General features: G+C 38.7%; 5 protein-coding genes, 1 long non-coding RNA gene and 1 pseudogene across 7 annotated transcripts in view; 5 read left to right on the plus strand and 2 right to left on the minus strand.

The window, feature by feature from the left end:
• LOC135719235 (tripartite motif-containing protein 16-like) overlaps positions 1-2,213 on the plus strand; it is a 23,205-nt gene extending 20,992 nt beyond the window's left edge. The window contains exon 6 of the mRNA XM_065241860.2: positions 1-2,213. This exon is cut by the window's left edge and continues 1,307 nt beyond it. The gene's annotated coding sequence lies outside the window, so the exon portion shown is untranslated.
• A 22,959-nt stretch (positions 2,214-25,172) lies between these two features.
• Positions 25,173-30,541, plus strand: LOC135719262 (E3 ubiquitin/ISG15 ligase TRIM25-like; annotated as a pseudogene).
• Positions 30,542-36,638: 6,097 nt separating this feature from the next.
• Positions 36,639-46,573, plus strand: LOC135719248 (E3 ubiquitin-protein ligase TRIM65-like). Its single transcript, XM_073811748.1, has 6 exons — positions 36,639-37,085; positions 37,553-37,648; positions 38,532-38,765; positions 39,959-40,079; positions 41,612-41,671; positions 41,813-46,573. The coding sequence occupies exons 1-6, from the start codon at positions 36,708-36,710 to the stop codon at positions 42,349-42,351; spliced, it is 1,428 nt and encodes a 475-aa protein (XP_073667849.1). The 5' UTR covers positions 36,639-36,707; the 3' UTR covers positions 42,352-46,573.
• Positions 46,574-51,262: 4,689 nt separating this feature from the next.
• LOC135719234 (E3 ubiquitin/ISG15 ligase TRIM25-like) lies at positions 51,263-69,004 on the plus strand. 2 transcript variants are annotated; one of them, XM_065241858.2, is made up of 6 exons: positions 51,265-51,924; positions 53,133-53,228; positions 53,352-53,585; positions 64,817-64,973; positions 66,097-66,156; positions 66,246-69,004. In XM_065241858.2, the coding sequence occupies exons 1-6, from the start codon at positions 51,343-51,345 to the stop codon at positions 66,782-66,784; spliced, it is 1,668 nt and encodes a 555-aa protein (XP_065097930.1). In that variant the 5' UTR covers positions 51,265-51,342; the 3' UTR covers positions 66,785-69,004. The 2 variants fall into 2 exon arrangements, with proteins under 2 accessions (XP_065097931.1, XP_065097930.1); XM_065241859.2 differs by lacking the exon at positions 53,133-53,228 and having other exon boundaries at positions 51,263-51,924.
• A 2,877-nt stretch (positions 69,005-71,881) lies between these two features.
• On the minus strand, positions 71,882-85,083 carry vtg3 (vitellogenin 3, phosvitinless). The gene is made up of 28 exons (XM_065241891.2): positions 84,963-85,083; positions 84,684-84,704; positions 84,330-84,481; positions 83,953-84,204; positions 83,697-83,858; positions 83,461-83,609; positions 83,230-83,380; positions 82,960-83,117; positions 82,717-82,882; positions 82,511-82,636; positions 82,165-82,383; positions 81,774-81,991; positions 81,597-81,694; positions 81,387-81,511; positions 79,747-79,848; positions 79,537-79,656; positions 79,245-79,434; positions 79,045-79,132; positions 76,366-76,551; positions 76,144-76,282; positions 75,907-76,066; positions 75,716-75,822; positions 75,540-75,608; positions 73,725-73,934; positions 73,221-73,366; positions 72,987-73,125; positions 72,798-72,891; positions 71,882-72,580 (listed from the first exon to the last, which is right to left on the minus strand). The coding sequence occupies exons 1-27, from the start codon at positions 85,033-85,035 to the stop codon at positions 72,811-72,813; spliced, it is 3,807 nt and encodes a 1,268-aa protein (XP_065097963.1). The 5' UTR covers positions 85,036-85,083; the 3' UTR covers positions 71,882-72,580; positions 72,798-72,810.
• Positions 85,084-86,128: 1,045 nt separating this feature from the next.
• Positions 86,129-105,393, minus strand: adgrl4 (adhesion G protein-coupled receptor L4). The gene is made up of 16 exons (XM_065241892.1): positions 105,296-105,393; positions 104,860-105,006; positions 103,643-103,795; positions 102,279-102,425; positions 101,866-101,936; positions 99,107-99,274; positions 98,629-98,812; positions 94,362-94,478; positions 94,060-94,259; positions 93,792-93,968; positions 88,699-88,902; positions 88,382-88,602; positions 88,228-88,294; positions 88,056-88,147; positions 87,814-87,982; positions 86,129-87,724 (listed from the first exon to the last, which is right to left on the minus strand). Exons 1-16 carry the CDS (start codon positions 105,339-105,341, stop codon positions 87,662-87,664), a joined length of 2,226 nt encoding a protein of 741 aa, XP_065097964.1. The 5' UTR covers positions 105,342-105,393; the 3' UTR covers positions 86,129-87,661.
• An 18,398-nt stretch (positions 105,394-123,791) lies between these two features.
• LOC135719462 (uncharacterized) lies at positions 123,792-125,493 on the plus strand. The gene is made up of 3 exons (XR_010521106.2): positions 123,792-124,207; positions 124,535-124,637; positions 125,112-125,493. It is a non-coding gene; the product is annotated as an uncharacterized lncRNA (long non-coding RNA).
• The last annotated feature ends 18,686 nt before the right edge of the window (positions 125,494-144,179 follow it).

Genomic DNA, 144,179 nt, shown 5'->3' on the forward strand with positions numbered 1-144,179 from the left:
CTGCCATTTCATCTGTCACCCCTTTCCTCTCGACGTCGGGCCGCTAAAGGTTATTTTGGTATCCCAACATTGGAGTGCCCAGTGGCGATGCAACTGTGTCCCGCCAGTGCCGCTGCCTCCTAAAGGGACCGGACGTTTCTTACCTCGTGGGTAACAGAGACTAAAACCTCCACCCCCTCCCTCTATTCCTCCTTGGAACCTGTCCATGGTGCTGAAAGTCCTTCAGGACATTCCCTTCGAGCCTCTGCACTCCATGAGTACTTAGTTTCTCACAATGAAAACTTTAACGCTCATTGCATTGGCCTCCGTTAAGAGGATAGGGGACCACTATACATATTTGGTTGAAGATTTGTGCCTTCAGTTCGGACTGGCCAATTCCAGCGTAATACTGAGACCCCGGAATGCTACGTGCCCAAGGTTCCCACCACTCCTTTTACCTTTTAGAGATCAGGTGGTGAGCATGCAAGCGCTGCCCCCAGAGGAGGCAGACCCAGCCATGGCTTTGTTATGTCCTGTATGCACACTGGAGTTTTACATTTGCAGAACGCAAAGCTTTAGGACCTCAGATCAGATCACCAAGCGAGTTTGCTTTCCAGTTTGATAGTTCACTATCGTGGGTTAAATAACGGTAAAAAGGCCTTCTGCAGTAAGTCCAGGTTACACCTCTTATCATTTTAGAGACAAAAGGTTTACGCAGGCACTAGGGCTGTGCATCGATGAATCTCGTTCCCCATTAAAATACCTGTTTGAAATCGATTCTGAATCGCAAGGCTCCGATTTTGTGTTTCATGCACAGCTTGTGCATGTACTACGACTCTGATCAGTAGGAAGTCCTTATCAATCTATAATCTCTTTGAGTTTGAGTCATTTATAACGTGCATTTAAAAAAGCAACACTCTATAAACAAAATCATTCAAAATATTCTTTATTATCATGAAAATACCTGAAACAATCTCAAGAACAGCTATATAAATATGCCTCTAAATATTTCCTGGAATAGCGTTTGTAATGATACTTCTTCTGTGGCACAAATGCCGTTTCTGCACAAGAGCGCCCTCTGACTTTTGGATGTGGCGGCATTTCACCGTAATTCATTCAAATTCATTCATTGAAAAAACATGCATTTGCACGATTAATTGTCACAGCCCTAGCAGGCACTGGTAGGGGCATCTTAAGTGGCGCTTTGGTAGGGATTCCCAATTCGTTGGTCATAACGTGACGACTTAGTGACCGACTCAAAGGGAGCATCTCCGTTACATATGTAACTATTGTTCACTGAAGAAAGGGAAAGGAGATGTTATGTCGCCACAGTTTGTTGTAGCATTGCTAATGTCCACCGGGTGCTAGATGCTCTGCTTTCTCAGCGTAAATAGCTGATTTGGTATTGCACCTGATGTTTGTTAAATACTCGTGTGGCGGGGCCTGCAGATGCAAATACCTGCATGCCAAATTTATTGATGTTTTAATAGCTTTTTGAAGTAAACTGGTCCCCGCAAAGTGGTTCCCAATTCGTAGGTCACAATGTGACGTCGCTGTTCCCTTCCTTTAGGGAATAAGGGTTACATATGTAACCGAGACGTTCAGGGGCCCGTTCTTGTATGTGCCTTACTACATCCGAGATCAAATGAGACATCTAAGATGTTCAGATCTCGCTAATTCGGATCTTGCTTATTCTGATCTTTTAACACTCCTGCTGTTGATGATTAATATGGCAGGATTGAATTATCTGAGATCACTGCGCGTTTGTGCAATGCATAAAAAGGCAATACATGTCGATAGTAGAAACAATGATCAGCAACACTGTGATTGACCGGTTGTTACAATGGCCAAGAACACACCCCTTTTTTTTACCCCTTGCAGTGTGTGAACTATTGAATGAAGGTTATTGTGAACTTTTTATGAAGCTTAATTTGTAAACCTAGCTAAAGCTATTTTTCTGATTCACTGTTTTCTACATAAAAACACCCTATATAATGTAAATCTCGATATCTTGAATTTTTATGTCAAAGATTAAAATCAATGATTGTAATCAAAATTTGATGCTCCTAAAGTACTTTATGTCTCTTTTAAAAACAGTTGGTGGTCCTGCATCTTCATGTCATGTGATGTCTCTAAACTGATTGATTGTACAGATAATCTCTGGAGGCTGTTGCTCTCTTTTAAACCCACAGCCAATGCAACACATTAATTGCTAATAAATTCACTTGAATCTCTTCTTTTGTTTGTAGTTTATTATAAAGTGGGGTTTTCCTTTTTTTGTGAAGTTGTGGATAATACACCAATACTTTCAGCAGTTCCCAAGAATGTGGTAAATTAAATGAAGTATGATGTGCAGTAAGTGAATTTGGTAACACTTTATTTTACGACCCGCAAAGTACCGGGTAATTAAACCGAATTTACAGCATACCTATTTGTAACAACAGGGTAACTCTACAGTACGTACTTGTAGGTATACGGGAACAATATGTTAAGTTAGGGGTAATAAGGGTTTAAGAATAAGAAGAATTATAAATAATTTATACTCTAAGTATTTTATAACTACAGGGTACCTATTGTAATATTACGTGGTATGTATGTGTCACCAGGTGACTATGGTAGGGCGGGAACCAAAAGTGGCAGAGAAGAGTTCCGCTTGGACATGGTTTCCGCCCGGACCCGATTTTTAATCATTTGTACTTCCTGATCTCCCTAGCAACACAATCGGGGTTTTATTGGAAACAGGTGCGCAGGATTAAGGGAGCTATCCATGATTGGAAGAGGACACGAGGACGGGCCAAATAAATAGGGCTGTAGCAACGCACAGAGGGAGTTCATTTTCGGGCACGAGCTGCTTTACTGCCTAGGGCAGATCTGAATACACGCTCCGTCCTTGGAGGAGCCGGAGGGCGCCGTTGATCCACGGAGGCGCTTATAGCGCATGGAAGGGTGCGGCAGCCAAGCAAGGCGAAGAGGACGGAGCGGTGAAAATTAAAGGAGCACTGCACCGGAGGTGCTTGTTGATGTACTTTGTACACGCTGCGTTTGCTGCTGTGTGAGCTGCCGTATGGATCTACGCCGAACCCTTGGGGAGAAAAAGAGGCAAACGGTGACTAGGTGAAGAGGTTTGGACACGGATGTATTTGTAATGCGATGATTCAGAAACTAATGAGTGCAGTGGAACCCTAGAGTTTGAGTACAAACAACGAGTGAGTAACCGCTGGTGTATGTGTATGCTGCATTGACCTAAGGCTGCCATTGTGTATTCTGAGTGTGTTAAAGGTACTGGGCCCCACTGTGAAGGAAAGCGTGGGTGAGCCACGTCACAACCGGAAGTACAACCAGGTTGTGAGATTTGACAACGAGTGAGTAACCGCTGGTGCATATGTTATGTTGCATTGATCTAAGGTTGTCATTGTGCATTCTGAGTGTGTTAAAGGTACCTGGCCCCACTGTGAAGGAAAGTGTGGGAGAGCCGGGAGACAATCGGAAGTGCGAACAGGAAGACGACGTAGGAGCTGTTGCTGTAGGTTACCTGGCCCTGCGGATATAAGAAGTGTGGGTGAGCCAAACGGGTAGCAAATAACACACAGGGGTTGTACTGATTTCTTTCATTGTATTACCATACTGTTTCTCCTGCGGTGGGAGCGAAGCTCAACGGGCCTCACTGACCGGTCGAGGCTAGGTGGCCCAGCCTAGAAATTCACGTGAGTGTGCCGAGTGCTGTGGGGTGAGTGAACTTATCTTTTGGTGTTTACACAAAGCTTGCTGTGTGTGCGCAGTGTCTGTAGTGACAGGAACCGCCCCCGCCTCGGACGGCTCGTGAGGAAGGAACAACCGTGTGAAGAGGAGCCTAGGTCTATCGGCCCCCCTGTGTGTTGGTATTGACCATTCTATTTTTGGAGCAGACAGTGGTAAAGCCCAGCGCCCCGTGCAAGTGAGTAGCAAATTTAGTGTATCGTACGGAGTTCAGGTCACGGCATCCTCTTTGGGATTTATTCCCCAGGAACCTTTTGGTGTGTGCGGAACCTCATCGAGAGTTCGCCCCAATTCGTGGCCCCAAGCGTTCAAGCAAGGAGGGAGAGCCAGGGAAGCGTTCGGCTCCGCCACATTTGACCTATTAGTCCCCACGACACCCCGAAGGCATAAGCAGACGGGTGGAGGTATACGGTACATGAACACTACCGCCAGGGCCTGCTGTCTGCAGTATACGAGACGTTCGTACCTTTTGAGTAACCTATTTGTGTGATGTGTTAACCTACCTGTACTTACAGCAACGCCCCAGCTGGAAACCGAACAGCGAAGGAAGAGAAAAAAACACTTACCTTTGTCCTAGTGCACCGCCTCGAGCGAACGGGATAGTCCAGCCCCGTGAGTAACTTACCTGTGTGATACATCAGTTCTGTCTGTGCTTAAAGCAACGCCCCAGCTGGAAACCGAACAGCGAAGAAAGAGAGAAACACTTACCTTTGTCCTAGTGCACCGCCTCGAGCGAACGGGATAGTCCAGCCCCGTGAGTAACTTGCCTGTGTGATGAAATAATTCTATTGGTGCTTAAAGCCACGTTCTGTAGAGGAAAAGGACGGAGCAGAAAGAGAGGAATACTTACCTTCGTCCTAGTGTACCGCCCCGAGGGGAACGAGACGGCCGAGCCCCGTGAGTAACGTGTCTGTGTGACGTGTCTAACCGTCTGTGTTTATAGCAACACCTGGGGGAAGAAACGACCTGTGGAGAAAGAGTGGAATACTTACCTTTGCCCTCGTACACCGTCCCGAGGAGAGCGAGGGGCCCCAACGGAAGAACCTAAGGGCGTAGGAGAGACGGGTGAAAAAGCCGGCAAGTGAAGTCCCGTGCGAAATACTTAGTTCACTTACAGTGTTTTACTTGTTTGCCTCCAGGAGGAAGCGGAGGGCGCCACGGATAGTAGGACCAAGCCAGGAAGGAGCCTCTGTCCCCATCTCCTGGTCCAACCTGCCCCTGGAGACAAGAAGATAGTCATTAGTTTTAATTGCCCTTTTCCCTTTCCCTTTTCTCTTTTTAACTATTTAAATAAAGTGATACTTTTAACCGTAGTATACTCGTCTGTCTGGTCATTGGAGTGGTCTTGGGTACCTCCTCGAGGTGGAAGTTAGAGAGGGGCGTGGCCTTTTAGTTACCTTTGGGTCCGCCCCCGGCCGTGACATATGACTTAGTCAAGTCTATGGGGAAATTATGTTTTATTTCTTTATTTTATTGTGAATTTTTCATATTGACTACTGAATGTTGATATAGTCGATGTCTACGAGCCACATCGGCAAATAAATATAACAGCACATCACTTTTATTTTAGTAGCCTATATTACTTGCTTTTAATAACAAAAGTCCAGCTGATTTAATGTGGTTATCTTTTTTTAAGGTAAGTACAATAAAAATAGCAACTTATTCCCTATTTACCAGGAAACTCCTACATTTGCGGACATATTTGAAGTGGTGCTTTGCAATTTATTTACTTTTATTTCAAATGACACAATAATGACCACAAAGCATCACGCTATTTGTTTATTTTTAATAGGTGTTATCATTGGTAGACTAAAACTTTGCAACATGTGTAAACACAAGTATTTTAGACAAATATAATTTATGCAATGGCAAACCAGAATGAAACAACAGCAGATATCAGCTCCCGCTAAAGAAAAAGACGACTACCAGTGTTGCCAAGTCCGCTTATTATAAGCGACTTTGGGCTTGCTTTTCTGTAAAGTCACTTACAAATATTGGTAGTCGCGGGTCGCGTTATTTTGGGCTTGTTTCTAAAGTGTACTTGCTTATTTGGGCTTGATCCCAGCTCCATAATAAGTTGTCAATCAGATATTTTCTATATGTTATTTAAACGTAGGAGTTTGTCTAGCCTGTTCTCTCCGTCTCTCCCCTTTCCCCATACACACAGGAGACAGCAGTTTTTTACCACCCACACCTGTTTCTAATTGGCTCTGACCCAGATGGCAACGAGTACTAGCCAATCAGAGGCAGAGCAGGGCAAACGTAGTCAGTGAGTGATGTAAACTTTAAATTAATGCGCGCGAGTTGCGACTGGTGTTGACTGACTGGACTGTAGGAGAGTTTTTTGGAGGAACAAATGCCTGGGACAAAGTGGGAAAAGACTGTGAGAAAGAGAAAGGAGTAAAAGAATGGATTCAACCTGTCGTGTGGGAAGACTCAAAGCACTGTGCAGAGTATCAGTTAAGTGTGAAATACGTGCACACCATGCGGACCTCGTACAACATGATAGCACATAGAAACATAAAAAATGCAGCCCCGTTCTCCTCAATGGTCTCGTACACACTGCAAACTTTCGGGAATGACAACCGCATGTAAATGTTCGTTTCATGTCTGTACGGAACAAGACTCACTCCAGAAAATGTGATGATTGACACAAAAATAACTCTCGCGTGCTTATCACTCACAGCTTTGACCAAAATAATCTAACAGCATTGTGTTTTTTGAGGGTTACGGGGGGGGGGGGGGTCTGTAGAAAAGTCGCTTGTTTTGGGCTTGTTTTCACAGGACTGGTTGCTTATTTGTCTCGCGAGATCTGGCAACACTGACGACTACATGCTGCGCAGGTGTAGAGCGCGCGGCCGTCTGCAGGAGGTTTGCTGGAACGCGATCCTGAGGTGAAATTTCTTTAAGAGGTTTTAAAAACTTTCTACCCTGTGGATTACGGCTGCGAGTGATGTGAGCAGGATCCGCATGCTGGATAAGGTGACTTGTTTTGTTAATACATGACTCACGCATTTCAAACAATGTTTTTCAAGACAGTTTAACAGTAGCAGCTAGCTAGCGCATAAATTAGCCTAAAGTTTATAACTGGCTCAGAAAACTCAGTTTTTTGTCAAGTCACAGTGAAGAAACATTTACTGAAGGCTTTCATTTATATTTTTTATATGTAATGCAGAACAGCATTTGTGAGACGACATCAACTCATCATCCGAGTGGACAAGAACACCAACAGAGGAAGCCAAGCCGCAAAAACAACGAATAATTGTCATGACTTTTTATTTGAAATAAAAGTTATGTGATAATAAACATTAAGTGTTGGCTTAATTATAGTGTTTTAAAGATGTTTTGAAATAAGTTGTTTTAAAATAAAAATAACAATATTCTGTATGTTTATGGTATTTACCCTATAACATTTATAACAAGAGGTGAACAAAGCACCACTTTAGTTTACAGCCCGCAAATATGAGAGTTACCTGGTAAATACACAGAACAAGTGGGGAATAAGCCCCACTTTAATTTACAGCCCGCAAAGGTAAGAGTTACCTGGTAACTCCTGTATACATATACAGATTAAAGAGGTACAAGTTGCTATTATTTTTATTGTGTGTTATATTTTATTTGCCGACGTGGCTTGTAGACATCAACTGTATATACAATACACTTCATCAGGTAAGTAGCATATATGAAAAAAAACATATTACACATAGACCATATTACCCATAGACGTAAGTCATACATACCACGTAATATTACAATAGGTACCCTGTAGTTATGAAATACTTTGAGTATAATTTCCCATATATTCTTACCCCCTTATTACCCCAAACTTAAAATATTGTTCCCTTATACCAACAAGTACGTACTGTAGAGGTACTCTGTTGTTACAAATAGGTACGCTGTAAATTCGGTTTAATTACGCGGTACTTTGCGGGTCGTAAAATAAAGTGTTACCAAGAAATTCTCTCAGATGACAGTCCTTTAGAGAAACTACCTCTGCAAGTGCCTAAATAAGTTTACTTAATTGCATTATTCTCATATAACTGATTTCTGACTGCAACAATATTAGCAGTAGTCCACATTAACTGAAAGTCCTGCATCTGCTGAGTCTGCACAGAAAATTGTAGTAAAGAAGATAAAATATGTGAAAATATGTGCAAAAAAACTTATTTGGTTATTGGCATTTTTTTGTCACAGGAAAGGGACAGGGTAACATCTTTGTACAGTTTAAAGATAGAATAGATACAAATTACTAAGCAAACCTTTCATGCATGACATTGCACTTGAAAATTAAACCATGATGAGAGATGAGATGATTTAAAGGAAACATATTTCACAGAGTAATATTTTTTTTCTTGTATATCACATCTAGTAATGCTGGTTAAAGATGATTGCTTAAAATAAACCATACATCAAAACACCTGCTCCACAAAAACAAGTTGCACAAGTACAGGAACATATTTTTGTGCATTGTGCATCTTACGCAAATTGCGCTTTGTTGTGGAATTTTTACCTTGTTGAAAACATGAATAATTATAGTCAGAACCCAATACAGTTTGAAATGATTTTAATATCTTGCAAGAGGCACTTCCGTCTGCCCAATTCAGACTGTGCAGAGAAAAGGCAAACTTCAACTCTGCATCACACTTTTATACTTAGCTGCTAGACATTATCATATCCTGTTGATTCACAGTCTGTACACTCTGTACCTAAGATTAAGTCTAACCAGTAACCATATCACTATGTCACGTAGCTAACTAAACTTCAAGGTGATGACAGAATTTTTTTTTAGCTTAGTTAACTTATGCACCTTATACCATAAAACTCTTAATAAACAGCAATAAATGCTCAAATCATAAAACAGTAGAAATAAGTAAAGTTAAAATAGGTAAAGAAAAAAATTTTCATGACAGCTTGTATAATGGACAATATATGACTGCGTCAGACTTTTTGTATTACCTCTGCTTAAAAAGATGCGATCTAATCTTGTTTACATGAAATAGGCCTGCTCCCAAGCAGGTTTAAATGGATAGTTCGGCCAATAATGATATTTAACCCATGATTTACACACACCCAAGTTGTCCTAGATGCATATGTGCATCACTTTTCAGACAAACACATTTTCAGTTATTTTAGAAAATGTCTAAGATCTTTCAGTTAATCAAATGTAAAGTTACAAGGTCCACTCAAAAAATGTGCATCCACACTTCACAGATGAAATCCAAATGGCTCAATGATGATAAACAAAGTCATTCTGAGGGTAATCCGCACGGTTAAGTTGTAGAAATATTCATATTTAAAACTTTATAAAAGAAAATAACTAGCTTCCAGTAGCGCCACCATCAAGAAATACCTGCAGCTTCTCAACAAACATATGGGTTGACAAATGTAGTCCACACATGATGTGATCTATAACAATGCAAAAAATTAACAACATGACAGTAAGACACATTAAAGCATTCTTGTATATGATGCATCGCATTGCAAATGCTCTTTTAAACCGATGCATCGCATGGTTACCTCTTAATGCCGATGCACCAAGCGATGCACCTACCACATGATGTACTCACCCTCCAGCATTCTGAGATACATATGTCCATCATCTTCACTGTGAAAAGTGAAACATTTATTTAACTTCAAACTTACACCTAAAGTAAAACTACTGTAAAGTGAAATTTTAAGTTTAAAAATATTTTTTTTGTATGTGTTACCAATTGAAGTCATTTTTAAGTTGATCCAACGTTTCACTTTTTACAATGTTTCAGACGAGCACATTGGAGTCATTTTAGGAAATGTTCTTGCTTTTCCAAGCTTTATAATGGTAGAAAACAAGGATCAGGGAACAACTTCTCACTTTAAATCTCAAAAATGTGCATTCATCCTCTACAGAATAGCTCAGTGGTAGAGCATTGCGTTTGCAGCGCAAAAAGTTATGGGTTTGAACACAAATACTGATAAAAAATGTATAGCTTGTAATGCACTGTAAGTTGCTTTGGATAAGAGTGTCTGCCAAATGCATATATATAAATTTACAAAGGAATCTACACGGCTCCAAGGGGTTAATAAAGGTCTTTTGTGGGTAATCCATGTGATTGTGTTAGAAAAATATCCAGATTTCAAATTTTAGGTCCGACGTATGAAACGACGTATGGAAAAATTCTACATGTTTGTTGTTATTTTCCTGAACTGGCGCATGCCTGTAACGTAAACGCGTATGCTACGAGAGCCACCTTGAGCAGACTTTTGCGTTTTTACCCTTTAGGCGGGAATGCGAGAGTAGATCGTTTTTAAGATTTCCACTCTGGAGGGTGGTTTCACTTTTTTGCGTTTTTAGTCTCAAAAACAACGTCACAGTGTAAACGAAAGGCACATCCGATAAAATATTTGTACGTTTTCACACTCAAGTGTTCTCGTGTAAACAGGCCCTTAAAGAAAGAGTGATGTCTCCTTTTAAAGTAGACTTTGAGCTTTGTAATACTAACAGCAACATTACACCCTAACTAAAGTTGTATGTTTCCTGCAGGCAACACAATAACAAACTTCTACAAGAAAATCAACAGAAAGAACCAGATCTTTTATTCAGAAACAGTAAATGGTGCAGTTATGAAAAATTGTGAAATGGTGAAATAGTACAAAAGTGCAATGTTAATCCTAGTTATTAAAAGACTTAGGGCTCTATCTTGCACCCAGCGCAATTGACTTTGTCCGTGACGCATGTATCATTCGTATTTTGCCCCGGCGCACAGCGGGGTTTTTCCCTCCACAGATGCACGTCAGCAAACTAGGGAATGAACTTGCGCTCCCTGGGCGGTTCAGCGCAAAAAGGAGGCGTGTTGCGGCGCAAACCATCTCTTATGCTATTTTGCAGTTTCAAAAAACAATTGCGCTACTAACCAAAAAAAAACTAGTCTAAAGTCAGTGGCGCGTTGCGCGTGGTTCAATATGCTATTTTAAGGGCGCATGCTTGACCATAATGTATAGCGTGCACAACGCGCATTGCTTATCTAATCTACACAGATGCAACAGTTATTTTTGCAAATCATAAATTGTTACAATAAAAAATATTAATACATGAGATAAGGGAAATCATTAAATCATAAATTGTTACAATAAAAAAGATTAATACATGAGATAAGGGAAATCATTAAATCATAAATTGTTACAATAAAAAAGATTAATACATGAGATAGGGGAAATCATTGTGGTGTTCACGAAGATGTGGAGAAAATAGGCATAAATGTAGCTTACTAATTATTCAGGCTAATTATAGTAATGACGGATCAGACCTGTTTGCCCAGAAGTGACAAGACATATGTGTATATAAGGACATCTGACAAATTGGTTTGTCCGTCAAGAACCAGGAAAAAAATCGGAAGACTGCGAAATCACCTTTACCATATGTAAGTACATTAAAAACCTTAGTATTTAACTTACCAGTTGAGTTTGCTCATATTTTTTTATTTTGCACAGTAAGATGGAGTATGTCTTGGGACAGAGAATTAGACGCCGGAGGGAGAGGGTATACCGGCCAAGACTTACATATCTCTCCCTCAGTGAGGAGGAATGCTTATGCAAGCTACGCCTGACCCGCCAGGCTGTGACAGACATCTGTCATCTCCTGGCAGATGAGCTGGGGACTGATGCACCCTTTCCATATGCCTTGCCCGTTGCAGTAAAGATTACAGCAGCATTACATTTCTATGCGTCTGGGTCGTTCCAACACCCCCTTAGCTCCATTGGAGGCATTTCACAATCTGCCATAAGTTCGGCCATACATGCAGTTACCTCAGGTCTAGTCCGACATGCTGGGGAATACATCAAATTCCCCGTCACACCTGACAGCCAGGAAAGAGCAAAGCAGTCATTTTGTGCGAAGTATGGGTTCCCTGGTGTCCTTGGTTGTATAGACTGCACCCATGTGCAGCTACGTGCCCCATCAGAAAACGCACTTGTATACATCAACCGCAAGGGAACCTATTCAATCAACGTACAAGTGATTTGCGATGCTTATAGTAAAATCACCCATGTCTTTGCAAATTATCCTGGCTCGAGCCACGACTCATTCATACTGGCCAACTCTTCCATTCCTGCCATCTTCGAGGGGAATCCCCCGTTGGATGGTTGGCTGTTAGGGGACAATGGGTATCCGTTAAAGACATGGCTGATGACACCATTTTTGATGCCAGCAACAATGCGTGAAATGCAGTTTAATCGAAAACACACACAAACACGCTCTGTAATTGAACGAACGTTCGGCATACTGAAAATGCGCTTTAGGTGTTTGGATAGATCAGGAGGCACTTTACAGTACAGTCCTCAAAAAGTCGCAGCAATCATTGTGGCGTGTTGTGTTTTACATAACATTTCCATAAATCAAGGTTGTGTTGGTGACATAGATGAGGAAATATTAGAGGACTTAAGGAGATGTGATGGTGAACTGCATGTGCCGATGCCACTTAACCCAAATGCCCCAGCAGCAGCACGGGAGAGGAGAGCTTATTTGGCAGAAGAGCTGCGGCATCGTTTATAGTGAGGTATGCAAAGTTATCTCAGTCTAATGTTATACTAAATTGCAAAAATATAACCATACTCGGGTGGTGATTCAAAGAGAACGAGTCCAAAACATTCAAAAGTATTTATTTGTAACATTGATTTACATTTAGTCAAAAAGAAAACTCAATAGCAAACAGTAATTAATAAAAGGAAAATGAGGTTAAAAATATTTAAACAGAAAAACTGTCATTCTTTTTCCCTCCTCTAGTTTTGCGACGCGTGCCTCGGCGGGATTGGACACCTGAGGGTCCGGGAATGGCATTGCGCGGTGTGCGTCTGGTGTAACGGGTGGACGGAGATCAGGGCCGGAGTGGGGCCACTTTTCAGCCCGGGAGTTTCAGGCCCAAGACCGGCACACTTTTTCCATAGTGTTATTCCAAATTAGCACTTTTTTTAAATTGGATAAATAAAGCAACAGTTCAGCTCTTACTATAGTTTTTATTAATATCATGGTTCAACAAATAAGGTAAAAGTTAAATAATATTTCACTTAAGATAAGAAGTTAACAAAAATATTCCTCTACACTCTAAAAAAGGCTGGGTTACTTTTGACCCATAATGGGTAAATATTGGACAGAACACATACTGGGTTAAAAATAACCCAATGTTGGGTTGTTGTTATGCAACCATGGATTATAATAACCCAACAGTTGGGTTAAAACAACCCAGCACTGGGTCAATTTTAACCCAGCAGCGTGTTCTGTCTAATATATAAAATATATAAATAACCCAGAGTGTATTCCATAGGGAAAGGTTGATAAATTATTAGCATTGCTAATGCTATGGGGCCGATGATTAATGCAAATAGAAATTTTAAAGTCCTTATTAAAAAAGAAAACAATTTGATAAAAATATTGAATACAATATTGGGTAAATGGCATAACAAGTGATTTATAAGCTTTTTTAGGCTGGTCATTTTTTACTGGGAAAACAAAAGGTGTTATAGGGTTGTGAACACAACCTGAGGGTTAAATAACTTTAATTCATGTTGTTTACTCATGGCCTCCTCATTTTCAGCGGGGGACTGCTCAGAAGCTGCTTGCATAATATTTTTAAAGTCTATGAATCGCCATGTATACACAAAAGGGTAATATTTTAACAAAAAATTTTTTTGGCTTGTAAATAGTTTGACAACGGTATTAGCCAAATAAGTACGTTGCTAATGCTAATCATTACTAGGCTTATTTCTCTTTAAGTTACCTGTTGTCACTTTTGTTTGTCCTCTTGAAAATAAATCTGTAAGTTTGGCACATTTGGCAGCATCCTCCTCCAATGGATTTTTTCTTCAACCTGTGTTTTACGCCCTCCTCCTCTCAGACGCGTATTGTTATGGTAGGGCCGGCCCAGCCTACCGGAGAAAAGTTTTCTTGGACGTGCCATGGACCGAACCAACTCTATGGGAGGGGAGGGGAAAACTCCCTCACATGGTACAACCCATGCAGAGGCTGCGCGCTGCAGTGTCAATGCGAAACGTGTGAAGTGTCATTTAAGAGAAGATAGACTCACTAACGTGACAAATGTAAAAAAAAAAAAAAAAAAACTCTCGACCGGCCCAAAAGTGAAGCGGCCCACCGGGAATTCTCCTGGTTCTCCCGATTACCCACCCCGGGCCTGACGGAGATGGAGTGAGGGAAGGAGGAATAGGCACAACAGGAGGAGACACAACAGGTGGTGGTGGTGCGCTTGAAGGGGCACGCTCCATGGCTGCAGCAATCCTCTCCAGGCTAGAGGAGATGCGTCCGAGAGGCCGCAGCAACATCGCCACCCGGTCAAGACGGGCATTCACACTTCGCCGCATCCCGGACAGCTCCCGCTCCAGCATTTCAAATCCGGTTTGCTGGAGCTGCAGGAATGGGTGGTCTTCTGGTCTAGCGATGCTGCCACGGCGTGGTCTTGATTGATGCGCTGTTCCCTCCTCAGATGGCCCGTGCGCACGGCCCGGGTCTTCCTGCGAAGCTATTACATTATTTTTATTTATTGTGTGGCTGCATTAAAAAAAATATTATGCATATAACTATTAAAATATTTTCATAAATTTGTTGTGTGGCTGTATTACATTTATTTCATGTAAATAATGATAAATAAAATGTTTTCATAAGAAACCTTAATGTATGTGAACTTGAATTGTAAGTGTACCTTGGGGTTGGAGTGCTTGCGTTTCTTGGGTGCCGATTTCAAAGCCCCCAAACCCTTCAACGCTTTCAGCGGTGAGAGTGGACGCAGCGATGTCCTCTGCTGGCGTCAGGTCCTGTGTAGAGGCAGATCCACCACCCGTTACACGGTGTGCCCGATTTATGCTGGCAAGCTTGGACTTCCCCCGTCTCCTAATATCATTGTAACGCTTGCGGCACTGGTGCATCGTCCTGGGGATGCCAGCTGACGAAACAATTGTGGCTATTTCCTCCCACGCCTGTTTAACCGACGCTGATTTGGGCGGGTTTCTCCCATCCCCATACAAAATAATTTCTCTTTCTTTGACTGCCCTTACAAGAACGTCGGTCTCCTCGGCTGTGAACCGCTCCTGGCGTGCGCCTGGTAAATCCGCCATAATAATAGCAACCCGCCATGGAACTTGCGCCCTTGCTTTTAAAGGGAATGTTGCATGACGTTCTGATTGGTTTATTTGACGCTACGCCCAAACCACACCTATGAATAATGAACCTAATTCAGACCAACCCCTTATTGATTTGCGCCCGGCGCAAGAGTTATTTCTCACGCCGGGAAAATAGCAACAGCGCCCAAGATCCGCCCACAAACTCACTTGGACGTTGCGCTTCGCACTTGCGTTTCAGATCGTTAAAATAGGGCCCTTAAACATTCAAATCTGAATGCTGCACAATATTCACATGGTGATAACAGAAAAGCCACTTCCCTTCTCACACACTGCTTATGTCACCCCCAAGGGCTGGCTATGTTTGACTAGAAGCCACGCCCCTTCTCAACTCCCACCTCGAGGAGGTCCCCAAAGCCAACCCAATGACCAGACAAACACGGGAACAGGTAAGTAAAATTTAAAATTTAAAACAAGCTTTATTTGATTTAAATATTTAAAAGAACTGGGAAATGGGGAAGGGGAAATTAAAACTAATGGGCTTCTTCTCCTCCCTCCAGGGAGACTGCAACCACGGGCAGACAGGGCAAGGGCAACAGGGATGCAGCCCACTGTAAGCCGGGGGAAAGGGGAAACGTCAGGCTCCGGCCTGGACCCTGCTAACCGTGGCGCCCTCCTTCTTCCTTCCTGGAGGCAGAACAAATTCGGGGTGACTGGCAAGGAGATTTTCCGCTGTCTGCGTACCTTTCCTCTGTTCGGCAGGGGGTCCTCGCCCGCGTGCCTTCACGTTCCCCGTCGTCCGTTCGCCCTCGTTCTCCTTGTTTCCCACAGGCAGTCACTGCGACACAAAGACACTGTTACTTGGACTTGGACTTCGAGTATTTCTCACCGGCTCTGCTGTTTACAGCTCTCTGGGTAGGTATCACGTTACCCAGTCTGTTCTCCGATTATTCACTCTCGTTCTCCTTTCTCTCCACAGGTGGCCACTAGGACACAAAGACACTGTTACTTGGACTTCGAGTATTTCTCACCGGCTCTGCTGTTTACAGCTCTCTGGATAGGTATCACGTTCACAGTCTGTTCTTCAATTATTCACTCTCGTTCTCCTTTCTCTCCACAGGTGGCCACTAGGACACAAAGACACTGTTACTTGGACTTCGAGTATTTCTCACCGGCTCTGCTGTTTACAGCTCTCTGGGTAGGTATCACGTTCACAGCCTGTTCTTCAATTATTCACTCTCATTCTCCTTTCTCTCCACAGGTGGCCACTAGGACACAAAGACACTGTTACTTGGACTTCGAGTATTTCTCACCGGCTCTGCTGTTTACAGCTCTCTGGGTAGGTATCACGTTCACAGTCTGTTCTTCAATTATTCACTCTCGTTCTCCTTTCTCTCCACAGGTGGCCACTAGGACACAAAGACACTGTTACTTGGACTTCGAGTATTTCTCACCGGCTCTGCTGTTTACAGCTCTCTGGGTAGGTATCACGTTCACAGTCTGTTCTTTGATTATTCACTCTCGTTCTCCTTTCTCTCCACAGGTGGCCACTAGGACACAAAGACACTGTTACTTGGACTTCGAGTATTTCTCACCGGCTCTGCTGTTTACAGCTCTCTGGGTAGGTATCACGTTCACAGTCTGTTCTTCAATTATTCACTCTCGTTCTCCTTTCTCTCCACAGGTGGCCACTAGGACACAAAGACACTGTTACTTGGACTTCGAGTATTTCTCACCGGCTCTGCTGTTTACAGCTCTCTGGGTAGGTATGGTTTCCTCCGTAGGTCAGCAGAGGGGCGAAGGTCACACACCACCTCACCGGGTCGAGCGCTGCCCTATCTCCACTGCCCGTAGGGCGATCGAATCCTGGACAGGGGCGCCCCTTTGTAGAGACCGCGGGGGCGGCGGACCCTTTCGCCTCTGACTCTGCGACAAAGACAGACACAGGTAAGTTTGCACCACGAATATTTCCAATATTGTACTCACAGTCACTGACAGCTCTTGATCTGCGTCCCTTCGCACTCCGAAACAGCACACTGCGTATGGTAGCAGTAATTTCTGAGGTCGTTAGCCTCTCCGTCCTCTGCCCAGTAGAAGAAATGGATGATGCGGGGCTTCGTCTGACAAGACACACAGCAACCCACAGCAAATACACAGCACCACTCCAACGTGAAAAGCTTATTAATTGCAAAGTCTCACTCACCACACTATAAGTGCAACACAACAAGGGAAACGCCCGGTGTCCTCCACTGCACTTGGGCTGAGATAAGGGCGATGGAAAACGACCAGAATAGAGTCTCGTTGCTGTGGCTGCTTGGATTTACGCTTCTAACGGCTCGCCCACCACGCTATTGTAGGGGTAGGGCCGCCCTCCTTCTCCTGGAGGTTTCCAACGGTTACACAGGTTAATTTCTGCAAGTTACTCCACACCAAAAAGGTATACTCACAGCGGATAGCCTTTGTTTACGTTGTACAACAAGGTCAATTTTCTTCCTGCTTTACTCCTTCAAAAGTGCTGGTTAGACCAAAGTTCCTTTTTACCCATAGGATTTTCCGTTTACTCTAGCAGGTCCACCGTAAACTACAACGAGAGAGGGAGAGAGAGAGAGAAATACAGACAGCCACCACGTCTAACAATGAGCACAGCTCCGTTCCTCAGCACACACTACGACCCTTAACTGTGATTTAACTGTGCTTTTTATACTCCTCCATGTACTCCAGTTGTCCAATTGCCAGGCGATCTCTTTAACTATGCACAGCTGTGCTCAATCGGCTGATTACAGCCTTCGCGAAGCTGCCGGATGTCCGGTGTTTCTGTTCTCTGGTCTGGACGGAAACATCCGGGCGGAACCAAACTTCCTCAACTTTTGGTTCCGCCCTGAAAGATCGTCACCTTGTGACATCCTCCCCCGCCAATGCATTCTAGTCCCTGGAATGCCTTCGAGTCGTCCACTCACCGTAACGGGAAGGGGGTCGGCCTCGATTCTCCCGTTGGGAGCGCCTCACAGGGGAGTCAGGTTCAGCGGGCTCGGGCACAACCTCAGGTTGTCTCTGGGCGGCCGGGGGTTCGGCTGGCTCTGGCACTGGCTCTGGTTGTCTCTGGGCGGCCGGGGGTTCGACTGGCTCAGGTGCTAGCTCTGGCTCTCCTGGGGCAGCCGGGGGTGGTGCCACCACGGGTAGGCCTGGTACCACAGCCCATCCTTCCATCCAGGGAGCCGCCGGTGCCGGTTCCGTAACTACCTCTTTCGCGGCCTCGGGATAATTTGGGCAAGGGCGAATCATGTTTCGGTGTACCACACGTTCAGGGTCGGCCTTCCCTTCCGGCCGGATGGTATACACCGGCTGTCCCGGTCTCTGTTGCCTGCAGACTACGTACGGGGTGGTCTCCCAACGGTCACTCAACTTTCCTTTGCCTTGCCGCCGATTGTCTCGTACCAAGACTCTCTCTCCTGGTAACAAGGGGGCGTCCCGGGCCGTCCGGTCGTACAACCGCTTGTTCTTTTCCCCTGTGACCCGTATCTTCTGGGATACCTGTTCGTAGGCAAAGTGCAGCCGTTGGTGGTGGCGCCCCACCCACTCCGTCACGCTCCCTTCCTCCTGACCAGCGGCCACTCCCAAGACCAGGTCCGTGGGCATCCGCACATGTCTGCCGAACATCAGATAAGTGGGGGCATACCCCGTCGTACTATGGACGCTGTTATTATAGGCTTGTAAAAGGTTCGGTAGAGCACTCGCCCAATCGCTCTGCTTCCGTTGATCCAGGGTCCCTAGGAGCCCCAACAGGGTCTGATTAAACCTCTCACAGCAGCCGTTTCCTTGAGGGTGATAAGACGTCGTATGGGTCTTAGTGCACCCATACAGCTGGCATAATTCTCGGATCACCTTCGATTCGAAATTGGCCCCTTGATCTGAGTGCAAGAACTCTGGACATCCGAACGTTTGGAAGACGTGCCGCCATAGAACCGTTGCGGTGGTGTTTGCCGTCTGATCAAGGGTGGGAACTGCCCATGCGTATTTTGTAAACAGGTCGGTGATTACTAAGATGTTCGGATAGCGGTCCTGTGGCCGGCCCAGTGTCAGGAAATCCATCGCCATGATGTGGAGGGGGGCTTTGGCATGGATGGGCACCATCGGCGCTCGAGCCTCTCGTCGAGATTTGAACAACATACACCTGGGGCAAGCTTGGACCAAGCTGCGTACTGATGCTTCCAGCCCCGGCCAGTAGAAAAACCTGCGCAGCAGAGATACTGTTCGTTCTTGTCCCTGGTGCCCCAGCTGATCATGGTAGGCGGACACCAAGGCTGCTGCTTGATCGGCGGGCACCACGATCTGGCGCACCTCCTCGCCCAGCTTCGGGTCACTAACCTTTCGGCAAAGCACCCCTTCTTGTAGTTCCAGCTTGTCCCACTGTCCCAGCAGTCTTTTTCCCGTCTCTGTCTGGGTCAGTCTCTCAGACGACGTTGGCCGTCGGCCCTGCTCCACCCACGTCTTCACCCGACACACATCCTGATCCTGGGCCTGCCTCGCTTTCCACCGACAGGGGTCCCAGCCCCAGTTCCCCGGTACCGCCTCCTGCTGGCCTCCTGGCGCCTCCACGGCCCCTATCAGATAGCCTTCCCTCTGGCTTTCTTCTTCCTGGCCCCCCCGGCACCCGGGGTTGTCCACCTCTGGTAGTCGGGACAAGACATCCGCGTTCGTGTGCTCTCGCCCAGGCCGATACTGCAGTTGATAATCAAAATTTGCAAGTTGTGCCACCCAGCGCTGCTCCACAGCTCCCAACTTCGCTGTCTGTAAATGCACCAAAGGATTATTGTCCGTAATCACCGTTACCTTAGCGCCCCAGAGGTGGTCCTTAAACTTCTCGCTCAGGGCCCACTTCAGGGCCAGCAGTTCCAGTTTGAATGAGCTGTAGTTTGCATCGTTCCTCTCAGCTGGGTGGAGGCTTCGGCTTGCGTAGGCAATCACTCGTTCCGTTCCCGCTTGTCGTTGGGCCAAGACTGCTCCCAACCCCAGGTTGCTAGCGTCTGTATACAAGATAAATGGTTGAGTAAAGTCTGCATAGGCCAAGATAGGAGCCTGTAACAGTTCCTGCTTCAATCTCTGAAAGGCCACCTCACAGGACTCATCCCAGTCAATAGGGGGTGACCCCCGTCCCCGGTTCCGCCCTGTACCGACCAGCAGCTGGTTAAGCGGCTTAGCGATCTTTGAAAAATCTTTTATAAACCATCTGTAGTATCCCACAAACCCTAGAAATGATCGTACTTGCCTCACAGTCTTGGGTGCACTCCAATCTCTTACCGCAGAGACTTTCCCAGGGTCTACGGCCACCCCAGCAGCGCTGACCACGTGACCCAGGAACTGGACTTCTCGCCTCAACAGATGGCATTTATCGGGTTGCAATTTCAGCCCATACTTCTCCATCGCCTGGAAAACCTCTTCGAGGTGTCGGAGGTGGGAATCGAAATCTGGGGAGTACACAATTACATCATCTAAATATACCAAGACTGACTCCATTAACTGACCTCCAAGACAGCGCTGCATCAGGCGTTGGAACGTGGCTGGGGCGTTACAGAGCCCGAAGGGCATCCGTTCCAACTCGAATAATCCAAACGGGGTCGTGAAGGCGGTCTTCTCCCTATCGGCCTCGGCCACCGGCACCTGCCAATACCCACTGGCCAGATCCAAAGTGGAGTACCACGCAGACCGCGTGAGACCGGCAAGGGAGTCTTCGATCCGTGGTAGGGGAAAAGCGTCTTTTTTGGTCACCAGGTTGAGCTTACGATAGTCCACACAAAACCTCCAAGCTCCCGACTTTTTCTGTACAAGCACGATAGGGGCTGCCCATGGGCTACTGCTTTCCCGGACGATGCCCCGCCCCAGCATGCCCTGCAATAGTGAGCGTACCTCTGTATACAAGGTGGGTGGGATCGGCCGGTACCTCTCCCTACTTGGTCCTGCATCTCCAGTCGGAATATGATGTTCCACCACCTTACTGCATCCGTAATCCTCCTCGTGTCTTGCAAACACATGTTGCCATTTCTTAAGGAGGGCTTGGAGTTTTTGTGTCTGCGCCTGTTCCAACTTTTCCCCTTGCAGGGACTCACCTGCCAGGTGCCTCGGCACGTCCCTCTCCCCGTTGTTCGAAGGGGCTTCCATTTGTGTCAGGGCCACCTCGATGACGGTGGGGCACACCTGACGGAAACTAACATCTCTCTCTTCCCTAACCTGATGGGGTGCGACCCCCGTTAGTCGGGCCAGCCGCTGGTGTCGGTGTAAGTGTACTGGATATGGGTGGTCATTTCGAACCTTTACAGGGACCCTCCCCCGGTGGACCGCCGCTAGGCCTCGTGCTACTTCCACTTGGGGGGAATCGGCGTGGGGTTCAACCAATACCCATTCTTCGGGGCCAACTCCTCGGGGGGCCACTCTCACCCACACCATGGCCTCACTCCTAGGGGGGATAGATAAAGCAAAGCGACACATCACTCTTCCTACCTCTTCCCGGCCTCTGCGGACCTGGGTCATCTGGACCCGACGACAGTCGGCGACTACTCGCTCCCATAGGGGCCTCTCGACAGGGGAGATCCTAGGGCCAGGCTTAGCCCGAAATAACTCCTCCCAACACTCGGAGAGAACGTTCATACCTAATAGGGCTCGATGGACACCCAAACACCTGTCTTCCACGATGATCACCCCTTTTTGGGGGACTAACACCCCGTGAACTTCTAAGTCCGTCAGCCGGTAGCCAATGTAAGGGATCTCTAGGCCGTTGGCGCCCCGCAACGTCAGCCAGGGGGCCTCTCCTCCTTGTACTCTCTGCTTCCCGAATACTTCCTGCGAGAGACTTTCTGCAAACAATGTCACTTGAGAGCCCGTATCCACCAGGCACTGTACTGTCTTGCCACATACCTTTACCTCCGCCATTGGGCTATGCCCCACCATCTGGTCTCTAGAATTGTCACTTCTTCCCGGGTCTTCTCGAGGGGTCCCGGCCACACGACCCACTGTGGCCGGTCGTCCTAAAAACCCCCTTCCGATGCCCTGCGAGGCCCACACTGTCGGCTATAATGCCCTGGTTCTCCACAACGATTGCAGATTGGCCGCCCCTGGTCATCCCATTCGAAGCGGGGCCGGTTAAAACGGTTCGGGCGTCCCGGTGGCTCTCGGCCCCTCTCAGAGTAGACTCGCTCTCGGGGTGCCGGCCTCGGTTCCTCTCGCGCCCTACCTTGGCGAAGTTCTCCCAGGAGGGTTTTAGATAGTTCCGACATCTGCTCTCGGACGTCTTTCAACAACTCTACTTTCAGGGCTTGCTTCCAATCGGTGTGTTCAGGCGGTGCTGCTGTATTTCCACTTACGACTGCGCATACGGGGGTTTCACTTACTTCGACCTCGTCACCCTCCAGGGCCAGCGCCTCCTTCTTTAGGTCTTCAAAAGTAAGCCCAGGGTCCCTCCGAAACTGGACCCTCAGACTTTGCCTCACAGGGCCCTCTTTCATCCCCAAGAGGAACTGGTCGCGTAACAAGGCCTCTCCGTCTCCTAGCCCATGGTCTCGTCGGACCTGCAGGCGAGTGAACTGCTCCCGCAGCCGGAGGGCAAAAGCTCTAATGGGTTGTCGGGGGCCTTGCTTACAATTAAAAAATTGTGAACGGAGGACAGCTACGGGGGTATGGTCACCATATTGCTCGGTAAGGAACTGGAACACAGTCTGGGCGGTGGCTCTGATTGCTTCGGGGGCGGCTTGTACCTCTCGCCGTGCTTCTCCCTCTAGGGAGTTCAACACAAACTGGAGCCGCTGGGCGGCGCTAAGGCCCTGTAAGTAGGCCAAGTATTCCAACTGGGCCTTCCATTCAGCCAGTCGTACCTCCGACTCTGCTCCTCCATATTTCTGGATCCATGGGCTTCCCATGATGATGGACGTGGCACGGGGTGGGGCTGCAGGCCCCGCGTTGTCAGTCATTGGGTGACCTTGGTTACTCAACTCGAGGTGGGGCCCTGCCGACTACGCCAAAATCTGTCACCCCCAAGGGCTGGCTATGTTTGACTAGAAGCCACGCCCCTTCTCAACTCCCACCTCGAGGAGGTCCCCAAAGCCAACCCAATGACCAGACAAACACGGGAACAGGTAAGTAAAATTTAAAATTTAAAACAAGCTTTATTTGATTTAAATATTTAAAAGAACTGGGAAATGGGGAAGGGGAAATTAAAACTAATGGGCTTCTTCTCCTCCCTCCAGGGAGACTGCAACCACGGGCAGACAGGGCAAGGGCAACAGGGATGCAGCCCACTGTAAGCCGGGGGAAAGGGGAAACGTCAGGCTCCGGCCTGGACCCTGCTAACCGTGGCGCCCTCCTTCTTCCTTCCTGGAGGCAGAACAAATTCGGGGTGACTGGTAAGGAGATTTTCCGCTGTCTGCGTACCTTTCCTCTGTTCGGCAGGGGGTCCTCGCCCCGCGTGCCTTCACGTTCCCCGTCGTCCGTTCGCCCTCGTTCTCCTTGTTTCCCACAGGCAGTCACTGCGACACAAAGACACTGTTACTTGGACTTCGAGTATTTCTCACCGGCTCTGCTGTTTACAGCTCTCTGGGTAGGTATCACGTTACCCAGTCTGTTCTCTGATTATTCACTCTCGTTCTCCTTTCTCTCCACAGGTGGCCACTAGGACACAAAAACACTGTTACTTGGACTTCGAGTATTTCTCACCGGCTCTGCTGTTTACAGCTCTCTGGGTAGGTATCACGTTCACAGTCTGTTCTTCAATTATTCACTCTCGTTCTCCTTTCTCTCCACAGGTGGCCACTAGGACACAAAGACACTGTTACTTGGACTTCGAGTATTTCTCACCGGCTCTGCTGTTTACAGCTCTCTGGGTAGGTATCACGTTCACAGTCTGTTCTTCGATTATTCACTCTCGTTCTCCTTTCTCTCCACAGGTGGCCACTAGGACACAAAGACACTGTTACTTGGACTTCGAGTATTTCTCACCGGCTCTGCTGTTTACAGCTCTCTGGGTAGGTATCACGTTCACAGTCTGTTCTTCAATTATTCACTCTCGTTCTCCTTTCTCTCCACAGGTGGCCACTAGGACACAAAGACACTGTTACTTGGACTTCGAGTATTTCTCACCGGCTCTGCTGTTTACAGCTCTCTGGGTAGGTATGGTTTCCTCCGTAGGTCAGCAGAGGGGCGAAGGTCACACACCACCTCACCGGGTCGAGCGCTGCCCTATCTCCACTGCCCGTAGGGCGATCGAATCCTGGACAGGGGCGCCCCTTTGTAGAGACCGCGGGGGCGGCGGACCCTTTCGCCTCTGACTCTGCGACAAAGACAGACACAGGTAAGTTTGCACCACGAATATTTCCAATATTGTACTCACAGTCACTGACAGCTCTTGATCTGCGTCCCTTCGCACTCCGAAACAGCACACTGCGTATGGTAGCAGTAATTTCTGAGGTCGTTAGCCTCTCCGTCCTCTGCCCAGTAGAAGAAATGGATGAAATGGTCTGACAAGACACACAGCAACCCACAGCAAATACACAGCACCACTCCAACGTGAAAAGCTTATTAATTGCAAAGTCTCACTCACCACACTATAAGTGCAACACAACAAGGGAAACGCCCGGTGTCCTCCACTGCACTTGGGCTGAGATAAGGGCGATGGAAATACGACCAGAATAGAGTCTCGTTGCTGTGGCTGCTTGGATTTACGCTTCTAACGGCTCGCCCACCACGCTATTGTAGGGGTAGGGCCGCCCTCCTTCTCCTGGAGGTTTCCAACGGTTACACAGGTTAATTTCTGCAAGTTACTCCACACCAAAAAGGTATACTCACAGCGGATAGCCTTTGTTTACGTTGTACAACAAGGTCAATTTTCTTCCTGCTTTACTCCTTCAAAAGTGCTGGTTAGACCAAAGTTCCTTTTTACCCATAGGATTTTCCGTTTACTCTAGCAGGTCCACTGTAAACTACAACGAGAGAGGGAGAGAGAGAGAGAAATACAGACAGCCACCACGTCTAACAATGAGCACAGCTCCGTTCCTCAGCACACACTACGACCCTTAACTGTGATTTAACTGTGCTTTTTATACTCCTCCATGTACTCCAGTTGTCCAATTGCCAGGCGATCTCTTTAACTATGCACAGCTGTGCTCAATCGGCTGATTACAGCCTTCGCGAAGCTGCCGGAGGTCCGGTGTTTCTGTTCTCTGGTCTGGACGGAAACATCCGGGCGGAACCAAACTTCCTCAACTTTTGGTTCCGCCCTGAAAGATCGTCACCTTGTGACACTTAGACACGGAAGTCAGAGAAAACGAAACTTGAGTTGTGTCTGAGCGGTTGAACTTCCCTCACTGTTCGTCTCCACGTGCAGTAAAATGGCAGAAGCCAGTATTTCAGTGGCTCAGGATCAATTCATCTGTCCAGTGTGTCTGGATCTACTGAAGGATCCAGTGACCATTCCCTGTGGACACAGTTACTGTATGAGCTGTATTACAAACTACTGGAATCAGAAGGATCAGAAGAGAGATTACAGCTGTCCTCAATGCAGACAGACCTTCAAACCAAGACCGGCTCTGAATAAAAACACCATACTGGCTGAAATGGTGGAGAAACTGAAGAAGACCAAAGTACATGCTGATGTTTCTGCTCAGTGTTCTGCTGGAGATGTGCCGTGTGACGTCTGTACTGAAATCAAACACAAAGCTGTCAAGTCCTGTCTGATGTGTCTGAACTCTTACTGTGTCAACATCACCTCCAACAACATGAGACTTTCTTCAAAGGAAAGAGACACAACTTGATAGAGGCAACTGGACGACTTCAGGAGGTCATCTGCCCTCAACATGAGAAACTACTGGAGATTTATTGTCGTACTGATCAGCGTTGTGTGTGTTATCTGTGTATGATGGATAAACACAAAAATCATGACACTGTATCAGCTGCAGCAGAAAGAACTGAGAAACAGGTAAGAACTCACAACATAGACTTTCTGTATTACAGTTTTTACCAATTGCTTACACACGTTTTCAAAACTAAGTCTCCTTTTTTCAAAACTCTACACACAATTCTCAAAACTGCACACACACAATGCAAAGTACCTCACATCTCCTTCAAAATGCAACACTGCATTCAAAATGCCACAAACACAAGTCAGAATCAAGCATTATTTGCATCAAATAGCAAACACTTCTTATAATAACACATTTTTGGATAATACCATGTAAACACTGCTGTTCTAAATCTAAAGCTCTTTGGTCTTTCATAGGCTTATATCTTTCAATACAATGTTCTGTGAAAGTAATCTGCTGAGAGGAGTAACAAGTACACCGGAAACGCCAATGCAATGTAGAAACAGAAAATATTTATTAGGCCAAACATCACTGTTGTATACATTAGCATACAACAAAACTATAAACATGTAAATCAAAAGTATATTCTTTACAGTAGAATACAGTAAATTGTGTGTGGTGTCCCGGTCCAGTAATTGGCAGGGGGGTGGGGTGCAGATTGCCAAAACAGGTAATCTGACCTTTGACCTATTTATAGGCCTATCTATACTACTGTAAAGTAAAGCAGTGATTGGTTAGTGATCTGTTAAGCAATTTGTGTTTGCTCATGTGAGGAGTGTGTCTGTGTGACCTGGTGAATAAGTGGCATTTTGATTGGTTGTGTTTGGAAAAGGAAAGCAAGTCACTTCCTCATAGATCTTTGTGTTTTAGGTAGAGAATTGTGTGTAGTGTTTTGAAAAAAGTGTTTTATGCAATTGAAAACGTCAAAGGCTGAGAAATAGCTTATGGTTTTGAAGATTTGGCATGTAGTTTTGCACTTTGAGTGAGAGCTTTCAAAAATCATGTGACATGAAAAGATTTTGTGTGTAAGCAATCGTAAAAAACTGTAATGAAAAACTGTTAATGTCAAATAATAAACATTCATGATCCTCTTATACTTTAAGGACTCATAATTCATAACAATAGGGTACACTGTAAAATATTTTGTAATATAAACCTTGAATTAAAAATGTATCTTAATGATATAGATTGTTCCTTCTTTTATTTTTACACAAGAGGGTTTTAGGTGATACAAAGAGAAAATACCATCAGAGAATGAAACAGATCGAAAAGGAGCTTAAGGATCTGAGAGATGTTATTGAGTCTAATAAGGTGAGTTTTCATGAGAAGTTTGAGTGCTGAAGAAGTTTCAGTCTGACTGAAGCTCACTAGTGTGATGTAAGATCTGATTGTAATGTGTGTGTGTGTGTGTGTTTGTGATAACAGCGCTCTGCACAGACAGCAGTGAAGGACAGTAAGAGGATCTTTACTCAACTGATCTGCTCCATTGAGAGAAGACGCTCTGAGGTGATACAGCTGATCAGAGATCAGGAAAAGACTGCAGTGAGTCGAGCTGAAGAACGACTGGAGCGACTGATGCGGGAGATTGATGATCTGAGGAGGAGAGACGCTGAGCTGGAGAAACTTTCACACACAGATGATCACATCCTTTTTCTACAGGTAACACAACCACTTATAAACAACACAGTGATTTAAGTTACACCTTGATATTAGAGAAGAAGAGTCATTTCCCAATAATTTCCTTTCACTTTAACTGAATCTTTATAGTTTGAGACATTACAAAGTGATTTAAAAATGATAAGCACAACTACTGTTAAAATTCAGTATCAGGTCACCTGTTTGTTTACTTAATTGTGAACTTAATTCAAGTATAGAAAACTTTATTAACTTTATTGAAAACTAAATTACAGTTTTTCTTGGTTGCCTAAACACATTTCTTGAAACTATGCCTCATATTCTCAAAACAGTAAACACAATTGCATAACATCTCACCCAATACTCCAAAAATTATATTTTCAGGTCAAAATGAAGCTCTACACTCAAAACTATTCACTCTTACTGAAAAACCAAACTTTTCCCTCAGACATCACACAGAAGCTTTCAAAAACACACACACTAAAACATAGTATTACACAATGGTGCTATAAATTCAAAACAATCCAAAACTGGTAAGTTGCTTGTGGTTCTCCCGCTCAAAAACCTTTTCACATGACCAAAAAAAGACACAATCAATGTAAGCATTAGCACATTTTTATTCATTAATGTCTTTTTCCTCCTCTCCCTCCTCCTCCTCATCTTCCTCTCCCTCCTTCTCTTCCTCCTCCTTTACCTCAACCTATTCCTTCATTTCTCTGTGGATCCATTGTTTCAAAGCTCAGTGAACTGTTTCGAGCCCTTTTATCTATCTATTGAAGGATCTGATTGATGTGTGTTCATTTTTGACTCTTAGTGTTTCCACCTTGGTAATTGTTTGCTAACTGAGCTTAAGCTGGGCTGACTTTAGTGAACAGAAATGCTAGTGCTTTCCATATGACCACATGGTATAAGCACTGAGAAATGTAGGGATTTGTGTGTACAGTTTTGAAGTAACGGTTCACCAAATCTGACTCATGTGTTAAAGCAGAGGAGTAGTGTTTATAGTTCAGCAAAATGATTGTGCTTTTTGAAAAATGGCGTTATGGTTTTGACATTTTAGTTCAAAAACCTGGTTATAGTGTTTTAGCAATCGCGAAAAACTGAAATCTTGATCTGTATAACAATAATCAAATAATGTTTCATTGAGCCAACTTAAAGGTATAGCGGAAGATTTTCCCGAATTATTTAAAAGAACCGCCCCTCGATATTTTAAAAAAAATGCTCCCGAGAGGGAACGCCTGTTAAACGCGTGCACGAGACAGAGAGAGCGTGCAGGAGCTCAGTTCTTCTCTTCGCTCTGTTTACAAGTTTCTGTCGGCATGTTTACCGTGTCTGTGCTGTTCGTGACTTGTGCCAGGGCTAGCATCGCAAATCATAGCTTACATCAACTTTTACCAGCAGTGATTTTAAATGGATTTCTCATAGTATGACAAAATGTACCTTTCCAGTAGAAACTTCGCGTGGGAAGCCCAACCTGTCCTTTTAGCTCACGCCAGCGTGTGAAATAGTCTCCCATAAACATCTGGTCTTGTTTCTTTATTTATAGTCCTTTCTCTTCTTGTCATACAATTCGTAGACACTTTTTCTCTTGCGCCCCTCAGACATTTTGAAAAATCACAGTGAGAACGCGACCTTCAATGAATGGTTGAAACCGTAGCACAACACACATACACGTGAAAGTGCGCATGTGCAGAAAGCGAACGTAGAGGCGAGCACGTGCGACGGTTATACGTCAACATATAATCTGAATGATTGACATCTAGGATGACCAATAACAGTGGTGATCCACCCGGAAAATGAAAATCTTCCGCTATACCTTTAATAAATGCGTCATAAAAAGCCTTGTAATGGTAACCCCTAAAAATAATAAATATATAACACAAACTTATCTAAATCTCCAACATAAATGAACGATAAACACAATAAAAAATCTTTTCTCATTGTTTCTGTAGAGTTTTCAGTCTCTGTCTGTCTCTCTTAAATGTAAAGATGAACCCAACATCACTTTTACTTCTCAACTCTCTTTTGATGATGTGAGAAAATCTGTATCTATACTGAAAGAAAAACTTCAGGATTTCTACAAAGAGATTGACAAGATATCTTATAAAGGTAAGAAAATTCTTGTTATATAAAAAAGAATCTCAAAACATATGGTGGATATATGTACTGTATACCTACTTTTAAAATTACAATTGCAGCCATTATTTCTTTTTATGTCTTTAGTTACACCCAACAATGAACCTAAAACCAGACAGGAGTTTCTACAATGTAAGACATCACACGCACACACGCACGCACCCCCCCACACAAACACATTCTGGTTTCCATGTTTTGTGGGGACATTCCATAGACATAATGCCTTTTATACCATACAGTATATTCTATTCCCCTTACCTACCCCATTCCCTAACCCCAACCATCACAGAAACCCTTTTCTTGCTTCACATTTTCAAGAAACATCATCTTGTTCGATTGATAAGCTTGTTTCCTCAACATCCAAAATGTCACAAAAACACTGGTATTCATATATTTGTGTGGACAATTGGTCCCCACAACGTGATAATTACTAGGTACACACACACATAAGGACACACACACAGAAACAGAGAGCTTTATTTACAGTAAATCTATTTGTTTTTATCTCCATCAGATTTTTGTCAGCTGACTCTGGATACAAACACAATGAATAAAAACCTCCATCTGTCTGAGAAAAACAGAAGAGTTTCATGGACTGATAGAGTCCAGCGGTATCCTGATCATCCAGACAGATTTGATCATGTGTGTCAGGTGTTGTGTAGAGAGAGTTTGTGTGAACGCTGTTACTGGGAGATTGAGTTCAGTGCTGATGTGTTTTCTGCTGTGGGTATATCAGTGTCATATAAGAGCATCAGTAGGAAGGGTCGGGGTGGTGAATGTGAGTTTATATATAATGATCAGTGCTGGAGTTTGTACTGCTGTTCATCCAGGTGTTCATTCTATCACAACAACAAACGCACAGATCTTCCTGTGAAGTTGAGTTCCTGTATAATAGGAGTGTATGTGGATTACAGTGCAGGATCTCTGTCCTTCTACAGAGTCTCAGACACAATGAAGCTCATACACAGAGTCCAGACCACATTCACTCAACCTCTCTGTCCTGGGTTTCTGTTTATGGAGGATCAACAGTGAAACTCTGTGATGTTAAAAGATAGTTTATATCTGAATGTGAATATGACTGCTTTTTGTTGTTTTGTTGTCATATGTAGGACAGTTTTGAAAGATATAAAGTTTTATGTGGATGCTAAATAAACAATCAGGTTAATGTGCTTGTGTGAATCATGGACATTTCATTTTTAATAAGAAATGCTGGTGTGCTATAGCCTAGAAATCTAGACGCACCCTAGCGGCCGCAAAATATATTTGCTGCCAGGGTTTAGTCTAGGCACTCACAATACACTTAACCGGTCTAAAAACCAAAATTTGGTCAGGCCAATCACACCGTGTGTAGCGTCTGTGGGGCGGGCTTAACATGATGACGACAGAGCTGCAACGGTTCCTACTTGAAAACAGAGAATGGCTGCTGCTCCTGGCGAACAGCTATCTTTTGAAGCGGCTTTGGCCGCGACTCTGGAGGACTTAGACTTATGTTTTTCTTTGAGAGAAGAGCAAATAAACCCTACTGAAGTCCTTTTAAAGCAAGAAAGATGTGTTTGGAGTTTTGCCGACTGGTTACGGTAACTACGTCACCTTCTTCGTTGCTCTGATCCGTCATAGCGCTATCCTATTGCGTGCAGAGGCATTTTGAGGGACAACCTTATATCCCGCCCCTTGCATTGAGCCGTTTGTGTGAAGAGTTGCCAGACCTTACATCTTGATGTAGGTCTGGCTAACCAGGCTAGGTGTGCTAGTGGATGTCTACAACAATTCCTGTTGTGCACCTATTTGGCTCCCCCTACTGGCTTAACTTGCAATCTCATTACTGATTGGTTGACTTTGCTGCCTCTCAAAAAAATGTAGCCAATTATTTTAAAGTGAGGGGCAGTGAGATGCCTGTGATGTCATAAGCAACAGTTTTTCAGATTGGGCCGTTTTCTGGCTGACATTTCTAAAAGAGGAATTTCTATGAGACTGAGATGTTTAGCATGTCTAGCACTTTTGTATGTTTGTGAATGCAGGTAGACTATCATTATTCAACAAAGACAAGGTAAAAATGGTTTTTCATTCTCTGTCCCCTTTAAGGTGAAATGATTAAGATGATGTTTACTTAACATTGTATTTTGATTATGAATGACATTAAAATACTGATATTTAAAACAGCAAACACCCCGCTAATACCCATTTTAACATATAATTTGTGAGCACAACTGTAAAATGAGACCATGTATTTCTCATTAGGTTGTATTTTATATGATCATGTAAAGAAGTTACGTCCTATACTATAGTAAAAGTGATGTGTTTGCACTGTCTCATGATCATCATTCATCAGAAAAATTGTTAAGGATTGCTTCATTGTCATTTTTACATATTGATGGTGTATCATACAAAACAATGTATTCTGTTTAGTTATTAAAATACCCGACATGACTAGAAGAACACAGCTACACCTAATCCCAACTGAGTTTATTGTCTTCTTGTTTAATCAGTCAAAACATTTCTACAGTGGCCTAGTGGTTCATGTAGGTTGTCTACAAACCGGAAGGTTGGTGGTTCAATCCCCGGCTCCACCGGACTGAGTGTCGAGGTGTCCTTGAACAAGACACCTAACCCCAGCTGCTCCCGACGAGCTAGCTGGCGCCTTGCATGGCTGACACCGCCGTCGGTGTATGAATGTGGGAGTGAATGGGTGAATGTGAGGCTAATTGTAAAGCGCTTTGGATGGCCATAGGTCTGTTAAAAGCGCTATATATAAATGCAGTCCATTTACCAGAGGCGATTCTAGGGTTAGAGCTTTAGGGGTGCTGAGCTCCGCTGCCACCACCCACTCTTTTTTCCTACAGAAACCAATGATATGTTTATTGTAAAATAACTATCATTTTAACATTGGTTCAACTAACTCCAAAATCCAGATTTTTTTGGAGACCTTTCAGGCATGAAAACGGATCAGGGGTGAAAAAGATGAGAAGAAAATTACCCCTCTAGGGTCCGGGAGCATGCTCCCCCATAGAACTTTTTTTTTAAATAACATATTTTAAAGCATCAATCTGATGAGTTTTGAGATGCATTTTTTTGCCAGCCTTTTTATTTCTAATTAGTGGCGAGCTAGCACTTTTTTGCCATTAATGCCATATTAAAGTATCAGGACAAAAGGTGGGCTACAGCAGCAGTGTGGGTATGGTTTTATGTGGATATACAGTGTGTCATTTTAAGCCTTTGTCAAAATGACAAATCTCCTAATTTATAACTTTTATGCCTACAACATATGGTAGGTTTATTAATAGTTTGTTCATTTGCAGCTTTTCTTTTAACAGTCCTTTAATTGAACCATTACCTTTACTATATGTCTAAAACAAAACACTTGTGACTCCTGCACTAAGGGTTAAAAACGTTATCCCCTTCATATTAATCTACATGTGACAAACTAAAAAATATTTATTGTCTAGTTTGATAGTCAGACAGTTAGTGATTTGACACATAACTTACCGGTACTGGTGGTATTGTGATATGTAGTTTGTTTTCACTCTGTTCCAAACGCCATGTTTTCATGACGACTGACCAGAAAAGACGCACGTGACGTCATGTTTATATGACTCCCGATTGTTAAAATAAGTCTCAAATTAACGATAAATCATACAATAAACTTTAACAACGGAGACACACGTATGCAACTACTCACTGAGACGCACAAAGCTGCATGCGTCTTGCGGAAGAACATTGTAACCGGCATTACTTCTCTCCGTTTAAGTCTATGGACGAGTCACCCAGGTACTGTACTACTCCGCAGCGCGCGGGTACCCGCCGGACTAAAATAATCCGAAAATAAACACTTATTATACATGTACCATGGTCAGGGGCGGAGTGGGACCCAAAAATCTACCGGGAAATTTCATAGACCACCAGCCCGCTGTGGTCAAAAAAAAAGAAAATGGTTCGCTGTAAATAAGCAAATGCTGAAATCTAAAATTACAATAAAATGACTGCAAAACAACATGAAAAACCGAGTGTAATAATTATTATTTAAAAGATCTTAAAGTCAACAGTTCCCTAGTTTTAGGTAAGCTAAAGCTTACTTTGGTTGCAAAGCAGTTGCTTATAAAATTATTAAGCCTGTTTGGAGAGAGATGTTTTACGTGACAAAATGTCAGTCATCGTGTGATAACGAAAATATAACGAGGCTTAAACTAACTTACATGTTCTGAGCAGGTGTTGTCAGTGAACAGGCTGTAAACTGTTGTCTAAGTTACAGACACTCGTGAAAAACTGATGCTGATTATCTGGGAAACATTCTCTAACAGCAGTCAAGTTGTCATTGTTTGTGTCAAAGTTGTGCATTTGTTGTAACATTAAAACAGGAGATCAGACTTACTCTGTGCTGCTCAAAGTGATGCTCGGAGCTCCATTCCTCTGTGGGTGTGCGAGGCTATGCTTTTTTATTGATTGTTGCGTTAAATCTTACCCAGATACAACAGTCCTATTTTCTGATTGGCTATTGTGTAGCCTCTTTCTTTATTTTTTGATTGGCTGATAGAACGCCAGGGGAGACGGGCTTGATAGAGAGAGCGGTGCGGCCAGATACATTTTGAGCGCTGAAGCATATGTGACCAGTCACGGAAAGTAGGGACACAAGTCGGATCTGGGCATTTTGAGTTATTCACAGATTCTGAAAGTGCAGTTTCTAAGCTTTCCAACGATGTGTAACACATGGAAATCTGATAAGATTTGGAGAAGTTGTGGCCATTTGAATATAGGAACTCAGAAATACTCAAACCGAGAAAATCAAGACGAAAGGGACTCTTCTTTTCAGCTGGGGGAGACAATAGGGCTCATTTACATCTCATTTAGCTAAGCCATGCCCCCTGTAAAACCCTTTTTGAGATGTTCTAGCATCATATGTACTATTTTATGACCAAATGACAACCCGCAAAAATAAACATGACTCTTTTACCTTTGTGGGGATCACAAGTCGAATCCAGTCTGTTTCAGATTATCCAATGTCCATATTTGTCCACAAATGCGTATAATCCGTGAAATATAGATTGTTTACATCAGATTTCGCATGAATGTCTGGTAATACAATATAATATATAATCTTAAGACTATTTAAATCGTAACATGTAAGGGTATATGAGCTTACATTCCGTTAAACACATGAACCCGCCTTCAAAGTTTGTATTTAAAATAGGGAAGTAGTATAATAGATCATCCAAACAGCGCCGTCGAAAACGTGACATCCTTTAGAGAGGTTACCAATGGCTCGCTCGTTCCTCCATCAGCCAATGACTTCATGGAAAATATTGATAGACAAAACATGTAGCCAATTATATGAAGAATACAACTATATCTGTGTAACTTCTGTGTGTTTGGACTCATGCCTCGCTGCAAGAACTGACATACAGATGACGTCAAAGTACCGCGAGAGCGAGTCGAAATTAAACTACTCCGTAAGATTTCTTGAAGAGCTCTCGCGGTACTTTGACGTTATCCGACTGCGGCGCCGCATAAAGTCAGTGACGCGGCTGACGTACGATGCGGCTGACTGTTATTTGTTCCGCCCCAGCTTCTTTTATTTTTCTTTTGTTTTGCGCGCCCGAGCTTTACGGTCTGGGGAGACGCAGGCTATAAGTTTGAAAAAAAAAAAAAAAACTTAGCAAACATGTCTGAGGAACAGGGCAGCGCGTCACTACAGTCACGTGACTTCACGCTCGAGCCGGAAGAGAAGACAATGCTGAATAAAGTCGTAATTCTGCTATTTTTGGACCAAACTGTATTTTCGATGCATCAACACAATCTTACTGACCCACTGATGTCACATGGACTACTTTGATGATGTTTTTATTAACTTTCTGGACATGGAAACCATACATAGATTTTCAATGAAGGGGAAAGCTCTCGGACTAAATCTAACGATAAAACATCTTAAACTGTGTTCCGAAGATGAACGGAGGTCTTCCGAGTTTAGAACGACATAAGGGTGAGTCATTAATTACATTATTTTCATTTTTGGGCGAACTATCCTTATTTAGTAGTCACGCTGTTCCCTTTGTGGGCGGAGGCGAAAACACAAGCTTATACAGTATGTAAATATACACACAGACAATGACGCCCCCCGCTGCACGCTAGAATCTCCGGAAAAACAAGCCTATTTTAACCGCAAAATGTACGCTTTTAAATATACAAAAACTGCTATCTCAAACATGGAGAGGCTTCTTCGTGATCTCAACTAACAGATTCTGCAATAAAACGAAAATCACAAATTTCGAAAAAAAAACTTTGTTTCTCATTTTCTCGAAACTTGTGCTGCCGACTTGAGTCCCTGGTTTCCGTGACGGGTCACATATTAAATATATGATAAATAGGTTTTAGTGTGGCCGGAGTGCATGACTAAAGACTGAAAGCACGGCTATTATCAGACCGGCCCTCGCGGCCTTAAAACACTACCGGCCCACCGGGAAAAGTCCCGCCTCTCCCGATTGCCACTCCGCCACTGAATGGTGATTCAGTATAAGACAAAAACACGGCTTGAAGCACCCCTAAAAAGGGGCTAGCCTCGCCCATGCCATTTACCATTTTTACCATAATAGTAAAACAGTCACAAGGACCTTTAATTTGCAAAATATACACTCTTATTTAACTACAGTTTTGAATGTTTATTTCAAAATACCCAGACGTCATGGGTGCGCATTGAATCTTTGGATAGCCAAGGCTTTGAAGGATACATCTATGGATTCTTGGTTACCTCAGTATTAATAAAAAAAAAAACGGCATAAGGCCCTGAGTATGTCATGGGGTAATTTTGATATTTGGCTGGAGTATCCCTTTAACTCGCACTGCTGTGATGAAGTCAATTTTTGAATGAGAAAGTGTTTTCCCTTAGGAAAAAGTGATGTCTCCTTTTGAAGTGAGCTTTGTAATATTGTAGATTTTATTCATTCTCAAACAGCAACATCACATACTAACTAAAGTTGTATGTAATATTTCCTGCAGGCAACACAAAACTTCTAAATTGAAGAAAGATCTTTTGGTTATGAAATGTGCTAGAATGATGAAATAGTAACAAAGCGCAGTTTTGATCCTAATGTTATTAAAGACTTAAACAATAAAATCTGAATGCTGCACAATATTCACATGGTGATAATAACAGAAGCCACACCTCTTCTCAGACACTGCTTAAACACGGAGGTCTTTTGTTGAGAGAAAATGAAACTAAGTTGTTGCTGAGCTGTTGAACTTCCCTCACTGTTCGTCTGTACATGCAGTGAAATGGCAAAAGCCAGTATTTCAGTAACAGAGGATCAGTTAATCTGTCCAGTGTGTCTGGATCTATTGAATTGTCCAGTGGCCATTCCCTGTGGACACAGTTACTGTATGAGCTGTATTACAAACTACTGGAATCAGAAGGATCAGAAGAGAGACTACAGCTGTCCTCAATGCATACAGAGCTTCAGTTCAAGACCGTCTCTGAATAAAAACACCATACTGGCTGAAATGGTGGAGAAATTGAAGAAGACTGAAGTACAAGCTGATGTTACTGCTCAGTGTTCTGCTGGAGATGTGCCGTGTGACGTGAGTACCGAAATCAACACAAAACACAAAAATCATGACACCGTATCAGCTGCAGCAGAGAGAACTGAGAAACAGGTATGAACTCACAATAAAGACTTACTGTATATGATAAACTGTTAATGTCAAATAATAAACATTCATTCATGATTGTTGTAGTGTTTATTTGTTTGCCACTGGCTGAACTAGCTAATATTCAATAACTGGAGCGCACAAGAGACATTCTGAACTGGTTGTTTATTCCGCCATCTTGACACAATCCCAGTCTCGCGAGAGTACCGGGGATATTGCCCAAGGGATACGGTGTCCCTTTGAGGACATACAGTACAGTCAGGATGTTACAATTGTCTTATACCATTAGGGGTCATAAATCATAACAACAACATCAATAGTAAATTATCAATAGTACCTCTTAGGGACATATTTTAATTACGTATAAAATTATTTGTGTGAAAATACGTAATTTCTAAAAATGTATAATTTCAAGCATAAATTACAAACATCTCACAGTTTCTTGTAGGTTAATGTAATCTTTTTTTTAACAGAGGATTTTAGGTGATACAAAGAGAAAACACCATCAGAGAATGGAGCAGATAGAGAAGGAGCTTAAGGATCTGAGAGATGTTATTGAGTCTTATAAGGTGAGGTTTCATGAGAAGTTTGAGTGCTGGAGATAAATGGACAGCCACTTTTGAGTTGAGTCACTTTTCAACCTGATCCACCTTTGTATTTACTTAAAGAGCAACTATTGTCCGATTCATGATTTTTCTTTTCCTTTGGTGTGTATTAGTTCATGTTAACGATATACAAAGGTACAAACCCCAAAGTAAATGATGACATGAGTTATCGTCTCCAACGTAAATCTCTTTTCTTGGACTACAACACACGGATTGTAGGTAACAGTTTACTTCCTGGCCTGGATGACATAGAGAAAACCGACATTATCATAATTCATCCCGCTTTGACTCACAGCCTTTAAGTTAAATCCTGTTAGCACTGCATTGTGAGCGAATTTTTCAAACATGGCAAGGAGCGCCCGGCTGACGTCAGAGGTATTCAGGCCAATCACAACGTACAGATTAACTGGCCAATCAGTGCTTTTCAGATCGATGAGTTTTGTACAAAATCGATGCGTTTGAGGAAAGCAGGATATCTGAGCTACAAAAATGTACGATATGTGGAAAATAATGTGTTTTTTAACCATAAACCACGTGAACATATTGTATTATTCCAAATACACAAAATAACGTTGTTTTTTAGCAATGAAATAGGTGCACTTTAACATTAGCAAAAATCCATTTGAGGAACTGACGGGTAGGGGTTTTAGCGGACCAATTAGAGCGCTTGTGGTCCACGTAGAACAGACACGTTACAATTTTGCACATCAGGCTATGCAGGGCTATGCAAAGCCTACACATAGCCTATGGCGTAGCAACAGCGTAGAACCTATGCACGACTATAAACGGCCCAAAGATATGATTGTAATGTGTGTGTGTATGTGTGTGTGTGTGTTTGTGATAACAGCAATCTGCACAGACAGCAGTGGAGGACAGTAAGAGGATCTTTACTCAACTGATCCGCTCCATTGAGAAAAAACGCTCTGAGGTGATACAGCTGATCAGAGATCAGGAAAAGACTGCAGTAAGTCGAGCTGAAGAACAACTGGAGCGACTGATGCGGGAGATTGATGATCTGAGGAGGAGAGACGCTGAGCTGGAGAAACTTTCACAAACAGATGATCACATCCATTTCCTACAGGTAACACAGCTTAATTGTGAACTTCATTCAATTATTAAAAACTTTTCCATACAATTCATTTAGAGCTGGTTATTAGTGTTGTAGTTCTCGAGTGTTGTAGGTCTCGGTCTCAACACCGGTCTCAAGACCACTTTTTAAAGGTCTTGGTCTCATCTTGGAATCAACCGCATTTTTACTCTGTCTCGTCGGTCTCGTTTCGGTCTCAGACTCGGAATTTTATTTCAAGACCGGTCAAGACCACAACTGATGGCACATCACAAATTTATTTTTTATCATTAATTTTATGCAGTTTATTCAGGTTTGGCATATGATGTTGGCATTGTTTAAGTTTCTCCCAATTACAGTTTTTCTAATTTCATTACTAAAAACACCTGCATTGTGTTAAGTGGATGGCAAGCCATGGAAAGACAGTTCAAAATAAATGGTTAAGTTGATTTCAGCTCTTTAGTGTTTGTTCACTTTTATTTGCTTATAGACAAAGATAAATTCCCACATATCTGCAATGCCTTTGATTATTTTATTAACTTCTCTGATGGCACACACGCACACACACACGCACGCACGCACACAGACAGACAAGAAGTGCCTAATCATATGCATATTCCACATTTTATCATAAGTGTTTTAATGCAGTGACTTGCACTGGTCTTGGCCTTGACTCGGTCTCGACCCTTTAAAGTCTTGGTCTTGTCTCTGTTTAGGCCTGTCTTGGTCTTGGCCATGACTTGGTCTGGTTTAGGTGGTCTTGACTACAACACTACTGTTTATACCATGGTCTGTTTATATACTCGATTCTGATTGGCTGGAAGGTGTGCATTAAAACTGCTACTATAAACATTGGTAACCATAGTAACACAGTTACACTTGCAAACTGAGTGAGAGACACATGAAACATTTATTTAGGTAGACTAAATAGATGATTTTTGCATATTTGTATGGTAAATATGGCAATCTTGAGAAATGGCCCAGGCATGGCCTAGTCGTGGATTTTCTATTACATAACAACAATTAAATAATGTTTCATTGAGCCAATTTTATAAATGCGTCCAAAAAGGTCCTGTGATGGTAAAATTAATAAAATATTTAACACCAGCCCATGTAAATCTCCAACATAATTTAACAATAAACACAATAAACAACCTTTCTCATTGTTTCTGTAGAGTTTTCAGTCTCTGTTTGTCTCTCTTGGATAGGATGAACCCAGCATCACTTTTACCCCTCAACTCTCCTTTAAAGATGTGAGAAAATCTGTATCTATACTGAAAGAAGAACTTGAGGATTTCTACAAAGAGATTGACAAGATATCTGATAGAGGTGAAAACAACATTTGCATTTAGTCATTTAGCAGAGGCTTTTGTCCAAAGCGACTTACAAATGAGGTAAACAATAGAAGCAATTATAGCAACACAAGAACATCAATACATACTGTAAGTGCACTGGAAATAGTCTCATCAAGTCCAACACAGTACACATAGGCGTGGGTTGGTTAATGTAAATTTTTTTTAAGAAATGTACAGATAGAGAGAAAGGAAAAATTGAGAAAGATAGTAAGTCCTATATTAGGAAGTGAGGTAATGGCGGAAGAGATAGGTTTTTAGCTGCTACAGCTACAGTGTCAGCAGATCATGTCACGACCGGCAGATCATTCCACAGTTGTGGAACAGCTCCAGAGAAGGTACGCACCAACGTTTTTTTTCCATTTTTGAGATGGCACCACAAGCCGTCGTTCGGTGGCAGAGCGCAGGGATCGAGAGGGTACATAAGGCTGTATAAGTAAGTGAAGGTAAGGGGGTGCTGACCCAGTAGTGGTTTTAAAGGCCAGGAGCTTTAAATTTGACGCGAGCTGCTATAGGAAGCCAGTGTAACTTGACAAAGAGAGGAGTGACGTGTGCCCTCTTGCCGCTGCGATCTGATTCATCTGTAGGGGTTTGGTCAAGGTTAAGCTGGAGATGGTGATCCTTCATCAGGGTGAGATGTCCCTTAGGCATGCTGAGATGCAGGCAGAAACCGTGGGATCATCAGGGTGGAACGACAAGTGGAGTTGAGTGTCGTCCGCATATAGCAGTGGTAGGAAAAGCCATGTTTTCGAATGACAGAGCCCAGGGATGTCATGTGTATCGAAAAGAGCAGTGGTCCTAGCACAGAGCCTTGAGGCACCCCGGTATCGAAACGTTGGGGAGAGGTACGACTTGAACCATAGAAGCGCTGTGTCAGAGACACCCATAGCCATGAAGGTCGACAGGAGGATGTGGTAAGTGACTGTGTCAAATGCGGCGGATAGATCCAGTAAGATCAGCACAGATGATTTGGAGGTTGCCCTTGCCTGCCTTAGTGCTTCAATGACCGAGAGCAGCGCAGTCTCAGTGGAGTGACCACTTTTGAAATCATTCTGATTGCTATCCAGGAGGTTATTTTGTGTGAAGAAATAGGAGAGCTGGTTGAATACCACGCGTTCAAGAGTCTTGGCAATGAAGGGAAGAAGAGAATCCGAGCCTCTTTAAATGCTACAGGGAAGGTACCAGTGGAAAGGGATGAATTGAAAATGTGGGTGAGAGCAGGGATAACTGATGGAGAGATGGCCTGAAGGAGATGGGTGGGTATGTGATCTAGTGGGCAGACAGTCGGATGGTTCGAAGAGAAGACCTTGGAAACATCCCCTTCAGATAGGAGAGAGGAGGGGAGGGAGCATGTCTTAGAGGTTTGAGCAAACAACATATTCAATTTCAAAAATAATTCTTGTAATATAAGAAAGAATCTCAAAGCATAGAAAAGTCATATGGGGTGGATATTTGTATGTCTTCTTTTAATATTAGAATTGCATTCATTATGTCTTTTTATGTTTTTAGTAACATGCATCAAAATTACACCTCCCAATGAACCAAAGACCAGGCAGGAGTTTCTACAATGTAAGGCATTACACACACACACGCACGCACGCACACACACACACACACACGCATGCACACAAGTGTACAGGTACAGTATGTGCATTCACAAACTGACAGCTGTATTAACAGTAAATTATTTTGTGTTTTTATCTCCGTCAGATTTCGGTCAGCTGACTCTGGATACAAACACAGTGAATAAAAAACTCCATCTGTCTGAGAAAAACAGAAGAGTTTCATGGACTGAGAGAGTCCAGCAGTATCCTGATCATCCAGACAGATTTGATGGTGTGTGCCAGGTGTTGTGTAAAGAGAGTTTGTGTGAACGCTGTTACTGGGAGATTGAGTTCAGTGCTGATGTTTCTGGTGTGGGTATATCAGTGTCATATAAGAGCATCAGCAGGAAGGGTCGGGGTGATGAATGTGAGTTTGGACATAATAATCAGTCCTGGAGTTTGTTCTTCTATGACTCCAGGTGTTCATTCTATCACAACAACAAACACAACAATCTTTTTGTAGATTTGAGTTCCTGTATAATAGGAGTGTATGTGGATTACAGTGCAGGATCTCTGTCCTTCTACAGAGTCTCTGACACAATGAAGCTCATACACAGAGTCCACACCACATTCACTCAACCTCTATATCCTGGGTTTACGGTTTATAGAGGATCAACAGTAAAACTCTGTGATGTTAAAATATAGTTTATATCTGCATGTAAATAATAGTTTTTATATGAAAGTTAAATAAAGCAATCAGGTTGATGTGCTTGATTATATGTCAGAAACTTAAAATGAAATTAGATTTTCTGACGTCTTCTGTGCATTTACCAACTATATATAGATGTTTAAGAAGCATGTATTTAGTATTTATCTAGTTCAAGCCCTAGTTAATAAACCACAAGCTTGGATGAATTAGGTGAGACAGAAGCCAGTTTGCAGGCGCAGGATGACACAAAGACTTTTAGTGTAACATAAACAGAAAAAAAACACATGAAGGGGAAAACAAGGCAAAAAAAAAAAAAACAGACTTGCAGGGTAACAGTTAACTTGACAAAAGCAGACTTGAATAAACTGACTTGACAAAGCAGAACATATTTGACCCGTAATGTGCAGTCTAATGTCGGCTAAGCAAGCTGTAATACTTGCTGCTATGGTGGAATCATCTGGGTGAAATAAGAAGAAGATCTGGGTGTCATTAGCACAGCAGTGGTAGGAGAAGCCATGTGCCTGTATGATAGGTCCTAAGGATGTTGTGTAGATGGAGAAAAGGAGTGGACCAAGCACTTATCCCAGAAGAACCTCAGTGAGATCTAAACCATTGAAGAGGAGTACCTGTGATCCCTAGCGAAGATAAGGTAGGATCTGATGGTTGAATGTGTCAAAGGCTGTTGACAGGTCTGGCAGAATCAGAACCGAGGATTTGGATTCCACCTTCGCTAGCCGTAATGCTTCCGTGACCGACAGAAGTGCGGTTTCAATGGAGTGGTTGCATTTAAAGCCTGACTGCTTGTCATTAAGTAGGTTGTTCAGTGATAGAAAAGAAGATAGCTGTTATACTGTCACTCAAACTAGATATGCTCTGAACTGGATGTCCATGTGTGGAAGTTTATCTATAGCTTAACCAACCAAAATGAAGTTTGACATAATGACCTAGTTTTATTATCTCTGTAAGTGTATAAATATCTCTGTATTGTAATGTGTGAGAAGATTGGCTTAGGAACTCAGTAGCTGCGTTTACATGGACATTTGTAATCCGTTTAAATGATCAATCTGAATAAAAATGCTCCATATAAACACCTCAATCGGACTAAAAAGTGCCAATCTGATTAAAAATCTAATCCGCTTGTTAGGGGTGGTTTATACCGTTTGTAATCCGCTCAAAATGACATGTATACACTTGATCGGATGGATAACTGAAACTTTGATGCTCTGCGCATGTGCCATCTTTTCTTTTTTTAATGGCGGTTGGCAAACCCACTGAAAGGTGCATTTCCGCCACCTACAGGACGGGAGTGTGGAGCATATGCACACGTGCAATGACATAGAATTGCCGTAATGACATGTGACGCAAATAACTTGAGTTTGTTTTGTTGAAGGAAGTCACAAGAAGTGATTGTCTTGTCTTCCAATTCCCAGAGGTGTAAAGTACTGGAGTAAATGTACTTCGTTACTGTACTTAAGTATTTTTTGGGCTACTTTGTACTTGTACTGAGTATCAAAAATATAGGCAACTTTTACTCTCTACTCAATTACATTTTTGATTGGGTATTTGTACTCTTTACTCCACTACATTTGAAATGACACTTAACGTTACTCGCTACATTGTTTATTCATCAAATAAAAACGAGACGAAAGTGTCAGAGGGTGATGATGGATAGAATCTGTGGTCGTGAGGTTACACGCACACACACAACTGAGGGACTTCATTTGGCGCTGCGCAGAGCAATCGTATGACATCAAAGTACTGCGAGAGCGAATCAAATGCATATGGAGAAGTCTGGTCTCGTGGTACTTTGATGTCAAACGCTGAATGGCTTGCGTTGAGCCACCGTAGCAGGACATCTGCGTGCTGCGTATGTCATAAACTGTAGAGAAAAGTTTGCGTCTGGTTGAGAGAAGAGATAAAGAGCAAACATATGGATGCATATCACATTTGCTTCAATCAAGGGACCCTTTGTTAAACATGTGATGCTACAATCAAAACAAAAGTGATGCGCGATTGCAGGAGGGTCATCCCGCAACTCAAAGGCAAGCACAAATGTTTATATACTCTGATGCTACTTTATCATCTAACCTGAGCTGGTACATAACTTGATATAACTTACTATATAAGCCAAAATAAACCAGCGAGGTCCTGTACTGATTGCCCGAGTAACTTAAGTACATTATAAGATTGATAATAAGTGTACAATTTCACTGTCCTCACATTTAATCAAGTATGCTGTAATGTATTTACTGTAAAGAGGGATGCATGACGGAAGAAATGTAGTGCACTTAATGTGAGAGAGTGGTGTTACGTACTACATGTGTTTACAATTAATCTTTCAAATGAACAACTTCACGTTTTTAATATGCATTATCATATTTCTGTTAGTGTAATTTTAGTTTACTGGAATTTTTTTAAATATTAAAATTATATATTTTTTAGGATAGGCCTATAAGTGTTACCATATATTTATATCACAAAGTTAGGCTATATATTTTTCAGCATGGCACATTCAAGTACACAATGACACTAGACTAAAATTAAATGGGTTTAAATTAAATTTAATGTAGATTTAGACAAAAATCTCATGGCATTTAGTTGAATAAAATTAGACTAAAACTAAATCAATTCAGATGACAAAAATATGACTAAAACTAAATTAAATTTTAGTCAAAAGACTATGACTATGTTTAATCTGTGTTTGTTCTGCCAGGTCAAAATTTTGAGGTGTTTGATTTCTTTTCTATATTAGGAAATAAAACCTCATAAATAAACTTCCTTAGTTTTCACTGCCCAGACCTACAATGTCTCTTTGTGTTGAGGACTAGTGCATCTTTGAGCCAACATTCAGTACGAGTAAAAATACTTGAGTACTTCTAAATTGGGTTACTTTAATACTTTTACTCAAGTCGTATTTAAATTGGTGACTTGTAACTTGTAGTGTGGTAATTTTTACAGTAAGGAATTTGTGTCCATGTAAACGTAGCTAGTGTTGAGTGTTGCGGCTGACTTCTGTCTGAAAAAAGTACTTTTATAACTTTTCAAATAAGGAGGAGTTTGCTTATTGGTGCCTTCCTGTTGCAGGAGTCCACAGAATGTGTCCCACTTTTCTTCACTGTGAGGAATTCACATTTGCATAGAATAAAGTACAGAGTTTAACTTTGCAAAACTTTGACTTTAGAATTTTACCTATGCATCTTCTATGCCACTTCCCAAACCACCTTCAAAATACCATTGGCATTGTCCTGAATGTCAAAAGTATAAACATGGCAGCAAAATGTTACCATATCATGCATGCATTCATTCACATGTTAATAATAACTGTGATTATTTGAACAGTTTCATCAGTTTCACCAGTCCTTTGGTAAGCCACTACTTTGCAAAGCCATGCTGTTTCCTTAAGAAATTTTTACAATCATCCTGGCTTTGAATGGGGTAAAGGGGTTTGAAAGGATGATAGGAAAAAAATGGTGTGGATCAATCAAAATGTCCTCCTCTCCTTAGTTTTATCACTCAGGCTAGCCATAAAAGATGTCGTTCAGTTGTCTGATTGACGTGGCCGCATCTTTGTGTTAACCCACCAAAGTCCAATCCAAATTTAGCATTTGGGATGGGTCTGGAATGCTTTGTTGTACACTGTTCACTAGGGTGCATCAAATTTGAATGGGAAATTTTAATTTCAAAATATCAATTTGGCTGGCATTGCATTTTGTTCCAATTAACATAAAACATACTTTTGCAAAGTTTTGAGGAATTCCATTGAGATTTAGGGGTGCCACCTAACACATGAACTTTGGCGAAATGTTGAGTACAGTAACCTTTTATACAGGAACATGTTCTATAGGGTTATCCTATAGACAAAATGAATGGAGGTCAATGGGACATGTGTTCAAGTGGCCTTACCCTGAATTTTGTGCAGCAGTGATGGATGTCGGACACACATATAGGGGTGGTTTCTCGGACAGGGACTAGTCCTGGACTAAAATAAATGTAAGAACTGTCCAAACTGAAAACAACTTGTACTGACATAACTTAAAATACATCGTTTTGCCTCAAAATGTACACAAGTAATGTTTTTAGTAAAGCATGTTTGTTAAAACTAGTTCTATTTCATAATTAAACTAAGGCCTGGTCCTGGCTTAAACTAATCCCTGTCCGGGAAACCACCCCATAAAGTTTAATTAAATATAAGCCCCACTCAAGGGGCGATACTGACACACTAAAAGAAAAAACCCTCCACTCTAAAATAAATGAGTACTAAATATCACTAAAAGTGGTTCAAGGCTCGTAATCATTGGGGAACCACTTTTAGTGCTATGTAGCACCTATGAAGAACCATACGGGGATGATATACAGTAGCACCATTATAGCACCAGATATGGTTCTATAGAGGTGCTACACAGGTGCTACATAGGTGTTATATGGCACTTAAATTGGTTCCCCTATGATTACGAGCCGGTGGACCACTTTTGGTGCTATTTAGCACTGTTTGTTTTTAGAGTGATAGTGGCTAAATTACTGGCAACTAACAAGGCCTAGGGGTAAGAGCTGACACTAACTTAACTTCAAACTTAATTGCTTAGTCTGTGCCAGAGTCTGCTTCACTGAGCAACATGCAGCACATTTTGCAGGTGCTGTTCCTTCCTTGCCACTGTGACGAAGTCGGATGTGAGCTTGACGCCGCGCTCAGCATCAGCACAGTCATTGACCACGTTCATTGCACGCACTGACCTCACTTTTTTTGAACAGAGCATTGGTCACCCATCCATCAAGCCTTGTGGTGTGCTCCCAGTCGTTGGAAGGTCACTGCAGTCTGCTCTTCACTATCTGCATTCAGAAACACAAGACACAGCTGCACAAAAACCCATGGTAGTCACCTCGCTTGTGGTCAGTGACTTCTTTTGTGAACCTAACAAGTTCAGCACATAAATTGCCAAGAGTGGTTGCTCTGTGTTGCCAGAACTGTAGTGGGACCATTGGCTGATGGATTATTGTGGTAACAGTTCCATTTCTCTCTCAGACGTGTGAACAAGGTAACCTCTGGTGAGCGTGATGAATCCACCTTCAGGTCTGTAAAAACCAGGTTCAGGAGGACCTCACCAAAGTGGTTCCAACACCCATACCAAAGCAGTGGTCGGCCCAGTGAGAGCTATATGGCAATGCTGGCTGCTGTGAGATGGCCGGTGTTTGACGCAGTGGTGTCAAATGCGATGTTGACAACCTGGTCAGCACAGCAACAAATACCGCAGCAACTTGCATGTCAACCAGGCAATGATCACTCCACATGCCTCATTGGTCTGCTTCTTATACGCTGGGACACCAAGCAGTTTAAGCCACTCTGAATCTCCAACCACCACTGAAAGACGCTCCTCCAACTGGTATGATAAAAATATGTAATAATACATACCCAACAACACAGAAAGATCACCTCAAATAGAAAGATGAGCTGTTTACCATGGAGCACTTATGGTAGAGAAATTTTGAGTGTTTTATCTTACAGATTAGTATATCTTTTATATGGTATGTTTTTAATGTCTACATGAATAAAGTTGTTTCTCTGTTGCTTGAACATGAATGTGTAGGTCCATAGCTGGGCCTGGAGGAGATAAGGGTGTCCTTGGTAAGGATAGCGAAATAGTTGTATGATGTGTTAGAGAACAAAGACACTGAGTTTTACCACCCATGGGAGGATTTATGTACCAGCTTGGAATGTTATAGAGATAAAGTCACAGCATCACCAGGTTGTCATGAGTTATGAGAAGGAGCTAAGGGGCCTAAAGGCAGGAGTCTGCTGAGCATTGGGATAGTACAGAGTGAAAGAAAGGCAGGGCTACTGGACCACTATATAATATACTGAAAAACTCAGAACGGGGTCATTGTCATTATCATTTTACCAGGTGTACACCCTATGACCAGTATTGTGTTTCAAGCTGTCTGATACAATTCTCTATAAAATACTTTGAAGAGAATTTTACATCTCAACCGTCTCTGATTCTCCTGAAAAAATCCACGACACACTGTTAACCACTTTATCCAACAAAAAAAAGATCTGCGGTGGCACCCCTAAATCATCATGTACTGGAAAAATATTTTGCATGTGTTGTTTCTACATATATTAGAACACTTTTAGCACCCAGCCATATCAAAATTCAAGAATTGTGTTTTTTGATGCACCCTGTTCACTACATCTGACTTCTGATCTTCATTTATCATCAATGATAATAAATCCCCTACAGGAAGCAAACAGATGCTTTTCCATTTCTTGGAGGATCTGGAGGAAATCTAAAGAATGCTAATTTATGAGCGCAGATATAAAATGAGACCATTCATTTCTCATAGGCTGTATTTTACCTAAGCCTATATGATCATGTGAAGAAGTTACGTCCTATACTATAGTTAAAGTGATGTGTGTGCGCTGTCTCATGATCATCATTCATCAGTGAAATGATTAAGAATCACTTCATCATCATTTTTACATATTGATGGTCTATTATACAAAAATTGGAGTTTTGTTTTAATTAATCTTTTTGTATCGCTTTTATAAGTTATTAATAATGAGTATGGGCCTACTTACTTAGTACTGTACTGTATAGCACTTGTATGAATTATAGCATTTGAAGTGCTTTGTTCTTGTGTTGTTGTTTTAATTTTCAAATATATAATATTTGACTATCAGTTGACTTTTAAGAGCTTTAAATGATGAGTGCTAGCCAGAAAAGTTTTTTGTTTTGATTATCAACTGCATAGTTTTGTTTAATAAATAAGATCGAATTGATCTAATTGTGTCTAATTGTGCACTTGGTTCACTAAAGCACACATTTGCATTAGCTGAACTGAATAATCCATAGGAAATCTGAAAAATGTTATAAGTTGCACACTGGTGACAATAATGTCATTTAATTTAATTTACTTTTCAAATACAAATTTGAGGTTCTTTAGATTTAAACTTTGTGCAACATTTTAGTCTTTTGCAAACATTGTACTTGTGTATGTGAAACCAACTTTTTAGAGGTGGATGTTGGATTTTGATTGTTTTTTCTGGACAGCAACACAACAAAAAAGAATATGAATATGATGCATTGCTGTAGATTACCACCCATCAACATACACATTTAAATTAGCCAACCCTAACAGAAGTCAAATTCAACATACATAGTAATAAAAAAACAGTGTATTCAATCAAATTAAATTTTTTATATAGGACTTTTCACAATTGCTCATTGTTACAAAGCAGTTTAAATGGAATCGAAATAAGAATATCAAGAATCAAGAAATAATAAACCCATGTTCATTTTATAATATATTACAACATATATTGGGACATGCACTATAAAAAAAGATTTGCCTAATAAAGTCGCCCCAACACAAAACACCATCAAGCACAAAGAGACACATAATTCCTCCAAGTGAAGGTAAAAGGTAACCCAACTCCCCATGCCGAACCACCAAATCATCTCTCACAGTGTGGAGGAAATCAAATGTATTTCCTAATAAAATAATGTAACGATTAATATTATATAATATAGTTATATTTCAATTATTAAACAAATGTCTAAGTTAAGCTAATGTATGCAGTGTCCCGGTAATCCAAGAGGGTGACAGAGGTCAAAGTGTTAAAAATCCTCAGGGAGCAAAAACACCCTTGTGAGGATAAACACACTAAACCGGTAGGGCCAGTTCTTTTCTGACATCCTACAACTGCAATTCATAGCTTTTGTGGATATAAGCAGGCAGAGTAATATATAAATACTTTCGGGACTGTGTGTACGGAACAAGAAAGCAAGTGCGATGATTGGCACAGAGGTAACCATAGCAACATTTTGCTGTCTTACAGCTTTGACCAAAATAATATTACAGTGTTCTGTTTTGAAATAAACCACTGTCTTGGCGGTGGTGTGTTGTACGCATTTGTGAGGTTGCTTCTCACAGTCTTGCAGTGTTGCCAGGTCCTCATCTTTTTTGTACTTACATATCGTACTGTTATGGCTTTTGGCTCATGAAGTGATCAAGTTTTTGGTGTAATAAAGTGAGAAGCTGCTGGTCCCAATATCCCAATAGTACTTGGATTTATTTCAGTTTACGATTGGATTTTTCTTGTTCACTGTATTTTTTGTGCAAAATCTGGCAACACTAGTCACCAAACAGTTGTGCATCTGTCATTGACTGCATCGCGCATACAGAAGACTTTTTTCCCCCTTCTAGGCATTTTTTTTTTTTTAGAAGAGAGACCTGTCATGTCTATGATGGACATTTAAATACTTCATTAATAACTAGTTGTTCAGTTTGATTATGTACATACTTTGCACAGTTTCTGTAAATGCATTTTGCAGGACTTATTTCGGTTTTAGAATGTGCTTGTCAGTCCCATAAATTACTGAAGTTACAACTGGCCTTGAATGATGTGTGTACGAGGCCTTAGAGATGCACTGATATAAAAATTTCCACCAATTGCAGATTATTTAGACTGATATCTGCCCACCAATGCGATAGTTTGGTTGTTATATTAACTTGCATTAACTAAATTCTGACCATTTATTTTTTGAATGTTATTTATTTATATAATGAGCATTAATATTAAACATTAACCTATTGATGTTTCTTTACATTTTCTCTTCAGAGCTCAAATCCGTTGCATTTTCCTTTCCATGTATAGTTTCCTGTATAGATCTTATCTATACTCAAACAGCAACAGTACACCCTAACTAAAGTTCTATGTAATGTTTCATGCTGGCAACACAATGAAAAACTGCTACTTAAAGATAATCAACAGAAAGAACTGAAAATGGTGGAGTTATGAAATGTGCAAAAAAATGGTAGAAGACTTAAACACTGAAATCTGAATGCTGCACAATATTCACATGGTGAAAACAGAAAAGCCACACCCCTTCTCACACACTGCTTAAACACGGAAGTTTTCAGAGAAAACGAAACTAAGATGTGTCTGAGCTGTTGAACTTCCCTCACTGTTCATCTGCACACGCAGTAAAATGGCAGAAGCCAGTATTTCATGGGCTCAGGATCAATTCATCTGTCCAGTGTGTCTGGATCTACTGAAGGATCCAGTGACCATTCCCTGTGGACACAGCTACTGTATGAGCTGTATTACAAACTACTGGAATCAGAAGGATCAGAAGAGAGACTACAGCTGTCCTCAATGCAGACAGACCTTCAAACCAAGACCGGCTCTGAATAAAAACACCATACTGGCTGAAATGGTGGAGAAACTGAAGACTAAAGTACATGCTGATGTTTCTGCTCAGTGTTCTGCTGGAGATGTGCCGTGTGACGTCTGTACTGAAATCAAACACAAAGCTGTCAAGTCGTGTCTGATGTGTCTGAACTCTTACTGTCAACATCACCTTCAACAACATGAGACTTTCTTCAAAGGAAAGAGACACAACCTGATAGACGTCACTGGACGACTTCAGGAGATCATCTGCCCTGAACATGAGAGACTACTGGAGATTTATTGTCGTACTGATCAGCGGTGTGTGTGTTCTCTGTGTACGATGGATGAACACAAAAATCATGACACCGTATCAGCTGCAGCAGAGAGAACTGAGAAACAGGTATGAACTCACAGCACTGTATATATTAATGATAAACTGTTAATGTCAAATAATAAATATTCTCCATCCCCTTATACTAGTAGGAGTCTTATAGATATAGATTGTTACTTGTTATTTTCAGAACTGGTTCATACCACGTATTATTAGTAGGTCCTGTTTAGCTGACCATATCACTTAAATACTAATAGATTTACATTGGCTTCCAATTAAGTATCGTATTGAGTTTTAACTACTCCTTCTCACCTACAAAGCAGTAAATAATCGTGCACCTTCTTACTTAACTAATCTTATCCATCACTACATTCCATCTCGTGTGTTAAGATCTGCTAATTCCCTAGAACTTGTCCCTCCCTGGATTCATACAAAGTCTCTGGGGTCTTAAGGGCTCGTTATAGTCGTGCTTAGGTCCTACGGCGTAGCCGCGATGGGGTAGGTTCCGCGTCGGTTTTCATTTATACTTTTGCGTCGTCGTCCGCTTCGACGTGCAAACACACTCGCAGACCGCTGGGAGGCAGTATCCACGCGTGTATCCACAGTAGCAGCGCGACTGTCAAAGAAGAAGAAGCTTGGCAAGTTAACCCGCAAACGAAGAAGAAACAGTAACTTGTTGTGTATGATTTGAGAACACCAGCAATCATGGAAGTAGAAAAACAGTGACTTTTGTTGCAGTTTGAGTTAAATCACTCCTCAACTTGACCATTCTTTGTTTTCTCCATCGCAAACGGAAATACTTATGACACAGTTTTTTTACATGACGGGAGGGGTTCTGGTGGACCAATCACAGCGCTTGCGGTCTGCGTAGAACTGACGCACTGTTAAAATTTTTGCGAGGTGCACGTTAGGCCAGCACAGGCTACAGATAGCTTACGCCGTAGCTACGACGTAGAACTTATGCACGACTATAAATCGGGCTTTAAGCGTTTAGCTACGCAGGTTCTCACTTGTGATCAATTTACTATCATTAGATGTACGTACCAGTGACAATCTTTTTATTTTTAAATCTCGTTTTAAGACTTATCTTTATAAGCAGCTTTTATGTGACTATGTGTGTAATTAATGCATGACTGATCTCCATTAATGTATTATGGCTGTAATTACTGTATTGCTTTTATTGTAAGGTGTCCTTGAGTGTCTGGAAAAGCACCCATGGATACAACGAATAATAATAATAATAATAACTTTGGGCCATTCTTTTATTTTCACACAAGAGGGTTTTAGGTGATACAAAAAGAAAATATCATCAAAGAATGAAGCAGATTGGGAAGGAGCTTAAGGATATGAGAGATGTTATTGAATCTCATAAGGTGAGTTTTCATGAGAAGTTTGAGTGCCGAAGGAGTTTCAGTCTGACTGAAGCTCACTGTGTGATGTAGTGATGTAAGATCTGATTGTAATGTGAGTGTGTGTGTGTGTTTGTGTGATAACAGCGATCTGCACAGACAGCAGTGGAGGACAGTGAGAGGATCTTTACTCAACTGATCCGCTCCATTGAGAGAAGACGCTCTGAGGTGATACAGCTGATCAGAGATCAGGAAAAGACTGCAGTGAGTCGAGCTGAAGAAGGACTGGAGCGACTGAGGCAGGAGATTGATGATCTGAGGAGGAGAGACGCTGAGCTGGAGAAACTTTCACAAACAAATGATCACATCCATTTCCTACAGGTAACACAACCACTGATAAACAACACAGTGCTTTAAGTTACATGTTGATATTAGAGAAGAAGAGTCATTTCTAATATTACTTTCACTTTAACTGAATCTTTATAGTTTGAGACATTAAAAGTAATTCCAAAATTTTAAGCACAAATTAGAGGTCTTCACGGGTACAAATTTTCAAAATTCTACATGAAGAGATCCATGAATGTGCTACCCAGAACCTACCTGAACCAGTCTTATATTTGAAAGTTGGACCTGGACCCGTGCAGAACTGAGGCATGCCAAAAATGTAATATCCGAACCTGACGCAGACCCGTCTATTATTTGATAGCTGGACCCGAACCCAGCCAGAAAGACGATCAGCAAATTCCACAGCACATTAAGCAAATAAACAAGTTGTAAAACTTTGTGTTACCATAGCAGTAATTTCCTTTATATGAAGTTTTATATGTAGTCAATCTTCCTGAGAGCCTATTTAATTGAGTCAGTCTCCAAACCTTACCAGTGACCATCAAGGATTAGGCCCTGCCCATTTCCGGAACAATGTCCCTCCAATATGACCTCATGCTCTTCACCTCCGATGAAGATCTTTCCTCTAACACAGATTTGTCATCAGCGGTCTGCCCATCCCCAGGACCCTCCAACCCTAATCATGCTCCCACACAGAGCTCCGGGGAAAGAGGATGCCCTTCCTGCGGTTTCACATAAGTGCCGCTGCTTAAATCCCTTCTCTCCGCCTCTGGCAAGACGTCCTTGAACCTATCCTTTTACAACTCCACCCGGACCATCTTCAACCCCTGCAATAGTAAAATAGACTGTGAACGGGTTGTGACACGCTCTCCCGATCGCCAACATCAAATTTTCTAGAAGGATGTCAAAAGCCCAACTTTATGAGCTTTACCTCAGTGCTCAAACTGGAAAGACCCCAGTAGCCGCTCCCCTGACATCTTTCAAAAAAGAATCTGGCTGCCCTCTTAAGAATCTGGGGCGTTTTCCAGCAAACCCACGGCCAGCTTCAAGGGCCTCGAGGGCTTCCCCTCCGGCCATCGCGCATGCCATTTAGCGCCTTCCACCGCAGTAGCCATTCGCCCCTCACCCTCTAGTCCAGCCAGTGCGGCTGCCCAAAACGCGCCACCACCCGTAACCTACCCATTCCTCTCACCCCCACCTGCCTCCCTCCTCGCTAATGCCTCCCCTATCCAACCCCATCTCCCTCCCACCTCAGCTTTGCTAAACCAGGCTCAAAACCCACCAACTTTTCCCTCCTCTTATTTCCCCCCTGCCCTTTCCTCTAATGTCACTGGAGTGCCCCCCCCAGCGTGAGGCTGCCTCCAAAGGCAAGAAACACTCCAGCTCCTCCTCTCCTTTCTCTTTCTACAGACCTCTCTCTTCCATGCGCAGCGCATGGCGTGAGGCTGTCTCTGCATGCAGTGCCTGCCCCAGTTTTTCCCCTATTAGGACGTTCCCCTTCTCACAGCCGTCCCCTTAGCAATGCCCGCTCAAGCCATTGCCATAGACCCTCCCCCATTCGCTCCCAAATCCTTTTAGGTACAGACATGGACCTGAAAGACAGCCATCGTTCTTTGGACTTGCACATTCTCCATCGTCCTAAAAGATTTGCCTTCCAGCTCTAACCGTATCATCTCCTTTGCTGAAGGCGAAATAAGAGGAGGGAAAGGCCTAATAAATATACAGTCATTTGCTCAGTTTTTCCAAACAGGCATAAAGAACTTAATGACTACCTTTCCATAAGTTCTCATTGTCGTTCGGCGGCAGTCATTTTTTACACTTCCCACAAATAATTTTCTGCCAAATGCGCCACGAGAGTCACACACTGACTGAACCAGTGCCCAGGTGAGCATTGGACTTCAAACTCTACATTAGAGTTTTTCTTGGCTGCCGCAACATTTCATATGCCATCTGTAAATCTCTCGATCACCAGGTTAAGTCTTGCCTGTCAGTACAAAATTCCACCAACCCCCAGTTACCCCCTGACTAACTCCAAAAAGAAGTAGAGGCTACATTTATGATCGGACTTATCAGATCAGATTACCCCCCATTCCACACCTATCATTAACCCCATCAGCATAGCAACAAGGAAATTCTCAGGTAAAAAGTGCATTATTATTGATCTTTCAGCCCCCCAGGAATGCTTCATCCCTACAACAACAGCTTAATTCCCCTATCTGAATTCTCACATCATTACCATGACGTAGATCACGTGCTCAGTCTGATTAAATCCGCTCAGTCTGATTAAATCTGCTGGTCCTCACATCAGCCTTCAAGGTCATGCCAATAAACCCTGATTTTTGGAATCTCATTGGCGTGCTCTGGTGAGATACATTTTCTTTGCTGTTCGCTTGTCTTTTGGATGCAAAAGCAGCCCCAAAATTTTCGATACTCTATCGGAAACATTGTGTGAACATAGTGAACAATTATGACATCCTTTATCTCATTAACCTACTAGATGTTTTTCTCCTAGTCTCCCCCAAATCTGCTCCCCCAGCCGCTCACTTTTCCATCGCTCTTTGGAATTTCTCAAATTTACACTAGACTTTGTGAAATGTCAAGATTCGCTGCCTTACGACAAGATTGACAGAATCGTTAACATAATTCAAAACCTAACCTTCGCACAGCAAATTTCCAAATGTGATCTTCTTTCTTTACTCGGTTACCTCAACTTCGCTATGAGAATCGTGCCTCAAGAACACCCCTTTATTTTACAGCTCCTGTCTTTAGCATCTTCTGTCTGTGGATTAAACAACCTAGTCAATTTAACCTCAGAATTTAAAGCAGAATTAAACCTTTGTAAGGGGGTGAATTTTATATCCCCCATCCATCCGTTTGGCCCAATGGCGAAGTCCAAACCGCATGGGAAGGATTGATAGCGCGTTCGGTCTTTTCCGGAGCTTTGCAGATGACGTTTTGGCGTTACGTAATTTAGGTATATTTATCTCTAATCTGACTCCAAAGACAAAGATTTAGTTTATATTATATTACAAATTTGATTGATTATTACTTTTAAAGTTTACAGAATTTAGATGGATGTTTGTTTATTTATTCTGATAAAGCTCTGGTATTACACTCGTTCATTCGGTTCTCACAGTCGCACATGATCCTAGTACGGGCCTCATAATTAATATACTGGTCAACGGTCGTAAGCGAATCAGTGTTGGTCGCTGCCAGAGGTTGGACTATACGCTTAAGCGGCCGCTTTCTGCGTGCTCAACTTTAAACATACTTTATTTAGTCCCCTTAGAGGTGACACTTAATTATTACAATTATTATTTCTAATCAAGATTAATGAATAGAATAACATTGAAATAAACAGAGGTTGAGGCTGACCCTATTTAGAGTAATCAGAAATGTTACTCTAAACGGAAAAACAGCCTCCACGCTTCTAAGTACACTTAAACTAACTCCAATTGCTAGTCGTATCTCTCAAATCCTCAGCTGATGTATTATTCACTATCTAACTGGGATTGGGCCGATCCTAGCCTGATTTCAGTCCTTACGGTAACTACGGATACAACGATATTACTTGCAGTGTCAACATTTACCGAGCAACACAGAATAAAATCAAATATAACAATTTATTAACCAGGTAGGTAAAACATAATTCAGAAGCCAATTTACATTCCAATTCGAATACGAAAATCAAACGAAAACCCATTGCATACCTGGTAATGAGATGAAGATCTGGTTACAGATTCCTCAAAGTAAAATAACAATACATGATGCTGTGCAAGGACAGCATCATGGGGGTGCATTTCTCGATATTGAAAGTCCCGCCTAAATCTTCTACACATCTCCTTAAATAACCAGAGAACAAAGCATATAGGAATTTGGTACTGATTGGTTGTTGGTAAAACTAAGGGCTGTCCTTAATCTGTATACAGTGGGTGATTGGTTTATGCTTAGAAAGGGAGGTGTCTATCAACATTGAATGAAGTTTCACATATACTTTAACATTGAATTCTGTTGTTATATGAGTGAGACCTGTAACCACTTGCAATGAGACATTCCAATAGAAAACAAATAAGATACAGATTTTAGATTCTTTGTGCATGTAGCATTTCATATACAGTTTGCTTTTAGAGAAAAGAATACAAATGTATGACACCCTAAAGGTGTGTCTTTGAAACCCAAATGTGTCTCAGTGGGAAGTCCACTGTGAATCGTGGAGAGTGGCTTTTCCCGCGCATTTACTTTGCCCCCATGCAGTGTCCTTTGGGGAGGTGCTATCTTATTTAGGAAATTGTCTTACAGCTCCGCCGCTTGATCATATCGGAGAACATAACAGTCCCGATGAGATCAACATACAGTAAGATGTTAGCTCTTGGTGGTGTCCAATCTCTGTAGTGTTCGTAGTGTTCAAGTTCAGTGTGTCAACCAAGGCCTGTGTGCTTTGTTCAATGAATGTCCCATTCTTTGGCGAAAAAACCACCTGTTTTTAGACGTTCTGTCCCTTTGAAGAAAGTTGTCACCTCTGAACGGTGATCTCCTCTGATTTCAGACATCGTCAGGTGGGGATCATGTCATTGACAATACATTACTGTGTGAAACACCTGCACATCTTAAGGACCATTCATTGATTGAACATTGATCAATACTGATAGACTCAGCAACATTATCAATAGATTCATAGGGCAAACCATAAATAGAATAAATAAAAAACATAGCACATGATACCTTGATGTGGAAAGTGCAAGTGGTACGGTCTCACCAGGTCAAATATATCTGATCTATAAAATTACCAATGTTCTTTCCCAGTGTTGTATTTGGAGTTTAGTTGAATTTAAATGTACTTGGTCTCTGGATATTGAAGAAGAAGATGCAAAAGATCAGGTTAAAACAACAATGCATAACATTGAGGTATGCATATTATAAAAATAAAACCCAGAAAATAAAATGTTAAAATAACCTTGAGATATGCATGTTACAGATTGTATGAAAATAAAACCCAGGAATGGTTAAAATGATCTTCAGGTATGCATGTTATAGATTTTATGAAAATACACCCAGAAAATGTAAAAATAACCTTCTTCAGGTATGCATATTATAGATTGTATGAAAATAAAACCCAGAAAATGTAAAAATAACCTTCTTCAGGTATGCATATTGGGTCATGTGAAAATAAAAGAAAATAAAAACCAGAAAGTGTTAAATAACATTCAGGTATGCATATATTGGGTCATGTAAAAAAAATAACGGAACATGTTAAAGTAAAATTTGGTAATGCATCTCATAGGGTGTATCAATAAACGTGATAGTAAAATATTGCTACAATAGATTTAGGTATGGGCATGGTAGACCATATATAACAACAATAATAATAATAATAATAATAATAAGCACATAATGTTGTAATCATACCATGCACACATCTATCATGAATGTTGAGGGAACTCTGAATTTTCTAATATAAGCACCTTGTATAGGCCTAAGATTAACTTAGTATATGTTCAGAACATGTTGAGTCCATGAGCACAATTGAAGATTCAGAATCTCATGTTAGATTTCTATGTGTGCAGGTATGTGCCTATGTGTATATGTATCTGTATGTGAATGTGTATGTATAGTCCATACATTTGAAGATTTAGAATCTCAGATTTCAATGTGTTTGCGTGTATAAGTAGGTGTATGAGTGTAGAGATATGTGAATACTTATATAGGTGTGTATCTGATATGTCGGCTAAGTCACATTTGATATTAGGAGTTGAGATGTAAATGGTTTGATTGATTCTTGAAAATTGTTTGTGCTGTTGTTTAGTGATAAGTTGAGGATCAGGGCGCCAACTGGTCCTCACTTATGACAACAACAGTCAGATTATTGATTTGAGATTTAGACAGTAAGTTTGTTATTGCAATTAGAAACATAATCATCAAAGTGTGACTTTGCCATGTAAGTTTCTTATGAATGTTGTAGTTTTGCTAATATGGGTGTGAATGATATCACTTAGAATTTGTGTTGGATTAGATGTCCCTGTTTGTGTAACAGGAGAATGTTGATTTTAAATGTAATGTTAAGTTTGGAATATGTTGTGTGGTGTGTAGTGTTTATGTCTGGATAGTCTTTACGTCTATACCAGATGTGTTACGAGATTGTTTTAGTCAATGTGTGTGCTGTACAGTCAGTGTTTGTCTGAAAGATGGGTGGATTTTATCTCTAACAATTAGTGTTGCAAATTTTGAGGCCATGTCTATTCATGATGGTATAGTGTAGTGAGGTGTAAAATGGCCTTTGAATGTCTTCGCACCCATCCTCAGTTTTCTAGATTGTTTTTTCTGCAGGGTTCGCTGTCTTTGATGTGGCCAGACATCTCTGGCCAGGATTTACAGCTTTCAACCTGATAAAAAGACAAACAGAGAAGCAATTTAGTTTTTAACCCTTTATGCAATTTGCATTAAGACATGCGGTACAATTTCTCCTTTTGGTGATCAGTCATTAGGGAATAGATGTACCAATGTCATATTATTTTGCAAATTTATTTTCAGAGATTAAATTAGCTTTACATCCTTTGGTCAGAGTTTTTTTTTTTATTGACTACTGCTATTGCAGTGTAGTCTGACAGTGTATTACTTTAAGCTGTGATAGCATTTTAAACTCTTATGCTGTCTGCTGTGAGCATTCAAACTCCATTTCTGCTGGAGAACTTTCCCATAAGCTCAAGTGACTTCATTTTAAGTTGCTCAGTTCAGTCAGACCTGTGGGCAATTCATCAGCTCATCACACCTTTGACTGCTTCAGATCTCTGACCCAAAAGGACTCTTTTGTTTGATGTGTTCAGCATTTATCATAGGTTTAGTTACCAAATGATTAAAATAGACCTCTGTATTGGATTAAAAAAAAGGGTTAGGGATTTCCAATGAAGGAGATTTGGTTCACTATCATCACGAGTGTCATGTAATTTTTCAGTGTTAAAACATGGCAACACGTGACAGCGTGCTCCGCTCCTTGACACACTGTGTAGTGAACCAATTCTGTGAGTTTGGCCTGTGTAAGTTATTTCATATAGTATACATACATGTAATACACCACTTTTTACCATCTGAGGCCTGTTTGGCCATGACAATATAATGGATATTGCAACTTGATCACAATGTAGATTATATTATATAAAAAACAGTATTAATTAAAAATACATTCGTTACTGATCTCTTAAGGATTACCAGACTGATGTTTGTGTGTCTGAATTTGCAAGATGTTCCTGTATCAATATATTTAAATGTGAAAAGGTGTCAGCCCTGGACAGACTGGTGTGAGGCACAGATTTTCATTGGTTTATGCTAATGTATTCCTACAACAGTTTCAAGACTAAAAATTGTGTGGCCTTTCACATCTCTATAAAGCTGTACAAAACTGTCTTTAAACAATTTTCACAGACTCATAGGGAAAGACTAAGCCAAGAACTTTTAACAGTCCTGGTGTTTATCAAGTTCTTAAATAACACTGAGATTGATTTACAGAAGGAAAATATGGTTACAGACAAATGTCTCTCTTAAAAAACAATGTTCTCTCTTGGGAACAATGGATAGCCCGTTATCTGAGTGGGGGGTAAGCCCTTTCATCTCAGTTGGGTGTCTCACAGTGAGAGATAAGACCATTTGTGTTGGCCTAGAACAACATTATTTTTTCCTGCAACAATTTTAGGTTTTGCTTAATTGTATGTCATCAATGGAGGAATACTACATTGAATTAGAGGTTTGTAATTGTAATATGACTTACTGAGTCCATTCTATTCTCATTCAGTCCAGAGTGATCTTTTAGAAGGCTCACTCACAACAACTCATTTAAAATCATTTCCCTACTTGCTTAATGTCCAGCATTCAGTTACATTTCTCTATGCATTGGGGATTTTTAAATCCAACAACGCTGCCTTCAATCATTCATACATTTCCTTCATTTTCCAGCTTCATTACAATATTACCTTAATTCATCAAATATAGATTGTACACTGATGTTTGCAGCATTTAAAAATCTTACTATCTGTGTGCTTTTCACATATCAATTGTCCAAGTCCTCCCTTCACATGCAAACACATTCATTGCATTGTAGTTTAAATCATCCAACATCATTTTTCAATTGTTAATGTTTTTTAGCTGTTTTCCAGGTTGTGCATTTACTGTCACAACATAAACAATTGTGTAGAATTTGGTGATTTAAATTTAGATTCTAGATGTTTCCCTTGTTTGAGAATCAGAACAAATTTTGTATGATTTAACTCCAATGTGAGACGATCTTTTGTTTTCCGTAGGCACGTAAACAAAAGATCTTAACAGAGCAAAGCAATTCATTCTTCATTTAACATCACACAGCATTTCCTAATAATGTGGTTTCATTTCATTCTTAAAGCCCCACCGGATTTGATTTCCAGTCTAACATTAGGTATATTTACAACCTATTTCATAAATGTGGGATGTTTAAAACAATCCTTCAAACATTTTTAAAAGGCAAAGAAAATATTGACTTACCACATCAGCTGAAGAAATAGAAGAAGTTCAAACCTTTAGCTCCATGAAAAGACTCTTATTCTCCAGGGATCAAATCAGTCGTACTTTGTACATTTTGATAAGATTTTCTCACTGGTTGAATATCACGTCCCGGGAATCACCACTTTGTAAGGGGGTGAATTTTATATCCCCCATCCATCCGTTTGGCCCAATGGCGAAGTCCAAACCGCATGGGAAGGATTGATAGCGCGTTCGGTCTTTTCCGGAGCTTTGCAGATGACGTTTTGGCGTTACGTAATTTAGGTATATTTATCTCTAATCTGACTCCAAAGACAAAGATTTAGTTTATATTATATTACAAATTTGATTGATTATTACTTTTAAAGTTTACAGAATTTAGATGGATGTTTGTTTATTTATTCTGATAAAGCTCTGGTATTACACTCGTTCATTCGGTTCTCACAGTCGCACATGATCCTAGTACGGGCCTCATAATTAATATACTGGTCAACGGTCGTAAGCGAATCAGTGTTGGTCGCTGCCAGAGGTTGGACTATACGCTTAAGCGGCCGCTTTCTGCGTGCTCAACTTTAAACATACTTTATTTAGTCCCCTTAGAGGTGACACTTAATTATTACAATTATTATTTCTAATCAAGATTAATGAATAGAATAACATTGAAATAAACAGAGGTTGAGGCTGACCCTATTTAGAGTAATCAGAAATGTTACTCTAAACGGAAAAACAGCCTCCACGCTTCTAAGTACACTTAAACTAACGCCAATTGCTAGTCGTATCTCTCAAATCCTCAGCTGATGTATTATTCACTATCTAACTGGGATTGGGCCGATCCTAGCCTGATTTCAGTCCTTACGGTAACTACGGATACAACGATATTACTTGCAGTGTCAACATTTACCGAGCAACACAGAATAAAATCAAATATAACAATTTATTAACCAGGTAGGTAAAACATAATTCAGAAGCCAATTTACATTCCAATTCGAATACGAAAATCAAACGAAAACCCATTGCATACCTGGTAATGAGATGAAGATCTGGTTACAGATTCCTCAAAGTAAAATAACAATACATGATGCTGTGCAAGGACAGCATCATGGGGGTGCATTTCTCGATATTGAAAGTCCCGCCTAAATCTTCTACACATCTCCTTAAATAACCAGAGAACAAAGCATATAGGAATTTGGTACTGATTGGTTGTTGGTAAAACTAAGGGCTGTCCTTAATTTGTATACAGTGGGTGATTGGTTTATGCTTAGAAAGGGAGGTGTCTATCAACATTGAATGAAGTTTCACATATACTTTAACATTGAATTCTGTTGTTATATGAGTGAGACCTGTAACCACTTGCAATGAGACATTCCAATAGAAAACAAATAAGATACAGATTTTAGATTCTTTGTGCATGTAGCATTTCATATACAGTTTGCTTTTAGAGAAAAGAATACAAATGTATGACACCCTAAAGGTGTGTCTTTGAAACCCAAATGTGTCTCAGTGGGAAGTCCACTGTGAATCGTGGAGAGTGGCTTTTCCCGCGCATTTACTTTGCCCCCATGCAGTGTCCTTTGGGGAGGTGCTATCTTATTTAGGAAATTGTCTTACACCTTTGGCTGTTATTCCCTAAACAATGGAAAAAGCTTACCTTTTTCTATGATGAAATTGTGCTTTTAGCCTCAGGTATCCACCTAGTCACAGACGCAGCCCCCTCAGTTGGTTTTGGGGGCTATTACCAAGGTCGCTGGTTTGCTTCCACCTGGCCCCCCAACTCGACAAACTAAAGTCTTCTGCCTATTCCTCCACACTGTTCGAACTTTACCCAATCGTCATCGCAAACATCCTGTGGGGTAGAGAATTGATTTATACTGTAAAAGCATAACTTTTCATTGTGATAATTCCTCCACTTCTCAACCAGGCACTATTAAAGCCTTCCTAAGCGGAATAATTTTTTTATAAACTCATTTTCGGCCAGCACTGCCCAGCTATCAATAACCCCCAAATCACTCTTCTCATCAAAGGTTTAAAAAAATCCCAATCCAGCCGCTCTGATTCCTGTTTACCTCTTACTCGTGAAGTCCTAAGCAAATGCCTCTACACTACATGTTAGATGCTCAGAGTACACTTGTAACTCTAATTTCGACACGCAGATCCATCCGACATTCTCTGAACTACAAACTCCTGACAACAACACCATATGCTTTAATATTAAGTGCAGCAAAACAGACTAACTGATGCATGGTCATCCAATTTTTATTTTCAATCTACACTCCTCTCTCCAGCCTTACCTGTCAGTTTTCTTATTTCAGCGCATTGTCGCAACTTTCAAAACAAGAGGCAGTTGTCAGTCGCCATGGAAACCTGAGGCAATCTTGGGACTGTACATGCCCTTTAGCGCGTTGGTGCTGACTAACTCTGATCACGGCTGGGTGTACTCCAATCAACTTGAGTATTGCACACAATGTTAATCAGACCTGGATTTCAAATAATTAAACTGGGACTGACCCAGTGAAGACCTCTAGCACAAATACCATCAAAATACAGGATCAGATCACCAGTTTACTAAATCGTGAATGATGTAAAACTTTTCCATACTGTTAGTTAAGATCTATACAACAAGAATTAAATAAGAATTAAATAATCAAATAATGTTTCATTAAGTCAACTTAATAAATGTGAAGTCATGTGATGGTAACCACAAAAAATCTCCAACATCAATTAACAATAAACACAATAAAAAATCTTTTTCTCTCGTTGTTTCGTAGAGTTTTCAGTCTCTGTCTGTCTCTCTTGGGTGTAAAGATGAACCCAACATCGCTTTTACTTCTCAACTCTCATTTGATGATGTAAGGAAGTCTGTTTCTATACTGGAAGAAAAACTAAAGGATTTCTACAAAGAGATTGACAAGATATCTGATAGAGGTAAAACAGCACACTCATCAAACTAATTTAATCAAAGATAACACAAGTAAGCACAACATGCATTTTTTAAATGAAGGTTTTATTATGAAGGGAAAATAAAATTCAAACACAGATGGCCCTGTGTGAAAAATGCTTGCCCCCTAAACTTAATAACTGGTTGGGCCACCCTTACCAGCAACAACTGCAATCAAGTGTTTGCAATGAGTCTGTTACAGTGCTGTGGAGGACTTTTGGTCCACTCATCTTTACAGAATTATTGTAATTCAGCCACATTGGAGGGTTTTCGAGCATGAACCGCCCTTTTTAAGGTCATGCCACAGGATTGAGGTCAGGACTTTGACTAACCCACTCCAAAGTCTTCATTTTGTTTTTCTTCAGCAATTCAGAGGTGGACTTGCTGGTGTGTTTTGAATCATTGTCCTGCTGCAGAACCCAAGTTTGCTTCAGCTTGAGGTCATGAACAGATGGCCGGACATCGTCCTTCATGATTTTTTGGTAGACAGCAGAATTTATGGTTCCATTTATCGCAGCAAATCTTCCAAGTCCTGAAGCAGCAAAACTGTCCCAGACTATCACACTACTACCACCATATTTTACTGTTGGTATGATGTTCGTTTTCTGTAATGCTGTGTTACTTTTATACCAGACATAATGGGACACACACCTTCCAAAAAGTTAAACTTTTGTCCCATCAGTCCATAAGAGTATTTTCCCAAAAGTCTTGGGGAACGTTAAGATGCTTTCTGGCAAAACTGAGTTTTGTCCTTTTTGCTCAGCAGTGGTTTTCATCTGGGAACTCTGCCATGCAGGCCATTTTTGCCCAGTCTCCTTCTTATGGTGGAGTCATGAACACTGACCTTAACTTAGGCAAGTCTTTTGTGACCTCTTGGATAAGTCGCTCTTGGGGTAATTTTGGTCAGCCGGCCACTCCTGAGAAGGTTCACCATGGTTTCATGTTTTCGCAATTTGTGGATAATGGCTCTCACTGTGGTTCCCTGGAGTCCCAAAATGTATGCAAAAACAAAATAAAATTCAGGAAGGGGCCCAACACTTTTCCACACCACTGTATGTACTGTATATTTAATGTGAGAATTACATCCATTATGTCTGTTTATGTCTTTAGTAACAAGCATCAAAATTACACCCAACAATGAACCAAAGACCAGACAAGATTTTCTACAATGTAAGACACTACAAACACACACACACATGCACACACATGAAACTCACAGCTTTATTTACAGTAAATGGTTTTGTTTTTATCTTCATCAGATTCTTGTCAGCTGACTCTGGATATAAACACAATGAATAAAAGCCTCCATTTGTCTGAGAGCAACAGAAGGATTTCATGGACTGAGAGAGTCCAGCAGTATCCATCTCATCCATACAGATTTGATAATGTGTGTCAGGTGTTGTGTAGAGAAAGTGTGTGTGGACGCTGTTACTGGGAGATTGAGTTCAGTGCTGATGTTTTTGGTGTGGGTATATCAGTGTCATATAAGAGCATCAGCAGGAAGTTTCAGGGTGATGAATGTAAGTTTGGATTTAATGATCAATCCTGGAGTTTGTACTGTCGTCCCTCCAGTTGTTCATTCTCTCACAATAACAAACGCACAGATCTTCCTGTAGATTTGAGTTCCTGTATAATAGGAGTGTATGTGGATCACAGTGCAGGATCTCTGTCCTTCTACAGAGTCTCAGACACAATGAACCTCATACACAGAGTCCACACCACATTCACTAAACCTCTATATCCTGGGTTTGGGGTTTATAGAGGATCAACAGTAAAACTGTGTGATGTTAAAAAATAGTTTATATCTGAATGTGAATATCAGTGTTTGTATTTTTTATTAGTTTGTCTTTGTTAAAGTCATATGTGGTTTATAAGGATGTGTTTGACGTGTATAATATAAACCTGGTTTACGCTTCATGTGTCCTCATAAGCCAAATGGCCTAAAACATACTAAGGGCCCTATTTTAACGATCTGAAACGCAAGTGCTTGGGCGCTGTTGCTATTTTCCCGGCGGGAGAAATAACTCTTGCGCCAGGCGCAAATCAATAAGGGGTTGGTCTGAAGTAGGTTCATTATTCATAGGTGTGGTTTGGGTGTAACGTCAAATAAACCAATCAGAACGCTATCCAACATTCCCTTTAAACGCAAGTGCGCAAGTTCCATGGCGGGTTGCTATTATTATGACGGATTTACCAGGCGTACGCCAGGAGCGGTTCACAGCTGAGGAGACCGACGTTCTTGTAAGAGCAGTCAAAGACTGAAGTTGTTTTGTATGGGGATGGGAGAAACCCGCTCAAATCAGCATAGGTTAAACAGTCGTGAGAGGAAATCGCCACAGTCTCATCAGCTGGCATCCCCATCGTTGCGCCAAGTGCTACAATGATGTCAGGAGACGGGGGAATCCCAAGCTTGCCAGCATAAATCGGGCACGCCGTGTAACAGGAGGTGGATCTGCCTCTACACAGATCTGCGTCCACCCTCACCGCTGAAAGGGTTTGGGGGCTTTGAAATCGGACCCAAGAAACGCAAGCAAGGTCCAACCCCAAAGAACACTTACAAATCAAGTTCATAAACATTAAGGTTTCTTATGAAAACATTTTAATTATTATTTACATAAAATAAACGTAATACAGCCAGACAACAAACTTATGAAAATATTTTAATCGTTATTTGCATGAGAATTTTTTAACGCAGCCACACAATAAATAAAAACTATCACCACAATGCTCACCACTATGATTTCCCTTATCTCATGTGTTAATATTTTTTATTGTAACAATTTATGATTTGCAAAAATAACTGTTGCATCTGTGTAGATTAGATAAGCAAATTGTGTGCGCGTTGTGCACGCTATAGCCTACACCTACATTATGGTCAAGCATGCGCCCTTAAAATAGCATAATAAACCACGAGCAACGCGCCACTGACTTTAGACTAGTTTTTTTGGTCAGTGGGGCAATTGTTTTTTGAAACTGCAAAATAGCATCAGGGATGGTTTGCGCCGGAACACGCCTCCTTTTTTGCGCTGAACCGCCCAGGGAGAGCAAGTTCATTCCCTAGTTTGCCGACGTGGGTCTGTTGAGGGAAAAACCCGCTGTGCGTCGGTGCAAAATACGAATGATACATGCGTCACTGACAAAGTCAATTGCGCTGGGTCAAAGATAGGGCCCAAAATGTATATTTATTTATTTTAATAAAAAATGCAACATAATCTACAAGGATTAGGTTAAGTGTTTGGGTTAGGGTAAGGGGATAGAATAGACTAAATAAAATGTAAATGTTACCTGTCAGTTATATGGCTTCTTAGGCGGCCATCTGCCATGGTTCCCAGACCTTTAGAATGAAGACTATGGTGGAGACTGTAGCTGCTACAGTTCTTAAGTCACCTGTACACTAAATCGAGATATTTTTTTATTCAACCCTTCTGAACACTTGAAAAGTCATTAATACTGCATATGTGTTTAACCAAACAGCACATATTACAGCAATTCTCGAATCACAGTTATGGAGTCATGTCCAAGGAACTGAGAATCAAAGAACTGTGGATACTGACCATGTGAGAGCCACACGGTACACATGTTGGACAAAAGTGAGTTGCTGTGCTGATACCATGAATGGCACCATTTATGCAAAATCCACAAAAACAAGGGGTTTGAACATAAATGTGTGAAAACACCCACCCTACAATGAAAAAAAATCCACCCACTACTTCTTTCTAATCCCCATTAATCCCCTTCGTTTTAATCCCCCTTAAGGATTTTAGACACACCTGAGACTTATATTACATCTTGTAAAACTGGGAATAATAAGCGCCCTTTAACATATAACGTATTGACAGAGGCGGATACTACTTGAGTACTTTGAGTAAATTTTCCAAGCATTTGTCTTGGGAAAAAATTTACTTTACTAAAAAATGTTCACTACATATAAAGAGTTTGGTTTCAAAACGCAATAAATCCATTTTGACAAATTTCGGTATACACGTGTTTTCTATACCAAGAAAGTGACAAGATGAAACCCACTATTTTCTGTTACAAACTTTCACATAGCATCTTTAGGTTATATCCATAACTTGATTTTCAAAGATTTACTATAAAAACGGATAATTTTTTCCACAAAATGCAATAAATCCATGACAAGTTTTTATTCAAAATGCTATAAACCTATTGAATCAATCGCCTATATAAATGTGCATTCATCTTTGCCATGTTATATTCATTTTGTTGACTAGTTGTACACACTAAGTAAAATATAAACATTAATGTCATTAATCAAAACACTTACTTTGTCATATTAAGAACAATGTCATTGCTGCGGTTATACTTGACGTCGTCACTTAACGTTTTTCACAGCGATCAGCTGTAAAATGTTTTGGTCCTGCTCGATTTTCGTTGACTTTGAGTAAAATTATGGAAAGTTTTTCATAAGATCCCCTGGGGTCAATGCGTTATCATGACAGAAACTTGATGCTGTCGGCCCGGGCAAACAAGCACCCGTCTCCCGAGTACCTTTTGTGTAAATTATTAGATGTTGATGGCTTACGTTTCTTTCCCGTCACAGAAAACCACCACAGGTTTATCAATGCTATTAAAGTATTATTTCGTTTTTGTATGTTTGGTGATCACGAAGTACATAGTTGATGAGGAAAACTAGGACTCCGTGTACTTAGTGCGCATTGTTTGTTTACATTGCGTGGAATGGTGCGCTGTAATCTGTGGAGTGGATTTATGGCATTCTGTAGAAAAGGGGGAGTGGCGTTTATTGCATTTTGGGAAAAAGGGAGAAAAGATGACAGAATAACACAGCGGATATTGGATTTTGCGTAAAATTAAGAATTTACTTTTTAATACTGTCCTGGCAGTAACTCATATTTTTCAAAAATGGCGTTTATTGCGTTTTGGAACCAAACTCTTCATATTTACTTTTATGTAGAAAGTAAAAATACTTAAAGGGATACTTCACCGATTTAGCATTCAGCTTTGTATCTGTAGAAACCCGGCAGTATTACTGAATGACCATGTTTCCCTCCCTCATTTCCCCCTGAGAGGAGAGATATCTGCATTTTGGTTCTGCAAAAAAGTCCTCCGATGATGTAATATGATGATTTTTGCATCATCGGAGGACTTTTTTGCAGAACCAAAATGCAGATATCTCTCCTCTCAGGGGGAAATGATGGAGGGAAACATGGTCATTCAGTAATACTGCCGGGTTTCTACAGATACAAAGCTGAATGCTAAATCGGTGAAGTATCCCTTTAAGTAGTGTCCGCCTCTGCGTATTGAAAATGTGCATGGTACAGCTAGTTATATAAAATGTTATTTGTTATTGAAGGTGCTTTAGTTGCATAACATCAATGTAGGAATCGTATCCAATTTTAATCAACCATATGCTCTTACACATGACTTTACTTGAATGTGTCTGAATGCACTGTTCCCTTTTAGATGATAGAATTAGATTTAAATGACGTCATTATATGAGGACATTAAAAAACTGGTAAACCATTTTTTAAAGGGGTCAAATTGTCAGATTGCATGTTTTCCTTTGTTTTTAGAGTGTTAAATGATGTCTGTGCACATAAAAGATATGTAAAGTTGCAAAAATTAAAGTTTCAAATCCAAAGAGGAATTCTTTTTAAACGTGAAGCCTCATCCACGCCCACCTAAAACGGCTCGTTTAACACGCCCATGTAGTTAGACGTCATACTGGTTTGAACATTTTCATAACACCGCCCTCATATATACGCAAAGATAGAGGGTGTAACTTTGTAGTATTGTTTTTTCCGCCATGTCGAGCAGACGCTGTGTTTCGTTGCAAAACTACTTTGGTTGGCATTCCAACAGAGTAAACATTAAGAAACCAGTGGTTAGGTTTTATTTACAACACTGTTTCAGAACAGTACAGCCCAAATGTTCGATTGTGTGCTGCACATTTTAAGGAGGATTACTTTCTAAACATTGCGGAGTACAACCGCTGGATGTAAACAAAGGCTTCGTCTAAAAAGTGGAGCAATTGTAACTTTGCAACTACACTGACATCCTGTAAGTAGCCGATGTTTTCATATTTAATACATTTCCTCACTGACGATTCAAAGACGAGTTTGGTGCAGAGACGCGCCTGTGTTTTAATGCATTTCCTAATGATGATCCAAACGCGAGATTTGAGAAGTGCAGATTAGTGCTTGTTTGTTGTTTCTACGTTTACAAATGCAAACATGGTTCATGTTTTAGTATCCTTACCTTACCGTCTGTTACGTTCTGCTCACATCGCGCTGGTAAAGTTGGTTGATTAGCTTAGCCATCCGTGTTTTCTGGGTCCGATTCAGGCTCGTGTTGATAAGGTAGTAGTAAATACGATAGTGTCTCGTGGCTTTCACTATTGTTTAGGGAGCTCATCTTCCAAAACTTGGCAAGGAGCGTCATATTTCCGATTACGTTACTGAGGTATTCAGCCAATCTCAACGCACTGGATAGCTGGCCAATCAGTTCACACCCGTTGACACCGCGCTCTCTCACAACGATGAGCTTTGTACCAAACGACCTGTTTCAGATGGGCGGGACTTAGAGGTGCTAAAAAAATGTATGGTATGTGGAAAATAATGATTTTTTTAACCATAAACCACACGAACACATTGTATTACACCAAATACACAAAGTAATGTGCTTTTTAGCCCTATAATATGACCCCTTTAAACCGGTTCTTTGAAATGAACTGTTCGAAAGAACCTTATCAGAGAAAATAATGTGACTTTCCATCATTAATTAAAAGTACAACTACAAAGCATTTCTTACAACTCAAAATTGGCTTCCCAGTGGCCTCATAATCAATCATGTTTAGTAATTGTGTAGCTACCAATCAATGAGGTTAAAATGGTGGAAAATGTAATAGAACCAGCAGTTAATCAGAGAGATTTAATACATTTTATCTACTTGGAAGCAAGCCATGTTACATTCTTCACTACGACATATTACATATTGTATGTTTTGTCTATGCTAAATTTCTGATATTAGAATCATTCTGGTTCCAGGGACATCCTAAAGTGGAATTTAAGCCTTAATCCTAAAACAGCTGGTTGATAGATAAAGTGTGATAGATAAAGCAGGATTCACTATATGCTTCATTTGTACTGTTGTATATTCCACAGTAAATACTAGCATACATTTGAATATGCAGATTATTAGGAAATTCTTGAAGGGGTAGTTCACATAAAAATGAAAATCTATCATTTACTAACCACCTGTATGAGTTTCTTTATTCTGTGTATAAGTTTCTTTGTAACATGTTTTGATAAATGACTGTAACTACACAGTTGACGTACCCCTTGACTTTTTCATACTATGGCAGTCCATGGGTACTGTCAATTATGTGGTTACCATCATTTATCAAAATATCTTATTTTTATTTAAGAAAAGAAAAAAGCTCAAACAAGTTTAAAAAACACGAAGGTGAGTAAAGATGACAGAATGTTCTTTAATTAGGTGAACTATCCCTTTAAACACATAACTAAAGGCAATGTCAAAAATATACAAATGATTCAGAATAATTAGATGATCTCTTTCTCTGATATTGGCCTTCCAGGACATCTGCAACATCAACCTGTGAAAGACAGTGAGATACATGAATCACTACTGATGAAAAGTATTATTGATAGATAATACTGTACGTTATGAAAAAACAATTCAAAACTATTAAATATTTAAGGATGTAGATGCACTTAAAAAGCATGCCCACTGTCAAGTGAATTTCTCACTGTGTGTAATACGCCACTTTCAATAAAGTTGTGCAAAGTTTATGATAAAACAATTTTTTTTACCTGAATTGACCTGTTAGGTTGACATGGTCATGTTTGCTTTTTCAAAACCCACAAGTTCAATCATTGAAGGAATTGTCCTTTTGTAGATTGTTCGCTGGGTAGGAAGAAACAATGTTTTATCAGTCAACAAAAACAACAACGTGATCATAAATGTTTAAAAATTGTTAATGTCATTCTTATGACAGCAACCTCAGGGACTTTCAGTTTCAAGTCAAAGGTCTGTGGCGAGGAGACCACAAAACTGGCAGATGCTTGACGTTCTGGGTTTTTCTCGTGTTTCTGGTAGAAGCCCATAAGATAAGACATCCCAGGCACATATTCTTCAATTCTGATTGAGATGTATAAAAATATGAATTAAAGCCTGATTTCCCACATTACAGGTATGTCAGAATTCCAGTGTTATATCATGGGGAAACTAAATACCTTTGACAGAATGCAGTGAACATTGAGGGCAAGGACCCCCAGGTGATTTTGGTGTACAATGAAGGTTTAGCCTCTGGTTGACACGCTGTAGACACCCTCATAGATATGTCGTAAGTCTGACACTCTGCTCCCCATCGGAGATGGGCCTAGATAATGTGAGGAGAAAACTGAAGTGATTTTGAAAACAATACGTAAGTATGAAACAAATTTAAGAGTGATTCAAGCACATTCTAATAATTGTTTTATTAATTTGCCCTATAGACAGTTTCAATAGACGCACACACGGTTACAGTTTATCGGAAGTTTCGCTTGTTCCATGAAATCCGTTTGCTTATGTTGTTACTGTTGAAACCACTATAGAGCCCAAGGTCTGTTTAGCTGGTTGACCTTGTTAAGAAACCGGTCAGATCACCAACACCCAAAACACAACATATTCTGGCATTTTAAGCAGGGCATCTATAGTGTAAATCTCAGGGTCAAGACTATAATGTTAAAATACAGTACCTTAGCTGATGAATAGCTCTTATCCAAATTTGCATTGGCACACATTTTCCAGTTTGCTTCTTCTTCAATTTCAGATACTATCATTTCAATGTCATCTCTCTGGCCTGTTGGCAAATAAAAGGCTACGCCCTCATAGCCCAGTGGCTTTGCAACCTGACTGAGAGCAAGTGCTTTAACTGTGGCAACAGGTTCTGGGGTGACGTCAAGAACCTACAGCAGGAAGAGTATGTCAGAACTTATATGTTTGATTGTACAGTGGCAAGAAAAAGTATTTGAACCCCTAGGAATGAATTGTTTTCCTACAGCGATTTGGCATAAAATGTGATCTTATCCACATTTAGGTCACGACAATAGGCAAACACAATGTGCATAAACTGACAACACACAAATAATACTCGTTTCTTGAGTCTTTATGTTAACACACATTAAACAGTCACAGTGTAAGTGAACCTTTGGATTTAATAGATTGTTAAACCTCCTTTGACATCAGTTACTTCAAGAAAGCGCTTTCAGTAGTTCTGAATCATAACTGCACATTGTTCAGAAGGAACCGGTTCAACTCAGACACATTTGTAGGATGTCTGGTGTGAACCGCTCTCTTGAGGTCATTCAGGTTAAGGTCTGAGCTTTGCCTAGGCCACTACAAATGGCACATTTTGTTTTTCAACCAAAGCTAGTCTGTGGTGGATTTACTTTGATGCTTAAGGTCATTGTCCTGCTGCATCAACCAACTTCTACTGAGCCTCAACTGGTGGACAACCACCCTGACATTATCCTGTAGGATATTTTGTTAAACTTGGGAATTCATTTTTCCCTAAATAATGGCAAGTGGTCCAGGTCCTGAGGAAGCAAAGCATACCCAAATCATGATGTTCCCTCTACCATACTTCACTGTTGGGATGATGTTTTGATGTTGGTAAGCTGTGCCCTTTTTGCACCATAGTATTTTCCAGAACAACTGAACTTTTGTTTCACAGTCCATAAAATATTTTCTTTGCAAACTTCAGGCTCACATCAATGTTTTTCGGGAGAACAGCGGCTTCCTCTGTAGTGTTCTGCCGTAGACAGCGTGCCTTTTCAAAGACTTGCGTATTGTAGACTTATGAACAGAGATGTGTGCCAGTTCCAATGATGTCTTCAAGCCTTTAGCTGATACTCATGGGGTCTTATTCACTTCAATGAATATTCTGCGTTGTACCTTAGGAGTCATCTAGGCTGTGCACCCACTTCTAGGAAGGGTAGCTACAGTATTTAACTGTCTCCATTATAGAAACTGTCTAACTGTCGACTGATGGATGTCTAAACATTTTGGAATAGTTTTGTATCCCTTTTCAGCCTAATGGAGTGCAACAACTCTTGATTGGATATCTTTACAGTAGAGAACTCCTTGCGATGTATGGTTCATAAAAGCTGATGCTTCTTAAGGACAGCAATCTTAATGTTTAAGTGTTTATTTATCAATCAAAGTACCACTAAACCACACATTTGAACTTATTTTATTTCTCACACAAATGAGCTTTCATTAAAGTAATTAGTCTATGGGTTCACTTACATTTTCCTGCAGCACTGTGATTGTTTAATGGGTGTTTTCAGAAAAGACAAAAGAAACTAGACTTATTTGTGTGTTGTCAGCTTATGCACATTGTGTTTGTCTATTGTTGTGACCTAGATGAGGATCAAATCACATTTTATGGCAAATCACTGTAGAAAACCAGTTCAATCCTAGGGGTTCACAAACTTTTTTGCCACAGTATGTGTATTTTCCTCTTATAGGTGTATAACTTGCAAAAATCATTAAATATTCTTGCACTGTACCTCAGATGCTGGGGTTAAGCCAGACAGACTGTTTTCTCCACAGGAGAAGATTGACTTATCTCTCATGTCCTAAACAGAAGAGTGAACATTAGCAAATAATTTAGAGGTTACCATAGTGAATAATTTTGCCACAGGAATTAATTATAAACATTCAGGGATAAACATAGATGATGTACCTTGAGCATTCTGTGGTTGAGGTCCTTCACTTCACTGACGTGTGGAGGAGGTTTGCTACCTGTGTTGACCTGAATCTGAATCTTATCTATAGGTTTTGCTCCCTTAACTTTAAAATAAAGCAACACGTGATTAAAAGAACCCATGGAAATAAACTCTGGAGTATATACAAGTTTATTAAGGTTCACATTACCCGGTTCAAGCTGACATGAAAAACGTGTATGTCCCAGGAAGTAGTACAGTGGATATTCCTGATGGTAATGCGTTCGCTTGGCTTCTGCTTCAATGCAGATTGCAGTTCCATAAATCTTGGACTCTGCGCATTGCCTGATCTTTACCTCAGAGTCCTCATTCTGCCTCAGAAAACACTGCTGTTTAGTTTCCAAACATATCTATTTTAAGTGTTGACTTAAAAATAGGACTGTTGTACCTGTTCATCCCTGGAGGTGGGTAATATTCTTCTGGCCAGTGGCAGGCTCTGCTGTGAGGCTTCTACCTTGGGCATCATTGGAGTTACTTTAGCAATAGATGAATCCTCAATGTTTCTCACCACAGCATACACATTAGAACTGTTGAAAGAGATTGTCAGGATATTCAATGCATTTCAATTTTTCCTTTACAGAGGTGCAATGGAAATCACAGTAAAACGTACCTGAATGAAATCAACTCTGTGGGTGTTTTGCTAGGAGTCAAATTCAATTCATACTTCCGCTCCTTCACGTTTATTTTTAAGCCAAATGCCCATGGCATGCCGATGACTGCCTTGCTCCTGAGTTCAATACCGCACTGGAAGAGATCCGTGTTGATTCCATGAAAGACAAAATGATCCTTTGTCACTCTGTAAGCAGGAGGGAAATCAACCTTCAGCAAGGAAAACCATCTTACAATGCCATTAGTTAACCAATAGTTCATCCCAAAATAAAAATGACCCCATCATTTATTCACCTAATCCCATCCAAGATTTATAAGAACCAATATGTCTTTCCAACATGGAGGTGGCGTAACACCATTTTGCATGTTTTCAAATCCCAGTGTGGTTACATTTAAACGCAACATCGATTGCTATCTACGCTCAAAATATGAATCAATTTCACTCACAAACATATTTTTTTGCTTCAGAAGACATCTGTTAACCCACCTTACTCATATAAATTCATTTTTGATGATGGATGAGCCTCTAAAATCCAGATACCTTTTAATGCTTTTAAAACGCTAGGAAGATCTACAATGTTATTTGATATAACTATTGTGTTCAGATGAAGAAAGGAAGGAATATACACCTAGGATGGTATTAAGGTGAGTAAACTATGGGGTGATTTTTTTGGGGGGTGAACTATTCGCAAAACTTTGACACTTTTATTTGGGTATTGGCGCCGTCACACACAAGCTTCCCATAGAACACATTAAAGTAATGAAACCAAATACCTTATAAATAACTGTTGCTTTTGCATACACGACGCAATATCATACATCTTGCAAGTTATTTTGGAAAAAAAGACATATAACCAAATCGGTTATTTTGGCTACTCATAGCCGGACTATATCGGACTATAGTTAACCTAGAAAAGATTGTCTACAATCCCAAATCAGAAAAAGTTGGGACACTGTAGAAATTGTGAGTAAAAAAGGAATGGAATAATTTACAAATCTCATAAACTTATATTTTATTCACAATAGAATATAGATAAATGTGGAAAGTGAGACATTTTAAAATGTCATGCCAAATACTGGCTCATTTTGGATTTCATGAGAGCTACACATTCCAAAAAAATTTGGGACAGGTAGCAATAAGAGGCCGGAAAAGTTTAATGTACATATAAGGAACAGCTGGAGGAGGATCAATGTTTAAGAATAGGAATGTTGTCCCATTCTTGTCTAAAACAGGCTTCTAGTTGCTCAACTGTCTTAGATACTTCTTTTTCGCATCTTCCTCTTTATGATGCGCCAAATGTTTTGGGTGACAGATCTGGACTGCAGGCTGGCCATTTCAGTACTCAGATCCTTCTTCTACGCAGTCTTGACGTTGTAATTGATGCAGTATGTGGTCTGGCATTGTCATGTTGGAAAATGCAAGGTCTTCCCTGAAAGAGACAACGTCTGAATGGGAGCATATGTTGTTCTAGAACTTGGATAAACCTTTCAGCATTGATGGTGCCTTTCCAGATGTGTAAGCTGCCCATGCCACACCCACTCATGCAACCCCAAACCATCAGAGATGCAGGTTTCTGAAATGAGCACTAATAACAACTTGGGATGTCCTTGTTCTCTTTAGTCCAGATGAAATGGTGTCCCAGTTTTCCAAAAAGAACTTCAAATATTGATTCGTCTGACCACAGAACAGTTTTCCACTTTGCCAAAGTCCATTTTAAACGAGCCTTGGCCCAGAGAAAACGGCTTCTTGTTTGACCTATAGAGTTTTAGCTGGCAACGGCGAATGACACGGTGGATTGTGTTCACCAACAATTTTTTCTGGAAGTATTCCAGAGCCCATGTTATGATTTCCATTACAGTAGCATTCCTGTTTGTGATGCAGTGCCGTCTAAGGGCTCGAAGATCACAGGCATCAAGTATGATTTTCCAGCCTTGACCCTTATGCACAGAGATTGTTCCAGATTCTCTGAATCTTTGGATGATATTTTGCACCGTAGATGATGATAACTTCAAACTCTTTGCAATTTTTCACTGAGAAACTCAGAAAACGATTTTTCACCACAGCATTGGGGGAATTGGTGATTCTCTGCCCATCTTGACCTTTTGACAGACACTGCCACTCTGACAGGCTTTTTTTATACCCAATCATGTTGCCAATTGACCTAATAAGTAGTAAATTAGTCCTTAAGCTGTTCCATATGTACATTTAAATTTTCTGGCCTCTTTTTACTCTTCACCTGTCCCAACTTTGTGTAGCTCTCATGAAATCCAAAATGAGCCAATATTTGGCATGACATTTCAAAATATCTCACTTTCAACATTTATATGTTATTTATATTCTATTGTAAACAAGCTATACGTTCATGAGATTAGTAAATTATTCCATTCCTTTATTACTCAAAATTTCTACAGTGTCCCAACTTTTTCTGATTTGGGGTTGTTTGGTAGTGCTGGGCTATAAAGTCATTGTATTTATTTTTGGCAAGCACAACCTGTAGTAAGTAGGCACAATGAGTAATTGTGTTTATCAAATTGCATTTAGTATTCATTTAACCAGGTCTAGTTCATGTTGTTACCTAATTTACACAATTACTGCAATTAACAAAACGGTGCCAAAGCACACACACAGTGTGTTGAATTCTCCCCAGATGAATCATAGCTTATGATCTTTCTACATTACCCAGCAAAGCCATCTGTCTGTAGGGAGATATCTGAGCTTAGAAGCTCACTCAGATGTTCCTTAGGTGGAGGATTCATTTCAGCTTTAGCTAAAGACAGAATATAGTATCATTACTGCATTCAGCAGCATCTTTATGTGATATTAACATAAGTCAAGTGGAAAATTGAAAACATATGAAACTACTGTATAAAGCGTATCACCTTTCATTGTAACAACATTTACAATGGGAAAATATTTGCTAATTTCCACTGGAAGTCCCAGGCAAGTCGGCTGTATGAATCGAGCTTCATACACAAGGTGGGCCTTTGTCCAGTGCCAAGAAGTTCCTTTCTGAACGTTCTGAATCTTTTCCCAAACAGAGCTTTCTTTCCCTGCGGAAGGACTAAGTGACTGAGGAGCACAAAATAAACAATCTCACTAAACCAAAATAACAGGAAAAGCAAGTTATTAAATGCTTAATATACTGAAGGAGAGGACGGAATGTTGGAATACCTTTACAATGCTCTGAATAAACTCTCCACTAAAGTCCATCCAAAAGGCTTCTTGCCCAAACACACGTGCATACGCTGATAAAAGAGGCTTGTCTTTTTGGAGGTTTTGCCAGTCAGAGAGCTTATAAAAGATCATTTGAAAGCACATGTATTAGGTAGATGATAGACACAAGTTAAATATTTCATAAATTGTCACACTGAAGATGCTCACAATTTTTAATATAGCAGCAAAATCAGTGACTCCAAAATCTTTGTCAAGATGAGGGAGTTGTCCTGTTAGCAGCTCTTTGATTCCCTCTGCACGGACACCAAACTGAAAGAAAAGATTAAACAGTAACGGGTCGGTTTCCCAGGGATTGGACTTGTCCTAGATTAAAATAAATGTAAGAGCTGTCCAAACTGAAAAAACATATCTTAAAATACATCAATGCCCTTTGTTTTGCCTCAAAATGCACACAATCAATGTTTTTAGTAAGGCATGTTTGTTTAAACTAGTTATATTTCCTTTTTAAACTAAGGTCTAGTCCTGTCTTAAGATAACCCTATCCAGGAAACCACCACTACATGTTAAACAGTGATATCTATATTATAAAATCTCATTGTCAAGATAAATGGCACATTTTTGGGACTCAATTCTAAGATATTGGGAACAGTAATGCCTGGAAACAGGCAGGAAAATCCATCCGACTCCAAACAGAGTTTAGGTTTACTAAAAACAAGAGTCCTGATGGGTAGAGGCAAAGCATACATGAAACAACATTAATATTACATTCGACAACTGACAAACAAACTGCGCAAAGACAGGGAATTTAAACAAGACAAGAACCGACGACAGACCAGAAAGAATCAAAAACCATGGGAACAAATGGGCATTGGGTGGAACATGAATTAAACACCATGAAAAAAAAACAAGGGGCTGCAGCCTTCAAAGGCCATATTTGAAGGCCAATGACGTCACCGGGCCATGACAAAGGCTGTCCCAATTCGAAGGCTCCATCACCTGCAGCCTTGCCTTTGTTTCCCCTGAAACCCAGGATCCATAGATGGATCCTTCACAGCCTTAGCTATCCCAAGATTCAATGTGCGCCTGTGACGTCTGGGTATTTTGAAATCAACATTCAGAAATGTAGTTAAATAAAAGTGTATTTTGCAAATTTAAGGTCCTTGTCACTATTTTACTATTATAAATTATCATTTAGTGATGTGAATTAAAATTATTGCTGCAATATTGTGCAAGTTGCGTTTTACTTTTGTATATTTCTAAAGTTTTATATACTTTTTGGTAGTTTAATCTGCATCAATGTGTCAAATTTTCTTAAATAAAAATATTTGGCTCCATATTTATTTATTTATCTATTTATTAAGTCTGATAGGTCTCAGTTGTTAGGCTTGTTCCACTTCATGTGGAGCCGCTAGAACTAACAGGAGGATGACGCCAAAGTACTGTGACAGAAATTCAAAATCAGATTTCTCTGTATGATTTCTCAAAATGCACTCGCGGTTCTTTGACGTCATTCGCCTGTCTGTTCTTTCGGCCGAACAAGCCTGTTGTGTCCCTCTGACAAGCGTGGTGGGCGGGAATGCAAGTAACACAACTCAGTTTGCTTCGTGGACTTTAGATGCTGCAGCCATCAAATTCAGAGTCTTGCCTTCAAAGTCCGTGGTCTTAGAAGTATCCAGACTCTGAATTGGGATGCACCCAAAAACCAAGGAACAACAGAGACTTCAAAACGATAACGGAATATGGTAATATATTTAACAGTCGGTGGCGGTATGTGCTCAGATCACCAGTCTGTTATTAAATAAAAAGAAGATTTTAAACAGATGCTTTAACTTTAAATGTTTGATTACCTCAAGCCATTGCAATATTCTGCCAATGAAATGAACTTTCCCCTTTAACATTAGCTGTGTGGGTAAGAGACTCGATCCATTTTGCAGCATATAAAGGTCATTGGAATTTCCAAACAAAAAGTCATCTAAAGAGTTAAGAAACAACATTAAGACATTTAAGGTTCTTACATGTTATAAGCTAATGTTGTGACAGAATATAAAACAACTCACTATGAAACCAGTCTAAGTGCACATTCTTGCTATAACGGTAACTTAGGTGACCCAGTCTGCGTGAGAGAATTTTCATGGCAACATTACAGGCAGTGGATCTGTTTTTGGAGAAACAAAGCTAGGTAAGGATCAAGGAATTTTGAGAAACGAAAACAGTACACAGTCAAGCAAACTTACAGATGTTGATTATCAGGAGTCTTGGACTTGGCAATGCCTCTGAGCAGAGAGTAGGAGAAGCTGGCCACCTGCAGGTCATTCTCTTCAAGGAGAATCTCACTTATTACTGAGACCAGAGCTATGGATGGCTTGGTCTCTAGAAGCACCATACAGGCCAGCATTCGGACTTCAGCTGGAAGAGTCCTCTGTACAAAGAGGCTCAGGACAATATCCTGTACCTGTGCACATGCACACAACAAGGCAAAGTAAAGTAAAAATGCCCATCTTTTGATGGTAACCCTTGTTAGAGAAGGTTTGTGTTCCATGTAGAGCACACTTCTTTAATGCTAGTGTGATAACTGCTTGTAGAAATGTTGTTTCTTGGTCACCATATTGCTTTTAAAACACTTACACTGTGGGGGTCCCTACTTGCAAGCAGTCGGAAAGCTTGGACAGCAACTCCCTGTACTCTGGTGGGAAGTTTTTCAGCTCCGACTGAGTATCCTGGAAGGAACTTTAGGATAGTCTTGATACTGGAAGGATGAGCTGCATTTCCTAAAGCCTTCAGGGCAAGAACCATGTCTTCTTCAGAGTTTTTACCTAGTGCACCAGTAGCCATATCCAGCAATGGCTGGACACCATTATTTACAAGGATAGAGAGACAAAAACAATAAAGAGAAATTTTTAAAAAACAGATTAATGGATGATATTGGTACTTTATCTGGCAAACAAAGAGACAAACAAAGGACCATAGATACCTGTACTACTGTGACAGGACAAGGATCAGTATAAACACAGTATCTGTACAGTAAAGAACCATAGGCTAAAACCACAGTGTTCCACAGGAGACGATGGGATTTACTGAAGGGAATTGTCAGGAACTCCTGAAAGCAAATCAGAACACCATACTGTAGGAAAATTGCAATTCTAAATCTCGGTGTTGACAAAAGATTCACTTACTTACCTGTGCTAATGCTACTGACACAGGTTCAGCAGACAAGTGGTTAAAAGCTACTACCAGAGCCTGTCCTGCCTCATTTGCGGTGATGTCTCCTGTTTTAAATCTGGCCTCTAGAAACTTGAGGATTCTCTCATCTGTTACTTCCACAACTAAGTCCAGGAACCACCTCCTGAAGACCAAAAATAGAATCAGTAGATGGAGGGGATCTTGGATTGTGTCCTACTTTAACAAGTATTCATAAAATACCTGTGCTCATCATTTCCCGCAAGCTGCTTCCATAACTGCTCCAGATTATCAATAGTTGCCACACGTAGCAACTGAATTAGGTCCAGAGTGTCTGTACTGGTTGCACCATCCACATGATATATGTTAGCTTGTGCCAAGCGCTTGATCAAATCTACAATCTGCTGGAGAACAGGGTGAATTAAATGCTATATATAAGACATAGTGCAGCGCTTATATAAATACATTTGTCTATCTTAATACGTTTATCTGTTGATATTATTTGATGTTTGCCTTTGGCACTGGATCATTCAGGTTGATCATCAGAAGAGGAATTGGTTTAAGGTCTTTTTCAGTCTTGTACATCAGGTTGCCTCTACTCTGCACCTGCCCGGTCACTATTTTATCTGTTGTGTCAGACACTTTGAGGAGTTCAATGTCCCGTCTGCAAAAGTAACACAGCTGGGTCATCCACAATCACAAGTGTTGCAACCACCTTTTGATGTTAGTGTACATAGCACTTACAATGCCAGCATTCTGGAGTTTCCTCCCTTCACATTGAAAGGAGAGAAGTACTGACGTTCCTGAGCGTATGCTTTAGTGATCAGACCACCTTCTGCTGTGGACTTTACTGTGTAGATGTGTTTCACAGTGGATATAATGTTGTCACCCCTCTGTCCAAGCCCAAACATTGTTAATCAGCGTTCTACATTAAACGTCTAATTTCAATCTAATTGCAATGTCATGGTAGAGAGCATCACCTGTTTGTTGAGTTTGTCTTCAGTTGTGAGAGCCATGCCTCGATACAAAGCTGCTGGTTGCTGACAATTGCTAATATCAACCAACTGAGTGAGCGTCAGTTCTTTGGCACTGGGGTCTTCTTCAACAGTATAACTGCTCTGGCACACACCATGAATTCCCAACTATAGAAAGACAAAATGGTATAATATTTTGATAACCCCATAAAGGTATACTTGTACGAATAGGTTTCCTCTAAATATAATATGAGTTTCGTACCTCAAGCAGTTCATAAAAACTTTGTGTGGTTTTGACCGTGACTTGTAAAAATCCAAGTAAACCTCTCACAATATTTACTACTGCATTCGAGACGCCAGGGGCCGTGCGGATATCAGTCACTTGTCCTTTTGAGAATTCGAAAACAATTGGTTGGCTGAACTCAGCAGACAGACGCTTGGTGAGTTTTTGGGAAGGGTTGAATACTCCTTTCCCAGGGATGCCATTAAAGTCTTCAAAGTCTACATTTGAGATCTTCAAAACAAATTTTTATTTTTATTTAATGTTTAGCCAAGTGCCGAGTGTACAATAAACAGTATTTCATTACATTTGTTCACTACTAAAAAGTAAACTAGATACAAGTAACAGTGTGTTAATACCTGAAGAACAAAGGTTTGTGGAGATTCACCAATGATTTTGAAAGTGCACCTCATTTTCAGGGCGGACTCCACCAGGTCTGGCATTTCCCGCCCCACTCGTACCAGTCCTTCATATTTATACTCGTAAGTCTTTTTAGAGTTCAGGAAAGGCTCTAGACCATTAAAATATAAAATATATTTTTAATCAAAAGTGAACTATTATTATCTAATATACATAAAAAAACTTTTCAGGGTAGGCATGACATTTGTTAAGAACAAATATTATTAGAATGATTATTATTAGTATTATTGGGTAAATAATGCAATTAGTATTTTACTTTATGGGTGATGTACAGCATTATGGTGTTTACATACCATAATTGACGTTCTCACTGGCTAATGGAAGAACCAAAAGAAACAATTATATTCATATTACATATAAACCACCAAAGTAACTGTTGCTCAATCGAGCCTGGCATTCAGAATATTTTATTGCAAAGAAGCACAAATGTGATATATATATATATATATATATATATATATATATATATATATATATATATATATATATATATATATATATATATATATATATATATATATAGTCAAATGCATTATTGTAAATTAACTGTGTTCTGTACTGTATGTACTCACCAGCAAATGCCACCAGGAGACAAAGATACAGCTGCCACATGGTAAGTGGTGAGATCAGTAACTTGGACATCATCTTTTATAGCAGGGGTCTATCTTACCCTCCTACTTCATTATCTGATTTAGTCAGTGAGGTGAAGTGACCCTGTGGCGTGTTGTCCTGCCGTATTCTCAAAAATATTATCATTTTATCTGCAGATTTACATTTATTCCTTCTTAATTTTGGGTTCTGCAGTAAGTATTGTGCAATGACATGACAGCATAATATAAAAGTGGCAATTGCTTGTAACTAGTACAGAAAAATGTAAAGTGTACCATTATCTAAGTTATACAAGTACTGAAAGTTTATATATAGTGCCGTTACAGAATTGCTGTGAGTAAATAGAACAAGAGGACAAAGGTGTGAGACAGGTCAATGTGATCACTGACAGTGTCAGCAAGACCTGTTTAAAGAGCAAGCAACCTGCTAAACAAATAACATCTGATCTTCAAACCCTAAATTATGCACAAACACACATCAGCACATGTTGAATCATGAATAGAGGTCATTACATTTTCTAAAACCATAAAAAAACATATTATTCTGTTTTCTGGGGGGGGGACCTTTTCTCTGATTGTAATAGATCATATACTTTAGTCTTTTTTTGGAAAATCTTTACTATTTAAAACAATACTTGAACTAAATACTACTTAAAATAAATATCAAATATATAACAATATTAATATATTAATATTGATACATTTATATAATCTATTTTAATTTTACAAAATAAGAAACTGAGATATACAGTTATTCTTTTAATTGTATACCTCAAAACAGACAAATTGAAATAAATATATTTTCAACAATTTTTTTTTATTGAACTTCACTGTTAATAAAATATATTTAGAATACATCTACAATTATTTATTATTTTGGCAAGGACTTTTTAATTGTTAAACTGTAAAAAAATAAATGGAGCATAAAGTTAAAGCAACTTGTTTCACAAGTCAATTCAGTCTAGGTTTTGATATGTTTACATAACTTATTAAAAAAGTTGAAATTGTTTAAATTAATTTTTAAAGTTAAAGTACCCTTAAAATAATGTTGATTTGACATTTACAGTGTATGTATTTTATGTTATGTATGTTATGGGCTCCTTATTCAACATCACCCCAAAAACAAAATGTACACATGAACAGAAATCATTTTATTAGTCGAGAATACTGTACATATCAAAGCATCTTTTCCATAAGACAAATGTTAGGCTACTAAATGCACTGTAAAAATTTAAAAGTTGGATTACTTAATTTACTTCAATTGGTAACACCTATTTTTTTACTTAAAGGCAATGTTGTAGTGGTGCCCAGAGAAGTGGGCATACCCTTAAGGGGCATGCACACCAAAGCTTTTACGCCCCCGCGGCCAGCGCATGTTTTCAATTGTTTTTTTAAAAAGCAGCTAGTGGTTTTCTTCCACGCTGGGCGCCGAGAGTTGAAAAATATACATTTAACTTTGGGTGAAAAGCTCCACTCGTCAATGTTAGTTCTCACACGGCTGTCCAATCAGAGTGGAGGAGGGGCGGGACATTACCACAGCAACCAACCGGCTCACAGCTGAAGTATCACAGCTACCAAAGAGCTCGGCTGAAGAAAGCTGGCACTGAGCTGAAAAACAGCTGTAATTCAGTGTCCTCCAGGCGTTTAAAAGTGTGCACAACCCCTTGGGTTTCTGATCCATAAGCTGGCCAACTAGTTGAATGCCCTGTGTTATAAAAACTAAGTGACATGACTAGTCTTGCACTCCAAAATGAGCAAGTATTTTCTCTTAACGTCTGCTGCTTGACTTCTTAGCATAAAGATCATTATAAAATGAATTTTATTAATCAATTTTTCGAATTTAGAAGTGGGTATACCCCATGCCATCTAATAAAGAAATGGGTATACACCACTGCGTAAAGTGGCCATTTTACAAGACTATTTTAAGATGTCAAATAAATCTTTGAATTTCCCAGAGTACATATGTGAAGTTTTAGCTCAAAATATCAGATAATTTATTATAGCATGTTAAAATTGCCGCTTTGTAGGTGTGTGCAAAAATGTGCCGTTTTGGGAGTGTCATTTAAAATGCAAATGACCTGCTCTTTGCACTAAATGGCAGTGCCGTGATTGGATAGTGCAGATTAAGAGGTGTTATTACCCCTTCTGACATCACAAGGCGAAACAGATTTCATTGAGCTATTTTTTCACATGCAGAGAACGGTTTACTAAAACTAAGTTACTGGGTTGATCTTTTTCACATTTCCTAGGTTGATAGAAGCACCAGTGACCCAATTATAGCACTTAAACATGAAAAAGTCAGATTTTTATGATATATCGCCTTTAAAGTTAAATAAACTTGACTTTTTAAGTTGATCCAACTTTTCACTTTATACAGTGTGTGAAACCTTTAGCTACTAACTGTAATCACTTTTGATAATCTTAGATGTTTTAGAAACTATGGTTATGGCATGCAGTAACGTTTTTTTAATATTTTTTTTTCAAAAAAATAAATATATCTTCTCACTTTAGATGTAAATTACTGTGTGTTTCTTTAAAACCTCTTCATCCAGTGGTCTATATCTAAAGAAACATCTCTCTCACACATACATCTTTACAATGCTACAGTAAATATAAAAGTAGTTGCAGGACAGCTTTGCAGTTAGTCTCCCTTTTGAAAAAGCTCATCGCAGGTATTCAAAACAACATGGGATGTTTTTGAATAATCTGTAGTACTCCTCTTGAATCTGATGAAAGAAGTGAAAACATGCAATTAAGGTGATAAACAAATGCTGAATAACTTGCTATGTAACAAAAATAGTGCCTTGCGACTTACCCTCCTAGAAAGAACACAAAGGAATATAAAAATAAACATCCCTTGGAAAGCGTTGGCAAATGTAAAGAGATATGCCGTTAGGGTGGTCTCATATAGGATGTGGACAACCCCCAATGTCCAGGTAACTCCCAGAACAAAGAGGAGAGCTATAGCTCCTCTCGCACATGACCTGAGAAACATTACAGATTCAGATTACAGACACGTTTTCTTATTTGTTCAGCATTATCATTGTATTTCTTTACCTGATGTTTTCATAATGACTGATTTCAGGTTTCTTAACAGCAGTGTGACGATAAACCTTAAACATAATCACAGCAAATGCCAGCAGATTTACCTGTAAGGAAGTCATTTATATTAGTAGGGTGTTACAGTGGCATTACTGAATGTTATTATAATATAAGAGCAGATACTCACAAGAATGATCAGACAGGCTGGTCCAATGAAACTCCAGATGAAATTATTTTCTGTGCTCAGCCAACACCTTGAAATAAAAAAAAAATGTTTTATGTACAACAAGGAAGGCTTTTCCACAACTTATCCCTCATAATCATAATGCTTAGTAACTTACACAGTATTGGTGCCATAATATTTGGATCCAAGTGTTGCAGATATTGCTACGACCACGGCCGGGCTCCCATAGCCAAATAAGTAGAAGTTTCTATGTAAGAAGCCTTTGTTGTAGATGACGCCAACAACGATGAGATATAAATGAATCCCTTCGATGCACATCCACGCAAACGCAGACAGGAAGAAATAATGCAGGAGACCCGCGATGAGAGAACAGAACCACTACAAAGACAAATACACATATAAATAATGTTAAAATATATATGAAAATTAATGTTATGTGTTGTAAAGTTAATAGTGTAAGGGATGTGTTGGAACCTTGTGTGCGATCTTGTTGATCCCGATGAGGAAGATGAACTGGGCCATGAAGAGACTGCAGCAGAGATTTTTGTGGATGGTGGTTCTGGTGTTCTGGATGTCTCTGAAGAACCAGAAGGTGAAGATGCACATGGACAGACAGATGATGGAGATGACCATTCCCAGCTGAGTTATTCTCGTCAAAACGTTATAGTGTGCAAGCTGCTGCATGATACAAAGCAGAAACAGACATTTACTCATTAACTAATTGTATGTTTACATAAGCAGAGGCAACTAGTAAATAAACACATTACAGTTACACTAAACGTTTAACCCTTATGGGTTGTTGAGGCCATTTTTGGCCATTTTTTATTTGGCCTTAATTTTTTATGTGTTTTAGCAAATTGAATGATTTTTGGTGACAAAAATTACATGTATTTTGAGAAAATGCTTTGAAATTTTTCCAAAAACTCAACAGTATACCGTGGGCAATTTTACTACCCTTTCGGGTTGTTCGTGGCAAAAAATGGCTGTAAAAATGTATCAGATAAATCATCTGTTAATCAACCTGGGGTGCGTTTCCCAAAATAATCGTTAGCCAACTACTGTCGTAAGTTTCATCGTTACGGACAAAGTTGAATGATTTGGTGTTTCCCGAAACCATAATTCAAGCGCACATTCCAAAGCTGTATCACGTGTCGTTAGAAGCATCGTTCCTTGTTATTATAATATGTAGAATTACGGTGATCATGCTTTTGAACAAAATAAGCATAAAACAGGTAGTGCATTCTATATCCATATAAAAACATATATTTTACGTCTTCAATTTTATAAACAGAATTAAAGCGCTGCATTTGAAAACTGCGCTTGTGCACAGTCCTACAAGCTTTAAGACCCTGGGGAATCCCTGGGAGGAGTGACGTACAGTAAGAGGGAACTTGAATTGAATATCTTGAAAATAAATAACAGATAAATCACGGTAACAAAATCAGTCTTCCGATGCAATATATGTTATTTACAGCAATAATTTGACATTAACCCATTTGTGCCCAAATTTTTCTGAATGGTTTCATGCATATAATTGTGTTAATCGTGTCCTCTGTAAACATGTTCTGCATTTATTTTCCCCATTTTTATTTTTTTGAAAATCATATTTGAATGTGCGGCAACTATAGTTGCCGGTGGGCAAAAAGGTTGTATGCACCCCTTTAATGTCAAATTTTAATTCATTTGGCATCTTACTCAAAATAACGGCTTTCAACAGATCAACCTTTATTCATAAACACATTTATTATGTATATCAGTCAAAGAACATTGAACCCCCCCCCAAAAAAAATGCATCTAGCTTATAATCTCTTGTTCAATTCAATTTTATTTATATAACGCTTTTCACAATTGTTAATTGTTGCAAAGCAGCTTTACATGAGTACAGTAGATGTAGGGAAAACACAGAAAATCAATAGATAATATAAGAAGTAGAATAAAGCGGCTAAGGATAAACCGTGTAAGCGAGTGTACACTGTAAAAAAATTCCGTAGAAATCGCAGCTGGGTTGCCGGTAATTTACCGTAGATTTACATTTATGTTATTTACTGGCAAGAGTTTGTTCAAAGTTAAATGAACATTAAACATTTACAAGTCTTTGTCTTTACAGAGTAAAACTAAAAAAACAGCATCAAGCAAAACATTCTGGGAAACAAAATCTGAAGCAAAAAACAGAAAAAGGTTGATGATGATTTCTGATTCCCAGAATGCTTTGCATGAGGCTGTTATTGTATAGTTTTATTCTGTGAAGATAAAGACTTGTTAATATTTAAAATTTATTTAACTTTAAACAAACTCTTGCCAGTAAATAACATAAATGTAAATCTACGGTAAATTACCGGCAACCCAGCTGCAATAACATTGAAATTTCTACGGATTTTTTTTTACAGTGTATTAATAATGTAAAGTATACAGTAAAGTGCTAAGTTAAGCCAAAGTTGTCTGACTCTCCCGGGGGACAAAAACCCCCCTAGGAGAAAACCCTGTGGTAAAAACTCCTAGAAGGACAAAAACCCTTGGGAGAAATTAATATTTATATTTATATATATGAACAGGGTGTGCCTCATAAGTCTTGAAAAGTGAAGCCTCTGGCTCTTTGATCGCCCCCTGGTGGCTGGCTGCAGTACAAGTCATAACCCCGCCCTCTCCATTCAAACAAATGGGACTCTGCTCTAAATAAAAAATTATTTACACTTCCAATAAAGGTTTCCGAAAGATAGTTTTAGTCCTTTTAAGTAGTTGTTATCACATTGATATATGTTCAAGTGTTCATTTTTGTGATAACTTTCAATTTAGCTAGTTATTTGATGCTATAGAAACGGGGCGTGTCGTTAAGATTGCCGTGGTTTAATTGGTCGCGTGAGCGTTTGGGCGGAAGTTTGATACCGCGGCTCCGCCTCTGGCTCCACGGACGATTCCTTCTGCGCATGCCCTGGCTCCAAACTGACGTTTTTACGTAACATGGCGGCGACCGTGGACGGACATTTTTGGCTTCAATTCATTACAATGGAGGGAGGCGACGTCGCGTCGTCCATCTTTTTTTACAGTCTATGATATGAACAGGGTAGGTATAGGAAGCTGGTAAGTGGATTAAACTGGTTCAGCTGGTGGTCGTGCATCGGCTGGGCATCACGTTGAAGGACAGCCAGTAGATCAGTGGTGTGATGACCTTCACAGCAACAGGAAATGGGTCTGTTTGACTTCATCTTTGAAAATGAAGTTATGGATTTGAATTTTTTATGTTTTTATAACCTAAAGATGCTATGTGAAAGTTTGTAACAGAAAATAGTGGTTTTCATCTTGTCACTTTCTTGGTATAGAAAACACGTTTTTACCCAAATTTGTCAAAATGGATTTATTGCGTTTTGGAACCAAACTCTTCATATGTTGTTTAATGTTTCTTTGAAGTTTCAATTGAATACTGGGAGTTACAAGATAGAGAGTGAGAGGCTGACCGAAACGCGAATGTGTTCAATATGTGTACACAATAAACTTAAACATGTCATTTGATCTGTTTCTCTATAGTTTAAGCATTAAACGTGTTGCTTTATTACAGATCATTTAAATGTGCTTGTGTGGTTTGGTCAAAAAGTAAACTTCTGAGTGTTTGTGGAAGTGTAATTTATTGTAACATGCTGAAAATCATTGTGCCTGTTTAAACACTGGCAGCATGAGACCTTAAAGTCTTTATTTTTATTCCACAATGTTCCCCATCTGCTGATAAACATGTATTTAGTATGCATAAAACAGATGATTGACTTTTTAAACGTGTTCAAATATATAATGCTGAACATCGCTTATGAACAACTTCTTTCATGAGAAAATCTCCCTCGAGGCTCTGTCTTGACTACAGCACTGGATTTAAAGGGATACACACAAAAACGGTGCATTTTTGCTCAGCCCCATAAAGTGCCTATTTTAACATGCCACAATAAATTACCTATAGGGTATTTTGAGCTAAAACTTCACATAATGTACTCTGGGGACATCAAATATTTATTTAATATCTTAAAAACGTCTTGTGGAATGTCCCCTTTAAACAAATAAGACAATTGATAAAGATGACACTGGACTACAAAACCAGTAAGGGTAATTTTTTTATTGAGATTTATACATCATCTGAAAGCTGATAAACAAATGTATAAATACGCTTTCTATTGATACATAATTTTAGGATAGGACAATATTTGGCCGAGATACAACGATTAAAACAATCTGGAGGGTGAAAAAAATCAAAATATTGAGAAAATCGCCTTTAAAGTTGTCCTAATTAAGTCCTTTGCATCCACTCATAAAAATAGGTTTTAAGATATTTATAGTAGGAAATGTACAAAATCTCTTCATAAAAAATAATATTTCCTTAATATCCTAATGATTTTGGTAAAAAAAATCAACAATTTTGACCCAAACAAAGAATTTTTGGCTACTGCTATAAATATACCCGTTCTATTTATGACTGGTATTGTGGTCCAGGGTCACAAGTGCAAAATTATTGTAGATATTAAAAGAAAAAGAATTTGGATTTAGGTAAAATGTTAGAATTTTTTTTTAATAATGAGATATTAAAGTCACACCAAAAAATGTGTTACTAACCACCAAACCAAAACTCCACAAAATAAGCAATCAAAATTCTTGGAAAAATAAGCAGCAATCTCTGCCCTTAAACAATGGAAACATGTCGGCTTCTGCACTAAATGGCCACTCATGGGAAAACGTTCTCTCTCTCAACTTTCAAATACCCCTACAACCTGAAAGGATGCTCGCAATTGTGTTGGCTCGAGTGCATCACCAAGCCACCGTTTTAGGTTTGCCTAAAAATCCTGAACTTAGAAATGGTGAAAAACTGTTTAACAATCTAACTTTGCAATCTTTGTGGCATGTTTCATACATTTCTATGTTTAGAAACAATTTTCAAGATTTCAAGACTTTACAGGGACTTTAAAGATGTGATCTCAGATGTGAATTTTTTTTCTTATGGGACTCCAAGTCATGTTTCCTTTAAAGCAATGCACAATAATAAATACAACTAATGAATTATTATTAAAGTCTATTCATCAGAATGTTAATAAGAAACATCAATTAAGAAGTGTGTCCAAATCTTTTCCTGTTTTTAGTTCACTGATATTTGCATAATTTTGACATCTGTTGTTTTTTTTGTATGATCATCAGCTCTGTGTTAATCTCAGTGTAATTTTCATAAACCGAAATCATGGTGAAAGCAGAAATTTGAACATTTCGTTTCCTGATTAGGGTAAAATTTTTCCAAAGCACCTGTCTGGCATAGTTTTACAAACAAATACTTCTAAATGCAGCAGTGTGTTTGTAAAAATGATGCAAGCTTCATGCAGTCTGCTTGAAATTGCTTAGAACGAACTACTTTCACTTCGTTCATTTCTTTGTGAACATCTGGTAAATGCAAATGAGAGAAAAACTTTGCAGAAATTCCAATGATCTAATACAAGAACATTTACACATTTAAAAGTATTATGTGTCCTAAATATTGTATACTGTTGCATAATGTAATGACACCAGCAGGGGGCAGCACAAGTGATGGAAGCAGCTTAACTTACATTGGCCCGAGCAGAAGACATGAGAACAGCGAAGTGCGTCAGGTGATTACAGGAACAGGAAGTGTGAGTGGCATTAACATGAATACGTTTACACCCCTCCAAACTCCAACGTCCATTCATGTTTTGCGAATACTCCCAGAATGCACATTTTGTCTCATCAAGGCCGGCGTCTATCTCCTGAATGACAGAGCAAAACTCTATTAACACTAACTGGGCTGAAATTTACAGCCGATGAAATGAAGCTGAAGAATGAAATTTAGGACTGTACCTCTGTGTGTTTGAGAGTAAAAGTCACATCGTTTAGCGGAAACGCCTTTGGGTTCCTGATGGCTGCTGCAATTATGGGTGAATTTACTGTGATTTCACCAGCTGCTGCGTATCGGGAGTAATCGACCACCCCAGGGTCATCGGTGGGCTTTAGAAGACCCCCAATATTGTTATAGACAAGAAATACAATAGAGGTGCTTTCTACAACACAACACAACACAAGACAGATGACAGAAAAATATCATTAACAGTTTGATCAATTTAACATCAGTTTGAGTAAAAAAATGCTAAAAATGTACAAACCATTGTTGCTTTTGTCTTTTGTGTACTTTGGCGATAGTGAAATGGAGTTTCCTTGAACTGTGGCTGAAACTCGATGCTTAGGTGCTCTGTGCGGTTCAAAGGTGTATAGTTTCATCTCTAGAAATAATTATACGCAAGAAGTTGAAAGTTAAGTTGGATGAATAAAATTGTTTTGTTTTATGCACAATTTTTAGAACTGGTTCTGTTAGTAATCAATATTCATATGAAAATGAATATTGATGCTTTTTATGTTATCATCAGTGTTGGGGGTAACACATTACAAGTAACGCGCATTACAAAATATAACTTTTCTGAAGTAACGAGTAAAGTAACGCATTCCTTTATAAATGTACACATTAATATTTGAGTTACTTTTTTAAAAAGTAATGCAAGTTACTTTTCAGTTTAATTAATTAAATGTAAAAAGAAAATAATGTACTGAATTAAACTGAACATATTAACGTAGAATTACGCGCAATGTGCGGCTGAGCGGCAACAGTTTGAGTCAGAAACGGAGATGGCAGGCCAGAGCTTGACACTTTTGCGATCATAAAAACACCTGCAAGGCTTGAAAGAGATCAAGCCTTAGCCAAGTAAGAAAAAGTAACGCAAAAGTAGCTAAAAAGTAACCTAAGCATTACTTTCCATGAAAAGTAACTAAGTAACGCAATTAGTTACTTTTTGGGGAGTAACTTAAAGGAGCGGTGAATCAAATACTCAATTTTAACTTGATACTTTGTTATATAAGAGGTCATCATAGTTAAATGAACATCCTGCAAGTTTCAGAACTGAAAACGTCCGTGGTACTGAAATATAACCGTTTTTGGCACCAAGCCAGTTTTACAACCAAGTGTGAAATATGAAGTCAAAGTAGAATTGAAGCACCTCCCCATAGCCAAATACAACGACCACTTTTGTAGCCCCGCCCACAACTTCGCGTGACACACGTGTGTCTCAATCAGTAAACATGTCTTTAAAGATTGCCAAATGTAACCAAATAACTTTTAAATAATTTTTTTCTGATAGACTTTTATTTTGATGCGGTGATCTGTTATGATAGAGTAACCATGGTAACGAAGTCTTGGGTTGTGGAAGAAACGCGTGGGAACAACACAGAAGCTGAATACTTTAATTCGGAAGCTCGGAAAATAACATTAGGAATGCGTGGATAAAGGTTGTTTTTGAAAAAGTTCCAGCTCGCGTGGGGAGTGTTTGATTACCTTGTGTACTGTGCGGATTCACTTGTAAGGAAGCTACAAGTCGATGCTGGATTTGCAAAGAGACTGTGATTAACACTCTGGGGTCGACGGTGGCGCGGGCGCCGCAAACTCTTTATTTTTAAATCACTCCCCAAAGAGACTTAGATAACTCTGCTGATTTTGGACATACAGATATGATTTATACATCATTTAAAACGTTAAATTGTCTAGTTTTTTTCTGTCCACTCCCAATAAAAACAGCATGTTGTGCTTTTCGCAAAATTAAGAAAATAAACATGATGCGCATTTTGTTCTCTCTCCCTCAGTGAAGTCCTTTCAGAAACACGTCAGAAAAATTAACTCTAACTTAACGAATATTTGTCATATAAACAAAAGATAAATGTCTACATAATCCTTGGAATGTCTGCTTTTGGAAGATGTAAGTGAAATCGAAAACAAATATTGTAATTCGTTGTTAACTGTATTAGAAGAGAGAGATGTACCGTCTTTCTTCTGTTGCTTCATTATCTATAATGAACCACGCCCCGCTCCATTGAAGAGAAGAGCAGAGATCATCCATATTCATTAGTCAACCCCACAGTCAATGGACATTCCGTCTCTGCAGCCATTCACTGCTGTGTTGAGTTTTAATCCGAGTGCTGGAAACATGACATCTACTTGTTTACTCGTGACTGTAACTAAAGTTATCTCCAGACGCGAGTGTGACTCGACCGACGTCCAAACGCACACACAAACACACAATGTCTCATATTTGAAGCGCTTTGTGGTATCATTATAAAAGATGCGATTGCACACATCATATACTTGTTTACTCGCGCCTAAATCTCCAGACAGACGCGAGTGTGTGTGCTTCGTCAGTGTGACGGGATCGATGTCCGACATCTAAATCCTTATTTACTTGCGGATGTGTGTCAGTTTCTCCAGACGCGAGTGTTTTCTTTGTCTTCCGTCAGTTGACGCGACCGGAACACACATACACAAACACGCGAGTCAGGAAACTCGACGCGCTTTTTGGTATTCTTATAAAATACGCGATTGCAGACAGTACAATCCTTATTTAGTTGTGTCTAAGCGCATATCTCCGCACAGCAAGTTTATTAAACACAGGATCACTCGCATGTGCACACGTTTGCATTCATGATCAACACGTGAGGTAATGGCGGCGGCTGTAAACAAACATTGATAAGTTTATCACGCGTGTCCCTGGTTGTGTTTCTACTATAATGATTACAAAAACACAAATAGGAGTCCAGACAACGATAGGCAGTTGTTCTTTTGAGCTTTTTACTGCACAAAAGTAAACCTCTGGCTGGCCAACCAAACACAAACCATGTGTTCACTTTACGATGGCCAAACAGTACCTTTACCATGATTAGGCTACTATGGTTTTTAAAGGGTAACTTATACTTGTGATATTAATAGAAAATATTTCTCTCTCTCTCTCTCTCTCTCTCTCTCTCTCTCTCTCTCTCTCTCTCTATATATATATATATATATATATATATAATGTGTGTGTGTGTGTTTACATTGTATTGAAAAGTAAACCTTATCATGGTTTTACTGAGGGTTACATTCCTGTTGAACATCCCCACAAGGCTCATTAGTGGCTCATTATTCAACTCTTTTGTCTCTCAGCTGTCAATCACTGATTATTCAGGAGCTTTCCCGCCTCCACGCATACAGCCTTTCCCAAGCAAAAGTGTCTTAGAAATTGTAAATCAATATCTTGCTTTATGTGATTGAGTAGGCCATATGATTTTCACATCATTTTGAAGAAAAAACTCTAGACTACTAGATGTTTTTTTGAAAAGTCTTGGGAAAACATGTTTAGAATGAGTTTTGTGGAGTTATATCAGTGAGTTAAAAATTTAGCTTTTTCAAAAACCACGCATAAACATTTTTCTCTCAAAAATACAAACATGTACATACATGTTGATTATATGATATTGTAGCCCAGTTTGTGATGAACACAGTGTTATGAGACTTTTGCCATTAATATGTTTTTAAGCAACTGAAAAAAGCACAAATGTCAGTGCATGTCAAAACTTCCCCAGGGCCCTAAAAACCCCTTGGACCCCAGAGGGTTAAAAGCACCACTAATGTTGGATCTGACGAAAATGTCACAGCAAGTAAGACATTTTACTTTAAGTTACTGCGTTTCACTATTGCTTTGTTAGAAGAGATCGCTTGATATGTCCTGTTGTAACATCCGTGTCTAAACACGTATGTTTGACTTTTTTAATTTACTAAAAACATTAAACGATTAATAAAGGTGCAACACTTTACAATAATATGATTGTAATTTAACAGTAGAAATATGCAAATTTAGTGATAAGGAAGGACTTATCAGCCGCAATTTAGATTCTGATGCCCGCTTACTGTGTTGTATACGGTAATTTAGGCAAGTTGCGTTTGAACGGTCAAACACTCAACAAAGCTTTTTTATCATATAACTGTGGTATGTAACGTTACGTGTATCTAAGAGCAACCTCACAAGCACAATAGAAATATACAAAGTTATTGATAAGAGCTTATCAGCTGCAGTTTATAATCTGATGCGCGCTTACTGTGTTGTTCACGGTACTTTAGTCACGTCGAGTTTAAAGTTTTGTTTCTACTTTACTATACGGATTGTCATTTATGTGTATCATCTTTAGCACCCAGAATCTTTTGTGGCTCAAACATATATGTGTTCGGCTGCTATTTTCACACATTAATGATTTTATAACATTTCCCCACATGTAATGACGGGGAATGAAGCCGTCCAATCATAGCAGTGGGTGTTTACGTCCACGTCTTCAGTGCGGCCCACCCCTTCAAACGAAGCTTTTCTCCAGAGAGCCACTAATCCATGTTACAAAATAGCCTATTACTTATTGTTTTTGATGTTTTTGAATGTAAAAACCACGCGAACATCATAAGTAGACCTCAGACAACAGCATAAAACAATAAAATCGACAAATTCACCGCCCCTTTAATATTGTAATGCATTACTTTTAAAAGTAACTTTCCCCAACACTGTTTATCATATGCCTCAAAGGCCTCACCTACATCCCCAGCATCCACCTGCATCTGCGCAGTATGTGTGTAACCCGCAGACAGGGCGAGCGTTTGCTTCTCTGCTGTGTGAAGGAGTGTGGTGAGGTAATACTTCCTCAAATCTGGATTGATCTTCTCCCACTCCACCGTTTCATTTCTCTCAACCAAATTATTCACACTGAAAACCAAATCCTGCAATACAAATATGCAATTGATTTTGTTTCGAATATATAGTGAATTTTATGAATTTTTGTGTGATTTATCATTTTATTTAATTTTTTAAAAAGTAGAATACGTTTTCATTGAAAATAATTAAAGGATTGTAATGTTGCTAAATGCTAAAACGACGCATTCCACTGGAAAATGGCATAACTTTCTGTTATAGCTATAAATAATTATTTTCCTTTACATAGTTATGATTCAGGTTTATTAAAACTGACAGCCGTGTCTCAGTGACATCATGTCCTGATGACACACGTAAGTTACCGTGATGGTTTGATTGATCTTCTCCTCAGGATGTTCTCGCTCATCTCTAGGCTTTAGGACAGTCCTGGCCATGGCCTCAATGTATGATATGAGCAGAACCGGAGAGAGGTCAACTGATGTTTGAAGTCTTATCTCTTTCAGGCGCTCCGGAGTTGACAGATTAATCATCTACAGCCCAGAGAGACAAAAACATCTTTAATATATACCCTTAAAGAACACTGACAACATACTGTATCCTGCTATAAAAACAGCTTAAACAAGCCTATAGGGTAGCCTTAAGTGGTTTAAGATTGTTTTTAGGTCCAAGCACCAGTGCCAAAAACCTCGAAAGCCATTAAAACAAATAAAGACAAGCTCATATATGTTCCTGTTCAGTATGTATGTTCTTGTGTCTCTTTGCATTAGCGCCACGAAAGCTTGTGGGTTTAATCCTAAGAAACACACATGGAAAAAAACTACTTTACATATTTATACAAGGCCGAGCAATCTGTGCTTCTGGTCTTTTTCTCTTACTGTCAGAAGATCTCCTGTGAAAAGTTTTAATGTGTTTTCATTTAGAAATTAAACAGAAAGTTTTTTGGAGGCATGAAAGTAAATTTCTTCATATTATGTTTTTTTTTTCGATTTCTGAGTTGGATGTGTAAGTCCCCAAACCCAACCTTAAATAATTTTAATCACTGTCTTGTTATCTAAAACATAACGCCATTTTGAAACATGTCAACAACTCCTAGTAACTGATAGTTGGGATTGAAAACATTTTTACACTGCGGGGTTACATTAACACAGTGTTACAATGAAGCCTCAGGTATACAAAAATGAAATGAAAACTATGTAAATACTATTCATAAAAATAAAAAATTGTCTTAATTGTGAAGCCCTTTGAAAAAAAATTAATAAATAAATAATAAAATCGAGTTATATGCATTGATGCATAATACAAGTATGAAGGATCATTTATGAATAGATATCCACACATTCCTCTATTTTAGGCAGATATATAAACAATATCCACCTTTAGTATATTGACAGAATTTGATTGAATTATTTGTGTTTAAACTATAAGCGCTTACCTATGGGGTAAGTTGTAACGTGTGCACTCTTGTCGCTTTCGGTGTAATGTATAATAATGGTAGGTCCCACAAACAAACTTTAAGTGTTCATTGAGCGTAGCAGAAATGTGTGTGTTGATTGTGTAAAAAAGAAACTAATTTAAATATTTTTTGAATGATAAAGCCAAAGTCAGAAAGCATTAGTTTGTGCCCCGCTCTTCTACTGAGCACATTTTTTATTTAAGTGGTCAATAAAAAGTTAATATTTTTCCAACCAGGGTCAAAAAAACAAACAAACAAACAAACAAACAAAGGAAAGCAGGTCCATCAGCTCATTAAAAGCATGTTTAGAGAGGAGCTGCACATCTGCATTGGCACCGCCAGATGGCACCATCTTCTTACAATCACATGAGGAAGGTAAAAACATTTCAGTCTGAATATCGTGTGATAGACTAAGCCTGGATCCCAATATGCCTACTTATACTATGTCCTACCTTTTTTTATTTAGTGGGAAAGTATAAACATTTGAGATGGGACATATTAAATCTTATTTAGACTACTATTTAGTACTGATCGTATGCGAATTGGTATGCAAGGTAAATGTATAGTAATCACTTGATTATATATATATTGTGAAATATTGTGAAACATATATATTGTGAAACATATAAATATTTGGTTTATTGAATGATTTATACATTTACAAAATAGTTGACTTTATACATTTTAGATCATTAATATATTTATTATCTATGTTTTTTTTAGATTTGGTTTTTATTACATATTACAGGTGATAATATTTCAATGATGCACGCGTGTTTCCGTGTGGCCTCTCACACCATTCCCGAAACATTGATGATGTCTGTTGTAGTATTTCCTGAAACATTTTGTTCATCCTGATAGTAACACAACAAAATCCTCATGACTGAACCCTTCGGGCAGCTGCTTCCTGAACTAAAGCTGTTCTCAGCAAGGTAAGTAAAAAACCATCTGAGAGGTACGTGCCTTAACATGAGCTGTGAGATTTCCAGTCTGCTGCCATTGGTCTGTTATTTATACAGTGGACATAAACACTTTCTATAAAGCCTTTGTGACTGGGAGGATGAGGCATACAGTACATAAACTGACACACATTCATACAGGTTTTTACTGTATAATCAAGGCTGCAGGACAAGGGTATTTTTCATGCCAAGTTGGTTTAAATTGGTCAATAATTATGTCATAAATACTTTAAAATTGTAAAAGTGTTTCATTTTGTTGTGGCAGATTCCACTGTGTCAACTTACCCCATGTAGTGTGACAATATACCCTGCTATTAGTCAATGGGTGTAAATTTTATTTAAATCTTTTATTTTTAAGGCATTTAAAGTATGTCTATAAACTGAAAACATTAAACCTGAATTAAAAATATTAACTGGTGTGAAAAGCTTTGAATGCACTGAAATCTTTAAAAAGTAGGCTATAACATTGCCTATAATAATGTACTGTGTATTTTAGGCATAAATGCCTTCATTATACATATAGACTCTCTTAAAATGATGCCAGGTTCTTTTAGACAGCAGGGTAAAATTGTTTCACTTCTCTATAATTTAATGGCAAACATCTGGTTTGGTAACGTTTTTCTATGCAGCATACTGTAAATATTACATTTAAAACTTGTCTCTAATATGATGAATCTTGTGAATATTTGACTTAAATGATGTAACTCACTTTTTCCACTGTGCTGTCAACAGTCTCTATGATACACCTTTGGTCCTGATGGCAGTTGATCTTTGGGTTTTCTGAGAAATGCACACACAGAAATAACATATTGCTAAAAACACAAAAACATTTGGGAAAAAATGATAAAGACATAGTTCACACAAATGACAATTCTGTCATCCTTTACTCCCTCAAGCTATTGCAAACCTGTTTGATGTTTTTCTTTAGAAAACCTTTTTATTATTTTGCAAAATATATTTTTCATTAGGGTTTGTAATGACATGGGGATCAGAAAACAGTGACAGAATCTTTGGTAGACTTATTTCAAAACATACAAACAGCCATGTAAGGGTATAATGAATACATTTGAAGCATCTTCTAATTGTTTTTATAAAAAAAATCAGTAACTTTACAGATCTTACTTGTGCAGTCACTTCCTTCTTTAGGCTTAAACCAGGGTCCAGCTGTTGATGTGTAACCTCTCATGCACGAGCAAATGAACGAACCGTTTAGGTTGTGACATTTGGAGAAGGGTCCACATATAGTGGCATTTCTGCACTCATCAATATCTGTCATTCAAATTCATTAAAAAACATAAATTTCTCATTTACTTTTAGTTTAAACATTTTCTTTACCAAATATTTTATAAACGTAACAAATTTAGTTGAAAAATAAACCAGATTTTTCAGAATTTGTCCCTTTGTGTTTATGACAATATGCATCTGTTTTGAGCAAAATCTGATAATCTTATTTCAAAGTATTGTATGTGCTTTAAAGGACATTGATATTGAAATATCTTTAATATAAATGTTATTTCATTGCATAACAATAACATTTAAATGTTTTTATCCTTTATGTAAGGAATAATTGATGACGGGCCATTGAATTATTTGAAAATAATGCACACTGGCATGACACGAAGCGTGCGGATGTGCATTATTTTTTATAATTCAAAGGACCGGAGTCAATTATTCCTCTTATACCACGGTAATCACAAACATTGCTCTGGTGCCTATTTTTAAGACATTTGACAAGTTAGGTGTGCGGTTATCAGAAATTAATGCATACCCACAGAACAGTTCTCAGCCAATCAGAATACAGCATTCAACAGACCCGTGGTATAAATAAGGATAACACAATATCAAACTTTCACTACATGATTATTATGTCCAAAAGAACTTGTGATAATGATTTTATCATGATATCAATTAAAATGTTTTGCTAAAAAAGGTAAACAATATCGGTTAATTTAGTTTAATTCAGTTTTTTTTCCCATGAATTAAACTCAAAGACAAGAGAGAATTTATGACCATTGTGGCTCTTCCGTCAAAAATTTTAATGGCTGCTGGATTTAAAAAAAAAATTTATTAGATGTCTAGCATTTACACAATATGGATATGGATCTTGGTTTATTCTATAGGGTGGCTTCCCAGACAGGACTTATTCTAGACCCAGACTAAAATGCATGTTTGAGGTTTCTTAATTTAAAAACACCTTTCACTGACATATCTTTACATATATCAGTGCCATTGTTTTGTTTCGAAATGCACACCAACTAAGCCCACTAGGCTCCTGGATTAATAAACCCTTTTCACGAAACCGGAAGTTGAATGTGGTCTTAGATGTTTAGTTTCTGTTTGTGTTAGCAATATATATCCTAAATGTCCAAAAAGCCTACTTCACAGTTATTAATAATATAACCATTTTAATTATATATCACATTAATGTTAATAAATTAAGTATTATTATGATTTGATGAATTTATATGATTGTTGTTCTGTCATACCTTTGCAGTGTGTGCCATCATTGGTTTGAAAGTTTGGTTTTCCAGTTGAATTAAATCCAGACTCACAAGTACAGTAATAACTTCCATTAGTGTTGGTACAGATGGCGTTTGGACCACATATTGGACCTGTGACATTCTTACATTCATCGTCATCTGTGAGAGGTCAGAAACATTCAATGCAAAATCAACTGGAATCAAGAATTTTGTATTTATGCATGCATTTATGTCACTGTAAAAAATTGCTGTAATTATGCAGCTGGTTGCCAGTAATTTACTGTAGAAGATAAAGACTGAAAATGTTTCATGTTCATTTAACTTTGAACAAACTTTTGCCAGTAAATAACATAAATGCCAGCTAGTTGCCAGTAATACTGTAATTTCTACAGACATTTTTTACAGTGTATTTATGAAAATCATTTATTTACTGGACAGCAAATCTGACACTCGTTCTAAAATTAGTTTATGCAAGAAAAATGTGAGAGAGTTAATAAAAATTATTCAAAATGATTTAAGATTAATATATAATATAATAGCGATAATTTAAACAGGATCACTTGATCATTGCGTTTTTTTATAGACCATTTTGCAACAACACTGGTCCAGAAGCACTTCATGTTTCAGTTTTAACACTATATAAACGTTGGGATATAATACAACCAACAGAAGTTAAACAAACATATAAGTGAAATAAAGAAAACAGTTATAACCTGGATTAGTGCTGTTTACATTTTGCAAAATGGTCAATAGTTTAAGTTTACATACATTAGAAACACATGTCTGGGATTGTAGCTTCATATGTATAATTTTATAGACATTTATATATCAAAGCTTTTCAGAAATGTTTCAGGTGACCCAACAATCGTTTAACTTAAATACATGCTACTATGGACTGGATCATTTCTTTTGGGTAAATTTCCTTAAATAAATAAAATAAAAAAACAATAACTTCTCTACAAACCCCACTGAAACAAAATCCAGGAATTACTGGTGTGAAATGTTTTGCTTTAGCAATGAAAGAGTTACTATTGTATTTATTCTGACAATTTCGTATAATATTGACCATAAAACAAAGTTACTGTACAAGACTTCTGAATTAGTTATTTAAGAGTTGTCAGTCTTATCTATTTAAATTTGTTTAAAACGTATGTAAGCCTCATTAATATACACAACAAACAACCAAAGTGCACTCATGTTTATAATAAAGATAAATGTCAAACCGTGACAACTGTTGATCCCGTCACCAGTGTATCCTGCTTTACAGAAGCAGGCAGGTTTTGAGTCGTTTATGCAGACTGCATGCTTGTGACATTTGAACGTGCAGTTGTTCAAAGAACAGCATGGATTCAGCACACTTGAAAGACAGACTTTAAATAGACGACAAATAAAACAATTAGTTCATATACTTTATAATATATATAAATATATATTCTCCCGCAAGTCTTTTCAACTTAAATACATTCATATTAATTTATTTATAAACGTGATTTATTAATGAAAAGCATCGTTGAACAACATACTAAGACAAGAAGTTGGTTATTTAAGTTTAATTATAAATACAAAAGTTATATTTTAAAAGCTATCTTTAAGACCTTTACATACAGTACAGTCTGGATGCCACCCAGCCGGTGGTCTGAAGTGATGAAAGTCACTTACCAGCTAAAAGCAGGAGTTTCACAGGAGAATGTTGGTAAAACTCCATTTCGGAGCTGAAGCTGTAATGTCTTTAAGCACTAAGTGAATGTCTACGTGACGCACGGCATTTCCTTATGTCACTTCCTGTTTCTCTAATCCTGACCCTTCCTGTCCGGGACCTCAATTAGAAACACTGTGACGGCCACAGCAACTCATCCCTTCATACACTTTCATTATCTAATAATACAAACTCACATACAGTACAGCAGTTTTCAACAAGATCAAAGTCGTATATTTTCTAAATTTGCTAATGAGAAAATGTCTCTTTGTTGCATGTTTTCATACTTTTCTTTGACTTGAAAGATGAAAGAATGAAAGACTAAAACTTTATTATGTGTTCCCAAATTGTTTGATTTCACTGTTTATTTAAAACCTTTTACATAAGTCTTATTCACCCTTAGCTTTATATGTATTTACTTAAGCTCGCATTGTAAAGATTGATGTTTATTTCTTTGTCACATTTACAATTGGCTCATGATGTCCATTGTTATTGTTTATAGTCTTGGGTTACAAAATGGGTCACATGTCTTGCAGCCAAAAGCTTTATTCCTTGACGTTTTTTATCACGAGGTCTAGGTATAAGACTTGGGTGGAGAGCTATATTTAACCACAGGCTTCTTTGTTCTAGACGTCTGCAAGAAATGTGTGCTTGAAGATAAGAAAGAGAAGCACTGAGCTTGGACAGGTTGGACCACAACACCCACCAGATGATTCCAGACTCTCCAAAACTAACAGGAAAGCTTGAGGGCAACTCTAAAAGAATAAAAATAACCATTGTACCATTTCTTCAAACGTTTGCTTCATACTGCTAGTGTGCTTTTGCTTCACTTTAAATTGTGTTTCAGAATTGTAAGATTCTGATCATTTTTGACAGCTAGGCCATGCTTTAAAATTGTTGTTGCATTACATAACTGAAAGTGTAATCTGACTTTTTTGGGAACTACTTTCACTTTTTAAAGCCACATTTACTTTTCCATCTTGTGACTGTATAAAGTCATTTTACGCAGATGTCTGAGTAACCACATATAATTCATTCCATTAACTATAGAAAGGTTTAATTAATATGTAACACACTTATATTGAAACATTTTATATTTTATATTGAACATTTTAATCTCATTAACTGATAAATGTTTTGCTTGTTGTATCTTTATTTAAAGCATACATTCGTTTCATTGATGTGTTGCAACGTATTGCAAAAAAAATGTATATTTAAAGTGATTTAAGGGCCGCTCACATTATAACGATAATGATAACTATAAAAATAGTTTTAAAAATCATTTTATATTAAAGAGAATAAAGGAGTTCACACCACAACTATAACGATAAAGAAACAATGAACAATATCGCTGGGATTACTTTTTGATAGATTTTTTCCCCACCTAATGAACGATTAACCATCGACAGCCAATCAAATCTATTTGAACTTCAAGCGCACTTAAAACGACAGTGGAGAATCTCATTGCTGAGGTTCATAACATAAATTTTCCTCAGGTATCCAGCGCTTATGCAGTTGCTGTGAAATTAACTACGTAATGTTTTTTTCTACTACATTGACTATGCCCAAATGTAAGATATTATTACACAAATTTAGATTCACTGTTTAGAGTTATGCAAACGCAGAATGTTGAATGCATCTGCTGGTTACCCGCTGTGTAAATGCAACAAGAACAGCATATTTACATATTCAGTGACATGTAAACAATTGCAAAAGTTTTTATTAAAAGAAATATCCAATATTAGTTTATCCCATTAAAGTTATATCATTATAATGTGAACATCCCTTTAAAGGGATAGTTCACCCCAAAATTAAAATGTTGGCACTATACTCATCCTCATGTTGTTCGATCCCACAATATCTTTCTTTGATCCTCCGAACCAACGTTATCTCATACCAATTTGTACGTATTTTACGAGGTGGTTAATTCATATTAATTCATACAACCACATTCATACATTTTGTTCATGTTGGGGTCAGGGGTGTTATAGTTTTTTTATGATAATCGTAAGATTTTGCACGATTAACTTTGTGTGAATTCACCATCTCGTAAAATCTGCACAAATTCTTGTGAGATCAGGCTGTCGGAACCTCAAACAGCACGTTTTTGTTTGTGGTGTTGTTGTGCTTTTCTGATTACTGTGGAAGTGGATGGTGATCACCTTGGTCACCATCTACTCCCATAGTAACCAGAACACTCTTCAAGCTTTAGAAGGACATAAAAGTGTTAAATAATAACTCAACTCGACTTTCATTCCTCGCCATTATTGTTATCATTGTGTTTCAGTAGTTACACATTAATTACAACTTTTAATTAATGTGTAATCACTGAAACAACAATGATTTAATTTAAAAGTAAACATCCTCACTAAACTGACTAAACAACATAGTTCAGACACAGTGAATGTGCACTGAAAACCAAGAAAAACTTAAAAAAAATCTGCACTTGGCTTTTGAAGAACAAAGAAAGACATTGAGGATTCAAATGACAATGGGTTGAGTAAATAATGACAACATTTTCATTTTGGGGTAAACTATACCTTTAAGTGTTTAAATGCTTTTCTGGCAACTTCATTGACTTAAAATGATGATACAAGCTGCTTAAAATCTTACTTTATTTGTACTATACTTTAAAACAGCTTTACTTGATTTGACTAGATTTAAAGTTGTTTGCTGTCAAACATTTGGAAAAGAAACCTAAAGAAGAAAATGTATATTTCACTTGATGGACTACACTTGAAGATGGCTGTGACATGAACACTTATCTCTCAGTGTTTTGAGTCTGATTGTTACTTTTATCTCGGTGCGACCCATGACAGCAAGATTGAGGGTGCGGCTTTTCCTTCTGCTTCAAAACAATAAGACAGGACCTCTGGCTCGCCAAACTTCCGCTCGGCAGGGGAGGCGTGATTACTGTAAATGACTCAGGTTTGAGCCATACTGACCCCTTGTGCCTCATACCGAAGCCTTCAAGCTGAAAAGGGTTCAGACCTGCAGCTCAACAATTTGTTCTCTTAATGTAAAACACAAAATTTTGTAAACTAGACACTTTAAGGGAAAGTTCTCCCAATAAGATACAAAAATACATTTTACTCAACAATGTTATGTTGGCTGAACAAAGAATGTTTAAAGGGGAGGTTTAATGCTATTTCATGCATTCTGACTTATTAACACAGTTTTAGAGTTGTAGTCCTCATGCTAAACATAAGCAAAGTGTCAAAAAAGCAGTTGAGTTTGTAACAGAGGATTTCTGAGCCAAACTCACGCCTCCTTTTTCCTACAAGTTTCGGAAAGTTTTTTTCAAATGGGGGTATCCGTTACGACTGATTGACCCCATATTCCTTTTATGGGCCTTTACCCTCAGAAAAGCACGCCTGCCCTGCACGTCAAGTGAGAGCGCGAACGCGCATTAGCATTGCTCCGTCGAGTAAAAGTCACCCGTATCATTGCACAGCACGCGACGACTTTGTTTTAGCGAGACAGTTCGACAAAAGAAGTGTGTTTTTGGATGTAAGGAGAAGAAAACTTTATTTAGCTTTCCCTGTCGTAAGACAACAGTGGATGCAGTTCATTTTTCCTGGACAGCAACGTAATTGTGAATGAGTTTGTTTGTTCCCTAGCTGCATTTCGGAGAGGACTGCTTTACAAACAAGGCTCAGTTTGACGCCGGATTTTCCACTTTTTTACAACTATTGGAGCGGTCAAAACTTTAAAAAGACCCGGTTTATGAGTCACAACCACAGGCGTAAGTAATTCAAAATCTCACGTGTTTTGTTTGCAATCGCGCATACGTGCATGTAATGTAAACAACACCAACAACAGCACTTTGTACTGCATTTACAACATTTACACCTTTTAAAACGGGCAAATGCAGTTTAAAACTGGATTATGTTGCTTTTTTATTAAAATGGCGGATAAACAAGCAAGGATTAATTACCTGATAGAGACGTCCTGGTGTAATCATTGCTGCTATTGTTCCTGTTCGTCCATTACTGACTAAGTATCCGATTCTGGATCATATTTATAATATAAGGCTGGTTATTTTAAAAAAAGTTTTTTTAAAGTTTGATTTTCCATCTATGTCAGCTGTAAATCCAAAAGTAGTATCCGAAGCTGCGCATACTCGTAACTCTTCAGCTCCGCCTACCGCACGCCTTTAAGTGTTCCTCCTTTTACGCCAAAAATCGGAAAGGCTGTTTTTTCTTTTATAAATCTGACTAAACAAAATACTCTTTTGACATATGAATGATGAAATACTACTCTATATATAAGCAAGATTAACATTAGATTGGCAAAAACATCTTGTGTTATGTCAGCTTTAAGTAAGCTGACAAGACACAATTTTTGTTAAGTTAACTTGATTAAATTAAGTTCAAATTGTTAAATAGATTTTTTTATGTAATCTCAACATGAAAGTAAAGGTTATTATTATTTTTTTTAGTGCACAGCTGCTGTAACAATTAACTTCCATTGTAGGAAAACAAATATTATGGAAGTATTGCGAGGAATAAAGAAGTATTCAATACAATATTGAATTCCATCGTATTTGTTTTTCCTACTATGGAAGTCAATGGTTACAATCAGCTGTGTGCTTACCATCATTTATCAAAATATCTTCTTTTGTGTTTATCAGGGGGAAAAAAAGATTTAGAACAACATGAGGATAAGACAGAATTTTTATCCCTTGATAGAAGACATGAAAAATGTTTTAAAAATGTAAGCTAAGAAATAATGTTTGGTTCAACGCGATCTCATGGCAATTCGTACGCATTTTACGAGGTGGCTGAATCGTACTAATTCATACGACTACATTTGTAGATTTTTGTACAATTTGCCTTGACCCCTGTGACGTTGGGGTTAGGGGCAGGGTTAGGAGTTGGGTTTCGTTATTGTTTTTGTTATGATAATCGTAAGTTTTTGCGCGACTTAGCCAACTCATCAAAATATGTAGGAATTCTTGTGAGATCAGGCTTTTTGAAGCCTGACACTTTAAAATCTATAAACTGAACATAATGGCAATACATCTGAAAAGAGCAACATGATCTCACGAGAAGTTGTGTTATAGTCATGAAAAATTTAAGTAATTTATTCGTGTCCAAGGCAAAAAAATTCAGCTTTTTTCATGCCTTGAGCACAGATGTCTTTTTCGTGTCACTAAATAGTTTTATGTGTCCGACTTTCTGTTTCGTGTCATTTTATGTGTTGTTTTCTCTTTTTTCTGTTTTTAAATCATTGTCACTTGGGGTTGGGGTTAGATTTGGGGTTTGGGTTAGGATGTACTTTTATGTATTGGTTTCTACATGTTTTTCTTCCGCTTTTAAAACTATTTTCGCCTGAAGTTGTGGTTAGAGTTGGGTTTGTGTTAGGAATGTTCACAAGCTCCATTGACTTTCATAGTATTCTTTTTTCCTACTATAAAGAAGTGAATGGTGCTCCGGTTTCCTGTTTGATTACAAATATTTTCCCCCTGTGTTCATCAAAACAAAGAAATTTGTACAGGGTTGTAACAACATTCAAGTAAATGATGATACTGTAGACTTTTCCTATTTGGGTGAACTACACACTTTAAATGCAATACTTGGATTTTAAACTTAAACTTTTCTTTTAAATCATTCCTGCAGACACAAAAGTTTCTGAAATTCAAGAGACTTGTCTTTTTACATCCTTTTAACCTCCCTGTATGAGCCAGCATAACACCACCGCAGTGAAACCCTCGACTGCCGCTTGTATTGAAATCTGGATCGTCTTGAGGATCAAATTGGTGGTTGTGAAGCTCCAAACAAATTAAACTGTATATTGTGAAATTTTTCCGAGCCCGAAGTTTCGAGACGAGTAAGCGCTCAAAGACCAGTCCTTATGAAGCACTGCCTCTCCTGTCTCGCAGACTCATAAATATATTTGTCTTGCCTCAGATTCACCACAGTCGACTGAACTAATCCATATTCCCTGCAGTTTAAGGGCAAAATTACCATTTTAAGAACCACTTTTCTTATGAATTTCCACATGCCTTACGGGCAACAAGTGTGGACAAATGCATCATTTGCTCTGCTGTGATGTGCAACTCATTTCAAACCTGAAAGCAAGAAGCCTGGAAGACAACGTGGTCCACTTATCAATGAAGTCCTGTGTGTGCATGCACAGAGACCGACAGCAAACTCTGATGAAACAATAGTTGAACAATTGAAGGGCAAATAACTTTTTCTGTGGATTTTAAAGCTCTGTAGGTAATTTAAACTTTGAGATTGAGAGTCTTTTCAACATATAGTCAAACAAGCAATTACTTGACTTTGTGCTGTCAGTTAGTCTTAAGCAATACAGTAATTACAGATTTAATGCTTACAACATTTAACACTCTACATGTCAATGTAACCGCACTTGGCTGTGCAAGCTAGATTTCATGCATTATTCAGAACTCATTGACTCCCCAATAAATATATCCCATGAAGTTGCATTTCCAGACATGCTTTAGGTATTTTGGTGATGCTATGTCAAAATAAACACATTTTTGTCTGTGTTTTCAATGGACTGGTCAAAAACTACAACAGAAATTGTTTTTTAATCACTCTTGGCTTCCTAAATGACAAACAACACATGAACGTCTACACCACACAAGCAATCCGGTCTAATGCATTTTTCGACTTCCTCTGAAAGTAGCCAAAAGTGGACAAGGTTTACACCCCATTTCCACCTGTATTTAGCGTTGACCAAAACACATCTTAATAAAAGGTGTATTCTGGGCCTATACTCATTATTTAACCCAGCAATGGGTCAAAAAGGGACGAGCCCAGTTCGCTGGGTTGTAATTTAACCCATGCTGGGTTGTTTCAACCCCAAATGCTGGGTTGTTTTAACCCATTGTTGAGTCAAATATAACAAATTTGGGGTTTATTTCAATTTTTTACCATTGTCGCTTAGGATTGGGATTAGAATCACTTTCTGCGACATCCTAACCCAAACCCCAACTCTTACCCCAACTCCAGGCAGGAATAGTTTTAAAAGCGGAAGAAAACATGTAGAAACCAATGCATAAATTGACATTCTAACGCAAACCACAAATCTAACCCCATCCCCGATCGACAATGATTTAAAAATGAGAAAAAAAGATATAAAATAACACGATAAAGAAAGTCGTGCCACAGATAGGAAAAACTATTCATATACGGTTGTGCTGGGTGACCTGAAAAAGTGGCACGATAAACAGCGGAAATTGTGTCAATAACACAAATAAATTTATCAAATATTTCGTGACAATAACATGACTTGCCGTGAGATAGGCTAGCAGCAAGTATAATTAAAAAAGGTGGCGTATGTCACAGGGTGACTTTTAGGGCGGAACCAAAAAGGAAGGGGAGAGGTTCCGCCTGGACCAAAATTTAAAAACACTGACACTTCCTGGTTCCCTGGGCAACCCAAACGAGGCCGAATTCGCAACAGGTGTGCTGAGGAAGGCAGCAACTTCTGATTGGGTGATGCAGTGGGAGAGAGGGATATAAAAAGGGCACCAAATATACAAGTGGAAGAGTTGATTTTGGGGAAGGGCTGATCTTGGTAACGCTCCGCTCCGCCAAGGGCGGATAAAACGTCCACTCCATAGAAGGCGCCGTTGATCCGGGGATCCCTATGCGAGCGGAAAGAAGATGGCTGAAGGAGCCGATAGGAATGAGGAGGACGTTTATATAAGGAGGCCCACAGAGAGCGTTCAGTTTTGCTGCAGATTGTGGCGGTACGGTTTGGCTGTGTATTGTGGCGGTGCAGTTTGGCTGTCTGGTAGGCTGTGTATTGTGGTGGTGCAGTAGGAACATTGCATTGGAGTAGAAAGCAAGTATCTGGGACATCAGAACGGATAAATCTTTGGCTGGGCTGACTATGATTAAAACCCCTGTTGTATGTAAGATGTCTGACTCACTTGATATATAGGAGCGTATGTGGAATCCTCTTATAACAGTTACTGAATTACTTGATACACGAAGGAAAACCTGAACGGAGGGGGGGCCAAAGAGACGCAGAGGAAGTATTATTCATCACTTGTGAGTACTGAAAGTATAACAGTGTTATGTGTACATTGAGTATGCCAGTTTGATTCCTGTGTGAGTTGTAGCAACTGACGTAGCGGCCCCATCACGGAAACGGAGCTGAGAGAGAGCCGGGAACGCAACACCACTGGGAATTTGGCATCAGCTACCTTTATCAACCTCTGGCTTCTTCATTGCAGTGCCCCACGGATTCTTCAACCGACCCCACGAAAGATCCATGGCCTGACCTTATTTGTTCACCAAAACCTCATTCACACAGACCTCTGGTCCCAGAAAATACCCGTAAAATTGCCAGACAAGCATCTGTGTGAACAAAAACTCGTTCCGTTAATCTTCTGGGATCGTTGCCGGAAAGAGGACCTAGTAAGATACGCGGGTAACCCTCTGTGTGAACAAGAATGCCATAAAGGGCGTGTCGAAGTGAGGACGCGCGCGTCATCATCACAACACAAGTTATGGTTCAGCTCCTTACAACGAGAGATAACATGTATATAAACATTCACCACGAGAAATGTTGCAAACTAGATTGAAGCAGTTATCAGGAAATGATATATGAGACGCATAAACAATGACGCACGTGCCGTAGTGAGGACGCGCGTGTCATGGCAACATGAAGTTGGTTCAACTCTTTAAAATCAGGGATTTACAACATTCACTACGAGAAATGTCAGCATACTAGACTGAAGCGGATATCAGGTAAATTAGCTCGTTACTTACTGCGTTGAAACGGAGATCATTCAGCAGCATAAAAGAATATCGCGTCACGTGCACATTTGAGCTATAATAAACGAAAATACCCGCATGTCATCCCAACGAGATATATTGTTCAGCTCCTCAAAATGCGGGTTTTAAATGCATATAAACAATCACGATGAGAAATGTCTGAAAACTGTATCAAAGCAGAAATCAGGGAGCTTGTCAAATACACACTCTGAAGCTGAGATCATTCACCAGAATAGAACTGTGCATTCACGCGCTCCTTTGTAGTTTTATCATAAACAAAAATGCACGCGAGTTGTTTCTGGAGAGAGAAATAATAAATAATATGCAAACTTCAGACGCTGCGTAGAAGAGAGGGCGGGACTTTCAACATGTCACGTGTCTTTCCGGGACCATCAGATGCCGTGTAATCTTGGCAGTGTGAACGAACAAAAACTCTAACTATTCCGGAAAAATCCAGGATGCATTTTACGTGTATTTTACGGATTTTCTGTGTGAAAAGGGCTCAAGTGTGTCGTGGGTGAGTCTAGATTTACAGAGTGAGTGTGTTCACGTGATTGTATTGCAGTGAAGTGCTGTGTACTTGTTGTCAGAAGCTACCATTGATCTGAGTCGGCCATATTCGAACGGAGAAGACGCTGTGTGGCGAGCGAATAGTCAGCCTATCATACGCTGTCCAAATAACCTTGAGTGTGGAGGCTGGTGAGACACTACGAAGTCTCCGGCCCGAGCAACGTGTATTACGGTGGTGACGGTGGAAAGAGGGTACAGGAAGTAACGATCACACGTGAGTACAATTCAGAGTGTGGGTATACCTGTGAGTGAAGTTATTGCATTTCTGAAGCTTAGTTGGCTATAACCTGCCTGTCACAAAGCCTCTTCAAAGGTGCGCCCCTGTTCCGGTTCCAGCAAATCCCACGTATGGGAAGGAGAGGGCAGCGTTCGGCTCGGCAGTGACGGACTCCATCTCTTCTGGCTAAAGCCTCGGGAAAAGAAGATTACAGACCTACTACGCACCATACCCATCGCTTGTTCACCACCTGTAAGTGAGAGAAAGTTCACAGTTAAAGGTGAAGTGTGATTTGTGTTACAGCCCTGAGCCCTCTAAAGGAGGAAAACGACGAGTCAGTTACCCGAGAAGTACCTACCGTATCCACTGCTACCAGCCACCTGCAAGTAAGGAAGCACAGTTAAAGGATAAAGTGTGATTTGTGTTACAGCCCCGAGCCCTCTAAAGGAGGAAAACGACGAGTCAGTTACCTGAGAAGTACCTACCGTATCCACTGCTACCAGCCACCTACAAGAAAGTCACAGTTAAAAGTAAAGTGTGCCTTTGTGTCCACAGCCTCGAACCCTCCAAGCGAGGAGATCACGAGTCAGCCACCTGTAGGGGAGAGAGAGAGAAGAGATTACAGCAATAGTAAAGTGTGCTTTTGTGTCCACAGCCTCGAACCCTCCAAGCGAGGAGATCACGAGTAAGCCACCTGCAAACTACTTACCACGTCCCCTGTCGTCAGCCTCCTGTACGAGAAAGAGAGGAATAAACTGCAAATAACTGTCAGATACCTGTTCTGTGTTACAGCTTTGTGAAGTTCTGCCTCCAGGACACGGAGGGCGCCACGGATAGAAAGGACCCCCTGAAGACCTTATCCCCTCTCCCCTCTCTTGACCTGCTTGGAGGCCAGAAGAGGCCGTTATTTTAAGTTCCCTTTTTCCCTTCCCAACTTACATTTTAAATAATTTATAATTTAAGTTCATTTTAATTTACTTCTACCTTGTTGTGTCTGGTCATTGGGGTGGCTTTGGGAACCTCCTCGAGGTGGAAACTAGGAAGGGGCGTGACCCTTTAGCTATCTCGGGTCCGCTCCGACCTGTGACAGCGTACGCTATTTTAAACACTTTAATCGCATCTATGCTGAAGTGCGGTGTGTTTTTGAAACACCTTAAACGCGAATCTGTATTAAACTTGTTATTAGAAGTTTTCCCTGAATTTCCTGAACTTGCCTTCATCCAGAAATTTAAATAATGTGACAGCAGCGTATAAAACCATTACAGGCACTGTCATAATATTTCTGTCTTCATCACGGCACCAAATAACAAAATACGTGTTTTAATGTAAGTAAATTAATACAGTTTTTAGTATATATGAAGAGGTTAGCTCCAGTCATGCAAACATGTTACTGCGATTAAGTCCTTACTCTAAATACTGGAAATCACATTATTGGTGTACATGTAAACGTAATCATTGACAAAAACAAATGCGTCTGTTTTCCGCCACTTTTTTATGTTTCATTTTGCGAGCTTGTTAAAGTTGTGTGATCTTATTTCATGTATTGCTTTAAAATATCTGACAGTGCAAAAGGGAAAACCTTTCTTTCTTAAGTGTTAAAGAATGTGACATGTTTTTGTGTTTCAAAGATAAAAGTGCTTCCTGTTGTACCATGCAAGATCTGCTGTTAGTGGTGTGTGTGTCATGACCTTTCAACCCGGCTTTAGGTGACTATCAAATGTGCAGAATCAAACTCCACTCCAGTTTGATAAATTGTTGTTCTAGTGTTCAGATGTGTTTCCTTCATCTAACTGTTGTTATTTTCATCAATAATAATTACAGTTAAATCCAAATTTTGGGGTGGCACAGAGGCTCAGTGGGTAGCACAGGAAGAGGGTCCCCAGTTCAAGCTGGGTTGGGTCAGGAGGTCTTTCTGTGTGGAGTGTGCATGCTGCCCCTGTGTCAGCGTGGATTTACTTTGGGTAGTCCGGTTTCCTTCCACAGTCCAAAGACATGCAGGTTAAGTGAATTAAAAAAATGTCAATTTGACAAATGTGTGTTGAATGACTTTTGTATCGATTAAATGAAACGGTTCTTGTCATAAGTATAGGCATAGATGTTGGAATGACGTTAATTTTTTTTTTGTTGTATCATGTTTCTTTTAACCACAATCCTTAATTTATGTAAAGTTTCAAAACCTTTCTCCTTCTGGGCAGGGGTGCCATAATGTGGGGGAGGCCCAGCAGAATCCCATACTTTCCTGATTTTAGTATTTAGGGGGTTAACGTTATTTCATGCATTCTGACTTATTAACACATGGTTAATTGTTGTAATCATCATGCTAAATAAATGCAAAGTGTCAAAAAAGCAACTTGTGACGGAGTATTTTTTCAGACCAAACTCATGCATCCTCTCTCTTACAAGTTTCAGAAAGTTTTTTCCGAACATTTCCATTTTTACGTACCATGGGTAGCCATACGTATCATAGTCCTGTTATAGGCACTTCTCCCAAAAAAGCACACCCACAAGTCAATTAGAGTGAGAACGATGAGGACACTCATTAGCATTGTTCCTTCGAGTAGAAGTCACAGGCATCACTACATAATACATAATACATAATAATTTTGCATTTCAATGAAATATGCATGCTAATACGTTGCACCTAAACCTTCTGTATTATTGTATAGGCAACTAGGGGAGCACTCATATTATACCTAACCCAACCAATTTGTGCCGAGCGTGATTGTCCCCCCTCCCTACTCCTCCAGAAGCACTCACACTGTACTTTGAGCGATCCCAGCCTGGGCACCCTTTCATCATTAGGATGCGATTGTTTTGAAGAAAACAGGAAGTTAAGCGCTCTCTTTTAACACTGGAGCCCATCGTTATGTCTGTGTTTTTTTCCTGAGTCGTTTGGGGCGCGATGACACACAGCCTTCTCACATGCCATCATATTGCTTGTCAATCAAACCTCTGCACGCATCAGAAGGTTTTTAAGAAGGCAGATGATGGTGAGTGATCTCTCCTTTTGAACCACGCTCTGGCACGTTTTGCATTGCACGTTCAGGTTACAGAACACAAAAAAAACGGGCTTTGGGGGTCAAACATGCCCTTTTTTTGTTGGTTCACATGCTTTGGATATGTGAGCACACCCTACCATAAGTTTCAGACAGTAATGCAGGGGTGGGCATTTCTGGTCTTGAAGGGCCACAGTCATGCAAAGTTTAGCTCCAACTCTTATTGAATGCCCACCCCTGCACTAATGTACTGTAACTGTCTTAGTGTTTTTGGTTTAAACAGTTTGTTTTAAACTTTTGTTTAGGATATAATTACTTTAGCTTTTTTTTAATAGTTTTTATTTTCAGACTATAAGTCGCACTTTTTTCATAGTTTGGCGGGTGCTTCTAGTCAGGTGCAACTTTAATGTGAAAATATATGAACCAAGAAAAAACACTACCGTCTTCAGCCATGAGAGTCCATGCTGCTCCTGTATTTATGTCATTCAACAAAATTCAATGAATTTAGTGATGTGGAATGACTTGGGGACCTTTATGAATTTGATTTAAGTTGTCGTGTTAATTTAGCCTATTCAGTCTCCCATGTCCATGCTTTTGTATCTTCGAGGCTGGACTACGGCAATGCTCTCCTCTTTGGGATTCCTGGCAAAAGCCTTCAAAAACTACAATACATTCAAAATAGTGCTGCAAGGATCCTAATAAGGATAAGAAAATATTACCATATCACACCGTACTTCACTCACTCCACTGGCTCCCTGTCTCATACAGTATTAATTATAAAATCATCCTACTTACCCATCAATGCATCCACGGAAACGCACCCCCCTACTTAAAGGAAATACTCACTACACAAACTCTACACGCAACCTCCGCCCTGGAAACAAAGCCCTTCTGCAACCCCCCAGATGTAAGTTTCGCACTACGGGAGATCGAGCCTTCTGCTCAGCTGCGCCACATCTTTGGAATTCCCTTCAAGACAACTTAAGGGCTCCTAAAGCCATGGATTCTTTTAAGAAAGGACTGAAAACCTTTCGTTTTAATCAAGCATTTTTTACTTTTTGCTAACATTTTTATCTTTTCTCTCATGTTTTTAACTTTGTTTATACTTATGTTTTTAACTTTGTGTATAGCACTTTGGGATTGTTTTTAACTATGAAAAGTGCTTTAAAAATAAAATATATTATTATTATTATTATGATTATGTATGTTCCATATGCTATTGTGTTTGGTGAATAAATGGTAATATTACACTAATATGTACAGACACCTTTTCAGCCTGCTGTTCTGTGTGCCATTATTTAGTTGAATATCTTGCCTTTCCAGATTAAATGTCTGTTCTTCGGCTTGGATTTTGTGAAATCATTTTTAAATAAATGTGACGTATAGTCCAGTGCCACTTGTATATGTTTTTTCCTCTTCACGTATTTTTGACTGATGCGACTCATACTCCAGAGGGACTTATAGTCCTACGGTAGATGGTCCCAAAGATTAAAGACACAAGTGTGACCTGAACTGGGCATATTTCTGTCTTCAAAACATTTTTACTTTGTTGAAATGCATGACAGATGGAGAAACTGATTAAACAAACAAACTTATTATAACACATATAACACAAAATCTTTGTATATTTTAAGACATTTTAAATGGAATGAACATAAATGAAATATAACAAAACACATTCTTGCTCTTTCGCATTATCTTTCTAATGGTGAAAGCAGGGGCGTCAGTTTTGTGTTGAAAAGTGGTGGGGACAAAATATTAGATGAAAAAACAATACAGCAGGATGGGAAAAATATTGAATAATGGTGCATCAAAAATAGGCATAGCCTATAGGCCACACTGCAATAAATAACTTACTTAGTTAATAACTAAGTTTTTAGACCAAAAATATAAAATTTAAGTGATTTTATGCATAAAACAAGCAAAAAAAATCTGCCAATGGGGTAACCAAAAAAATCTTGAACATTTTTCTTATACACTAAATTCAATATAAATTCAGATAGGCAGATTTATTTGCTTGTTTTATGATCAAAATCACTTAAATTTTATATTTTTGCTCTAAAAACTGGACTTATTTTCTTGGGTAGTTATGCTCATCAAGAAAAGCATCATAATTTAAGAATTTTAGATATTTTTACTAAAAACAAGATAAAAATACTAAGAAATGTTAGTTTTGGGTAATTTTAGAAAAAGTAAAAAAAACTTTTGTGGATAATGTACATTGTTTCTTTCTGTATCTAAACTGCATTGCATGTTTTATTTTGTGCAAATAAACCTTTAATATTTCTTGGTTTGCTTGAATTTTCAGAACATTTTAACTAAATGCTTTCAAAAAGTGGTGGGGACAAAATCAGCCATTTCAAAAAGTGGTGGGGACATGTCCCCAGCGTCCCCAGTGTAAATGACACCTATGGGTGAAAGGCAGAGCAGCTGAACGAACGCACAGAAATAAGAAGTGTATTGATAAGTTTATCTTTCACATGCCTTAAAGATTGAAAACTCTAAAGTGTGATTACCAAATATCCTCTACAGTATATATAAAACATCATAAAAGTGTATAATCATAAAATAAATACATTTGTGAGTTAAAAATAAAATTATAGAAGTTGTGAAATGTAAATAAAAAGTACAAAACAAAAAAAAGAATAGTATAAAAATACTAAAACTTTAGGTTCTATATAGTTATTATAGCAGACCAGGGGGTATGGGCGTGCCACATAATAGGCGATTTTAGTTACATAAGAACCACTTGAGATTCTCTGATATTTTAAATATCCTATAATTCAAATTTATTATCCTCTTTAAAAAGGAATATTTTGAATTTCAAAACAACAGTATATGCTGAAAAAAATTATTCATTCAGTTTACTCAATTTTTTAAGGTAAGTAGTTGCAATCAATTTATTTAAGCTACATTTAAACAAAAGGTTTTGGTTTTGTTTTGCCTTTCTAATGTTTTTTTTTTTGTTTAAATGTAGCTGAAATAAATGGATTGCAACCACTTACCTTAAAAAATTTGAGTAAATTGAATGAATCCTTTTTTTTCAGTGTATTGAATTCAATATATTGAATTTCAGATTTCAAAATTTCAAGAATTTCAAATTGAGGTTTATAAATTACCGCTACAAAAGTTCAGTCAATATTGTCAATATCGTTTGTTTGATTATTATGATTTATACAATAATGTTTGACTGATTTATTTAATTGTTAAGAATTAAATTAAGATTTCCAAAAAAAAAAAAAAAAAATTAAAGCAAAACTGGGCTGAATAGTTAAACAAATAAGTAGCTAACATTTGTATGAGCACACATGGTAACTTCAGTATTGTTTTAAAAGCATCTCAGCATGCACCCTTATAAAGATGAGTGACAGAAAGCTGTAATCTAGCCAAAGCTGAAATAACTTTTATTTCTTTAACTTTTAGGCCATGTGTGATTTTCATATCTGTTATTTAATATAATAATAAAGAATGACAAGATGTGTCCAAAGTTTTGCATCATACTCATTGTCATAAATATATACAATGTTGTTTAATTATCTTTATGCATCAGAAGAAAGCGTTGACACAGAATGAACAGGATGATGCATTTTATATTGGCAAAGCACAATATTTAAGAAAGATGATGAGTGACATTTAATTAAAGTGTTTTGGGCATTTGTCATAGACAAACACAACAGCAGACGTTTTACTGTAAAACAGTGTGTGTCTGAAATTGGTGAGTATTGTGTCCAGTAGAGGAGGCTCTCACTCTTTCAAACAGAGGACACATATCTTATTCAAGTGGATTTGCAAGACTAGTGTTGATTATAAAATGTTGTTTTCAGTCAGTGGATCAACTCCAATTTTGCAGGACATAGCTTTTAATGGTATGCATTAGTTAGCCCAAAAATGTATATTTTTTCTGTTTGTACCCTATAATGTTATACAAAACCTATATTTCATGTGTCAACACAAAAGTTTTTAACTGATTTCAGCTGTTTTCCATGCAATGCCATTTTAGGTTCATGTATGAACATTTGGCATTGTTGACGGTAATGTCATTTTTTAGAATACGAGTTTCTGAAAAATGTGTTGTTGTTCCACACATTAAGCTATCCAATGGCTTCAAAGACTTGCATGAAATATTTTAAGTTGCCTTTATTGTTTTATTGGGTTGTTTGGAGCTTGACAGATGTGGTCACTATGAACTCTTTGTATAAAAGAAAGCTTTATAAAACATCAAACACTGATAAATCATACATGTTTGTAGTGAACTGAAGGTTCATACATCATGATTACGTTTTATTTTGGGCTGAACTAATATTATTCAGAACTGTGGACCTTAAAACACAATTTTCCCTGCTTTTTTCAAAGCCAATAAACTTAAACTTTAACATGTTTATTTTATATACTACATATATCAGCTTTTTGGAAGTTGAGTTTCTTTTTTCATCCTTTCTCTTTTTCTATGTGATCTTTAAATGATTTATACCCATTTTCTCCCCGTGTGGATCAACTTGGAGTTAGCTCAGAGGATATTCAGCATGTATTTAAACATTAAATAGACTTCTTCCTCTGACAGCCCAAAAAATGTCTCTTACTAGGTGCCTTGCCTCACGAAAACAGAATTCATTATGGAAGATGACACGTGATTGGACAAATCATTGTCTCCTCAGACCGTCCACACTGTCCATGTGTCCCGTGCTTCACAGATCAAAGCTGTGTTTTATCTGCCCTACACCGCTATCATTCATTTATTAATAAAGCACCTGTAATCTAAAGTATAGCTCTCTCTCTCTCTCTCTCTCTCTCTCTCTCTCTCTCTCTCTCTCTCTCTCTCTCTCGTGCGGTGCTGTGTGCATGATGAATGTGCATGCCCTATGGGAAGCCAAATTATCTTTTAATGTAGCCAGCCCTACTCGTCGTAATTATATTTTTACTAGTAAGAATTAAATTACAGAGCTCTATAATTCAATTATTACTAGTAACAAGTACGATTGTAGAGCTCTCTAATTCAATTTTTACTAGTAATAATTCCAATTAGAGAGCTCTACAATTCATTTTTTACTAGTAACAATTACAGTTACAGAGGTCTATAATTCAATTTTTACTAGTAACAATTATGATTATAGAGCTCTCTAATTCAATTTTTACTAGTAACAATTACAATTACAGAGCTCTACAATTCAATTATTACTAGTCATATGTCTCCATTGACTTCCATTCATTTTTAATAATAGAGCTCTCTAATTCAATTTTTACTAGTAACAATTACAATTATAGAGCTCCGTAGTTACATTTTTACTAGTTACAATTACAATTATAGAGCTCTGTAATTCAATTTTTACTAGTAACAATTCTAATTAGAGAGCTCTGTAATTCAATTATTACTAGTAACAATTACAATTATAGAGCTCTGTAATTAAATTTTTACTAGTAACAATTACAATTGGAGAGCTCTGTAATTCAATTCTTACTAGTAACAATTGAATTACAGAGCTCTTTAATTGATTTATTACTAGTAAAAATACACATTAAAGATATGTGTAATTGCAGAGCTCTGTAACTTAATTAGAGAGCTCTGTAATTCAATTGTTACTAGTAAAAATTGAATTACAGAGCTCTCTAATTGTAATTGTTACTAGTAAGAATTGAATTACAGAGCTCTCTAATTCGAATTGCTACTAGTAAAAATTGAATTATAGAGCTCTGTAATTGAATTATAGAGCTCTGTAATCAAATTGCTACTAGTAAGAATTCAATTGTAGAGCTCTCTAATTGCAATTTTTACTAGTAAGAATTCAATTACAGAGCTCTGTAATTCAATTATAGAGCTCTGTAATCACATTGTTACTAGTAAGAATTCAATTGTAGAGCTCTATAATTGCAATTTTTACTAGTAACAATTGCATTACAGAGCTCTGTATTTAGCGCCATCTTATTATGCTAATCGTGCCTTATGCATATTCATCTAGGTCGTATAAAGTTGACTGGGGGAAACTTGGCTGGTTTTTGTTGCAGTGTTTATAATAATAATATATTACTGTAAGTAGCAAAGTCATGAAATAACAGATGTCATTAATAAAGAGAATATTTTGCTGATAACAATAACTTTATTTTCATACGGGGCGTGGTCAGTTTGCAAACACAACACCACTTGCTCGTGTCTTCTGCCTCAGCTCTGACTTTGACAACAGGCCGGGGTTTTTACACAAGATCAACTAATTAGTAGCATATTTCAGTGAAACGCTGCGGTTCATTTTGGGCTTGAGGTACATTGTTAGCGTTGATAGTACTGGCTTGCATTGAATAACAATGGAAACGCGAGTAGCATGGACAAGATGGACAACAATCAACGTAAGTACTGCATATTACGTTTAATTTGTTTAACGTTAAAACAGTTGTTGTGTCTTGAATTGTGCAGCAAAGTTAACAAAATGTTAGCCAAAGCTACTCAAAACAAACTCCATATTAGCTTGTTAGCATGCTAGCCTGCTGTCTTCCGTCTGAAAGTTTGTTGAATACTCATTGTATTACCATTTTGATTAAGCTAACTTAATTTATTAATGATACAGATTAATGTCAATAGTGATTATCAATCTACCGATGCCTTATTTAAATGATCTGTGGTCTAATTTTGTCTACTTTCAGTATTCGTTTAATTTGTTGTCTCTACTGTAACAGCGCCAAATGTACAACCGGTACCAAGACATGACGTGCATAATTAATGACTGGATACTCCTTGATGTCCCACTTTATACATGCCCATAAGGATTATGCTACAGAGGTAAGTTAGGTTAATTTTGATATTACCTTTAGTATAATATTTAGGTGCGTTCCTGCACATGCACTTTTAAATCCTACTGTATATTAACAGCTTATCGGGTGCTGCTTGTTAACAGACCTGTTTATCATGTCTAGCAGTTTTGTACTGGTATAATAATATGTCTTTTTTTTTAAAAGTCATCATTTTGGCAGGACTGTGCTGCGGAATCTGTCTGTGCAGGGCGCTGAGCATGTTTCCCTCTTTAATACCGATTAATTTTATTAATATTTTTTACAATTATAGAGCTGTGTCCAAATCTATTTACAGTAAACTACCACAGTAATATTGATTATATTTTATTATATAAAATAAAGATTATTTAACATTAAGATATATATTATGTATGTGTGGAAGTGTGTGCTCTGTCTTATTATTGTGTTTTCACTAAATATTGTTTTGCACTTTTTCTTTTTTCTCTGTTGCTCCTCTGGGTAGGCATACAGTAGCTAACTGCCACCAGCTGAGGACTGCCTGGTTAAACTTGCTGAAGAAAAGATAGAAGATGAGAAGCTGTTTCTCCAGTGTTGTGCTGGTGGATGCACCAATATGCTGTTTATAGATCTGCTGTGGTGTGTTAACATTGCTGTGTTGAAGCCATTGACATAAAGTTTAAGTTCTTGAGAGGTCATTTAAATCTGAGATTTGAAATAACTGATTTGAACATGTTCAAGTATTTCTTTTTTCGTGTATTTCTCTCACTCTGACCATCTCTTTCTCTTAATTTTGTGAAGCCTGTAGTAGTTCTATGGCAGTTGTTTGTTTTCTGTGAGTGCTTTGTTAACTAAAATTGTATAAAACAGATTGTCTACCCCTGAAATCATCCTTGTGTCTCTTTAACCCTTCATGTGTTTTGTTAAGCTATAGTGACTGCAAAGGCCATAGCATACTGTATGATTACATCTTTAGTTTACCACAATGTAAAAATGGCTGGGTTATTTTTTACCCATAATGGGGAAATATTGGACAGACCACATTCTGGGTTAAAAATTACCCCGTGCTGGGTTGAAAATGACCCAATGTTGGGTTGTTGTTATGAAACCATGGGGTATAATAACCCAGCAGTTGGGTTAAAATTAACCCAGCATTGCATCAATTTTAACCCAGCACGTGTTCTGTCCAATATTTACCCATTATGGGTAAAAAATAACCCAGCCATTTTTAGAGTGCAAGTTATCTGGCAAGACTGAAAGTAGTATTTCTGTAGAACAATTTTTTTAAACTTTGAGCAAAAGTTTTTATCCAAAATGTCGTGCAGTCACAAGAAAAATGTGGTTCAATAATCTGATACTGCAGAATTATACTACTGTAAAGGTGAGTAATCAAGTAATTGTGTACACTTAGGATAAACTTTACTTCTGTGTTTCTGTCAGCTTTATATAGTGCAGCTGTCACACTGACATCGTGAGATCAACATGTACAATTCTATGTTAAAATTGTAACTGTGGTCGCTTGATTCTAAATTATAATAAAACAAAAATTTTGCCTTGAGAGGAAATTTGAACCTCACTCTCCCGTTTCGTAGGTCAGTAACAGTACCACCACGCCATAGAGTTATGTAATAAAATATATACTCCCGAGTCACTCCCAAGTAGCATCCAGCAAAATTCATGTAAAAAAAGTAATTTGATATGTAAATAAACATTTAAACTTATATATCAGGGTAGACATTTTTAATAATAATAATTTTGACTGTGTATATATATATATATATATATATATATATATATATATATATATATATATATATATATATATATATATATATATATATATATATATTAGAATATGTCAAATCAGGCCGTAAAAGGACTTTTATTTTGAATCACATGCTATTACAGGCGGTACTTGGTAAGGAAATGGCTGCAACCTCGCATCTGTTTAGCATCTCATGAATAGGAGTTTTTACTAGTAAGAATACAATTATAGAGCTCTTTAATTAGAATTGTTACTAGTAAGAATGGAATTAAAGAGCTCTACAATTCAGTTGTTACTAGTAAGAATACAATTGCAGAGCTCTATAATTCAATTAGAGAGCTCTGTAATAAAAATTGTTACTAGTAAAAATTGAATTATAGAGCTCTACAATTCAGTTGTTACTAGTAAAAATACAATTGCAGAGCTCTATAATTCTATTAGAGAGCTCTACAATCATAATTGTTACTAGTAATAATTGAATTATAGAGCTCTGTAATTGTAATTGTTACTAGTAAAAATTTAATTATAGAGCTCTTTAATTTAATTCTTACTAGTAAAAATATAATTACGACGAGTAGGGCTGGATACATTAAAAGATAATTTGGCCTCCCATACATGCCCATCTGTTTTTATGTAGATAATAATGTGAAAGATGATTCAGATGAGGTACTATAAGTAGAATCAGTTTTGATAAAAATGTTTTAAACTATCTTTGTTATATTATAAAGGCCCAGATAATTGTCCTAACAGAGGATGCTATTGATCTTGTTTCATAAGGGGAAGCCTCTAAAATGTCCTCTGATTTATTGACTGGATTAGCTATAAATCTATATCTGCTTTATGTACATAATTTCACACTCGTTGGTTGCTGCGCAAATGCAAATTGTCTATCAGCAAGTCATATTGCATTCAACATTTGGTAGTTTTATCCAAACTAAAAGTGCATTTAATGTTTTTTTAACGTTATGGATGTTTCCTGGGTATTGAACGAATAACCGTTGAATTGCTTTACCAAATAAGCTATATGAACACATTTATGCATGCAGACAGTCTGTTGTAGCTCAAACCAAGCAATAAAGAAATACAGGGGATTTAAGTGACTTTCAATGTGGTGTGGATGTGGTGCCAGACAGACTGTATCAAATGCTGGGTTATTTTTTTTTAGCCCAGTGCTGGGTCAGAAAGGGACAATTCCAAAAGTTGGATAAAATTAACCCATAAAATGTTTAAACTTGAGCCAACAAAGGGTTAAAATGAAAAGCATTTTAGATTTAAATAACCCAGCACTGGTTAAATTACAACACAACCCTGCATTCTGACCCAGCATTTTTACTGTGTAAGAATTACACTGAATTATTTCTTTCTTTACTTCTTTCTTTCTTTTTTCTTTTCATTAAACAGAATAAAAACATTTTTACTGTTGCTGCAAAATACACTCTAAAAATGGCTGGGTTATTTTTGACCCATAATGGGTAAATATTGCACAGAACACGTGCTGGGTTAAAAATTGACCCAATGCTGGGTTATTTTAACCCAACTGCTGGGTTCTTATAGCCCATGGTTGCATAACAACAACCCAACATTGGGTCATTTTTGACCCAGCATGGGGTAATTTTTAACCCAGCACGTGTTCTGTCCAATATTTACCCATTGTGAGTCAAAAATATCCCAGCCATTTTTAGAGTGTATAAGTAAAAAAACCTTTGGCAAAACTTTACAAAAGTAAAGGCGATTTTCTTGAAAAGCATATGTAGCGCCATGCAATGTTTAACTCCCAAATAAGCAGGGTTCCCCTCATTAACTTCCCTTTGTGGATTTAACTAATAAGTTGAATAACATGCAGATGTGATTTAAAATATGGAAGCTCATTGAAAACGAGAGACAACAATCTCGACAGCCTGTTTTCTTTTGATGGATTCTTCTGTGACTTAATAACCTCTGCTTGTAATGCAGGTTTCGAACAACAGTGAACATTGAACACGGGGGAAAAAGTGGGGGAAGTTGGCAAAGTATTTTTTAACAAACAAAGATGTACCTGTAATTAACAGAAAGAGGTTCCAAACTCCCCAAAGCAGGTGATGATTTGAGCTGCAAAAGAAACATGTTAGACTTTAATGGATTCTCACAGTTTGAACGTCTTTATTATTCTCTGTGGCCCATAACATCTCAAAGTACTGCAGAGTTAACAGAAAAGTAAACAGAAGTACTTGTGAACTGCAAGCATACATGTGAACGTTGTGCAAAAATAATTGTTATAAAAGGTTTCCTAAATGGGTTTGCTGCCATTGGTTGGACAAACAGCACATATTAAGAAGGTACAAATTTTAATAACATATTTTTTTTTTTAAAGGGTTGATGTTGTGTAAAGAAGTGAATAGAAAATACAAACCACACATACACCTTAGGCCCAACTGTATAATAAATGACAATTTAATTGAAGCTATAAGGAATTTTCTATAAATTTAGGGACTAGATAAGTTGTCATATGTTTATTTGATTCATTTATTATTATAAAATATTTTTTTGGCCAAAGCAATGCTTTGACATGCTTTTACATGTTAACTATTAGATTAATTGCTTATCGCATTCATGTTTACTTAAATTGCATAATTGTGTTTATATTTCTGACAAAACCCCTTGAATAGGTTGTGTTGTCACATGTTTCTTTTATGACAGCTTACTCAGTATAGTGTGTATGTTAACTGCTGTTGTTTAATGAACTGTATCTTGAAACATGCTCAGTTACGATGGAGTCATGTGTTTAAAAAAATATCCTGAGTAATGTTGAGTGGGGTCAATATAATCTCATGGCAATTGTGACAAATTCATGTAAGATCAGAATGGTAGAGTACCAGTGGAGGCTTGTGACTGATCATCCGAGGGGCGCAAATTCAAAATATGTGTTCGGAGTGTCATGTGAACCAAATAAGAAAAAAATAAGTGCCTGCTGCACACGCTTCAAAACTGTTTATGATAAAAGAGATGCTCATGTTCACAAAATACATGCAAGACACTTCCATAACAGTTCACTTTGATTACGCATGAGATTATGTGAGTATCTGGCAAACTCAAGCATCTCTTTTTTTATAAACCCTTTAGACGCGTCTGCAGCAGGCACTTAAAGTATTTTGACAAACTCATGGTGCAGGTTTACGCGCTGTGTAAGAACTTTTTTTTTAAATGACAAACTACACACTTGACGGGCTACATCCCAGATAGCATGCAACCATTGAAACAATGTTAAAAATCATTGATTTGTCAATGTTAATACCATTGAATCAATATCACGTTTGCACCCTCCATTAATATTGAAAAAATATTGAAATTTCAACAAATCTCCATTATCGTGATCAGTGTTTGCTTTAGTTGGGCCCTTTACTCTTGTGTTTTAATGTTAAGTTTTCTTTGCCTGTTGAAGCAGTTTTTTAAAATACATCTGCTATTGCAAAGAAACAAAGATCTAATGTTATCAAGTAGTTTGATTCTTGTAGATATACCTAAATAACATGAATTAAATACTGTTAAAGTTGTGCAAGAAATGGATATTATAGTACTAGTTGGAAACAGTGTCAGGTCTGTTATTTTGAGGATTACAAAAACACATTTAGAAGGTTAAACTTCTGAAACTATCTCTAACATCATGAATCGATCCATGAATCTCATCAATGGTGACAATAAACAAAAGAAAGCTTCATGTTGCAATGCATGCTGGGTATCATCATAGTACTAAACTAATTTATAACTCCCAGCATGCATTGCAGTTGATCGTTTTATCTGAATTTGTTTGATGATTGTCGCCATTGTTGAGATTTGTAGGATGAGTAATGATATCTAAATGTGTCAGCAATTTTTCTGCTTATCTTGTCACAGTGGATTTACAAACCAGAACAATTATAATGGTCAAAAATGGATCAACAAAATCATATAAAGCAGCTTAATTTTACATCATCTTGACATCTTCAATGAAAGCAATCAGTTTCAACTTAATTTTGAAACACAAGTTTCTACACAAATACATACAAACTAAAAAAAAAAAGAAAAGAAAGATATAACTTAGTGAATGTCAAGAGTCAAGGACCCAACTAAAGCAAACACTGGTGGTTTGTTGAAATTTCAATATTTTTTCAATATTAATTGAGGGTGCAAACCTGATATTGATTCAATGCAGTTAACATTGACAAATCAACTGTTTTTAAAATTGTTTCAATGGTTTGCATGCTATCTGGGATACATCATGTGACAAACTTCGCATTGTGCGCCCTCGAAAAAGAAGTCACTGGCCGCCACTGGACACATTGTTTCTGTGTGTTGTTCACACAGAATGCTTTCCGTGAATTTACGAATGTTACCAGATCCTCTTTACGGGAGCGATCCCAGAACATTTACGGGATGTGTTTGTGTTCACACGGAAGCCTCTCTGACAATTTTACGGAAATTTTCAAAGTGCTGTGTGAATGTGATTAATCAGTGTAAGTTTAGAGACAACATACTAAGGGCCAGAATTGCTAGACGGGGCAAAAAAAGTGCCAATAGGGGTAGTAATATCTGTGGGTTATTTACTACAAAGGAGCAAATTAAATAAAAGCTGATTTCCATAATGACCAACGCAATCTACTTATAGCAGCACAAAATAGTTCAGGGTCGCAAATAAGCACAGCTGATGAGGTGCGAGTGATCTACTAACGTCGCTTGATTTCAGCACGACGGACAATTTTGTGATGCGAAATCCCAGCTAACGAAGCCATAGTACACTGAAAAGAAAAGAGGATCTGTGATTCTAGTAACCATTGCATTTCAAAATGATTTAAAGGAACACGCCCAGATTTTGGGAATTTAGCTTATTCACCATATTTGCTCACAGCACCCGAGAAGCCCCTGGGGAGGAGCAGAGAGTTTGGTCAGGGTTGTGCAAATCACTCCGCCCAAGTAGCAGTGCTTTGCCTTCTGAGAATATAGTTCCCAGTATGTATACTGTTAAAAGATCGCTGTGTCTCATATCACCTTGTTATTTGTTCACGGTGTGACTATACAAATCACAACACATAAATAAGAAAATGTTTGCATTATTTTGTCACTTATTGGGAGCATTATGCTAGCTGGAGCCATTCACTTCCAATCTTTGTACTAAGCTAAGCTAGCGGGGGCTGCGTCAGACAGAATTACATCACGCACTCTGGGGGATACGGTGACTAAGCTAAATTCCCAAAATCTGGGCAAAAAGACAAGCTCTTGTGGCATTAAATATTGGTGCAAATATCACACCCGCATACATTTGTAAATCACATTACGTGAATCATTTTAATAATCTCCTCCCATACATTTTACGTCTAAAAGGGAAACTCATATCCATATGCAAAAAGTCAGTCGCTAAAATTACCACACCTTTTCAGCGCTAATTGCTAACTGCTAATCGCATCTATAGTAAATCCTGACAATCCCGGCATCCTGTCATTATTTAACACCAAAATCATGGTTTGCCCTGGTGCAAGCTGTTAGTAAATCTGGCCCTTAATGTGTTGTACTAGAATACACACATCTCTGTGTTATTATTGGAACAACACATTTTGTGTTAGTTTTATCACAACTTGTGTTTTAACACAAAATCAATTATACACAAACTCAACATATGATACAATACACATGCATGCATATTATGTAGCACCAGATCACGTCAGTTTTCTTTTTTGGCAAGGGGGTGAATGGTGGTACAGCCAGGAACCATGACAGAAAGGGGAATTAAGGGAAATCAGAACAGCACAGAAATAAATATTCCAGATTATCTACTCCAAATGACTAATGCTTCCTGAAGACCATGAAACATCAATAGCCGGGTGTTATACAGTATCTTCAGTGAATGTAACAATCTGTGCGCTATTGGGTTTGTGCTATTGAGACTTGAGGCAGAAAAAAGTTACTAATCTTAATGAACAAAAAATCATATTGATATCCTTCCCACATTTAGATTTTAACCACGTTACCAAATATTTTCCCTCTCACCTTCAACCTTTGGAGGGAAGTTACATGGAAAGTTGCAAGGGAAGTGTAAGAATTTTTTTATATATATATCCAAAATTTTGGCAATAGGACTGCAAATATCATTTAATTTACAGTAAATGGCTGACTTAGCATGAATTTAACACAAAAGTTGTTTTTCGAACGCTTTCGATCGCTTTTTGAATGAAAGCGATAGCGATCATTTATCTGCACGTATCTACAAAACCCAAAGGAAGGACAGAGTAACAAAGCCCCTTTTTCCGGCCGCCGCATTTGCCTCTTTCGTGCTAATACTCAGAGGACACACTCAAATGACTGAAGGGCTGTGCGGCAGCCACTTGCGGTCAGCTTTATTTATTTAATTATTAATTTGAAGCCTCACCACCAACACTCTGGATGGACCCTAATTGATGTGAATTGACGCTGCTTGCCATAGATAATGGCTTCTTGGGTGTCTCTCTGTACCCACAGTTCATTCAGTGTCGCCACAAAGCAACTTAACTGCCCTTAAAATGTCGGGCCGCAACATGGGAGCTGTTGGGCGGACAGGATTATCAGTCATTGTTATGGTGGAGTGTCTATTATGCACAGGCCCTTCTATTCACAACGGACCTTAAAGAGTGTGTCAGTGCGAGCCACATAGCAAAATAGCCCACTGACAAACACACTAACATAACCAGCTCACGGCCGAAATGCACGGCACCCCGGTGCAGGTAAGAAAGCGGGTTTCATTAGATATGTTTGCGGATTGTTGTTCTGGTTCATGATTCAGAAAAGTTGCTGGTCCTGCTGCTCTTCTAGAGACCACAAACTTGATTTGTGTTTTGACGTTGGGAAGTAGAGGCAACACCCGCTGTAACTTAACGTTTTACCTTAACAGCTTTACACAAAACAGAGGAGCTTTTGGGGCACTTTTTAAACTCTGTTTAGGGTGTCGTATCATGCTGTTTTCTACTGTATAGTTTTGCAAACTAAGGCAAAACTTGCTTGTCTATACTCTTAAAAAATAAAGGTGCTACTTGATACCATAGAATGATACCATTTTAGTATTTCTGTTTTACAAAATGACTATATAAAGGTAAAAAAAAAATAGTTTTTTTTTAAAACTTTTCAGTAAAAGATTCATTGGGGAACCAAAATGTTTTTTTCTATATCACTGTTCAGCACCCTTTGTAGCATATTTATCGTTAAAAGTGTAAACTGTCCGCCCTTTCTAAAAAGAGGAAAACATTTTATAGAGAGAACAGTTCATTTGAATCGGTTCATTTGAACAGTTCATGTGAATTAAGTTACACGATTACATGATTCATTTGAGTAAATGCTCTCTGCGGCCTTTTGTGTAAAATACTTACTGTAACTGTTGCTGTTCGGCACTATGTTTTAACTAGTTTAAGTGTTTCTAGTCTGATCATTCAAAGTTGTCACCATAATTGAAGTCCTTGTTGTTTTTGTGCAAAATAAATACATGTCTGATGATGGTAAAAAAAAATTGCTACCGTACAGTACATTGTCAGTTTTGCTACTTTTTGTTAATTTGTGTACATTTATATTCATTTACTTTCATGCATTTTGCAGACACTTTATTCCAAACTTTATTTCGAGTGACAGAAACACTACGTAAAAAAATATCCTAAAATATCCGACTGCCAAATAAAAAAAACTTAGAATTAAAGTGAAATTTCTTAATACCAATAAATAAAAATAATAATAATAATTTTACAATTTTTTTCTTTAAAAAAGTTATGCAGGCAAATTTTTCCCATTATTATGATCAAACAACAAGTGACAAATAAAAGAAAAAGTGAAAGAGACGATTGTCTCTCATTTTTACCCATCCACTGCAAGTCATGAATACACACAGACACAAATACTGGACTACTTTCACTGCAACCCCAAGTCACTTCTTGCCAGCTGAAGGAATCAAACCAACAACCTCTAGGTTACAAACAAGTCTCTCTAACCACTAGGCCACGATGCTTAGACAACACAAAGCTCTCTTAACTCTTTTAATTTTTTATTCACAATGAGCTTGTATGATCTCAGTATGATAATGGTGTGATATTACTGTGATCATCGTGTGATCTCATGTGTTTACTGGGTTTTGCACTTTTCTGATGATTAAGTTTGGTTGGGTTAGGTTATAGTTAATATCATTACCCTAGAAAATATCTTAAATGGATGACTGTTTTACCTATTTTTATGACATATTCAGTCTTAAGTGACTCTATACACATCTACATTTAGATGAATTTGTATGTAATTCAAGAAAACTGTAAAAAAAATACTGTAAAAAGTGATATAGTATTTTCTTGTATAAAACATAGATGTTCTGTATTTTGTTATTAACTCATTCCCCGCCAGCCTTTTTTATAAAAAGTTGCCCACCAGCATTTTCAGTGATTTTCTCAAACGTTTCACAAAATGCCTTCCAGGAAAATTTTCTTCTAAACATATATCAACATACAAATATATCAAATGAAAAAACAGACCCTCTGCTTTTAAACAAACAGCAAATTGGGAACAAAATTAGGGGGGAAAAAAATCAAAATTTTCTCTGCTTAACTCTTAATAATACAGAGCCCCTAAGGTGACATTGGAGTAAAAAAAATCTGGTAACACTTTACAATAAGGTTCATTAGTTAGCATTAGTTAATGTATTAACTAACATGAACAAACCATGAGCAATACGTTTGTAACAGTATTTATTAATCTTTGTTAATGTTAGTTAATAGAAATAAAGCTTTAACTGTTTGTTCATGTTAGTTCACAGTGCATTAACTAACTTTAACAAGATTTTAATAAAGTATTAGTTATTGTTGAAAATAAAGATTAATAAATGCTGTATAAGTGCAGTTCATTATTAGTTCATGTTAACTAATGTAGTTAACTAATGTTAACTAATGAACCTTATTGTAAAGTGTTACCAAAAATCTAAAGTTTAGTTTCATGTGCTCACGTGAAACTTTCTAGCCTGGTCCAACCAGACTCTCGTACATTCATTTCATTTGTACAGAGAGTCTGGCCACGCTCCATTGCAAAGCGTTACTTCCGTTAAGGAGGGTCCATTGTTGAAGTTTAAAACTATTGGATCTGCACAGAGTCACTCAGGATCTGACATAGCCAATCGCTAACGTGTGGTCGTGACGTATATCAAGCACCGAAACCGTCCGGAAACAACAAGTTAGAATAATCAGACAAACAAAACTTAGCAAACCTGGTTCTTGCTCCGGCTTTAACTTCTGTATATTCGGCAGTTTTGCAACAACGGACCGAATCGTTTTTCTCACGTCTTTCTCCGCTGCCATTACTGAACTACAACTCAAACTGACGCACGACCTCAACGTCATCGTTCTTAGTCACCCCCATCTGTTCGCTGATTGGACCTGCAGATTTTTGCAAGAGAAAACGAAACTCTACAGAGCCATCCCAGACGTACTGCTGAAGTGAAATGAAAATTAAGCGGAAGCACGTAGGAGGGCGGAGCCAGACTAGAAACTTTCATCTGCTTACGCAAAACCTTCATGTGCAGAATTTTTTTTGTAAGTTTAGTTTCGCGTGCTCACGTGAAACTATCGCACACTCACGTGAAACCAGGGACGTGCACAGGGGGGTTGCTCAGGTTACCCGGGCAACTGCCCATATGCCCTTCTCGACTCAAGTTGCCCTTCCGAGGTGGAAAAAAATAAATTGTACTTTTACTTCGTTTACACTATGCAGCGTTACTTCGTTACTGTATTTTAATTAATTACAAAATTTGTATTTTATTTTTAAATTGCTATCTTGTGTTTCTGGCGCATTCGCGAATTAATGGCTCGTTTGAGTCAATTCCTTACAAAGTGTTGCAAATAAACGAGTCTTTTGAGTCGATTCTTTACAAAGCGAATGGGCCAAACTTTTTAAATTGGTTCGCGAATCAGTTTGAATGAATTGTTCAGATCATTGCAAAAACGGAATCGTCCGAAGCTGTTTTACTCGTAACCTATGTAGAAACACACAGAATAAAACCAGTGTTGGGTGACGTGGAAATGAATTTACCAATATTTTAACTAAAAGCAAAACTTCACACATGTACCCGCCATTACATAAACGCGACCTGTTCGTCGTCAGACACAGTTAAACGCGTGCCGTGCAACCTCCAGAAGCATTGTAGCACAGATTGAAGAAAATCCATCGATGATTGACGTCTGATTCGCTGTATACTGTACTGTATATGATGTAAGTGATTCTCACAAAACACACGTGACATGACAACGTAAGAAAACATGAGTTTTGTCTCAAATCATTTTTATGTAAGTGTAAACTGTCAATGTCCTCAGACCATCTTAGGAGATTTCTAACTTTATACATATGCAAAACTGTTGTCAGCTTACTTGTCTGATATTTCAGCTATAAGCTACATCAACATTGAGACTAGAGTTAATTTGTTCATTTGAAATGCTTGTCTATTCTGTGTTTGTATTCTTTTTTCTGTACTGTTTGTGTATGTTGCAGTTTTACACGTACTGTAAAAGTGCCCTTAAGTATTCTTCTGTTTGTTGTGGAGTCAAGAAATGTCTAAACATTAAAAGATGAGACAAAAGTACAGAATCTGTCACATTATTTTTTTTTAATGGTCAGTGTCCTGATTGTTTACACATGAAAAGCATAAAATGTGTACAACACACATAAGTCAGCATTTAATGCTGTTGTTCTTTGTTGTTAAAGCATGTATGTGTTGAAACATAAACAAAGGTTAATAAAATGTGACATTCTAAACTTCTGACATACTGATATTTATCTTATCAATTTCTGGTCTCCACAGCAAACAGAAAAATGTTGTCTTTACAGTTCTGATACTTATGGAGGGCACTGTATTGTTTGTGTGTGTGTGTGTGTGTGTGCGTGTGTGTGTGTGTGTGTGTGTGTGTGTGTGTGTGTGTGTGTGTGTGTGTGTGTGTGTGTGTGTGTGTGTGTGTGTGTGTGTATCTAGATTTATTTTTTCATGAGTAACTAGTAACTCGCTACTTGAGTATTATTTTCATTGCATACTTTTTACTTCTACTTGAGTAATTATTAATTTAGTTACTTGTACTTTTACTTGAGTAAAGTTTTTGGCTACTCTTTCCACCTCTGTTAAAATCTTCATGAATCTAGGCTGAGTTTGCCACGTTTAAGCCTAAATAATCAGACAGATAGCAGCTAGCTATCATAGCTTGCAGACAAGCAGCCTAGGCTACAATTTTTTGGTAGGCATTAGGCAAACATGTTTGCTGATTTTAATAAAGACCCTGTTATTCTCAGTACTTCATATAGGCCGTGAGTTAAAAAAAAAAGTAGGGGGGGGGGTGCCCTTTATTTAGGTCAGAGCAACTGCCCCTAAAAATTCCTGTGCATGTCCCTGCGTGAAACTATCGAGCGCGCACGTGAAACTTTCGCTTTCGCGTGCGTGCACGCCTGTTTCAAGTGAGCAGGCGATATTTTCACGTGAGCACGCAAAACTAAACTTTAAAAAAAATTCTGCACATGAAGGTTTTACGTGAGCACATGAAACTAAACTTTATTCAATTTTTGCTCCATGTCCCCTTAGGGGCTCCGTATAATAATGGTATTTTTCATAAAAAAATTTTTTTAGAAAAAAGCTGAAATAATTGCATTTTTGTGAAGCAGTTTTGTTAGAGATTAGATTCAGAACGATTATCAAAACATACACGGAGTGTAAAAAAAAAAAAAAAATTGCACCAGTTTTTTTATAAATTGGGTTTTTACTGGTTATTACAGATAACCAGCAAAAACTCATCAGGAACACGTTTATTTCATGCAAATGTTTCTCTTAATTGACGAGATAACTCGTCAATGGCTGGGAAAGAGTTAATAACATAATACCTAAAATAACAGCCAAGCTGTTAATTGACAGATAATGTTTGTAATTTTACAAAGTTTTAATAATATTTTTAAATAATGGTAAACCACTGTAAGAAAATTGAGTAATTGGTTGTAAAAAAAAGATCTTTTTTAACAGTGAGTTAAATTTTTCTTAAAAAGTAGCTTGACTGTATTTTAACTGCTGTAAATTGTGAGTATCTCATACAGTAGTAACAGTACAGTAAGTAACAGTCTCCGCAACATGATCTCACAAAAAATGTTTGCTAATTTTTCCGTGGAATTCTCACAGATCTCCGCATTTTTCCGTGGCCCTACCACGGACTTTCTTTTCCATGGCGTTCTCACGGATTGGTTACTTAACTGCTTTTTGATATTTTCAAACCAGTGTCGCTTCGTTTTAGTGTTAGATTTGGTGTTTACGCTAGAATGTCACTTTAAGTATTGGTTTATATGATTTTTTCTGATGTATTCTTTTATATTTTCTAAACTTTAAAAATTGTCACCTGGCGTTGGGGTTAGAGATGGGTTTGGGTTAGTCATTTTATGTAAATCTAACCCTAAACTGAAGCGACATAAGAAAATAAGACAAAACAGTTGAGTAACCAATCCGTGAGAATGCCGCGGAAAAGAAAGTCTGTGTTAGGGCCACGGAAAAATGCGGAAATCCGTGAGAATGCCATGGAAAGATGAGCAAAAAATTTCGTGAATATCCAACAGAAATTCGTGAGATCATGTTGGTCTTCAGGTAGTTTCAACTGTGCTCTTCCTGTCAGAGATTTGAAATTAGTTTTAAATAAGGTTAAGATTTACAGTATTAAAAATGGCATAAACACAGGGCTCTGTATTCTTAAAAGAAAACCTTGGTTTAACACAAAACATGAGAGAGTCTCTCATAGACCCCTTCTGCCCATGTGTACCAGTACTGGCATGGCAAGCATGTTGTATCAGATCTTCTTTGCTGGTGCGAGAAAAATGAATCGGTATCCCTGCGGTTCCTCAAGGGGAGCTGAATTTTCTGGCGAAAGGCGAACCTGCTGCGTGTCTAATTTATTCATTATTCTTTCCTCTCCCTCTATCCTTCAACTGCGTTCAACTCTGTGTAGCCACCACTGTGTTAATGCTTATTACAACAAATTATGTGTGAAACTTCTAAACTCTGTATTAGGAGAGCAGGGGATAATCTACTTTGCCACCAATTGAAGAGATCCAGCCTCATGGGGTGCGAACATCGCGCCACACTCTTGTGAAATGCCACTTATTACTTACCTAAATCAAATATTCACTGACCCAACCCTGCTGCAACAATTCAAACAATACAAAAATGTTTAATCATGACTGACCGCATTAATATTACTCGGGATGCTTGTCAGTGGATGATTCAATAGTTCTTGAATGCACGGGAGGGGAGCCAATTGTCTTCAACAACGGGAGATTATAATCCAGTTTAAAGAGATTATGGATTTGTTTGGGGATTTGTCCAGAACTTTTAGTGTCAAAAGTTTGGTATGACTGCTGTAGGGATTTTTAAGAGAAAAGTATTATTTGAAAGTAAATCCTTATGATGTGCTTCATATGGTAACACTTTATTTTATAATGTCTTTGTACTTACTATATTTAATTATGCTTTATTATATGCAACTAACCTCAAACATGAACCCTAATCCTAACCCTATAGTACATGTTTTTACTTGATATTACTTAGTACTTAATTATATAATTACACTGTGACACCATAAAATAAAGTGTAACCATATTATATTAATCTATATTTACAGGTTGTGTTCAAATGAAAACATGAACTTTCATTAACTTTTATTTAAGAGCTTAATGTCAGATCTAAAATAAGTATTTTGTACATTTTTAAGTCAGGAATAAATGGAAGTTAACGTGTTCAATATTTAAATTAATATTTTGTAAAACATTAAATATTGCAATATTTATCACACCACATCTTTGCCATGTTTAATAAAACTTTTTTCTTATCAATATTTCTTAGCAAAAAATTAAATATTTAAAAATAAGTCTTTATGTATTATATATTGTAGGTATTGATTTAATACATTTTAAGGTATTAGTGGTCTTTACATCCTATTTGATAAAATTAAATAAATCAATATGAAAATTTAAAAGGTAAAAAATCCAAATGATTAAGTCATGTAAGCACACTCCCTGAGCAATGTTTAACCATAGCGCTGAATTTCCATCTTGTTAGACATGCTGTTATTTTTCTTGCCATTGAGTAAATGCAATTATAAAGAATAAAGTTTAATAAATATATAAATAAACTCTTCTGCCTATACCATGTTTCTTCTTCATAGAAATATTTTTAAAAATGACATCACCAGCATATCCATTTTTAATTGGCTCATTCATATCTGTGTCTAGCATGCAGCATATACATACGGTTCAGGATTTTCCAGCTTTATCTTGGCGTTGAAGGCACCTGAGCTCTTACTCCACCTATATATTCCTCCTGATTGTGAACGCACACGCTGCCTGATCTGAATGTGATTTATCTCTGTTTGCTTGGATTCCTTTTAAATTGCTTAATGGTTTGAAACTTCTCTCTGACAGCAGGCCATTAGAGACTGCTTGTATGGAGATAATTTGTGGTGAGGCAGGACAGTGGCCGTAATGGATGTCTTGTGTCTTATGTAATTGTAACCTGAGAGGGATTGAATGCACTCTCTCATGAATACTTTGTGGTCATCAATGTGAAAACAAAGACTCGCATGGCTGCCAAAGGTACGCAGAGCGATTTACCGTTACATCGCTGTCTCTATTTATTAAACTGAGTACGGAGAGAATAATCTCTTTGTTCATTATTTCAGAATAAATGATTACAGAAAAAAATTCTCGGATACAAATTTAAAGCTTCATTCTCGAGGGGAAAAAATATGATTTTTTTCTTACTACAAATTTACATTTTAATTTATTTTATTTTAAGCTTTCCACCAATGTTGGAGGAAAAATCTTCAGTAATCTATAACAAGTCATATTTTAGCATAAATCGAAAGCAAAATTATATGTGCCAGTGGTTTGTGGGAAACTTTGAACCGTATAGGACATTTATAATGCAGGGCAGATTCGACCCGGCACAGATGATTTGAAACGGGTCTTGTGAAGCCTCGAACCAGCTGCTCTTGTTGGTACACCGCTGCAGTTCAGTACTCGAAAGATTTAAGATTCTTCCAACACATGACACCATGCTGACTCAAATATAACCATCCTGGGATGCATTCTTCAAATGCTGTTAACTTGGGGACTGTCAGAAAAGAAATGGTCAAAAATGGTCTCACGGGGGCCATTATTTTTAAAAAGGTCCTAATATGTACCACTTAGGCACAAATACGTACACCTCTGAGGTACTTATATTAACTTTTTAGGTGATATCAGCTCATTTGCATTTAAAAGGACACACCCAAAATGGCACATTTTGCTCAAGTGTCTAATTTACCATGTTAAATGATCTATATGGTATTTTGAGCTAGAACTTCACATACGTACTCAGGGGACACCAAAGATTTATTTGGCATCTTAAAAAAGTCTTTAAAAATTTTCCCATTTAAAGGAAAAATTTTTTTGAATAAAAAAAAAATTGTGATAGTGTGACAATGTTGTGATGGAGTTGTGATAGAGACAATGAATGAAAGAAACTAAGAAAAGTTAGATAATATCCATAAACTAAATAAATAACTTGCAAACAGGCCACGACATCATTATAATAAAAAAAAACTATAGGCACTTTAAAAGGAAAATTGAAACAAAAATAGCTTTATCTGAGGCTCATTAGCTATAATTTATGTCGTTCATCTGAGTTCATATTGTGGCCCCAAGAGTCATGTAGCAGTTTGTAGAATAATACAATTATTCTTGATTTGTAAAACAGTGTTGCAGTTTGCGGAAAAATCTAATCAAAATGCTTGTGATATTTTCCATACTTGAAATAATAGAATCTGAGTCATCATACTAATAAACAATACAAATAAATGAATAACACGTTATTCATTTTATAAACGCATTGAAAGGAAAACATTTTGGTTAAGTGTCTCTGTGGCATTGATATCAATGAGATGCCTGTTACTGTTTTGTGTTTCAACATAATATAAAACTCTGGTTAAAAATAAAAAAAGAAATATATTGTGTTTGGGTTGTCATTGTGTGAATATATAACTTTGATATCCTTCATATTGACCGAGTAGATCATGTCAAAGATTGAATTTAGTGATTGAAATCAAACTTTGATTCTCCAAAAATCATATTATTAGATTATGTGACTTTAATCTGGATTTCACAAATGCTAAATCAAAGCTGTAACAGTTGATTTTAGGTGACTGAAAAGTTTCACACTGGTATTAAGTTATCTTATCTGCTTCAACTGCAGCTGACCCTGCGAGAAGATCAGCAACACAGGATATGAGAAATGTGAAAAATATGTGGATATTTTTTTGTAAATGAATACTGCCCTTATGACACGTTAAAAGTATGTATAATCTCAGAAGATTGAAAAAAAAAACTAAATAAAAAAGTTAAACAAATAAAACTTTTTGACATAAAAAATATGAGGTTTATATTTGAAAGTTCACTAGTAAAATATAAGCAACCATTCACACTATTTCCAACATGTACATATTAAAGGGAACATATCATGAAAAACTGACTATTTCCATGTTTAAGTTCCATAATTGGGTCCCTAGTGCTTCTATCAACCTAGAAAATGTGAAAAAGATCAACTCAGTTATTTAGTTTTGGTAAACCATTGGGTGCAAGCATGTGAAAAAATAGCTCATTGAAATTTGGCTCCCCTTGAGGCTGTTTACACTTGGCTGTTTGCCAAGTGTAAACGGTGTTCAAAACGTTTTGAGCTCGTCCACTTTCGACCACATTCAGAGGTAGTCGAAAACCCTTTTGATCAGATCGCTTTTGTTGTTTAAATGCACATGTAGTTGAATGTGATCAAACAGCCAAACGCGACCGCCTTCTCTCCACCCATTTATCTAATCTGAGGTACTAAACACAAGTTTTACGTCTTTTCTGACGTCTGGAGTGAACACACGGTGAACAGCGCTATTTTTAGCCTTTCATTGATAAAACTAAAGCGGCTGATCTCCGCAGTTTCATTTTGCAAGCATGTGAAAGTTGTGTGATCCTATTTCATCAATTGCGCTGAAAATTCAGAGAAAGCTCTAACATACACACGTACAAAACTCTGTGCAGCATGTTTACTTACTACACAAGCAGCGGACTCATAATATTAGTTTGTGTCCATATAAACTCATCATTAATCCTGCTCATGTTTAAATGACAGCGAAGAGACTCGCCCACCGTCTCACAGACCACCCCCCCACAGTATTCAGGACAGAAGTGGTCGAAAGTGGACAAAAGAGACGGATTTAAATACCAGGTGTAAACGTGATGTGTCTCTCTCGTCCACTTGTGATCCGATCGATAAAAACACAAGTGTGTAAACAGCCTCCTTGTGATGTCAGAAGGGGAAATACCGCCTCTTAATCTGCACTGTCCAACCACAGCGCTGCAATTTAGTACAGAGATCAGCTCATTTGCATTTAAAACGACACACCCAAAATGGCACATTTTGCTCAAGTGGCAATTTTAACATGTTAAATAAATAATCTATCTATATGTTGTTTTGAGCTAGAACTTCACATACATACTCTGAGGACACCAAAGATCAATTTGACATCTTAAAAAATCTTGTAAAATGTCCCCTTTAAAGGTCAGATGTCCTTGCTGCACGAGATGCTCTTAGGCTACGTTCACACTGCAGGCTGAAACGACCCAATTCGGATTTTTTTTGCCCCTATGCGACCTGTATCCGATCTTTTCAAATGTGACCCAGGCCACTTGGGTACGTATCCGATCTTTTGAAATGCAACCTCCGTCTGAACGGCCAGGCCACATGTATCCGACCCGTACATCATTGATATGCTA

Source organism: Paramisgurnus dabryanus, chromosome 14 (genome assembly GCF_030506205.2).
Source record: "Paramisgurnus dabryanus chromosome 14, PD_genome_1.1, whole genome shotgun sequence".
NCBI lineage: Eukaryota > Metazoa > Chordata > Actinopteri > Cypriniformes > Cobitidae > Paramisgurnus > Paramisgurnus dabryanus.

Coding starts and splice junctions, on each gene's coding strand:
- LOC135719248 (XM_073811748.1), top strand. CDS start 36,708: ATGGCAAAAGCCAGTATTTCAGTAACAGAGGATCAGTTAATCTGTCCA. Junction 37,086..37,552: donor CAGAGAGAACTGAGAAACAG/GTATGAACTCAC, acceptor TTTTTTTAACAG/AGGATTTTAGGTGATACAAA. Junction 40,080..41,611: donor TGACAAGATATCTGATAGAG/GTGAAAACAACA, acceptor TTATGTTTTTAG/TAACATGCATCAAAATTACA.
- LOC135719234 (XM_065241858.2), top strand. CDS start 51,343: ATGGCAGAAGCCAGTATTTCATGGGCTCAGGATCAATTCATCTGTCCA. Junction 53,586..64,816: donor ATCACATCCATTTCCTACAG/GTAACACAACCA, acceptor GTTGTTTCGTAG/AGTTTTCAGTCTCTGTCTGT. Junction 66,157..66,245: donor CAGACAAGATTTTCTACAAT/GTAAGACACTAC, acceptor TATCTTCATCAG/ATTCTTGTCAGCTGACTCTG.
- vtg3 (XM_065241891.2), bottom strand. CDS start 85,035: ATGATGTCCAAGTTACTGATCTCACCACTTACCATGTGGCAGCTGTAT. Junction 83,610..83,696: donor AAGACAAACTCAACAAACAG/GTGATGCTCTCT, acceptor GGGCTTGGACAG/AGGGGTGACAACATTATATC. Junction 82,637..82,716: donor TGTCAGTAGCATTAGCACAG/GTAAGTAAGTGA, acceptor ATTTGCTTTCAG/GAGTTCCTGACAATTCCCTT.
- adgrl4 (XM_065241892.1), bottom strand. CDS start 105,341: ATGGAGTTTTACCAACATTCTCCTGTGAAACTCCTGCTTTTAGCTG. Junction 105,007..105,295: donor GAAACTCCTGCTTTTAGCTG/GTAAGTGACTTT, acceptor GTCTATTTAAAG/TCTGTCTTTCAAGTGTGCTG. Junction 88,148..88,227: donor CAGCCTGTCTGATCATTCTT/GTGAGTATCTGC, acceptor ACTTCCTTACAG/GTAAATCTGCTGGCATTTGC.